General features: G+C 35.3%; 9 protein-coding genes across 12 annotated transcripts in view; 3 read left to right on the forward strand and 6 right to left on the reverse strand.

The window, feature by feature from the left end:
- The window catches only part of LOC143451367 (soluble calcium-activated nucleotidase 1-like), a 12,255-nt gene extending 3,139 nt beyond the window's left edge, over nucleotides 1-9,116 (forward strand). For 2 of the 3 annotated variants that reach the window (XM_076951852.1, XM_076951851.1), the window contains 8 exons: nucleotides 2,804-2,944; nucleotides 4,206-4,337; nucleotides 4,449-4,587; nucleotides 5,087-5,235; nucleotides 5,354-5,484; nucleotides 6,742-6,814; nucleotides 7,148-7,318; nucleotides 7,858-9,116. In XM_076951852.1, coding sequence (XP_076807967.1) covers nucleotides 2,804-2,944; nucleotides 4,206-4,337; nucleotides 4,449-4,587; nucleotides 5,087-5,235; nucleotides 5,354-5,484; nucleotides 6,742-6,814; nucleotides 7,148-7,318; nucleotides 7,858-8,063 — 1,142 coding nt within the window. In that variant the 3' untranslated portion in view covers nucleotides 8,064-9,116. The remainder of the gene's footprint in view (nucleotides 1-2,803; nucleotides 2,945-4,205; nucleotides 4,338-4,448; nucleotides 4,588-5,086; nucleotides 5,236-5,353; nucleotides 5,485-6,741; nucleotides 6,815-7,147; nucleotides 7,319-7,857) is intronic. The other variant, XM_076951854.1, reaches the window with a different exon arrangement.
- Nucleotides 9,117-9,457: 341 nt separating this feature from the next.
- Nucleotides 9,458-12,619, reverse strand: LOC143451366 (relaxin receptor 2-like). The gene is made up of 2 exons (XM_076951850.1): nucleotides 12,395-12,619; nucleotides 9,458-11,878 (listed from the first exon to the last, which is right to left on the reverse strand). The coding sequence occupies exons 1-2, from the start codon at nucleotides 12,447-12,449 to the stop codon at nucleotides 10,218-10,220; spliced, it is 1,716 nt and encodes a 571-aa protein (XP_076807965.1). The 5' UTR covers nucleotides 12,450-12,619; the 3' UTR covers nucleotides 9,458-10,217.
- Nucleotides 12,620-17,588: 4,969 nt separating this feature from the next.
- Nucleotides 17,589-22,166, forward strand: LOC143451510 (uncharacterized). Its single transcript, XM_076952129.1, has 3 exons — nucleotides 17,589-20,946; nucleotides 21,289-21,407; nucleotides 21,606-22,166. Exons 1-3 carry the CDS (start codon nucleotides 20,720-20,722, stop codon nucleotides 21,725-21,727), a joined length of 468 nt encoding a protein of 155 aa, XP_076808244.1. The 5' UTR covers nucleotides 17,589-20,719; the 3' UTR covers nucleotides 21,728-22,166.
- An 11,915-nt stretch (nucleotides 22,167-34,081) lies between these two features.
- On the forward strand, nucleotides 34,082-62,648 carry LOC143451387 (uncharacterized). The gene is made up of 29 exons (XM_076951886.1): nucleotides 34,082-34,659; nucleotides 34,840-34,972; nucleotides 35,235-35,365; nucleotides 35,552-35,684; nucleotides 35,840-35,989; nucleotides 36,181-36,283; nucleotides 36,458-36,578; nucleotides 37,552-37,723; nucleotides 38,150-38,414; nucleotides 38,777-38,974; nucleotides 41,308-41,444; nucleotides 42,649-42,808; nucleotides 42,943-43,054; nucleotides 43,133-43,313; nucleotides 44,014-44,148; nucleotides 44,487-44,668; nucleotides 44,927-45,073; nucleotides 45,503-45,653; nucleotides 45,947-46,148; nucleotides 46,482-46,629; nucleotides 47,285-47,471; nucleotides 47,802-48,029; nucleotides 49,830-49,922; nucleotides 50,010-50,137; nucleotides 50,656-51,007; nucleotides 51,075-51,221; nucleotides 52,205-52,369; nucleotides 60,385-60,563; nucleotides 61,837-62,648. The coding sequence occupies exons 1-29, from the start codon at nucleotides 34,145-34,147 to the stop codon at nucleotides 62,012-62,014; spliced, it is 5,133 nt and encodes a 1,710-aa protein (XP_076808001.1). The 5' UTR covers nucleotides 34,082-34,144; the 3' UTR covers nucleotides 62,015-62,648.
- LOC143451389 (uncharacterized) lies at nucleotides 53,624-54,903 on the reverse strand. The gene is made up of 3 exons (XM_076951888.1): nucleotides 54,322-54,903; nucleotides 54,035-54,150; nucleotides 53,624-53,865 (listed from the first exon to the last, which is right to left on the reverse strand). Exons 1-3 carry the CDS (start codon nucleotides 54,522-54,524, stop codon nucleotides 53,726-53,728), a joined length of 459 nt encoding a protein of 152 aa, XP_076808003.1. The 5' UTR covers nucleotides 54,525-54,903; the 3' UTR covers nucleotides 53,624-53,725.
- A 698-nt stretch (nucleotides 62,649-63,346) lies between the features above and the next one.
- LOC143453127 (uncharacterized) lies at nucleotides 63,347-70,041 on the reverse strand. The gene is made up of 5 exons (XM_076954286.1): nucleotides 69,681-70,041; nucleotides 65,828-65,963; nucleotides 65,516-65,690; nucleotides 65,131-65,288; nucleotides 63,347-64,857 (listed from the first exon to the last, which is right to left on the reverse strand). The coding sequence occupies exons 1-5, from the start codon at nucleotides 69,922-69,924 to the stop codon at nucleotides 64,383-64,385; spliced, it is 1,188 nt and encodes a 395-aa protein (XP_076810401.1). The 5' UTR covers nucleotides 69,925-70,041; the 3' UTR covers nucleotides 63,347-64,382.
- A 6,335-nt stretch (nucleotides 70,042-76,376) lies between these two features.
- LOC143452172 (WD repeat-containing protein 35-like) lies at nucleotides 76,377-100,913 on the reverse strand. The gene is made up of 29 exons (XM_076953042.1): nucleotides 100,683-100,913; nucleotides 98,573-98,665; nucleotides 95,657-95,756; nucleotides 86,507-86,599; nucleotides 85,276-85,457; nucleotides 85,081-85,161; nucleotides 84,833-84,998; nucleotides 84,451-84,596; nucleotides 83,333-83,458; nucleotides 82,986-83,089; nucleotides 82,690-82,832; nucleotides 82,271-82,412; nucleotides 82,090-82,156; nucleotides 81,780-81,833; nucleotides 81,127-81,236; nucleotides 80,960-81,041; nucleotides 80,713-80,841; nucleotides 80,553-80,633; nucleotides 80,180-80,316; nucleotides 79,837-80,040; nucleotides 79,581-79,727; nucleotides 79,387-79,519; nucleotides 79,119-79,271; nucleotides 78,841-78,983; nucleotides 78,358-78,460; nucleotides 77,923-78,082; nucleotides 77,464-77,653; nucleotides 77,255-77,311; nucleotides 76,377-76,955 (listed from the first exon to the last, which is right to left on the reverse strand). Exons 1-29 carry the CDS (start codon nucleotides 100,704-100,706, stop codon nucleotides 76,811-76,813), a joined length of 3,495 nt encoding a protein of 1,164 aa, XP_076809157.1. The 5' UTR covers nucleotides 100,707-100,913; the 3' UTR covers nucleotides 76,377-76,810.
- Nucleotides 100,914-101,489: 576 nt separating this feature from the next.
- Nucleotides 101,490-102,050, reverse strand: LOC143452992 (uncharacterized). Its single transcript, XM_076954145.1, has one exon. The coding sequence runs from the start codon at nucleotides 102,048-102,050 to the stop codon at nucleotides 101,490-101,492; it is 561 nt and encodes a 186-aa protein (XP_076810260.1).
- A 10,534-nt stretch (nucleotides 102,051-112,584) lies between these two features.
- On the reverse strand, nucleotides 112,585-116,539 carry LOC143451943 (choline/ethanolamine transporter flvcr2a-like). 2 transcript variants are annotated; one of them, XM_076952728.1, is made up of 13 exons: nucleotides 116,331-116,539; nucleotides 115,849-116,035; nucleotides 115,652-115,775; nucleotides 115,400-115,500; nucleotides 115,143-115,238; nucleotides 114,944-115,085; nucleotides 114,144-114,278; nucleotides 113,985-114,052; nucleotides 113,809-113,915; nucleotides 113,617-113,727; nucleotides 113,372-113,477; nucleotides 113,071-113,182; nucleotides 112,585-112,944 (listed from the first exon to the last, which is right to left on the reverse strand). In XM_076952728.1, the coding sequence occupies exons 1-13, from the start codon at nucleotides 116,435-116,437 to the stop codon at nucleotides 112,865-112,867; spliced, it is 1,476 nt and encodes a 491-aa protein (XP_076808843.1). In that variant the 5' UTR covers nucleotides 116,438-116,539; the 3' UTR covers nucleotides 112,585-112,864. The 2 variants fall into 2 exon arrangements, 1 of the variants encoding a protein (XP_076808843.1); XR_013114928.1 differs by having other exon boundaries at nucleotides 112,916-112,944; nucleotides 113,293-113,477.
- Between the last annotated feature and the right edge of the window lie 2,946 nt (nucleotides 116,540-119,485).

Here is a 119,485-nt window from a genome sequence, read left to right on the forward strand (position 1 = left end):
ATTTTGGGGACTGAAACGGTCTTGTAAATTTCGCGAAGAGTCTCTCCAAATTTATACTTCTGCAACTACAGCAGAAATTAAGCAGGAGTCCTTAAAATTTGCAGTATTCTAAAATTTCTTTGCAATCTATTTTTTATAGTCCTTGATATATGTAAATAACCTTGTAGTTCATTTGTTATCATTGTTACTTTGTTATCTTTGTATTGGGTAAGTTCTTCAGAATTTAGATTTGCTGTTACAGCGCTTACCCTTATTTTTTATCATATATGCTGGCATATAAGCCCACTACTGTTTTTTGGGTCCAGAATATTGCTTTTAGCCTATACCCAGCATATAAGCCTGTGCCATGAATTACAATAATTGAACCTTGCACCATGAAGTCTTTGACTGTGACAGTGGCGACACTACAATTTCATAACAATGCATTGTCTGCTTTTGAACAAAAGACATCCTGCAATGTAATCCTTATCAACTGCAACAAAACTTTCTGCAAAATTAACTGTTCGACTGACTACTTACTACGCCTATGATTTATTTTTTCTTACGTTGTTAAACAAATTTGAACTGATGTATGCATTTGTTCACTTTTATAAATAATAAATACATTAAAATCATCTGCATTAATCACAAAAAATCACGACCACAATGGCCAAGTTAACTCAAGTAGAAAGGTGAAAGTGCGATCAGTAACCGCTATCGACAACCATCTTGATGTGTTGTTTATTTATAGTTGATTAGGGAAGAATGCAAGTCAATTCAGTTATATCAGCAGTAATGATGTTATTCCAGACATGGGCAAACTACGGCCCTGTAGGTTTCGGGTTGTAAAAATAGCAAAAAAAACGGGGTTCGGGTAAACCCAGGTTGCAAACACTAGTTGTGTCTGCTAATCTGGCCCGACAGATGTTGGTATGAATTAGTGCATCGAAACAATTCATTTTATTTCTTCATTCTCGTATACAGTTGACCCCCACAAGACAACTGGAATCCACACACAATCAATCTGTCTTGGTTTATTGTTTTGTCACAGCTAAACATTGTGGAATATTTGTTTGAGAGTTCATGTGCATACGATATATGTTTCCTTTGGATAAAGCTGCAGGGCTAGCCCAGCAAGGTTGCCACACTCACAAAAGTTGATTTATAGAAGAGCTCATCTAGTAAAATTGTGCAAACTGTGTGATCTTCAATCCTAAAAAAGAACTCGTCTAAATTATTACAGAATAATTTCTTTCAGCATGAGTACGTCAAAGAAGTGATAAGTCAACAGTGAGCGCAGAGTGTTAAAAGCGGACTGGACAGCTAAATATTTTTTCACTAAAGTCGAATCAACCGCTGTATGCCTAATAGGCCAAAAAGCAGGTTGCAGTTTTGAAAGAATATGACATCCGCCGCCATTTTGACAGCAATCATGCTAACTATAGTTAGCTATCTTAGCAGTCAAACAAATCAACAACGAGAGGCTACTGCTCAGAGATTGGCAAAAAATTCCCGGATTCAGCAAAATACTCTTACTCAACAAAGTGCCAGCCAAGAGTTAAGCACCAAGGCAAGCTTTTTGCTGGTTTTCAAATTAGCAAAAGCTAACAAGCCATTCTCAGATGGAGAGTTTTTCAAGCAGTGTATGGTAGAGACAACAGGTCTCTTGTGTCCAAATACAAAAAGCAAATACGAACAAGTTAGTTTATCATGCAGCACAGTAACTCGTCGTGTAGAAATAAGTGAAGAGCACTTAGCCAGCGAATTGAAAGGCAAAGCAGATTCATTTGTATTTTATTCATTAGCGCTGGACAAAATTAATTACAGAAAAGACTACGCCCAGCTCTTGATTTTTGTCAGAGGGATTAATGACAATTTTAAGATAGCGGAAGAATTTTTTGCGATGGAATCGCTAAAGGGGAGGACTTGTTTCTCTAAGTGTCTGGTATCATTGACAGACTGACAAACTTGTGAATATCATCACGGATGGATCGCCAAATTTAACAGGAAAAAACATTGGGCTGCTGAAAAGACTTCAGGATAAGATGAAAGAGGAAAACCCCGAGCTGGATATTACTTTTTTGCACTGCATTATCTATCAGGAGACCCTGTGTAAATTTGTTTTGCAGCTTGATCATGTAGTGAAGCCAGTGGTAAAACTCATCAACTACATAAAAGCGAGAGGGCTTCATCACTGTCAGTTTGTCAAGTTTCTTGAAGAAATTGATTCTGATCACCAGGATTTGCTTTGCCATTCTCATGTGCGCTGGTTAAGTATGGGGAAAACCTGTAAACGCGTCTGGAAACTTAAAGAGGCGATTAGCTCATTTTTAGAGTTAATTGGGAAAGCTGACGACTTTCCTGAGCTGAGTTATGTTGAAGCAATAAACAAGAAAAATGTAATGCTTTGGTTCATACATGTACATGTACATGCGTATGTCGTTCGTTCTCGCAGGAAGGAGAAAAACAAAATTAGGCTCACATTTAACAAAAGATTTTCCAATTCCAACTATTCGTTAAACCACACAATTTGCATTGGAATACCTGTGTATTCAACATTCTACTTTGGCCATCCCTATACCTTACATGTTTTTTCAAAAAAACTTGGTAAACATACAAGTCTAGTCATCATTGCAATTTATATCAAGCCTATACTGGGATTTGAAGAAAAGGATTCATTTTTCAGCAAAAGATAACTTGCATAAAAATGGCTGTTTTTTAGTCTTGATCTTGCATATGAGTTAAATTTATAAGTTTTTGACTAGGTTACTTGGGTGTTTAAAATTATATATATCTTGTTCCATTTTATTGCTAATTTATTTAGTAGGGAGGAGAAAAGTAACGCTCAAGTACAAGCCCATCTTAGCAGCTGTGCTCGTTTTGCTTGGTATCACTTTTTTCTACCACTACTCTGCAACTTCCGTTGAAGATGATGTAAATCAACACATAAATCCAAGATTTTTGGGTTAGTATTTTAGCGAGAGATCTTTGAAATTAATCTGAGTTTTCTGTTTACAATTATGTGCTTTATCATATCATACTTAACTTGTACCGATGTTTGTACCATGTTATGACAACACAGCAAAATAATGTCACCACATACCAAAAAACAACAATGTTGCTAATTTTTGCATTCCATGTGCCTACAAATGCTTTTAGGAATGCACACTTTTTAATAGTTAAACCTAGGAGTTTTGAATTATTTTCGGTAAAGTTTTCAAGCTAAAAAATTTGAAGCCCATTGGTGTTTTTGAGTGGAGATAAAGCACAAGTCATATTAGATCTGACTTGAGCCTCAGCCTTACTCCACTGAGTCGCCATCACCAGCCAAGCTTTAGAGCGAATCAAAAACTAAACCTAATACACACTTAGTTGAGTTGTATGTCTGATTGGCTCGAGCATTTGTTGTACATTCACACAATAAATCTCACTTGATTAGTCATGAATACAACAACCAAGTATGCATTTGAAACACATATCACAACCACTGGAAAAAAACTGTACTGATAAATACAGTGTAGCTTCGTGTATTACACATAATTGAAAAAAAAGAATTTTATATATAGAAACGTTCATGGCAGGTAAACATAAAGCTGTAAAAGGAGTGCACTCGTGGTTCTGATCCTGCTTTAAAAAAAAGCGTTGCTCTAGAAATCTCCCCAAAAAAAGAGCGCTCGTGTCCAGCTCTGTTAACAACACAACCCGCGTAGCACACATTGTGCGATAGAGCACATTTTAGTGGAACCTTTTTTCCCAAAAAGCAGCCATAAAAGAACAATCTTTATTGTGGACATAATTATGCATATAAACAAACAGAAAAATTTGACTTATTGTGACGTGCCTACTGCTTGTTGGCCACTTGCAGGTAATAGTGGGAGCAATATCGCTTATCGTGTGTTGGAAACTTTTCACTTTCCCCACCCTATTGCAGCTTTACTATTTGCACGCAAATGAAAAGAAACTATTGGCCAGCGTACACTAACAATGCACATATATGCAACTGATCTTATGCAGTTAGATCTGAATGAACCTGAATTTCACATTTAAAATGGATAACAACTTGAAATGCAACTTGGCTTTTATATAAGACTTGCAAAGAAACGTCAAATATACATATACAGTATTATTGTATTATTTAAATATTTTGCCTAAAGGCGCTCCATTTAAGCGATATAAATGGATATTTGTTTATAAGTTAGAATACTGAGTTTGTAATTATACCATAGGCAAGGAAATTCTGCCTCAACGAAAGTTGATGTCATACAATAGAACTTATCCTTTGACAAAACCAGTCGCAACACGAACCGGATCTTCTTTTAGGATCGGAATAATTACAGATATGGATAAAGCATCCAAGTGTAAGTTGCAATGTAGAACTTTCTAATGACCTTAATATAACTTTTTAACGATAGCTGTAGTCTGTATAATGTTAAGTGTTATTTATTAACTTTTTTTGCATAAACATTTAGATCCTGAAAAATCCAACACTTGGAAAAGTTTACTTCGATATGGAAACCTTAGCTTTGATAACCAGACACTTACTGCTTCAGTGAAATGGGAAGACGATGATAGTGAAGGAAAACAACTTCTTTCATCATATTCATATGGGTCATTATAATCTGCTTTTATTAATTTCGTTAACCCATTGTTAAAAGTTTATATAAAAATCTTTTATTTCAGATACTTATAAGTCATGAACTGAAAATAATTTCTTAATTTTTAACTTCAATTAACTGAGTTTTTTGGCTAGGGTCCTTCACATAGCAGGCCCAGGTATACATGTTTGTAGATTTTATGCCAAGTTAATGAGTTAATACATTGATGTCAAAATATTCGTTTCTCACATTTTAAACCGAAGGTGTGAAGTGATTAAGACATGAACAGTATTTCAATTTCCACTTATAGAGTAATATTTCAGTGACAATATTTTTAACAACTTTCCTGCTGCAGCAGCCATAATCAGGGACGTAAAATGCAGTTTTTTTCTGCATGTAATTTTATTTATCCACATACACTGGCAGGTATAGAACCTAAAATTGTCTAGGTTACCTACTAAAAAAGCCAACTATTTTTTAAAAATTCATATTTTTTTATTTCCTTGAAACAGCGGAAGAGGAATGGAACTCTCTGAGTTGGTTGTATTTAATGGACATGTTTACAGCGTCGATGACCGCACTGGGATTGTTTATGAAATTCTAGATGGACGTGTGGCTCCTTGGGTAATCTTATCGGATGGTAATGGTCATGAAACTAAAGGCAAGCAAAGCACTTGTGTTTATTTTTATTATTTACCTAACGAATAATTGTAGTAATTAATTACCATTACCTTTAGTTAATATTATTTATACATGTAAATATTTTGTTCATTTTAAAGGTTTTAAAGGTGAGTGGATGACAATAAAAGACGAGAAGTTGTATCTAGGTGGTTTAGGCAAGGAGTGGACAACAGCTGATGGTGTTGTGTTACATAGCAACCCACAGTGGATAAAGACAATCGACAAAGATGTAATTACTAACATAAAACTCCTATGCTATCATGCAACCAATAATTCCTCTGTACATACCATGTCACTTATGTGCAAGACCAGGAGCATAGCTTTTTTTGATGCTTGCACCCTTTCTTTCCAAAATTCGATATCTTCGTCACAACGTCTGTTTGATGTTGTGCAGTTCAGCTTGCCAACAGCTTGTATGTTTGATGTGTTAATACACTAACAGCACAATTTTTAAACTTTGTTGTGTTGTTAAAAATGTGGTGGTGTAATGGCTATGTTTAGAAGATTTGCTTCCATTTTCAGCTAGCAACCTGTTACGGTCTCATTGCAAAGAATTTTCACTTCCGACACAAGCCCTTATTATCGTTATTTAAGGGGCAAGTGCTATACAGTATAAGTACTATAAGTTATAAAAGCTTGAATTTGATGGAAATCATACATACATGTAACTAAAGCTAACTTACAGTTGGTGAATTAATACTTACGAAGGTAGATGTTGAGCTACAGCTCACTGCGCTGCCTTTTCACCACCATCATACTTTTAAACGCTAGATATCAAGCATGCTGGTTTCATATTTTGACGTCATTATTACATCCGCCATAATTAGCTGCAAATTGTGTATGCATTTTTGGCAATCATTGCTTAACCACCACATTATTAAAATATCCTTTCTACAGTAATTGACTTGATACAGCTTGTTTTTGCACTTATACTTGCCCATGGCACTCTTTAACGAATATGTGTGAACTGGATTAGAGACCAAGGTTTTTTATTTTTACTTCGCACATGTTTTGTTTCAGTAATATGATAATTGTCGTACAAGATAAATTTTAATTGATGAAATTTAATTTGCAAGTGTAACGTTTTAACAACCCACTGAAATTACTTGGCCACCCAATTTTGGGTCACGAGCCACAACCCACTGCTGAGAAGCACTGGGTTGTGATGTGTTTCATATTAAATAGAAATATATTAGTGCCTATCCTGAGTGTAATTGAATATTGAACATTAGTACATTACGTGTTAGATGAACAGCAGAACTACCATTATGCAAATATATTTTTACCATTCATATATGCATTTAGTTTGAAGACTGCTTGACTTTAATTTGATTTTTCTTGCTGCCTTTGCTGACCTAATATTTTTAGTTGGATTTGTATTTGATTAAGCATTAATGTGCGTTATGATGTCATAAATATTTCTCAATAGATATTTCTGACAACTGCATGTTTTGGAACACCTATTTTTATTGCTTATGTGTTTCAGGGTGCGGTCACTCATTTGGATTGGGTCCCAAAATATACAGCAATGCAACGTGCATCGGGCTACGAACCTCCAGGTAAATTCTTGCTTCATGTAAATAATGTTTTGTGCTACAACGAATAGAGAATCTTCAGTGCATTGCATGTCTGAAGTAAGCTGTTAGGCAGTGTAGGAAAATGTTTTCCAGAATAATTACGTACATCTTGACTAATGTTTGAAAATGACAAACTGGCTATGATTGCAATCAACACTATAGACATGTTTGAAACCGTTTTAAGAAATTCACACAAGCACAGTATTTTGGTATAACAATCAAATTTTTACAGGAAGTACGATGTCATATGCATATAGCTAATCTGCAGTCTGATTAATTTGCAAGAGGCAACAGTGGAACTTAATCTTATTGCAGGTTACATTATCCATGAGAGTGCAGTATGGAGTGACGTGCACAAGTCGTGGTTTTTCCTTCCAAGGAGAGCGAGTCATGAGCAATATGATGAAGATCTTGATGAGCTGCGAGCCACCAACATCCTTTTTCAATGTTCAGAAGACTTCAGTCACATCAAAGTGACAAGAATAGGTGCAGTATTCAGTTTTTACAGTACATCAGATTTTACACGTAATACAATGCGTCAAATGTGTAAAACTTCTGAACAAAATCAAGGACTAGTTATGCGGCACGTTATCAGAAACGTGCAGTAAAATTTAAAAGAATAATTCGCATACTGGTTTAGGATATTTGGTAAACATCAAGCAATAAGTATATATAGTATACAGTACAGTGAAGTCTGAACATTGCATGAAATATTTTAATTTAAACTTTGATAGCCACATTTAAAAAAAAAATTATTGATTCTTAAGCCGTATAATTGTCTTTGGTCATTAAGTAGGGCAAATTAATTGTCAGTTTACTATAGTCAACAGGTTCATGAGAAGTTTAAAACATCGTGATAATTTAATTTTTTGACATTGCATATCTTAATATATAGTATAATTCCTGTGCATATAAACTAATCTCGATTTCAGATTTTAGAAATGTACATGGCATTGTTACCCAGTAGGATGTTCGTTTATGATTAACAACAGAAAAGACTTAACTTCTGTCATTTAATACCCCAGGAAAATTAGAGCATAAAGCACGTGGATTTTCTTCCTTCAAGTTTGTCCCCGGTACGAACGACCAAGTGATCGTTGCACTCAAAACTGAAGAGCTCAAGGGCAGCACGCGCTCATATATTACAGCATTTACGTTAAGTGGACAGATCGTGCTTCCAGACCAACAGATATCTTCTCAATACAAGTTCGAGGGAGTCGAGTTTCTGTGACCGCGTTAGTTTTATTTCTGCGGCATAATGCTTATTTATTTTTGCTTTGCTTATTATTTTACATAGTTTACGCACTTTTGCTGTTTCACGTATTTTGGCATTCAACACTTACACCCAGCTGTCAAGTCTTCAGAGATTTGCGCTTTTTCTTGATGAAACATCTTTATCGTTAGTTATTTATACTCAAGCTACTAGCTTGACGGCAGTTTTGTTGTTTTACGATCGTGAGAAAAATCGATTATACCAGTAAGATTGCTTGCCTATTTTCTGTTTCGTATGGTAGAATACAACTTCCTAAAAATTCTTTGTAAGTTGCGTTTGTACCGTTATTTAGGAACATATTTTATTCTGTATAAGCAAAACTTGTTAAGAACTCCTTGAGGGGTGAGGTAGAAGCATAGTTGGTGTTTTATCATCTGTATTTGGTCTCAAATGTACTCCGCGATGATTAATATCATCTACATTGTCATAGGAAATATTTACAGTGGTATCTTACCACCAGCAGTTTCACTTTAAATACTGTACTTAGCCGTGTTCTGTCTTACCGATATTTTTTTAATTTCCCCCCTTACCTAATGCTAGGTTTTATGTTTTCGTCTCTACAACTGGAAGTTACTTGTTTGCTGCTTTCTGTTTGCTTGATTTAACAAACACAATACCCCCACAGATGGTCGCAGTTGTACGCTATACCTTTTTTCCATAAACATCTATGTAGTCACGATCGCCCTAAATACCTGTTTTGTTATGGCGCTTGTTTGGTTTTATCGCACTCGTTTTTACGAATATAGCACATTTTTTGTAAAGTTGTGTAATGTATATCGCCATGGTGCCTGTTGCTGTTTGTAACGCTTGTGCATGATACCCAACATATTTTTGCATGATCTGCAATGATTTGTATAAGATGGTGCGATGCGCTAACTATGAATGGAATAAGATCGTTTTAAGACTTGACACTTGTTCGACTTAGTCATACTTCCTCCAAATTGTAACTGTCTAACACTTTTTTGGACAACTTTAGTCTTCTTTCATGACTGAGAACAATAGCTAATTTTTTTTTAAATTTACCAAATGCCTATTCACTACTCACTAGTAAGTAAGAAACAACTCAATTGGTAGGTTTGTAAACTGTTTCATCTTGTGCAATATTTACCAACCTGGCGCGGTTATGTATTTCGAATATCACGTGAATACAAGATTACTTTTAGTAAGTTACCGCGTCCTCCAATAATGCACTTCATGTTGTTGCGCGGTCCTGGAAAGGTCGGCCGAAGTCGTTAATGCTGGTGAGCTACGAATATTTATATTTATCTGGTATTGACTTATCTGATTTTGAGTTGTGTTTTGGCAAACACGCTGCATTGTACATAGCAGACGGTTTACGTTGCAAACTGTTTTGAAAACATGCAAGTATGTTTGTCTTATCCAAAAAAATTTATTTTTATTTGCTTCAGGGAAATAGCATTATACAGCAATACAAGAAAAGTTTTGTTTTTAGATATGCAAAGAGACTAATGAACTTTCATCGGAACTTCATAAACAACTGGTGTATGCAAAAACACTATTCTTCTAAATTAACTTATTATTACATAGTATTGCACATACGGTACATGACTTTGAAGTTACTACAAAAACACATTGAAGCCAAGAAACAACTAGTTTCCATCACGGTTTGATGCTGTAGGACAGTGGTTTTTATCCGGTGGGAAATAATTATTAAGCTATTATACTTTTGTACACAAAAATCGTACTCACGAAAGAAGTTTTGTTGTAAATAAACACGTATACGCTACAGCATACTGTTTAATAGGCATTTTGCAGTGTAGTCACTGCCCCATACACCCAAACTTGATTCAGCTTACATTTGAACTTATGTTAAGAAACTTATATTATATCGAGTATTATATATATATGAGTAAGCTGTGTAGACTTTGCATTTGTACGTATCAGAAATGTAATGATTTGCTTACAACTAATTGGTTAAATTGAAGTGTTTTGTTGGTTACATTCAACTTGTTTAGAAGTGAGCTTTACTTCAGCTCTAGCGGTCTAGCCAAAAAACTGTTAAAAACCAAAGGGGGAAAATTTGGGTTTGGTAGTTTGCGTAAACGGGAAAACAGATGAAAAAGGTTAAGAACCGCTGCTGTAGGATATAGATTATATGCTTGTCTTGATTTCACTCGTTGAACCATCCGAGATATAACGTCTCATTTTAATGATTAAATCTTTCCATAAGCTATAAGAATAGAGTATCGGGTTAGTTGCGCTGTTTATCGCAAGCATGATGAGCGTGATCGCGTTTATTTCATGCCAATACTTCCAAAAGTCATATCGTTCGCCCATTGAAGTCTTGATTTGAAAATATATGGAAGCAATGGATATTGGTATCACAGCCAGAAAGTCTGTGACGATTATGCAGAAAATCTTCCTGTTCATGCAGCGGTTTTCTTCCTCTCTTTGATTTGCAGGTTTTTTGCACCAGTTTATGGCGAAGCGAGATAAGCAGCAATATCTGTCTTGAGCAGCATGGTGTTTGGCAACCGCTCCGTTGATCACAACGTAGCCCACCACGACATAAATAAAGGACACAATGTAAATTCCGACAACAGACAGTGTGAATTTTAGTTCGTTAGGTTTATCATTATAATAGTAACTTAAGCTACAAGTTTCTCGGAAGTTGTAGTAACCCTGGTACAGCAAGGAGTCTGCGTCATCTTTTTGGATCAATTTCAACTTTCTGCACAAATCCAAAAGATTTTTCCAGCTGTTACCTTCAAGTAGTTTTTCGTGAAGTCTGTTATGACCAAATTTATATGTTTGTTCTATTTCTGATAAGAAAAATTCTACGGTGCTGTAGAGCCTGGGTTGAAAAAATATTCTTGTTCCGTTTTTAACAAGAATCGACCCTTTCTTTTCGAAAGTAAATACCGGTACAAAAGCAATGATTACTCCAACCAACCAAGTTAGCATCGAAGTTACTGCTAGTGGTCTAATTTGCATATTTTTGTATGGATGCAAAACGCTATACATACGCACCGTGGTAATGATAACCAAGGTAAGCACAGATACTTGAGTTGAGAGAAAATTAATAATTGCCAGAGCTGTACATGTATCACTCACCAACCAAGGACGATATACGGTTTTCACAAAACCGCTCTGATAACCGGTGGCAACAATAGATAAAATAAATAGGTAAGTCCCAGTTAAAAAATCGGCCAAAGACAAATTCAAAATCATCATTGACTGGGCGTTTTGTACAGAAGTTCTCACAGCCTTTTTTTCACCAGTAAGTATCTGGATATTGTACATTATAACAAATGCATTCCCGACTAAAGAGAGTATAGCAAGGGTATAAACAAGGATTAGAACAGGAAACACCATAAGATAGCCAGATGTACCTACTACATTTGACAGATCACAAGCCGGACAGTTGGTTTTGGTTATGTCGCACCCGTTTTCGTCAATAAAGTCAGAAATATCGTTGACTATAATGCTAAAATCATTACCACGCTGCTCTGTGATGTTCCACGCACAGCTTGATATACTTTCTTCATTGTCACAAACCAACTGGGCGTCCTGTTTTTTCGTCTTGAAAAGGTAAGTGCTGAATCGTAAATTATCTATCCATTGTGAGATGTTCGATCCCGGAGCTGTCAGGAATTTGGAAGAAGAGAAATTAGTTCGATCATCACAAATAAAGAATTCGTATGTGAGATTTGAAGAGCAGCTTCTTGTCCAATCGTCGACGCGAAACTGGAAACATTGTGACCGTTGGATTTCCTCCTTGTTCTTGCTTATCCATACAGAGCTCGATATTCCTGAAAAGTTAGATTGCTCATTAAGTTATCTATTTTAGATGGCATTTACTTTGAATGAATGTAAGTACCTGCGTTAAAAATGTAACACAATGCTGCATATGTAAATATTATGTTATTCATATTCTTACCCCAAACGTACATAAACGCGTTTTCTTTTTGACTTTCATTAAATGTGCATTCTATGTTTATTCATGCAGTTTAACAGATAAAGTTTTATGGAAATTTCAGCCTGCAAGAGGCAACTTAAACGCCAGTCTCCAAAAATGAACAAAGTTAATTTTTCATAATAATTTAGCGCCATGATTGGTTCCGTTTTACAATAATCTAGACATAAATTTAAAATCGTGAGTTTATTACCATGCAATGTGGGGTTTAAAAACTAAAGCTGTAGGCTATTGCCTAATGTCTCCCATATTCGAACGCTATTGAACAATACTTAACACCACTATAGTAAATCTTTTTTATTCACAATATACTAAACTTTACGTAGCCTATAAACATTGTTTGCAGGAATACCTGTTGTGTTCAACAATAAAATTGTCAATAATGTCTTCCAAAATAGATCTTCCATTTTAAAATAGTTCCAAGGTATCTTCGTCACCACATTTAGTCCAAAGCCAATAAATTATTTACAAAAGCCTAAGAAGAAGCCTAAAAGCTTTTCTAACGACGTTGGGTGAAACAAACCCACCCTCCAGAAAACTTTGCAGTCCACAGAAATTAGATAAGTTTTTTCATCGTTATAATCTGCATATACAACCAATCAATTAATTAATCTTTACAAATCACCAATGAATAAATAAATAAATATAATGAATAACATCTGTTGTTGCAAGGTATCGTGATGTAGTGTTTAACTTTACAGATAATAGTTTTAAGACATAATTAATTTTTATAACTTATAGCCTATTATGTTTGTTAATGAACAAAAACTAAAATAAACCATTTCCAACATTTCGTTTCCATTCTCACAAATGCACTAAACCTTAAACCTGTAGTTGGACCATTTTCCGTACTAGAAATTGCAATACTAAAGAAGTGAGGCGTTACTTCTTGACTGCTATGAGTAGGCTATACATGATTTAGAGCAGCAGTCAAGCTCTTGTTACTTTGTTAGTGTACAGCAATATAGGCTACAATTAGTTCCGTCAATTAGTTCTCACCCTCCACTGGTTATCGCCACCTAGAATGTTCAAACGTCTTCGCAGAATAATGGCAACAATGTTATCATCACTTTTTGTACGCTGGCACTATTTCACAAGACAAAATCGTGCGTTCAAAGCTTTTATCATGGTTTCTTGTTAACGTAACTGTTATAGCACAGTAACCTAAACTTAACCCACATCTTCTTACTAACCTTAATTTACTGTAACTTCAATTAAATTCTAAATAGCTAAAATCGAAGAAATATCGAACAAGAATTAGGCCTATGAGTTTTATGCAAAATTTCTCTTCTGATTTTTCTTTTGAGCATATTGTATCTACGTGGTAGGTCTATTTATTAAGTTACGTGTTTGTTATTAGTTAATATTATTATCACTTTGATTAAGGTACAGCTTGTGCTGTATGAGGAATTACAAGTAGAAAAACACAGACTAGGATACAGGCTTTAAACTCGAAAGGTACATAATTCATTTATACTACGTAAGTATGATTACCTAAGTGATACAAATCTATATTGATTAAGTGATAATTATTCATTTACACAAAAGAGGTTGATCAGCTAGTGCTGGTAATTTTTATACGTTATAATTTCCCACCTGATTTGCTATACGTACCACTTCCGCCTTACGTATAAACACTTCCGCCTTACGTATAATAAGCCTACTGCATATTGTATTACCGTCTGGGCGTTTAAATTTCGCTACTATCACGGACATCCCTTTATTAGCTATATAACGTCGCAATAAACGTGACTAACGTGACTTTATGCACTATACCAGACGTGGGCAAACTGCGGCTCGCGAGCCGCATGCGGCTCTCCGGCATGTTTTTTGTGGCTCTTCTAGTCGAATCGTAAAATTCCAAAAAATGTAAAGGCTACCAAGAGTACCGTTTATGAAAGTTTCTGTGTAGTTTTCCTTTATTTATGCCAGCATTTCGTTTATGACGTAACACTAGACATCAATTCCGACATTGTTTTCAGGTATAGATTCTATACTCTATTGCAAAGGCTGTCAAAATGCACCTCACCAACATGTTTTTATGGGTCTTTTAGTTAAAAAGTAATATCCCAAAATGACTACTAATAGTATAATAACCAAATTGACAATCATTACTGATTTTGCGGCTCGCTGGTGTTTATATTTTTCCGCAAGTGACTCTTTCATTGAACAAATTTGCCCACCCCTGCACTATACAGTGGATATGAGTTTAATGTAAAACCTCAAAAAAATGTAGCCTACAAACTTAAATATGTAGTCTTTGTGCATGTTGGACAAAACTCAGATAGACATATGGTAATTTCCTTTGAAACCATCCAACCATACCCTAAACGGAAAAACTTCTGCCTTTAGGGGTAGATGATACTTAAGCCTGCAACCACTGGACTAGATTAATAAATATGAAAATCTACTCTTCATTTAGACAACATAAAGTATGATAAATGTATTATTGATGATAAATTTCTACTATTCTCACTCATAACTTAGTATAGTATAGACCTATTCTCAATTTATGCAAGGCAATGTGATTTGCTTCAACTGCACTATAATTTCTGAACCGACTCACGCTATGCTACACGGGTAGATTTCGGTTAATATTTTAATCGCGTTTCAGAAACTGCCGTTGGCTGAACGTTAACAAACGATTAAAGTCTAATCATTAGACTGTCCAGTACTCCAGTATATGCAAAGCTTTTTCTCGCTGTACGTACAACCCGTGGTTCCTGAAGAACGTTTTTGAGACATATGGAAAACCTAAAGGAGTAGACCTAATGTAGTTTGAACAAAGTTGTTTATGGCTGGCATGAGCAGTGCTAGCATGGGCAGTGATTCTTTCTAAACTTCTTTTGTGATTAAAAAATGCACAATTTACTCGCTATCATACTATAGACCTCATTCATCTAGCAAGAGCGTAGTGAAGGATTGAAAATACGAGACAAAGAGAAGTCATCTGTTGTTAGCTGACTTGCAAGTTTCTGTTTTTGAGGTTACGCTTTTGGCAAATATAAAAGGCACTGAAACTCAATACCGCAACCTCGCACAAACAAAGTCCTCTGCCTTTTTATAGGCCAGAAAGTTCATCTTAAATACAGTGCGCAAAATACTTGGGAGTATTGGAAACAATTCCTGTTGGTGATGTTTTCAAATTAGCTAATGATTCATTATAGAAAAAATAATAAAAATTTGTACTTGCTACAGGTTTATTTAGATTGTGCATAAATATTTTAACAGTTTGATTTATGCATTATTTACTTGGCGCTATCCTTAAAATGTGACATTTGTCGGTCAGCAGAAACTTTAAATTTATGCTACTTTAAGTTCATTTTCATGCAATAGCATGAAGCCGGAAGCTTTGCTTAGAAACGTCTATAAACGCCGCATGTAATTCAGCCTTTAAAACTAGGCGTATATAAGTTGCAACTAGGAATATATAGGGCATAGGCATTATCGTAATTTCCGTTTTTAAATATCTGAAGGAGCGGATTGAAATCAAAAAACTAATTGAAATTCAATTGATTTGTGAGCGCCTGAATATCTGTAGATTTAAACCAAGTCTTTCAGGGGTTTAATTGACTAGTTTTATTTTCTTTACTTGCCACGAACATGAAATAGCGTAGATTGCATGGACGCGTTTGAATTGCATCTAGCCTTGAATCTTTTTCTTGAACTTAAAGTTTACGACTTAGTCGTTATAATTAATTATTAAGAGTGAAAGGTGGATCTTATTTACCTCTGCTATTCGTGGTACACGACAACAGCATAATTATATGCAGGATGCTTTCGGAATGAAAGTATTTTGATTAGTACAAAAACGGTACAATTTAAGAGGTAGTCGCAGGACAGATGAAAAAAGTAAAAAACCAACCGAACGCGTTTTATAGGATAAAAATACAAAATATAAAAAGTAAACAATGGAAAAACGTTGAAGTTTCCCATATGTCTCACATTGTAGACGGATTTCTGTAATGAAAAAATATTTCAACTTTGGACTTTTTTTTGAGCGAGCTTGGAAAGAGAATCGTATAGTGCTGAGCGTATAAGTGTGCAAATGAATCCAGTGGCACACATAGCTGCCTAAACAGGAAGAATTTCACACGTATACTCGGTACAGTACGACATGATGCTATTACAGTTTAAATCCAACCAGTTACAGACAACATTAGAATATTACATGGAAATCGTGGTCAGGAAAAGATCAGCAAAAGCCTTAAAAAATTGTCATCCCACCCGAACGTGTAGACTAAAATTATAATTGAATAATATAAATTGTTCATATACTGTATAATAACTTTCTGGAATTAAATGGAATAATTGTTTTATTAGCATTAAAATTGTCTGCAAGGAGGCTATTTGCAAACGATTCCTCCCAATATTGTATGTAGGAATATCAAAAGCATTCGATGACGTTAAAAGTTTTAGTAAATTGTTGCAATACATCTTAACATTATACTGTAGCTGACTGAAGCTGAATTTATAGCAATACAGCGTGGAAACTTGTTGTTAATGAAAATGCGCAGACTTCAAGGGGACAAAGGACATCAAGGAATTAAAATAGACTTTGAACGGCTTTTTGTGTAGTTTGACGAGCAATTTGACTTATAATTTTTGCCTTGTTGGCAAATATTTTATGCAAGCTGTTTTTTTTATTTTTTCCGTAATGTAGTTAATAAGCACCTTATACGAGCGTGGAAGTTGTATTAGTGAATATGATGTATTTTAATTATTGAAAAAATAATTAAAACTGTCTGTTACTTGTTTGTTATTGTTTTTCATTTATAGAAAAATGGCTTTTTAAAGGACACGAAAACGCAAGGGTAAATATGAACAAAAATCAAGTAGCAACAAACGGATGTCTAATAGCAAAGTTTGACATGCCAAAAAGAACAACGTTTTTTGAATGTTGTAACTGAAAATGATACACAGCCACAAAACCAGTCCATTGATACGACGCCGTATCATAATACTGTAACCTGCATATTAAAACGCAAAGACCATCAAACAATCGCATGTCTATATATCCAAGCGGTGTTTTTCAATAGTCGCCTATATCGGTAACAACAATTTTCTGATCTTTTTTTCGAAACATTTAAAAAAGAAAATGCTTATTATTTTTACAGATACAGTAGTTAATATTCACACATTCTATTGTTTGAGGCGTTTTGACAGTGTAGTGGTTTAACAAAATAATCGTTGTTGTTATATTCACAGTAAACAAGACATCTAGCTCCTTGTTCAGTTATACTTTGCAGCTGTAAAAAATTAAAACACTGTATGATTCATGTCTGTAAGGTTCATCAACATATAATTCTTTGGCATTATTATCTTATTGGTTTTCGCATATCCCATATTTTAAGTGGACAACACGTCGGGAGTTTCATTGTGGTTTCAACAAGAACAATTGTTTTCCAGTTATAACAAGGGTTTAAATTTCTTCCGCTAGATGCTGCAATGCATTCATCTTAATGATTGCGTTAAAACCAGTCATTACCCAACATAACGTATTTCTTGGAAATTTTGTATTTTAATTAGGTTTTCATTACCATTTCAAATGACGTCCTTCGAAAACCAAGAAGCGGTTCAAATGTGGATGAATTCAATGTTGTCTACAGATTAACGATACTGACCAAAATGACGTAAAATTAACCACAAGGTTAATCCGGTATCAAAATACTAGAACAAAATTGCAGTCGTAAGTTTCATCATAAAAAGGTTATAATCTCACATTGGAGTTAACGGTGACTCGGGGAAAACACTCCAATCCAAAATTAGGTCACTATAACGCATTGTTATCTCATTCGTTTTACCCCAACTTTTAAAGGGATTTTCTAAATCCGACAACGATAACAAAAAATGTATTTTTTAAAATCCACCAAAAATGGCCGATTGACGAGGGAAATTGCTATCATTTTGCGATAAGATCATTGGCCTTCTCCGTGCCTGCATACACCGGTAGTATAAAAAACGATGACTCATTTCTCCATAGAGCTTATGGTACTGTATGTCTGAGTTGTTCATTTCCGTACCGGCTTCACACAAGACTGACAACATAGGACTTATCGTCAATTCTAAAAATGGGTTTCGTTTAGGTGCAAAAAAGTTCGGATTTCGAACGCCTGAAGCAGTGACGGAAGAACATCAAGATGGCATGACGTCATAAGGAGTCTATCGCAAACATCGATAACCTGAGCGGGGAAATTTTGAAAAGAGACAATTTTAAGATAAGACACTTTACATCCAGCTACAAGGTTAGAGGAAGGTTAAACTATAAGATAGTGAAAAGTCATCACGGTTTTACAATCATGCGCCTTTTGTTATAACAAAGACAACATTTACATACAATAAGTCAAAATGCAATTTTCACGCTTAGGTAATGGTTATAAGAGTTTAGGTTAAATTATTTCGCCATTTTACATGTGACTTATGTGACACATGACATGTGACATTTGCGGTTAATTTTGCAAGATCAACTTTTAATCTGTTACAGTAAAGCGTCCGTGCAGTTGACGAATCGCATTTACACTTACTCTCTGTTAATCCAACAAACGAGTTTATTGGTGCAGCTGCGGCAATCTGTAAAACAAGTTAAGAAACTTTTGAAAGAAATAAAGACAATTTGCCTTCGACTCACTATAGTGCCCTAGGCTGTAAACTTTAATTCAGTTAATTCTCCAAAATTGTTAAAGCAGTTTTTATCGATCAGTTTTGTTTGTGAATTAAGTGCTGTTTCAAAAGTATTTTTCATTGCATTGTTTTCGCCGCTTCCGTTTTATCCAGCAGTGAACTCATCACAAAAAGAGTGAACTTATAATATAGACGTCATAGGTCGAGCAGAGATATCAGCTGCAGGCATCGGTGAGTTTACGTGCCTATGACGTTGTATGACTAATTATTTTTGTATCACAAAGCATTGATGATAGTGAAGGTCCTGTGACAGTCACCTACAAAAAAAAACTTTTTCTATGCAAAGGCATGTTGTAGCCATGAGTTGAAACACGTCATCGATCATACCTTGAAATGTAATACGTGTCAAAGCAAAAGAAAATTAGATACAAACTTTTTGTTTATACTTACTATTTTTTATAATATATTTTTCTACGCAATCTGGTAATCTGCTGGTAAGACACACAACATCATTCTTATCTGGAAAAAAACTTATCTCTCATCGGCCGAGTTCTGTTTGTGTGATATAGAGCCTACATATGATCATCTTTAAACAAAAAAATAAAGAATTTCACATGCGAAGCAATTGTTGAATCTTTTGAAGTTTAATTGAAGCTCATCAGCATTGACGTATCGGCAATTGATTCGCTGACAATTTATGGCTGACATTGAACTTCCGTTATTAACGTCGTTGCATCCGTATCCTATTTTTGTATTTAGTTTTGTTATACGGTGTGAATATGGATGAAAATCAGTGCAACTACAGCATTTGATATCAATATCTTTATATGAAAATAAGAAGATCAATGTCACAGTTTACCATGGACGCTTTGGTGTGTCTCACTTGGTTGATTTGTCGATCTTGTTTCAAAATTATGGCTTTGATATAAACAATGCCTCGACGGGAATCTGATTAAATTTTTTACAAAACGAAACGTCTCAGCTGCTCAGTGTTAAATTACCACGTCTTCAAAAGCGAAGTAAAACAAACGAAAAAAGACCGGTTGTGATATAATTCGTTAGTTGACCTACGGTTATCGAGTTCAAGGTTATCTTATGTATATACACCGGTATATACGGTAGTCTTTTTTCGTTCAAAGTTTAAGAAATTTTGTTTCGATACGAGTAAAAATTCTTCGTTAAGAGTAAGAGAGCTAATAAAACGTGGAAAAGTAGTTCCAGAGAAAAGTCAAAGGTTGTACAAAAAATCGACCGATGCATCGGTGAAGTGGCCGATATATCGGTTTTTCGATGTCACCGGCATCGGTACATCTGTTGCATACAAACTGACTTGTTTGTATGGAAAAACTACTAAAAACGCCATGGAAAACCTCTACACAGACTGTTTTTTATTTATTTGTAGCGTCAAATGTGAGAAACATGTTATATCTGAAGTTGGTAGCAAACAAAAAGCTGTTTGTGCGTCATTTTAAAAACAGCAATGCTGTTCGGTTAAATATTTCATGGTTAATAAGCGTAAAAACTTAACCCTTATAAAATGAACAAATTCAGATATCCATTACCAAACGTTCCTGGATGTTATTGCTCAAAGTAAGTCTTTTTCTGAAGAAAATGCATTTGAATCAGTGTCCTGAATATAATGTTAAGTGTTTGTAACTCAAAAGTTTGGTTATACGCTTGAAGCGATAAAATGAGTTGTTCGGAATGTTTGAAGAAACTTTGTGTCACTTTGTGCAAACCGCTGAGTTAAGAAGAGTTAATCATAAATTTCCAAAGTTATAAAAAGATTAAAGAATTTAACCAAGCAAAATTTCAGTTTTCTTTCATAATTTAACGAGGAAATTTATATAAGATAAAAAGTTAACGATTACTTCACCAGTCGTCAGCTTAAAAAGTCCCTTTCGGCTGAACGTGTCTGCAAAAAAATAAAAGAAAAAATATTTCGTCGCTATATAAGACACCCGGATATTCCACTGTAAAAGCTAAGTTCTGTCTTGGAGCTAAACAAGCATTAGTCAAGCAAGATAAACTGCAACAGACAAAGCACTACTGCATCATGGAAGAAAGTAGAAAGTCGGCTCGTTGTTTGAACTACAGGTGCCAGAGGAAAAGTAACCTTTCGTCGGCAAGAACTATGATCTTGATTTCATTTCTCGTTTTCACTTTGGCCCTTGCAATGGTGGAGTCTCGCAATATTTACGACAAAACTATAAAATTAGGTGCAAAAGCGATGAGCATGAATCTACCACCCATAGCTCGCCGTAGGATTATGAGCATTCTCAGGTACGGTAAGAAAATATTGAGTGTAAAAGTATAATATATCTGGTTTTATTTGAAAACATATAAAACATATCACTAAGATAAAATAAACTAAAATTAATCTGAATTATAAATTACATCATGCACAATTCTTTGTTACTTATCGTATGTTTTAGATATCATAATATTCTAAAACAAAATTTATAAATACAAGCTTTCGGATATAACGTGTTGCATGTTCGCGTGCTTAAAAATATTCAACCGAATTAAATCTTTTTAAGGAAAAAATGCTCCACTTGAAATTTAACTCCCTCCGGCTAATAATGCATTTTTGTAAGCTATAATTTTTTTGTTGTTAATTACCAGGCAATTGCAAATGAAAAGGTTAACTCGTGAATGTGGTCCAGTAATGAAAGCAAAATGCAGCAATATGTTTGGAAAATGCCATGTTACTGTCTTGTCCAAAAGAAGTCTGCCCGATGACAGTAAGTTCAATGAAGTATATTCGGTTCTAACCACACTTTCTGTCTAAAGTATAATTACTTGCATAAATTGGACTGATTACTGACGGAACATGTATAAAACGTTTTATTTTGTGTAATTAGAATTGGCATTTTGTGGCACTTGGTCTTGTTTCCTGTATGACGATGCAAATTAACTTGAGAAATGTTTGTCATTTCTAGAATTTTCATCCGACATTTTGAAGAGAGAGAAAAGATCGGCCCGCCGGCATACAACGTACCGCAGGAGACGCGTCACTCGAATCCACCTTAGTTGTGGTCTCTGTCAAGCCAACTGCTGGTAACACCATCATGTCAGCGTGTTGATATGAATGACTGCGAAAATCACTGCCGGCGGGCATAACACGGCAATGTCTGAAACAAAAGACGTTTCAGTAGTATTTCCGTATAGCAAATAGTTCTGTTATCACAGGAAGCCATATTCACGAAGTTCTACCTCTTATGGCATAATTTATTATTTATTGCTTGTTGTAGTTGTGTCGTGAAATCCGCTCAGTTCATTGACATATTGCGTACTCGATCCTCCTTCATTCCCTACTTACTTGTCTCTTTTCGTTTTTTCTTCTTGGTTTAGATTCTAGACGTTAAATTATAAACATTTTTGGAAATGCTTTTTTGTTCTAATGACCCTTTGACTATTTTGCCAATTTTAACGTTTTTCTATTTATCGTCACGACATTGTTGAAAAGTCCTTACATTACCCCAATAAATCTAGTACTGAAATTCAGAGAAGTTTTGTGAATGAGATTACAAAACTTTGCAAAACAGCGTTTTAGGTCATGCAATTTTCGTTCACGCCACCATCCCTTTTTCAGGCAATGTTAATAACAGGTAGGCTAGCTCCATTATTTAATAAAACAGGGAAACCGCATAATTGGCAAGACCACGTGGCGAAAAGCTGTGTTTGGATTTCGGGGAATGCCCTTAAAAAACGAAGTAACCGGGAAAGACATGAACACACCGTGAAAAACTGCAAACGCCAGTGACATTTCATGACCTAACTTTGTAACTAGCTTATACCGGTTTTAAAGACATTTACTTCAGCTCACAAAGAAACAGGTAGATATATTTTCAACAACTATTTAAAAAAAAGTTATACGCTAATTAGCAACCGCAGCACGGCGAAAAAGCTCGTTAAGCATAAATGGCAGTATGACAAAGCATTAACTGCATCGGAATTTTGTCAACCACAATTTTGTACACACTTCTTTTTATAGAACTTTGCCTGCTTAATGGTTTAATCAGCAGTCACGATGATTCATCAGCATAGTTATCGATAGAGTTTAATCACCGAAACTTTACACTAACATTGAGAGTTTTAATGAAGTTTTCAAATATGCCATAATAGTGTGGCATTATAGGCCTAAGTAAGCTTTAAAGATGGCGCAAGTTACATTCTGTACTTTGGTAACAAATTCCAACTTGATAAGTTGAAGCATGAATCCAATAAAGTGTATTTGTCGACTACAAAGTGGGCCTATACTTATACATATTATTTTTTGTTTAGTAACTATAGGATTCAGTTTATTGTATTTTTTACTAATTGCATTTCATTTAAATGTTTGGGTCCTGTAGATATTCTCCATCGTTTTCTTTTTATTTATTCACTTGCTTCATGTCTAAAACACCACGTGCCGCTATTGCCGTTAACTTCTCGTGACTTTGCGGTTTTCTGAGGGCAAAATCCGGTTTCGCTGGAATTTACGCGTTGCTTCACGCCTTTGTTGGAATAAGAAGACGCTATTTTTTGTCAAGCATTAATAAGCATTTGTCAAAGCATTAATTATGAATCACAACTTTTCTTTTAACCATAAACTATTTCAGGCATCTATATGATGATTAATGGAAACTATTCTCACTAAGACTGGATTAATTATAGGATAAATGAAAAATAAAAATCCACCTAATAACCTCCCTTTTGTGGGCTAAATCTTGAGCAGTGCCGTGGGTGACACCGATGGCGTTGAGGTTTTATCTCGATGAAAGGGTGAATGAAAAAGCAAAAATTTGACCTTTCGGAACCGTCGTACAAAAACATGAAGGTTATACTTTATTTTGTGCCTTTCTGTTGATAGTAAAGGTGAAGTGAGAAAATCCTTTTCAGGAAACAATTTTTATTCTTACTTCTTGTAGCCATAAAATGCATGAACAGTATTTTCAGAATACCACATTTGCGGTTTGGTACCTCTGCTTTCTCTGACGTATGAAGCTATTAATATATGTCACGCACGCAAAAAGCATTTCTTCGAAAACTCGATAATAATTTAAACCATTTGCCGCCGGTGGCCAAAGACAGAAAAAAAAAACTTTATGTTGGCCATACTGAAATTTATCACTAAACTTCTTTCTTAAGAGTGTTGTATCAGTTTGTGACGTTTGTCAGAAAAAACTGAAAAATTATTAAAGATCACTTTATGACGGTAAAGAAGTACAAGTTTATTATTTGATATGATACGATCCGAACGTAAACTAACTGACAATAGATTAATATTAACTTTTTAACAATAACACTTGCACAACAACAATAACACTTGCACAACAATAACACTTTTTAACACAACCTTGTAATTGCATGGCTCCATTTTATGACCACGACAATCAACAAGAAGATATTGTATATGGTTAAACTTATCAACATCCTACATCACTATGACGTGTTAAATTTTGAAAAAAGAATTGAAATTTTAACAAATGACTTACTGTTTGGAATGCTTTTATAAGGTTTTATCTAGTTAATAACGCAGAAATGTTCAATTATAGAATGTGAAAAACTTCGTTGCGTAACCAGTGTTCGAACGAACGGCATAAATCATTTCCAAGATGTTTTTACATGTTAAAGTCTCGTATATCGCCCGCAGATCAAATTACGGTTTAAGTCCAATGACAAAATGTGGATTTTTTGGTGAATCACTAAAACGCTGAACTATAATGCTGATATTCCAGCATCTAATGGCGTTTATGTTCAGCACAAATTTATACTCTTATGAACTCTCTTAAACAGCTCATTGATCTAATCAAATGTTCTAATGTTGCTTACGCGCTATAGTGAGACAAAAACGATTTATTGCAGTGAGTTATGTTTCGGAGATTAAACTACAACATATCTCACTTTGATCAATAGTGTGTTGTAGTCACACGTATAAAGTTTTTATATATTATCACACTTTCACTGCGCAATAAATAGTCCAGCATTTTCTGATAAAAAAATGTTCAATCTCTCATCTGATTAAAATTCATTGCACGTAAACCGACTTTTATTTATTCTGTTTTGAACGAACTTATCAGACGCAAAAACTTTCGAGATCTAAAACAATTCCTTCAAGGATCAACATAGTTTAAACATGTTTCAAATATTGCAAACTTGCTTTGTTTTTGTAAAATATGATACACTTTTTGTGCAAAGTGCAAAATTTTTTATATTATTTGTATGAAGGTTTTATGCTTGGGTAAATAGACTGTATGAGTGAGACCCAACTGAAAGTATTATTTCGCAAGTAATTTTTTTAGAAAATCATGTTTGTTTGTACATTGCGCTAAAACATTTTAAAAATTTAAAAACGTTCAATAGTGAAAGGTTGCATAATCTGAATGCCTCGGTGTTTTGAAAGGTAACAAATTACCCAACGTAACGCAAAATGTAGTTTGTAATTATAAGTAAGTTATTACAACCAACATAGCCACAAAGTTCAAAGCCTATTGAGGTTTTTGTTATATTCTAAAATGTCAAAGAAAAAAGAGGAGATCATCAAAGTGTTTGACAGAATTAACAACCTTTACATTATGTTTACAATTTGTCGATTTCTTCGAAAGTTTGGGATCATATCTTGTATATACACGCCTTGTTATCGTCCGTTACGCCCTCATTGATGTAGCTTCATCGGACAGTTCTTCACAGGCTTACACTATTTTACCAACAACAGCTAAACCGTCGCACCCACAAGCTTGGAATGGTAGCGCTTGGTATTTATAAACATTACTTTCTTTTTAATACAGAAATGTTTTCTTCTTACGGAAATAACTTTTTATTGATTTCTAATCAAGGTCAATGACCGATTACAGCGTTCTTGGTTACCCATACAGCCACCTGACTTTTAATTGTCACTTCCCGTGTCAGCATTTTGTTGTGGTTTTATCATTAGGAAAAAAATTAATGAAATGGAGAGTTATAATGTTTAATTTATATTAACTCGAAAAGAAAAAAGCTTCGTTACTACTACTACCAAACCACAAATGTAAACAAACTTTAGTGTATATGACAAGCGTTATTTGGTTTATGATTCTGCAATGTGAGTTTCAAGTTTGAACTTGATGGTGAGGTCAAGATTCAACACAAAACGTGTAGATGTTGGTGATATTTTAACTCTAGGGAGCCATCTTACGGAGATAAATAACTTACATTTAATGACAATCACAATAAAAGAAACTAATTTTAAATTTTAGGTATTATCCACTTATGGTATTAACTGCATAACTTAGTAACACAAATCTTTGATACTTTTTCCGTTCAAATTTAAAAAATATACAACAGCTATAACCCTTTTATAGTTATGGCTTTTTGAACGTAAGGGTTAGGTCAGAGTTGCCAATACAATATAGAAGCATTTACAAATACAATAACGAACAGTCATCACAATACAAAGTTTTCTCCGCCTGGTGTCAGTATATAACCACTAATTGAGTTTTTCTTGCAATGTTGAGATTGATATAATAGGATAAAATAAGCTAATTCTATCTATTCCACTCAACTATAGTCTCTGTGACGCACCCAACCACCATACAGCGACTAAGAATTAATGGAAAAAATGTCAAAAAGCAACTCCATTGGTAAGTCTGCGTACAACTGCTGTATACCGGCGTGAATCCAGTCACCGGTTCACTGGTTACTTTTTTAATTATTCTTATTCAAAACGCGAAGCTGGTAACAGTTCTCCGGTTACTTATTCGCAGTTAAAGCTGGTTATTGGTTCCTGGGTTATAATTATTAAGTTACTAATTAGCAGTTCAAGTGGGTTAGCCAAGACCCACAATTGCAAACATCAGGATTTTAATTAGAACCATAAAATTTAAGCTCAATTTAAAAAACTATACTAATTTATTTAGATTCATATAAATGAAAGTTAATTAAAAAACATTATAAAAAAATGAAAACAAATTTTGAAACATTAAAATAAAACCATATAAATTCAAGTTAATATATATCAAACCAAACGTTGTTTATAAAAACTAAAACAACTTTAAATAGCGAAATATCGTAATACCTTATCAACGAGCTCGACAACGTCGCTCGTAGCATATTCTTGACTCGGTAGTTCAGTAGTTAGATCATCGGATTTGCGATTATGTTAGCTGGTTTCGCTCGGTAATATCGACAAGCTTGCCTCTACACATTTCGAAGGTATGTTAAAAATGTTATTTTATAGGAAACGGAACATTTCTGGAAAGTTGTGAGCTTATCGTGTTGGCCCCCAACATTTCCGTTCTTATGATGGCAAGCCAAAGAATAGTTTTACCTCGGTGCTGCGATTTTGGTAGAAGTCGATTAATCAGTCTTACAAAATTGCCAAAGCTGAAAGTATCTCTGCCGTTTAATTTAGTCAGTTTATTATAAAAATATTGGGAATTTTTAATTAATGTCAAATTTAGCAGATGCCGGCATTTAAACCTATTACTCTGCAAAAAAATACACCAGTTAAGCGGCAAAATTGCCAATAAGATCAATTCCCGAATATTTGGTGCAAAATCAATTTATATAAATTATATCAAATTTAATGAACCGATGCAATTTTATGTGACTTTCAATATTTTAATTTATTTTAATTTTTATAAACAATATTTGGTTTTATGTAAATTAATTCCAATCTTTTTGGGTTTATTTTAGTTTTTTTTAAATTGTTTTTTAATTAACATACATTTATATGTATCTAAATAAATTAATATGAATTTCTTTATTGGACTTAAATTTCAGTTAAATTTTATGGTTCTAATTGAAATCCTGATGTTTTCAACAGATAGCAAGTGGTTTTAAGGGTAACCCACTTGAACTGCGAATAAGTAACTGAATACGTAACCAGGGAACCGGTAACCAGCTTCATCTGCGAATAAGTAACAGAATACGTAACCGGACCGCTGGGGAACTGTATCCAGCTTTACGTTTTAAATAAGTAATTAAATAAGTAACCAGGGAATCGGTGAATGTCTTTACGCCGGTATGCTGTCTTAAAAAAGTATAAAAGCACGACGAAGTAGATGACACTATATGCCAAGTGGAACTCTATCTGAACTAGTAGTTTGATGACTAAACTTCATTCTTTTGCTTTACATTGTATTTGCATTTAACATAGTCGTGTCGTGTTGTGTTTCAATAAATGTTATTGTTGCGAAAAAGATGTTGAGCTTAATAACTGAGAATTTTATAATGACTACGTAAAGTTCAGAAAATTTCTGGGATGTGTGAAGCCCAAGCGCGAAGGCTCGGTACGAAAATTACTAAATTCAAACGTGCTCACCAGTCCGAGCTTTACTGTCAAGTTTAGTCAAAACTTAACTTTTTATGTAAATAAAAAAGTAATGGATAATAAGATTCAGATAATTCTTTTCAAAGAAAAGATAAAAATTTATACTTTTTCCAATTTGCTGACAATCTCCACGAGGTTCGTTACTTGTGATGCTGGCTCTGTTTGATACTTCACATTAGCCAAACGCCACATAACTTCGCAGTAAATAATCACAATAAGAGAGAATCGGTTCGTATATGAAACATGCATGTGCACTGTGGTAAAGAAACTACGAAGTTGTTTGTTCTACAGTACGTTGTAAAGAAAGTGTAACCATGGTCAAACTTAACCAAATATAGCCAATACTTTGAAGGCAAATTTATTCTTGTTTTAGTATTTGCTACCAGTGGCAGTTGCATGTTTGTGCACTTGCTGTACCTTATCTGTTATTAAATTCATGTGCGGTGCGCATAATGTCACGCGTAACTAAGATTATTGTCATGGCTTTTATCTGTTAAATGGTTTCAAATATTACATAACTACAAAAGTATTGGGAATCAATTTTTTTTGTTTTATTATGACCAGTCTTGCCTACAGGATCACATACAGAAAATATTCATATTTCTAGAAACCGAGAAAAATTGAGTAAAACGGAATGTATAGGGCAGTGGTCGGCAAACTTTTTTACGATGGCCCAAATTTTCACTTCATTAGTAAATGAAGGCCCAACGTTACATGCGAAATATACTTAATGCAGTAAATATTACTAGCTCTCCACTAATTTTAATGTGCTTTTCTTTTTTTCGCAGTAGATATTATTTTTTAAAGCTATTAGGAAAAGTTTAGTTAAATTTTCATCTAGTTACGTGCTTTCCACAGGTTTTAGCGATATACGGTAACCTGCAATTAACAGACAGTTAGCAAATGAAAATACACTCGCATCACTAATGTTGAGTTGTATTGTGGCCTAGAAACTAAAACGTGCATTGTTTTGTGCAAGCGTAGGTTGAAGTTCCGCTAGCTGAATATAGCAGTCAGTTCCTAGGGAACTGAAGGATTAGCATTATGAATAAAAATAGGCTTGGATTCTCAATATGACGTAGCAATTACTGCTATGTGAGTGGGGAGTTATGGGTTGTGTTTTCCAGATGTTTGACGTTATAGCTGTAGTTAACCTTTACTTAAGATAGAAATAACATCAAGAAGTGGATTGCTAGCGGTCCAAGTTAACCACGCTAATAGAAAAAAGCTATGAAACTATCACTCAGCCCACATTAACAGGATTTACAGGATGCAATATGCGGCCCATTATATTTTGCTTGAAGGCCCACATTTGGGTCGCGGCCCACAGTTTTCCGACCACTGGTATAGGGCAAAGGTGTCTAAAGCAGGGGTTCTTAACCTTTTTCTTTTCATTACCCACTTCCGCTACTTAATAAACCTATATTCCCCACATACTTTTAAAACTGACTGAAAAATCAAAATGAATCCTAGTGACCTGTGTGACATATCCCAAAGCACAATGGTATTTAACAAAAAGAACAATTTCAATGAGAAGAATAGCATTAAAGAACGTTTACGTAGTTTCAAACAACGTCAATGCGATTTTTGTTCTTGCTTTTCAGCGACGATCGAGTCAATGTCAGGCTCTAATTTTGAGATTGCACAACGCAAATCTGATTCCAGATTTAACATTGTGTTTCGTTACCCACTTGAAATCCTCAAATTCCCCACTAGTGGGTAATTACCCACAGGTTAAGAACCCCTGGTCTAAAGTCTAAATAACGACGCTCTAATCATGCTCATACAATAATTATGGCGAACTTGTAACCACAACTTATTTCAATCAGGTTTGCGATGTGCGATGCGTGAATGCCGAAAGTCGATCGACATTCACATTGTATATTAAAAAGCACAAATTGATGTTCACAAAAGGAACAAAGCTCTCGCATATGTCGCAGACAAAACGCAAATTCTTTTTGACGTTTTTCTATTTCACTATCTGCATTATCTGTCTCATTTGTATTATTTCTGCGTGGGTGGGGTGGATATCATTTGACACAGAGTAGGCTGGTAAGCTGATAAAATCTGATAAAATCAAAATACATCAATATAAATTGCCTACGTATTATTATTGTGTTACATAGGATAAAAACCCTGATTTCCGGTATATTGTGAATACTTTTTCCGTTTTCTCCCAAATTGTTTCATGTCTACATCAATAAATCAGACCATATATTTTTTATGGCTGTAATGAATATATCTAACTTCCACAAAAGCAAAGCAGCGTGTTGGAACTCTTCAGTATTTTATCATTCTATTTGCAATTTATTTTATCGTGTTTTAAATCAAAATCAACGAAGCAAAAGGACACCTTAAAGTGTACAACTGCATTCCTCCCACCTACGCTGTGTTATGGGTGATTTTAAATGAAAATGCCTGCAAGCACTGACGAAGGACTCTGAAAGTGGCATCAAAGATCTGCCCACGCGATCTTAGATATTGATCGGCTCGCTATCAATAAAAAAGATCAGTATTTTCAAGCACAACTTACTGACCTGCAATGTTATAGAAAGGGGAGAATCGTAACGTAAGGTTTGAAATACAAGGTTTCCCAAACTTGTTTGTTATATGCTGGTTATTTCGACCTTGCTATAACATAATCATGCTCTAACTAACTAAACATTTCAAACTGGTCCACGGTAAAATCGAAAAGACGTTTTGTTTGCCAGCAAAAATTGATATTAAGTTTGTTTTTGCGTAGGACATGTATAGTGATAGCAATGGCTGGTCATAGTTTCTTGCGTCGTTAGCAGCATGCAGATGGAGCAGTATTTTGTGCTCTTATGTAATACGCAGTCTACCATTTTTTATTTTCTTGTCATTGGGGCGATGGAGATAAAACAAGAAAAATGCCAGTTGTTGTAATGTACTGGAAGGAAGTGGCAACGCCAAAGACTTTAAATGTGCATGAAAATAATGGGTGGTATTAAGTTGCTCGTAACAATCAACTAGCACGGTCACTAAAACCAATGGTAATCGTGGTGTTTTTGTTATGTAGCCTAACAATTAAACAAGCCAAAATATTTGGTGGTTTAGCTCAATTTAAAGGGACTTCTCTGGAATTTTAATTCTTTGCATGAATTTCATAACGGAATTTTATGGCTTTTACTGTATTATAACCAAGATCAATATAAGACAACCCCTGTAATGCGAGCCGAATTAATCCGGGAATTTTCACTTTCTGGTGCGTTGCGTTGTCTTTCAACTGCATAATTCATACCTTTTATTTCAGCTGCAACTTCCTCTAAAATATATCATAAAAGTCGGTAAGGTAGCAAAATGAATCTGTGTACATGATATATGATATATGGCTATATGCCATTATAATAGCTTTTGTTTTATTTTTCGTACCATGAGCCAGAACAGCGACAGGACGTAAGACTTTTGTCAGGCACTCCAGGGTTCTGGCACCTGACTGACTGTTAGTCATTGCAAAAAGCAAACAATATAACACACGAAAACAAAAACTTATATTGTTAGCGTTTTAAATTCATGTAATCCACACCATACAATCATATATACATCCTAAAGAATAATTAAATATTTTATAACCAAAGAAAACAATTTAACAAAACTGGCAGACAAGATTTGTGTTTGAACGTTGGCCAATGCAACTTAATAGCCTGCTAATAAATTAGCATTTCACATTTTCCATTCAAAACTGTAATTGTAACTTTTGTGAAAGGTGTAAACTAAAATTTAGATTGGCTTTATTAAAACAACACTTTTTTCCCTTCTAATTACTTTTTAACAACGATGCGAGATAAAACACAAAACATTGAAGATAAACATGCCACGCCGCTTATCAAGTCGTCAGTAATCTTTTTCCAAGATTTTAGCTTGTTGAACGTTAACACTTGAGTTACGACAAACACCGATTCACCTACTGAAGGTATCCGCATAAAGCTGCAGACCAAGCATTGACATACAATATTACAGAATTTTCTGCCTAAATAGAATTTGAAGCATTGCTTCAGACAGTTTTACAACAATTCTTTGAATACGTTCCGCCTGCAGATGAAACCTTTATCGTCGAGTTGGTCAGCTTTCATTGCAATGTATGGAATTAATATTCCTAAAGAAAGAACTTAGTTAAGAATCCTTGACTACCCTTGTATTATAGTGTAGGTGTTCTTTCTGGGATATTAGATTAGGTTGTTATTGAAGCTTGGGACGTAAAATTATTATTACATAAACTATTTGTGTTTAGTGAAAGACCTGTCCGCGCTATTGATCGGTAGACTTCGTTGCTTTCGCAATACTATTCATATGAAATTTTGTTGACCTTGTAGTGGCCGCAGTTGATTTAATCGGACCGCTTTGGGTTTGAGGCCACCATAACCCACACAAGGGAGAGTGTAAAGCAAACTTTGTATAGAACAACACAGAAATGGAATTATTGTAGGCCTACGTCTGTACCTTTTATTTATTTTAAATAAATCTGTTTGTAGCTTTGTTAAACAAAGATTTAGTGTAAAAGCGCAAGTTAAAAGTTATACAATAACAAACTGTTGCAAAGACATGTGCTGTTGCTTCGTACCAAATAGAGAGAAAACAACCGCCAGTTCATTTTAAAATCTTACACCGAAGAACTAATTTTTTCTCTTGTTGAAGATTGACTGCAAGTGGTTCTCTCTTATCGCTGATTCTAGCAGTTCCTTTACCATTTCTTAGCTTGAACTGTTTCCCGTAGCGGCCTGGTACAAGAGGTTTTCCGCCTTGATTCTAGACTAGTGATGGCGCAAACTACTGAACACTTCTTATGTTTGTTTTGGATCAGCCAGGTAGAAGTTTTGCCGGACGCTTTTAGTTTGTCAATTTCGTTTGTAATAAACGCAAAATATTTCTGAGCTTACCAAAGGTTTATAAAAGGACTTGGGCGGCGAGTATAAAGGAGACCGTGCTGTGAACAGATTTGGCTCATACAGCCATGTACGACTTACTTACAGCATATTTGTCTATGAAGCTAAAGATGTCGTCAAACTATTTTTGCTGAAATTAAACAAAGGATGAGCGGTTGTTTTCTCGTATTAAGTTTAGCTTTATTTGCACTCGAACAGTTTGGACTGTATTAGCAAACAGTGTTGAGTGGTTTTCAACGCAAGACGTTTTGCAGGTCTCTGATTCAAAGCCTGATTTTGTGAAATGCTATAACTCGAAAGCTTGTAAACTAGCCGTCCTGACGTTAAAATACAATTTTGCTCGTTGGATGTTACAAAGTATGATTGAAAGTTAATGCCATTTGCTAGAAATAGGCTACAGTCCCGTTCTTTGTGCAGCACGTTTTCTTTGCTTGTTAAGTTGAAGAGATTAACAAGAATATTGGATTGTTTTGTGTTTCGGCTAAAACTTGTTGACAGCCGTCAATTAATACATCTTTATACATACCGTCATTTATACAAGTATATGTGGCGTGCTATTGTTTTGAGAAGGTTCGATTGGTGAAGTACTATAAATACAGCGCAGCTATAGACGGTAAAAGTATACGTTAGTCGAGGTTAAATTTTAAGTACAGTAGGCACAGAATGACTTCTATGGTTTTCTTGGCCGTTTTCGGCTTCGTTATAATAGGCAGACCAAACATACTTACTTACAGCTAGTACAGTTTAAAAGACTTAGTTATTATTTTTCGGTGAAATGGTACGAATTTCATTTGTGAAAAACATTACTGCATATACCGTAAACGAGAATAGTTTGTACGAATATGCAAAAGTCAAATTGGTTTTCTTAGCTGAGCTGGAGTTTATTAAAATTAGTGCATAGATTGTAAAGTTTTGTTTGTTCTGTTTTCAGTTTACACAAACCACTAAGTAGAAAACATATCGACAACCGGATAATCAGGATAAAGTCATGATCATAAGATGCGTACCTCTTTCGGAAAAGTCAATTGGTGCCACAAAGCACTGGTTTAGTTTGGCTTGTAAAATGGATTTGAAACCTGTTATTTAAAGTCATTGACCCAGAAACTACCTTCTGTTAGATGTACTGTTTTACTCGGTTTGACAGTGTTACTGGCAAATGTTGCAATGGTCCACTGATGATTATCAGGAAATTTGTTTTTTCTATCCATTTTACAGCGTGTAGGCCCGCTTTAGTTAAACGAAAGGTTAATACGTAAAATGTTCTAAGCTGAACAAAGTAACAATGGTAATCAGCGTGGGAATAACCTGTTTCTGTCTAACAGTGGCGGTCAGCTTCGCTAATTCGCAGCCATTCGATTTTTCTACGGACTGCATATCATGGGGTACTTTGATAACAAATTCAGTGTTGACCGCATCCGTATCTTATTTCGCTGATCACCCACGGAATGAGGAAAAGGCAATAAACCCAGAGGTTATTAAGCCGCTTACACCTGCCAAAGTGTTCCAAGCTTATTATGGAGACGGCGCTTCATCTTCCGAGTTTAAGGCCGCTATCTTGGATCTCGTTTATGCTCCTTCTCCAGAAAACATCAAAGAAGACCGGAACCGCATCCGGAAGGATATCAAGTGGCTGGCCAATGCGGGAAGCTCTGATCTTGCGCGGACGAAGATGGGAACTCTAATCGCTTCTGTTGTAAAAGATTTTGCTGGGGAAAGCCAAAGTTGGTTGCAAGATAAATGTCTGCCGTACTCCGCATCATCCGATGCTTATAAAGCGGTTGGAGTCGAATTTGCGAGGTATGGAATCAGAATCTTTTTCGGCGGACTTAGGAAGGTCTTTTCAAGACTTAAACTGAGCGACGATGATTTCTCACCTTTTATTTTTTGTGAATGTTTTAAGACTTTTTAAAATCTATTAAAAATCCTAAATATAATTGCTGTATGGAGAATGAATAAACTGTGAATGTATCTTTTTAGACTCCGCAATGAGATTGGCGAATCCCGTTACGCCCAGTTTCTTGGAACTGGAATAGGATCCACGTTGGCGTTTGTTATTGACGACACAGGAAGTATGTCTGGTGAAATTTTAGCCGCAACAAAAAGATCTAAGGTAAAAAGATTTGTGAAAAAACTTACTTTAGTTGCTCGCAATTTTCATCATAAAACTTTGGGAAAAAGCAATTTTATTGACTTCTTTAATTAGAAAAAAGGGACGCGTTTTTGACTTTTTACAATAGTTTTGAATGAAAATTTTTTACGTCGACTTTATCCGTAACTCATTCCGTTTAGAATGCTACTGACGGAGAAATGCTTTGCAAATCATGTCTTGATAAAGATTAATAATTAATTGATTATTCCATTTTAATTGACAGAATATAATCGACCACTTGCAAAACTCGCTGGATCGTCCTCAAGATTTTGTGCTTGCGCCATTCAACGACCCAGAGGTTGGACCACTGACCGCCACCAAGGATGCTAAGGTTTTCAAGAAAGCTCTTGACAAGTAATAGCTTATCTTATACCATCTAATGCAAGAAAAGAATAGATTACGGAATTAAAGCAGTGGCTTGGAAAACCAGACTTATTTTACTTAAATTGCGTACCATGCTCTACTACTCAGAAACATCGTTGTTGATGCGCGAGTCAGACTTTTCGACTTGTTTACCACATAGACGTTCTGCTTTCTTAGATTGAGGGCTCATGGCGGCGGCGACCAACCAGAACTGTGTTTAGGCGGAATTCAACTCGCTTTAGAATCAAGTCGACCTGGTTCCACCCTTTACGTCATCACAGACGCTGACGCAAAGGACTATAAACTGCAGGTCAGTTTGTGAAATGCTGGGTATGGTCAGGTAATAGTTGAATTTTTATTTGGTCACTGAATAGACGTTTCTATAGTAAGCATACCTGTCGCACTTTTTGTCGCTTGCCAATATTTGGTGTCGATCATTAATAAATTGTGTTTCTTTGTATTCAGGACAGCGTGATCGCTGAAGCGAAACGCAAAGGTACTGTTATAACCTTTATGCTGACCAATGACCTTTCATACTGCTCTAGAAGTTCAAAAGAAAATTATAAAACGTGCATAAACCTCTATCGGCACATTGCGAATGAAACCGGGGGAAAAGTATGTGACGTGTTTTAGAGTTCGTCGCCCTGTAGGCTTTTCACCACTGTACTGTACGTATTTGCACAATAACCGGCGTTTGACACTATTTTTATAGATAAATGTCTCACGTACCTTATTTAATATTAATACTGTATATTCGCAAGTTATACAGTAATACCTTATCTCCAACAAGCTTTTGCATATTTCAGGTACTCGTTGTTTCGCGTTCAGCAATTTTTCAAGCAACCGAAATCATTCAAACTGGAATTAAACAGGGCTTGGTAGTTGTGAAAAAAGTTCGGGTTGTAAACGGTAAGGAAAGTTCGCTACCAGCTACTAGTTGAAATGCTCTTATTATTATCATTTCGTTATTACTCTCACAATACATAAACGCTAACGCGATGTAAACTGATACCACATGTTAAGTGCTTCATATTCCACAATATAAACCCCAACGGCATACAACATTGACTTTGTATTCCGCAGGCGAAAACCGTAGAATTCGATTTCCCGTTGACCATACTATGAGCGAAGTTATAGTAGAGGCGCAGGGGGAATGTGGAACCCTTCAAGTTCTCCACGAGAAAACATCTGTTTCGGCAGAGCCGTGAGTTTGGTGCTATCTACTTCTATTATAAGTTGCTGTGTTTTGCCACTTTCAAATAATTTTCTTGCCAGAAGGTTTAAAATCTCCTTAGTTAGATATTTCCTTTTGTTTTAAGTTTCCATTTTCACGCTTATACTCACTCGTGAACGCCACGTGATGTTCAATTTATACCTAACGCATAGTAACTTGTATTTTTTGCAGAAATTGTTGTTCTTTGCGTAAGAGTTTGGTTTGTTATTGTGTTTATTATCGATAGTTTATCTGAGAACGATTGAAGTATAATTGCACCTTGACTGCACTTGTTCAAAAGGGAAGAAATCTATTGTAGTTAACAAACAATTACTAAACTTACCTGGTATTGACAAACAATTAATGGCAGTAAATACTGATTTTTGACCTCGTAAACTACCGAATGCGTTTTCTTTGTGCATTGGATACTGTTACTGTACTAGGGGACCATAGTACAGTCTTATTATATTATAGTCCTAAAACATTGATCCAGCGCTGAAAAGATTTTACAACACTTTTTTATTAAAATCAAGAACGTTTTTATTAAAAAGACTGCCCAAAGCAGATGTTTTTCTTTCACAGTAAATATGCGATATATCGCAACCAATCGGGTGTGAATTTAATACTTTTGGTTTCCGATATCATCTGTTTTGATATTTTTAGCAAAACGCTTTGCTTTTGTTGGCCGTTTCCTGCTGACATGTACCCGTTGCGTACGGAGGTGATCCTTATGCTTGTTTTCGGCAACGTGTTATACTGATAACAAGTTGTTCTTTAGGCCGTTAACACCAATAAGAACATCAATCAAAACTTTCAACTGTCTGCTTTATGCTTGTATAACATGATTCATTATCAAATCCACGCAATGCCGCTGTTATCTTTTATAGCAAAAGTAATAAAAAATAAATTAAGTCTTCAAAGACTAGAAGATATTTAGTAACAGCAATTTTTGCATCTTTTGCAGAATCGGTGATCTTTATTCCGTATCAATAGCGGTCGACAAACAGTATGGCGAGTGGACGGTGAGCTTAGGCGGCTACAGCGCCTCATGCGATATGACAATATCGTCGAAGTCGACTTTGGGATTTTTACTAACCCTTGGGACCGGAAATAGCAAAGATCTTGCCAACTTTAAGGTATGCAGGGGAATGCCGGATTGTTTAAGCGTTTCAATAATTTTTAGACATGTTAAACTTTTTCAAGTAACATTGATGCGGGCATGGCTTTATACATTTAGCAGCACTATTTCAATGCTTAACTTAGGCCTATATTGTGTCAATACTTATTAGTTTTACAAACATAACCTCGGTGTGTTGAATTGAAATATTGAAACAATACTGTGCGCTTGACATTATGAATAATTGAATACACTCAAACGACCAAGTAATTACGTAGACAAACCTTTCGTAAACGTTATTTATAATGATTTTCTTTATTGCCTGAATCTTAACAGGGAGGTTATTGAATCATTTTTGTGGGTGGTAATTATATGTTCGGACACATCGTGCTATTTTTCAAGTTTGCCCTTTACGTTACCTATAGTCCAACTTTCCTCGAATTAGGTGTTACACAGTAATCCATCTCCACTGGACCACCTTGGATTGATGTTAGACTTCTATGGACTTGAATCCAGCTCCGATTTTGGTCCTGAATATCATTCCGGTGCGGGATCCGACACCGTTTCCGATTTTAACAAGGTGGCCACTGTTCGGTTTTTAAACGAATTTGGTTCCGACGTTTTGACCCCGATGCCTGTAAAAACGGAAGCAAATCAACCGATTGGCTCTTTGAGAAAGTATGCGGCTGTAGAAGGAATGGACAGTCAAGGTAAACTTAGTTTTTCTCAATTGTGGAAAAATACTTTTTGCCTGTCGTTACATTTTGCGTGGTTCCAATAAAACCCTTTTTCCACAGGTCAGCTCTTAAGTTCTGCTTTACGGTTAAAAACAAAATTTAAATCATCAGTATGAAGAACAATATTTTCGTTCTTTGTTTGAACGTTATGGACGCCATGACAATGATTTTCTAAGAGCGTTGTTTCTAGTTTTTTGTCAATAATAAAATTAAGTTACACAACAGTTGTCGAAATACATTGCATAGTATACTAAACAGCTTTAGGCCTAAATGTGTGGATATAATCGCCCATTAATGGAACATATCAGTGAATTAAAACCTCCGATTGATATTAGACTTTGATGGATTGGATTCCGATTCACACCAGATGACCAATGGTCGGTTTTTGAATGAATTCGAATCCGAAAGTCTTACTCCGACGCCTGAGAAAACGGAAATCAATCAGCCGATTGATACCTTAAGAAAATTCTTTCCGAAGGGTATTGGCGGGAAAGAACCTTTTTATGTGGCAATAGAAGGAATAGACAGTGAAGGTGAAGTGATACTTTTTCTCTTATCTATCCTGTTTTGACTAAAGATACACGTCGAATTAATATCTTTACATCGCAAACTATACGTTGTGTCCATCACTTGTCACGCCTGAACCACGTTATGCAAAACAAAAAAGTTTTCTGGCAAATTCGAACGAGCCATAAAGGATAAATACACGAGTGATACTATCGAGTTTTTAGTTGTTGATCTCGCGAAACCTACATGAAAGACTATACCAATATAATATCTTAGGAAAGGTGTTCAGGGAATAACACTTGCCGCTTATAACCGCAGCATTTTGGAATGTTATAAGGTCATTTGTAAAGGGCGGCATTGCTTCTCATTTTTCGCTCCACCGCTTTATTGTCAGCAAGTCGCATGTGCAAATCGTAGCATCATCTGATATGAGCTGTTGGTACAAAGACGCTTGAATAGTTTGAAATGGGGAAGACGTTTGATGTTAAAAGATATGCGTGAAGTGCCTCCCCAACTTCAAAGGAAATATTTGCTTTTATTTGCGCACTCATAAAATGGTATAAAGTAACCCGTTGACCGTTTCATTATCTTGACGCGGTCGAACCGAAAGATTTCAAGTTTTACCGACAAATCTTGCTATGGCAGGCTTACCAATTCTCTTGCTGGATAGTGAAAATTAGTAAAACGTCGATTCTTTTTTAACTTTGCTATTTGATCTTACTGTGAAAAGTTGGTAGTAGTAATTTATCACGTCATCACCTTTGTGAGGTGTGCGGTCAAAAGCTCTGTCGCTTATTTTTGCCATGATGAAACATCATTTAAAAACCGTCATGCTTGAAATGCAAATTCGGCCTTGTACGAACATGTTTTAAATAACCTTACCGATGCGATAAACGCCCGTCCACGTATCAAAGAAATGTTTGCCTTGCATGCAACTCCTAAGCCTTTTGATAAGTTCGAGGGTTTTTCAAGCACTTAATTTGCAAATTGGCACCGGCATTTTTACGGTTGAATTTTGAGTTGTGCAAATTGAAAACGATGCTTATCTAGCAAAATGTGCTTCCCACGGGCCAGCGCTAAGCTCTGCTAAAAGTGCATAAACAAAATTTTTATTGTCATCACGGAAAGCAATTGGTATATCAATCCTTTGAAGGTAATGGACACCAAGGCGACGATTTGCTAAGTGTTTCGCTTATTGTTTTGGTCAATGATTCAGAGAATTCCCACAGCAATATATTTCCCACAGCGAAATACACTATATTTATTCAACAGCTTTGTATGGTTCGCCAAATATATCGTTACACAATTGCACGTAAATGAACCAGGTGCTTGTCCACATCTTTATTTCTTAAGTTCTTACTGACTCAACGCTCGGAGACTATTGTTACAGTTCTTCTGCCAACGACTGGTCACACACAATAATAAGAGCGGCAGCTTCTTGTTACTTCTATATGGGGTCATGGAGCGGGGTTTTATGCGTCAGTAAACGTGCATGCAGAATATTTCTTTACTAATATTATGTAAATTAACCTTGACTTTCCGAAAACAACATTTTGACTTAACGGTAGTCTTATCCTAGCACGTTTGTAGAAATATGTTGTTGGGTTGATCTAAGAACAAATTCACTCTAGAAAAAATATTTATTTGCGTGAACGTAGCGTGAAATTAATGTTGGTTCCCACACGTTTTCAAGCTTGAAAAAGTTCAATTTTCTGGTAACAGTCACAGCTACTTTATCACGTAAGTGGGTAACTTCCCGAAGTAATTTATTTTGCTAACGACAGCGGAACTGTTAGAAACCCTTTGTTACATTTCTGCTACAAATCATCTCTTTTGTGAGATGTCCTGAAACTGCTGACGTGTTGTATCGCTGCAAGACAGGTTCCCAAAAATTTAGCCGCTAAATGCGGCTTGAATAGCCTATACAAAATGTCCTGAAAAACATTTATTTCGTGCACTCGTTTAATGATAATACCAGCGGCGCCGTTACCATGTCACTCAGTAGTAAATATGACCAATGATTTATTTAGATAAGATTTAGAAGCCCCATTGATATCTTTCGGAGCCAGTAAATAGGCCGAGAGCCGGTTGGGATCAAGCAATTGAAACGATTATCGTATTCAGTGTCCTACTTGTTTTTTTTAACTGAATACCATTTTCTACCCGTTTTATCAAGATAAGAAATTCTGATTTTTTGGTTGACTTGCATGCAAATGTAGTTGATACACTCAACCCTAACATTTCATCTTTCGTTCCAATAGAACGATTTTTAACTGCAACTGCAATTGAAAGTTTTAATTTTGTTAACGTTTTTTTGCTGTTACACATATGTTAGTTCATAAGGCCGCTATCTGTACAGGTTCTCCATTTACCCGGGTGATTCCCCGGCTCATAACAACAGCGAACACTGTAGTATCCTGTGATTTGGGCAATGTGGTGTTTTATCCAGGAGCAAATGTCAATGTCAACATCACCGTCAGTAACAATGGACCTAAAGTAAGAAGTTTTACCAGCTTATACGTAGTGCTTTTTTGTAATCAATGTACAATACGTAAGTTATACAGTATTTTATTACTCTGAATTCTAGGTGGTATGAAGAGACCAAAAATTAATGATATATAGTAAACAAAAAAATAGAACAAATGCTTGAAACAAAAGTTATACAAGGCTAAGAGGTCCTGCTTTATGGAAATTGCCTTTGCCTGCAAATACAGTACGCTGATTACTATGTGAGAGAAGTGTATAAGCGTCGCTACAAAGCACACGTTCCAGAGGCTTTGAGCATTTCATAAGTTTTTTCAAGGTCATTCAAACACAATATTTCTATTACCAGTGTATGTATTGCACAAACTGTGTCATATTATGAGCGTCATTTCTTAGCAAAGTGGTATTTTCTAATCAGTGCAATCAGTATATATAGAATCCATGCTTTATAATTCATTATTTTCCTGCTCGTTGTATACTTTCATGTTTGAAATCAATTTTTTAAGATTATCTGTTAAAATAATCAAATGTAGTTTTAAAAATATTGTTTGGGACCTCATCAAAGCTAATTTAGCAATAACTGAAGCACCGTATAAATATACAGTAACGTATTGTTTCACATGGGTGTGTGAAAATATTAAAACGTAACTTACCGATTACTTTTACGATGTTATGATACCCGTTGGCCCGTTTGTAAACCAGATATTAGTTCCGGTCATATACTGTTTAACATTTAACGTTGCTAAAGAATTACTGTTAAATCTGAAGAAGATTTTTTAAATTCATGAATTTGAATGAAATGGAAAAAATTGTTGAAATTAAAAAAATTATCTATACTCACGTAAGAAACAACAAAATAAAAATACCAAAGAAAAAGAAATTAAGTGACACGATTTTCAGCTTGACAAATATTCTTATACGCTTCAGTGCGCACCGACTTTCAGGTTTATATGAACTGGGCTACGTGATCTCAGCGATTCAAACATAAACGTCATACCGATATTTCTGAGTTTCTGTTTTGTTCTCCGTGGTGCAAACTAGCTTGTTTGCTGAGTTCACTGTTTTACGCTATGCCACCCCAAGCAATTTGCATCCTCAGTTTAGCTTGTTGCGTTGTTAGTAACACTATTTTACTTGCAGTTTGTTATGCGCTCCAGAAGGTGACTACAGACAAGTTATTACCAAATGTAGTTGCTGTATACTCATTTTTTTGTAGGATACTTTTGTATTTGGTGTCTCTGACACAAAAGGTTTTGCGATGAAGCGCGGTTCTTCATCGAAATTCATACCTAGCGGCGGCTCTACCATTTTTCCTATCAGGCTTTCAGCACCTACCAAAGCCAAAGACGGCGAGTCAACATCTGTTACAGTCACAGGTCCTACAAAAATATAATTTTAAAGCAAATCTGCACAAATTGTTCTTCTACAAACAAACTATACTCTGATTAGCAAGCATAAGTTTATTTATATTTGTTGCCACCTGAGTTTAAGAATTAACAATATTTATCAGCACGAGGAAGCCAGCATGGGTCTTTTCAGTATGCAGTCTGCAACGCTGTGGTGGGACAACGGAAACGTCCAAGAGTCGACTCACTCGCTATCAAAGGCGTAATTAATTCAAGGTATTTCTACTATAAATTCATTTCGCTATTAAATGACAATTTTGTCCCAGGTTCAGCATAACAGCCTGCGCTTTGCAGGTTTGCCAAAACCTTCGTGACGTCAGTTGTCACTAACAACGCTGACGTAGGTCGTGAGGCAGAATTTGAGGTCATGTTACCAACGGACGCCTTTATAGTTAACATGACAATGAAACTTGACAACGAAACTATAGTTGGTAAAGTAGATGAGAAGAAAAAAGCGAAGAAAGTATATGACAAGGTACCCATAAAGTTGTGTTAAACGGGTGCTGGGTAATTATGTATGGCAAGCCATACTAGACAAAAGTGAAAATATTTTCATGAAATGTATTGGGTAGGCCAAGCGGGACAAAAAACGCAGGATTCGTGGAGTGATGAGTTTGGATCGTTGTTGGCTAAAGTGAACGAAAACGTTTTAATTTGCAAAAGCTAGCGGCCGCAAGGTACTTGAAGACTGGGTTTAGGTTACAGGCTGTAACTTCATAATCCATAGTGGAAAGTGTAGCGCAGGATTCATGGACATGCACGGCGAACGTTTCTATCAGTATAGGCCTACGTGACGTTCCTGTCCACTTTGGCTGACAGCGATCCCAACCGACCACTCCACTCTTTGCTAACGCATTATCGTCCGCCATTACGCGTTTTTCGACTTGGCCAACCCAAAACATTACATGTAATAGTTTCACTTTTGTCCAGTATGGCTTGTAATAATTATGTGCCTGAACTGCATTATGCACTGGAAATTACATCTGACATGCTCTGTTGTTTTTCAATGCTTAATTTAGAAATAAAATTTAAGTGATTTCAAAATCATGTTCATAATATGCAATATCTAATGTACAACAAACCATTGCAGATTTGACGGTTAGCTATTTGTGCTGCTAATAATAAGAATAAATACGAATTTTAGTTAAAATGTCATATATTCTGTGTGCTGTCAGGCTAAAAAGACGGGCAAAGCAGCAGGTCATGTGGCTGTACGGGACGGATCATCTCGAGTTTATAAAACCAGCTTGTTTGTTGAGCCAAGGAAAACAGTCACCTTTCAACTGACTTATGAGCAGCTCTTACGTAGGGTAAGTTAAGGCTATGAATGCGTTATTTGTCTGAAAGAAGCTCGAGCTTCGGATTCTTTATCCCATTAGCTAATTGTTGGAGAAAATTTCCCCCAAGTTTGGTTTCCTTAAATGTCTTAACGGTTAGCTCCTAACGGGAACTTGGGCATTTACAGAATCTTGGAAAATGTTTTTGTTGAAATTTTTGAGATTGCGTTTACGGATGCAAAAAGATGTTGATTTACTTGGATAGATATTTATTAATATCTGAGCAAGTTGGCTATAGTTGGTTGCCACTTGTTTGTTACTTGTTTTCACTTGACATGTCAGACAGAACTAAACGGTGACTTGTAAACCAGGTTAAAGGGTCGTACAAGTATGCCATCACCCTTAATCCGGATCAAGCAATTAAGAAACTCGCAGTGGACGTGCATATTGTTGAAGAGAACTTGCTGCATTTTGTCCGGGTTTCGCCGTTCAAAACCGACCAGACTAGCCTAAGATCATCGTTTGAACCACCAGGAACGACAATTACATATAGGTGAAACGGACATTTGCAAAATACTTCTTTTATTGCTTGTAGAAAAATATGTGGTCGTATTTTATTGTGGAAGTATTCTTTATAACTTTTCAATGAGACTGACACTTTTAACATTTTATAAGCCAGCTTACAGCTTTGTTCCAATTTTCCACATTCTGACGTGCATTTGGTAACGAATAGCATGAAGCACGTTATTTAATTAATCTATACTTCAACAAATTTTGAAGTATTTATTTAACAATTCGATTGTTTTCCCAGTCGGGACCGTCGTTCATCGCACGTCCGGTACGCACCCAACATTACTCAGCAAACAGAATTTTCCCCTTTCGGTCTGTCCGGGACTTTCCAAGTACAGTATGACGTGGACCGAACTCAAATGTACGGAGACGTTACGCTTGCAAATGGGTGAGAGATTTTTGTTATTCTTTTCTTTTTCGCTTTTTTCTCACTCTGATATTTTTCAAGAAACTTGTTTTGCGCTAACTCAGCCTCAAACCATTTTATATTGCTTTTACGGGTTGATAATTCAATCCTAGAAAGACGATAATTGCGTTTGTGGCACTTAAATTTTCCCATGTGCTTTGCTTGCCTTCACACTTTCTTCATTAAAGTTCATTTTTAACTGGCGGACAAATCGTATTCTCGTGGTGTTTTAGACTTTAGAGGAACAAACTCTCAGATGTTCTTAATATTAAATTATTAGTTAACTTAAAAAGATAATCACCGGCAATGACACAGCTACGGATGTATTTTTTCAACCGTTGTTGGATACTTTTGATTTTTTGGAGAAAGTTAGCTATAACTGTCTGTAACTTTTCGACTCTTTGTGTCCAGATATTTTGCTCATTTTTTTGCCCCTCCATCACTTCCTGCTATGCCAAAAATGATCCTTTTTGTGGTGGACATTTCTGGTTCTATGTTTGGGCACAAGATAACGCAAATGAGAGAAGCTTTAGCTTCTGTTCTCCGTGGACTCAACAAAGATGTACGTATCGCTTTTTTACATTATCTCGGTGCAAGAGGTTTTCCCGGATAGCTAGGAAGATTATTCATAAAAGCACAAATTTAAACACCATGTGTAATAAAATAAAATGTGTTGGTGCGTTATAATTCAAATCTATCTTGCTTTTTTAACGTCTTTCATTAAACATTAGTAACAATTAGGTAATCAAGGTATTTTTTTCGAAAACAGCTGCCTTTACTATATGCGATATGACACATATACTGTATCATATAAAAACTACAGTCTTTAGTGAACATAATTTTTGTTATGAACAGGATTATTTTAACTTGGTATTTTTCAACGACAATCCAAAACCTTGGATACGTTTGATCATGTCGCCTGCTACCAGCGCCAGTATTGATGACGCAATAGAGGTTCTAAATCAAGAAAAACCAACCGGAGGGACCAACATACTAGCAGCCTTTGAAGCTGCTTTTGAATTAATGAGTCCTTTTCTGCCAGAGTTACCGCCAAACGGTGAATTTAATTTTTTGCTTACGTAAACAGATATGTTTATTTATGTTATTTCCTTATAATTTTATTTTCGAGTGACATATTAGAAGTAAACATGATTGATGACACTTTAATCCAACCATAAAGATCTTGTTTATTATAAAGTTTACGTGGGATGTTTAAGCTAATTTATACATACAATTTATTTTGTTTTAACACTATTCTTAGGAAACACTTTTTGCACCTCTGACAACAATTCCAGTCAAATATATGGATTTGAACTAAAGCAAACCTTTATAGCTATTAATAGATATTATCTAACTTACTAATGTTTATTTTCCGAATTTATATTTGCAGCAACATCTTCTAGCTCACCACTACCACCTATCGGCGATGTCCAAAACCCTTCAGTCGAACGGTATACACGTCTCCGCAGGATGGCGTCAGTGACGGAAGCTGATGTCAAGAACTACGCAAAAATGATGATCTTTGTTACCGATGGAAGGTATGGGCTACTTTATTATCAAAAGCAACTTTATAACTAAAACGTTATTTCTATCACTGTTGTGCTTTCTTGGTCACCGATATGTATTTTGCGTAGCTTATATACTTCGGTACAGTATCCATTAGTGCTCAACGCCTTCAAGTATTAGATTAAGTTTTTCACATATTGTTGTAAAACTGAGGCGGAACACGTTACGTTTTTGGCATAATAAAAGTCATAATTAAAACTGCTAATGATAAACAGAACAACCAATAAGAAAAGGAACGTTTTCGATTTGAAAATTCTTTATTATTTTAACGTTGACTTCAACGCAAAAAAAGTTACATTTAATTATAAATTTCCTCAGATGTGAAAAGGCTTGTCACTATGAGACACATTTGGCCAGATAGGTTACCTAGTGCGGGTATAATTATCGCTGAGATTTTGTAGGCAGTAAGAGTACTGAAAATGTATATGGCATTGCTGCTGGATAGTTTGATCTCATGTATAATTTTTTTCTATCCTTCTTATTGGACAATGTTACACATTCAGCCTAAATCTGCTCAATGCAAACAACCGTTCGGTCGTATATCGTTATGGATTGTGGGGTTCAGTTTTGCGTGAACATGGCGATTATTTCTATGCGGTCTTTTATTTATTTTTTGTGCACCTACAGAGCTTCCGTTGGAGAAACGCAAGAAAACACAATCTTGGAGAGGGTGACGTCATTAAATAGAGAAAGAATGAACATACATACCATGGGCTTCGGTGCACTAGCTCAAATGAAATTAATGGAGAAGATTGCTGCCCGCAATGGCGGTTTTTCTAGACGCATCTTTGAAAGTTTGGACGCCGCGGCGCAGGTGCAGCAATCATATACCTCCCACTGCGCAGTTAACATTTTATATCAATTTGTAATATGTGTATATGTATGAAATGATATGAATATATGTACGAGTATGTGATTTTTGCGATTTAAACACTTACAACAATTGGGGTCATAAACTCACAAATCACTAGCTGATACGGTGTCATCGTAAATCCACAATTTATTTTAATAACCCACCCACCAAAAACATGTTTACTTTCCAATTATAGCTCTTTCTCATGTGGTCTAAACTTTAGGCGTAAAGTAAAGGTTTACTTTTAAGGACACCGACGTCGCAACCTTTTTTGTCTTTGTCATTTTTTAGATTGAAGATTATTTTGAAGAGGTGGCTAATCCGCTTATGACCGACGTCACGATCACGTATCCGGATGAAAAAGTCCAAGATTTAACCACTAACACGTTTAGTGTCTTTACCGCCGGTTCAGAGCTGGTGCTGGCAGGCAGAGTGAACTCGGAGCTTTTGAATGGCGGAGAACAATCATTGGTACGAAAGCGTCGACAAATCGTCGAACGTGGACTGATCCATGGACGGGTGAGATTTTACAAATCATTCCGGATGTTATTTTGTCCAAATGTTTAATATTTTCCGTTAACTAAGTCTTGCTGAAAGGTTAGGAAGATAAACAAAGTTATAGGTTTACATTACAAAATAAACGTGGCAACTTACTTGATATCAGAGATTGACAATCCGTAACAACTTCCTGAGATACACCACAAAACAACAATTAAAACCTTATATCAATATAAGTACGTATTACAACCGAAAAAATTATGCACTTGCGGTATGTCAGATTAAGTTGACGTCCAGTAACTTTCTGCTTGTTATAAAACCGTCTCTAATCTCTAAACCAGAACGCGACTAACAGGTACAGTGGGAACTTGTTTTTGTGAAAGCGATAGAAGCTGGAACAGCATTAATTCAACATAAACACGGCGTTGTCGTCAAATTAATTTTAACCTTCAGTTAATTGTTGCCTGAAAGCACTTATACTGAGGTTAATCTCTATCAGAAATTATAAAAAAAGAAGGGCACGATAAAAATGTCAATGAAGCTGGTGTCCCCAATGGCAATTTAATTTTGTGACTGTCCTGGATCCAATCATAAATGCAGAGCTAACATTTAAAATCTTGTTGCGATGTTGTGAATGCTGTAGTGCAGTAAGTTATAACATATACAAATTCTGTTGTGTATAATATCCACTATAAGCGATAGTTAAAGATTGCTTGAGACTATTTTTTCTAATGCTTAACTTACGACGTGAGCTACACATATGTTGTATCGTTTATTTTTCATCATAGACTTTCGGAAGCGAAGAAATTGGCGCTGATGTTGTTAATGCATAATAGAATAAAAGCATGCTCATAAACAGAGAAACATATCAATCATTTGGTATATTGATAGTCCAATCATCAGCGCCCTTTTCCTTCTTTGATACTAAAGTAATTATATCGACAAGTTTTGTAATGTTAAGCGCCAAGAAATCATCAAGATTTCCTTTATCAACATAAATTGCAATCGTAAACTTTCACTTTAATGTTGTATTGCAATCACGTTCGTTACCCGATGCTAGCGTTACCTGACGCTGTTATGATGGACATAACAGCAACTGACGCGGTATAAATTTTAAGAGATACAGTAATTGCATTTGTATATGTTGCTATGTTGTTGTATAGAGAAAACATTTTCACATAATTAAATCGATTAGGTTTTACAAAGCCCACACTTTCCTGTAGTTTTGATTTATTACTTTGGAGTTTGAGTGCGTTTCGTCAACTTTATGGTTTGTTTACTTTATAACCTCATACAAAATACTTTTGACGAGATTGTTTTCAACAAAGTGCATCGATTTGAAGATTACATAGTAACAGCAATAGACTTCAAGTTGTCATGTTTTTGCGACCGAATGACGCAAGTGTATAGTGGAAAGTAGTTGTGAAAGAAAAAACGTGTTTCTGTAAAAAATTCCGTTGTCAAATTCACGTTAAATTCATTGCTAAGTACAATCCATCTTAAATAGTTTTGTGTACTTTTACATTAGCGAAAGTGACATAATGCTGATTTTGAGTAGCATCGTAGTTTATGATGGTGCTGGGTGTCAATTGAAGGTGATTACATGAAAAACATCACCAAAACTGCGTTGAACAAACTAAACTTGACTTTGATACTTTGGTAGTAAAAACATCATTCAATTTATATTAGTGTAGCAAAAACTTCAAATTTATACAAGCCCGATGGCTTACAGATAGTGATGGAACACAACAGCAGTTTTGATACTTCTTGCTGCTAAATAAAATGTTTTTGCATCAGTAAAATATAATCAACTTTCAACAGGTTACTGGCCGAACTTTTGAAAACGACATTGAGCTCGATTTTGACGTAGACGCGACTTCACCTTCTCCGCATATCACTACTTCACAGCACCAGGTAAGATGCACTATATACGTACGTTGACGTAATATTTGATAACGTATCACATTTAGTCTTATATGATACACGTACTCTATTTTTTAGATACAGGACTTCAGTGAACGTTTGTGGGCTTTTTTAAAAGTTAAAGACCTTTTGCGACAAACAGCAATCGTGGATAATGCTACGGTGAAAGCGAATATAAATGAGCAAGCTTTGAACATGTCACTCAAGTAAGAGCATTGCATTAAATCTGTTTTAGATAAGTTGGAGGTTGGCTTTGAACGCAGTGTGCAGTGTACAGTAACCATTCAACTGCAATAATTATTGCGGAACCATGCAGCAGCATTCTCTAAGAAATACAGAATAAACGTGGATGATGCAACGATTGACATTTACAAACTTGCCTCATATAACCCGTTTTGTTTTGTGTTAGTTTCATAACTATCCTTTTAATAACACATGGTATTTTATGATTATATTTAACATGCGTGGGACTGCAAATTTTATATTTATCTTTGTTCATAATAGACAAATGAATCATCAGAGTAAAATTTTCAGGATCTTATTAAGTCTTAGTTGTTGCTTACCAGATACTGCATAGAAGTTATGGATTCGAATAATTGGGGTCTTTATGCGATTTAAATCGTTCGTTATGGCCAATACATCTAGGCATGCTACAGCATAAACGCACTGATATGTTAATCCTGAAAGATAAAATTAAAGCAATTTACTCCTTTTTCTGTCCCAGATATAACTTTGTGACACCTCTTACGTCGTTGGTCGTGATCCGGCCAAAGGATCTAAAACGAATTGAAGCTGAGCTGAAAAAAGAAGAAGAGGCACGAGCAAAAAAAGAAGAAGAAGAAAGAAAACGATTGGAAGAGGAAGAGAAGGAAAGAGAACGTCTGGAAGAAGAAGCAACAGCAAAAGAATCTTTTGAGCATCCCCGCTTGCTTCATGCAGTTTCTCGCACAATTTTCGAAGACGTTCCGAGCGCAGATTTATCCTATTCCGGAGGATTTTATGGTGATCCTCATTTCCTCATACCGATTCGACAAAACTTGAATCTTTGTTTCAATTGGGACGGAAACGAAGGAAGTGTGAGTAACATTTTACATCCTTGTCTCAGACTTATTCTTTTATAATCGTTGTATCTTACACTTCCAGATCTATAACTTTCTTCACGATCCCACCACCGGAATGACGGTTAACGGACAGCTGATAACCACATTATCTCCGGAGAATGGAAAGAAATATCGTACATACGTTTCTCTTCTTGCAATCATTATTCCGAGCAAAAAGTTTAAATTGCTGGTAAGCAATTACTAAAACATTACCGAACAAAGGTGGCTTTTTTCTATAGTATAGATTTTACATCATTACAAACAATTTTTCATCGAAAGCAATACTTTGATTTTTAGTAACCTTTAAGCAGAATTTAACTGAAAAATTTGGGGACTGTGCTTTTCAAAACAAACAAAGGTCCTCTCACTTACAATAACTAAATCAGTAAACTTTTATGGTCATATGGGCGTCCCATACGCTTTTTCAGGGGAAGCGAAAATGAAATTTAAAATAAAATAATCAAGAGTACATAAAGAGCGTTATAAAAACGTTTCCCAAAGATTTCGGTTTGGAGGGGACGTCCACGAAGAGGAAACTCGTTCAGGTCTGCACTTTTCACATATTTGTAACTCATTTGAAAGAGATGCCAAAGCCCGGTATATATTAGGCCTAGCGAGTTATTTTTTCGTAAAATATTGTAGAGAGTCCTGGTTGAGGGCCGCTGATACCTATAGCATTTTATTTGAGTAACTCATGAAGTCGTTTGGTTTAGTTTTGGTCATCATTTTTGAAGGGTAAAAATTTTATGCTGACAATTACCTGTTACCACTGACCATTAGGCCTACACTTAACAATTGTAATAACACAATGAAAACAAATGCTCAGCAGGTGCACTAGCGCTGATAGGAACTTTGGGCTCTGGGACAAAGTAAGCATCATAATAAATTAATACTTCAATTTCCTTATTTAAAAACCTGTTACTTGAACTTCAAATACACTTTTTTGCTACAATGCTAACTTGGTTTTAGCTTAATTGTATATAATTAGTCAAAAAACGTTACTGTCATATTTAGGTTAGTGGTTAAAAGTACAGCTTATCATTCCTAGCTTTGTTATTTAATACGCATAGACGTGTATCAGTGTTTATTAGGAGATTAACAAAAATCAAACTACCTTGTGAATTCTACATCTTCTATGTAACTCATGCTTGTTACAAATTCCGCGTAATTCAGGTTGATCCAGAAAAGATAACGATGATTCGACGAGGTGCAAGAAACTTTATTTTGTCGGTGAGGTCATCGATGACGTTTTCTAGAGATGGTATTGTGTTACGAGCTTATGACGTGTCCAAGAAATCAGCAAAGGTTGAAGTTTCAGTGCAAGGTCTAAAACTTCAGGTAATTAATCAACATAGAGTTGTATATTTTTTATTTTCTTATTTGTGACACGTAAACTCGATTTCTACTTTAATCCCAACACGAGAATGATCGAAACTACACCGACTTCCCATTTCTTGCAACTTATGTAGTAAAAGTTGTCGTGCACTTACACCAGACCGGATGACACACCAGTTTGTTACTGTAAATGCAAGCAAAGTTGTACATAGTGTTTTAAGCAAAAGGCACTTTTTCACTTCTTGTGATCACACGAAAATCAAATTAAAACTCACCAACATCTGTGTATGGGTTGAATAGTCCTTGAGTTGAAACGTCCTGGGTTTAGGTATATGTTCGTTGAATTTTGCTGGGTTTATACTTGCCTTCGGTTGGATCATCCGTGGGTTGAATCTACCTACCACCCCGTCCACCCCATCTGCCATGTATTATTAATTAGTAAGCTGTAATAATTACAGAAGGTATATATACTTGGTATATGAATACAAGGCATATTTATAATAGGTTGCTGTTGTCAATATTATAGTTTCAAAAGTAATGTAGCAAAAATCATACTGTACTACTCTTTTTTTTCAACATTTTGCTTCCACTGAAGAATATTTTGATATTGTCTCTGATTTTGGGTAGGAGACTCTAGGTTTCTTGCAGAACTACAGGTTTTCTGTACCATTTTTAAATGCTGCTATACTTGAATTTCTGGACTTGTGATCTTTTGTGCAGAATGAAAAAATAAACTAAACATAATTGGTTTTCGTTGCGGTATGAAATCTTCTGCAAATTATATAGTTGACATATTTGCGGTATTTTCTCATAAAATCCGATTTTAAGATGCATATAGCTTACAGCCCGCGGCTTGCTCATTCTGAGACCTTTCAAGTTCGTAGTTGTGATCTCAAATGAAATTTTCTATTGCCCTACTGCCCACTATACCGTATATTTCTTCATTAGAGACAATAAACTAAGAATTTCGTTGGCCTTTTTAGTTTTTCAGCATATTTTGTTATTCTTAGTTTTCATCCGACTCCAACTTTAAGTCATTTCATTACATCAGGTTTTTATGTGAAGTATATTTGTTTATTATTAAATACATAGGAATAGATGTTAGAAAAAAATGTTAAATGAAAATGAATTGACGAGTAAAATATTGTAGTTTACAACAACAGTGTTAATGTTCAAAGTATAACTTCACCATTCAATTACTTGTACAAGATAATAAAAGAATCTCTCGTGAAAGTCGTGAAAAGATAGAAAAAATAATGGTGTGAAATAAAGAAAATTGTAACAAATAGCCCAAATACAAAGCTGCTTAAACGGTAGCGTTCTTGTCCATTATCTTTATGGAATGATCGCATCACTTCTTTACCAGCACACTGACTCGCACATTTTACAAGTTACTTTGAAGCGGTATCGTTGGCGATGGCCTCTAAACTTTCTCCCTCGGCGACCTCGTTTTCTGACGCGATAATTGATTGAACGCTTGGCTAGATATTTTGGCGTTTCTGCAAAACAATTACTGTTTAAGTGAAAATTGTTATAAAATATTTTATGATATGACAGCTATAAAACTTTTCTACAAATTCCTTTCACGATTTTAGCCTTAAATCTCTCTTTAAGCATCATTACACAGTACTCTTTGAAAATTCTGTTTATTATTCTATCAAGTATTACCTTCTTCGTCGATGCTTCTTTTGCTGAGAACGTGATTTACGCAAACTGGTCCTAGTTTGTGACATTTTGCACGCATTTTTTTCCCACAATTTCTTGTTCTTCGGTTGATAACACTCCTGTAATTAAAACGGAAGTTGAAATATTAATCACGTTTGTAAAGTCCAAAGTGCATGTAGTCTACGCTGTGTAGCAAATAATAAAACAAAAACCAAAAGCAAGAAAATACAATATCAATATTGTCATCAACGACAAGCTATCAGACTAAACAAGCTCTTGGCCGAATTTACCTGAGTTTCAAGAATCGTGATCTTGAAATGTTTTTATTGCTTTGTTTAATCTTCCACGCATCTGCGGTAGTTAATGCCACGAGATAGACGACCACCAAGGTTAGTAGAATGTATTTTGATAAAAAGACTCTACTACTGGAAAATTGTTTAAACCTTTGATACTTTGCGAATTGGCAGTTGGGTTTTCTTGAAGAATTCCTCATATTTTTTCTGATGTTGCTTTTTTAACTTTCTCGTCTCTTTTCGTCTGATAGTGCAGATAATGAACTTGCCCTTATATAAGTAGGTTTCTTTTTTCTTTTATCGTTTCAAAAGTTGTTACGTCATGATCGAAAGTCGATGGGAAAATTTTAAATGATTTTGGAGCGGACACCTCTCGTAAATAGGAATTTCTGGTATGCAAATAATTAAAAACGAAACAGTTTAGCCATGAATTTGAGAAGCCAAAAAATCACAGATGATTAAACTCTTTGAAATTCCAATTTTATTATTGGCATCAAGTGGCTTATACGGGATTTTGTTTCCGTAAGGACATTCATGTCACAAATACAGCGAACTGCCAATACTAATGCCGACCACTGCGACTGTCCATGATCGTTGATGCTAGAAAGTAAAGCATTGTGTTACAACAACAGCGGATCATAACAAGATAAAAAATGTTTTCACCATAAAACAATACAAATTGGCGTTTTCAAACGTGGGTGTTTAGTGTAAGCGGTAGTATATTGTAATCGAAAGATGTAATGCCTTTTACATTTTGTTGAACAGGCTATCCTAAATTATGAAACGTGGATTTTTTGCTGCAAGCAAAACAAGTCATGTTATCAGCTTGTTTATTATACGATCTAAAGTATATCATTCGTTTGGTACTGACTACTAATGTTCTAAATAATTAATCTGTTCCTGTTGTCAGAGATGGTTTGCCGAAAACTTAAGTCAAGTCACTGTGTTTGGTTAAAACTCTTAGAAAGCCGCATGGCGGACACGGTCATAAGTAAAATTGAATATATACTTGATTTCGCCTTCTAGAACTAAGAAGATGCACGGTGTTCAGTTCGAAACGTCTTTGTGCAGATAAAACCGGTTCATCTGCCTACAACCTGTCAGCATTAAGCATTTACCACATATAGATTTGCAGCGTTTACAAAGATGTATTAGGCTGAAAAGCTACAAAAATAGCGGAGTACTATATAGACATATGACATATGGTGGAATGTACCATTAGGTGAACCGGACATAAACTAGTTATTTTATTGCAGGCGCATAGCTAACAACGTGTCATTCCTTTGTATGAAAAATGTTAAGATTTTTTTCTGAGTTTCAAAAACTAGAGTACAAATTAATTATTTGCTCGTTATTGGAAATTTTTAATTGAACTAAAATTGTGAAAGGAAGAGCTAAGTTTTATTTATTCCTCTACTGTGACCAGCAGAATATATATCTGAAACAGATTGTTACATCCACAAAAAATTCGAAACTGCAACTTACTTCAAATCAGAGTTGTAAACGGGCTTAATACTTTTAACCCGGCCCGAGCCTATAAACTCGAAAATTTATTTCAAGCCCAAGTTACGCCTGAAAGTTGAATTAATTGTATGAGTAAAAGTAATCTTTTGATGCCATTCTTTGACTGTCAATATTTTTTAAATTGCGCTTTGCTCTTTGCAGGAGGAGTTTAGCACTCTGCGCGTATGCTCATTCGTGTAAACAAAACGAAATCATGACGCAAATATGACAGAGTGTGAATATAAATTCGGGCTTGAATCTGACCCGAATTATTTTTCAAACTTAAACCCAAAAAGCCCGGGCCGACTTACAACTCTGCTTCAAGATGCAATCAGCCTCTTAACAAATATTAAAGATGCGTACAGAGAAATGATGCTTACAGTTATATGAATAAATCGTGTCATGTCGGGATGTCAAATCAGCATCTGCCTCTTGTGATAAATCGAGTTCGGTGAACAAAAGTGCTTTTTAAATTTACAGCAGGCTACATAAAACTTCTGTCTATTTTTTATATAGTGGCGGTATGTTCCAGTGGAGGTATGTAGCGTATAACCTATACCACGTGGACCCTTTTAGATTCTTTCAGACAGCTTAGGTTTTGACATGTGGCGTCTTCTTTAACTGCAGCTAAAACGACGCATGTTGCTGTCGTTGATGACAACATGCAAACGATGCTCGTCGCTCATCCTGTTAGTGCTGATCAATTTTAACAACTTTTTATCGTCTGTCATCAGAAGCTATTCAGTGAAAACGTATATTTTGTTTAATTAATCTCCAAGAGTAACGAAACAGTACACCCTTACTAAAAACGATTAATTAATTATAGCTATTTAAAAAGGTACTTGGTGATCGAAAAAACGGACAATTTTTGACTTTTTGCAGTTTAAAAACTTGTAGTCACAAGATACTTGTTAAACACAGTGTTATCAAGAAATTCATTGCTTTTCTTAATTAGCGTTCTCCATCGGCAATTCTAAGACCAGGGTTTGTTGTAATAGGACAAGTCGCATATATGTCTTTGCACAAGTTTTAAAAATACTGCTGGCACCTGTTTTAGTTCTTAAAATCCTTGCAATTATCTGTAAGTTTTCTACTTTTCGAGGTGTAAGCGTAGTAAAATTTCAGAATTTTTTTTCTTTTACAAAACGACAACAATTTTTTAAAACTTTTGCACTGTAACGTTTTGGCTGAACGGTTTCTAGTGCAAGGGTTTAAGCAAAATATTGTTTACCAACATTGCTTCGACTGCGGTCAAGCGTAGGCTACCTCAAAAGTCAAATAAAGTCTTGATGTACCAATGTTTACCAATGTACGAGTATATAGTGATTATGCTTATAAATCGCGCTATGAAAGAATCTTCTATAAATACTATACTGTACTTGTGTACCAGTTCGAAATTCAATTATTGCATATACTGTAGTCCAAAAATTGTATGTTATTATGTGTAGATAGGCTTTAAATTACCCACTATGACTATAGTTATGTTGACGTGTTACCCACTATGGATATTTCTGGTATTTTAAGTGAACAGCGCAACTAATATGATTCATATTTATCGTTATTTTTGTTATCTAAAATTATTCTAAGGTTATTTTTAAAAAATAAATCTCAAAAGTATTCCCGTTCTCAAACTTCGGTACATAACTTTGCATTACGTCATCAGATACTTTTTTGGCTTTCGGATGGAATGCAAACGTTTGGTTTGAATGGCGATCAGTGTCGTATCATATTACGGCGCGTAAAACAAAATAATTAAGTTTAAAATGCCCAAGGTTATAGTTTGACTTTAGCGTGCTTGTGCTATGCCAAATCACGTATCACTTATACTTATTCTCACGTATCACTTCTTTCTTGCAATGCTACTAAACTCCATTGGTGATTTGTTTGTATCAAAAATCGTTTATTTTTGCAAGTAATCGTGACACGCGCATGAAAAAGTGTTACATTACATATTGTATAATTAACTTTGTTTATAGCGATGTGACGAGGCCCATTTTGTGAGTAATGAAATAGAATATATTTTGCACTATACTACCCATACATAAAAATAATTTACCTTTTTACAGAAAAACACTACTGAAAATTCATAAACTTCATAATTTATAAACCAGGCACTTACCAGTATACAACTTATAGTGAGAAAAGGGAAATAGCTGTTATTCAGAAACAAAATTACTCCGTGCAAATGTTTGTAGTTTGACCGTGATTTTGACCCTGATCTTATCGCAGAGTATTTTACTTCATCTCGGTAACCCTGTCTTTCAACATTCCACCGTCATGCATGTCATGCCATGCACCTTTTTTGCGAAATTTGCTTTCATAAATTTATAAAAAAGAGAAACGTTTTTCTGCAAACCGCCGTCCTAAACGAACGTGACCATGTCACCTCGGGGCTATAAGTTGCTGTTATCAACAGACCTGAATCTGCTGTCGCAAAATACGAATTTTTGGTTGTATTGAGCTTTCCCTTCACCTTACTCCGCCTGGGTAATTTCACCTTTGTTATGTTTGAAAAAATCTGAAAACCGCAACAAAAGTGGAGGGACCGGTGACTTAGCAGCACATCGTTTTTAGAGTAGCACATAATACACATAATAGCACATATAGCACACACTTAGTAGCACATAATTAGGATTTGTAGTGACGATTGACGATATGAAGTAAAATAAGTTTTGCAAAATGCAAGAACTCAAGCAAGATTGCAGTAACAATATTGCACAATATCAGTGAAGTGTCTCAAACCGTATAAGACGCATGATTTTCATTTTTCTGTGCCAAATTTGATAAAGTAGTTAATGCAAATGTACAGAACCAGGAATCCATAAAAACCTGCTTGGCAAGAACTTTGGTATCACTGATCGCTATACGCTTTACTTGTTCTTGGGCCTATTACTGCTGTTCGATTTTATTTGTCAGTTTTTAAATAAAAAACATGGTAAACTATCGTTTGTTTATATGGCTATTTTTAAACATTTATGTGTTTCTTCGATTTTATGCAATGTAGTGTAGCATGCATATACATACTTATCATGTGGTATTGCATTACATAAGTATATGTCGTACCCGTCGATGTATAGATATAGATTTACCTCATGCCTATGACTATAAACTAATAGCTCCATCTTGCCAACAGCTCATAACGTATGATAGATTAAAAAGTACAATGAGTACAGTAGGTAGAAGGACTGAGGAAGTAGAAAAATTTATTTGCGCAACATTGCCTATTTGGTTGTTGGATGAAATAGCTTGCTTGCTCTTATTCAGAAATTGCTACGTGTTTGAATTAAAAGTGCTTGAAATATACGAAACAGTGTTCAGGCCACCCAGTATATTAAGGCAACAAACCATAGTAGCATACATCAGTCAAGAAAATGAAAGTACTGTTAGTGCATATAGAACTTGGCCGGTTGGTGACAGATATTTCTTCGTCGCAATTGGGAAATGTTTTCGTGATGCCTTCATTAATAATTAATTTGTTGTAGACAGTACGTGCTTTTATTAATTTATATCGGTAATGTTCCGATCGGATTTTTGTGATGAGCAATTTAAATCGATTTTGGACAAAGAAAATTCCTCTTCGTTAAAAAAGTAAACACCGTCGTTTCAGGTTTATATATGAGGGAAATTTTTGAATGCTGAGAAGTCATGCTCGAATTATGTTGGGAGGTTTTTTTGCTTAGGGCGTAAAGACTGGTCAAGTAGACGCTAACTGGTACCGCATGTTCTTCTGTTTGCATGGGTTGCCCTTCAGGTGCTTTCTTGAAATATTGAGATTAATTTTTCGTCATGAATACCGAAAATACAAATCAGTACAACTAATAGAAAAGTCCCTATCAACCAGGGAGATTTCAAAACGTGGAGCTAAAAGTTACTTATATTAATATATAGATTTTTTCGTCTGCTGTAATATCAATGTACGTTAATTTTTACATGCGGTCACTTTAAGTCACTGGAAAACAATTTTTACGTTGGAAAATAATTTGTAAGTTTCAGTTTCTTTTTAGCTTAAATGTAGTAACCTATAAACGTAACTAAATTTATATTTTAATCTGAATCTAACTTCCTTTAAACCTTATAAAACCTGAAATCAACTTATTGCATGTATGCACATTCTCCTAAATTAACAACGATTTGCGTGAACTATACTTATTTCGTAAAATAGTCAATTTTTTAATTTTTAAATAAATCTTTTCATAACATCTGAGACTCCGACCAAACCGCAAACGTCGGAAATATTGAAATCGGTTAAAACGATTTGAGGCGGATTTTCGTTAAAAACGTTTCACGTGTATGTATGTGATCGTCCTTTTTCATTATTTGCCAGTAGCCTGTGTTTATATTTTACTTTACGCATATGTATTTTCAATATAACTCAGGTGAGAATGGAAATTATTGTCTGAACATGTTTGAATTACTGTAAACAACTTATAATAAGCTTTACACACATAAAATTAAGCTTTCACGACAGTTTGTAGTTTGATCATTTCTGAGCTGAAACCTGAAGATTTGAGAAAAACTGCTGATCACTTAAACTTTAATGATGCATTAATTTTTAAGATTATTTTGAAACGAAAACTGGAAGGTTCCTTGCATCAGAGAAATCATCTCGACTTTTCGGTCAATGCGGATAATACGACTTTTAATTCTCGTGTGGATGGAGTCATCGGGCAGTTTTTGAATTCTGACATAGTTGTATCACCAGGAAGTAACGAGCGCGAAAGATACTTCACAATCAAGTGAGTTTATTAACAATATCTGTATTTTTCAAAACGTCATAAATTTTGTGCCGGTGCCAAAGGGGATGCTGTAATGTTCTGCCCTATAAGCAACGGGAAGTGCCAGCCATTATACTTCCTTGCCCTCCCCACACTATAACCCTGACCTGACTACTATAACGCGAGGAAAGAGCCTTAAATTTCCGAAGTCGCTAATTTTGATAGAGAGATCAAGTGGATGTGCCTATATCTAAATATTGCAAACACGCAATGCAAACAGTGTTAAAATTTTACTGTAATTCCGATTTGCAATATTCTTATGTACATATATATATACATATAGATAAGTTTTAGGTTATATAGACTATAGTTTCGGCAACTTATATGTTGATGAATTTAAATAAATTGCAATAACAGCATGCTGGATATGTGATTCTTAGTGCGAGCGAAAATGAAATGAAATTTGGGTTGAGATAAAACCAGTTCAGATGGTATATTGTGGAAGCTCGTTAACTCATTTCTATTTAACGCTAAATTTGGAATAATGAAAATGAACTATATATTTCCTGCAAAAGGTGTATGTAATGAAATATCACTTGCTCGAAATCTCGTTTGACGTAAATCTCTTTGTCGATTGCAAGACAACGAGCAGCGCCGCTCGTTTCTCAATTTTGTTTACGGCAATTCGTCGCAATGTTGTATTTAACCTTAACTTTAACAGACCCTAGACCCTCTTATGTTTGTTTTGGGGTCGTTTTTTTCATCACGAACTCAGGGCGTTCTTGCACACCTGGCGTTGACATTCTTGTCTGCCCGTGCTGGATCAGAAAGAACTAAGAAAATGGCGCGCATTTAAAATACGAAAATACGTGGGTGGTGCAGTGCATTGTCTGTTTATAACGCAATTAACATATAACGCAGATGCTTGGTTAACATATAGTTTAGTCAACCATGCTAATTGCGGGGTCATTGTAAATATCAATTTGTACTACTCTAATCCATAAGATTTTTCTTAATTTTATAAACTCTTTTTCCGAAAGTTTGCAATTGTTGTAATGAAGTATTCACATAAGTGTTAGTTTTTTTAAATGATTTTGTACATGTTTAGTCAAACACTAACAATTGAGCACTAAGCCTCTGAAATTTTCAAATATAATCTATAAACACAATTAAATATGGCCATCATGTGGGAGTCTTTATGGAAATAGCTGGAATGTCCGAAATGTTTTTCTTTGTAATTCTAATTTCGTAATTTCTGAACGTTAAAGCTTTCTAAAACAGATTCTATTATTAGCGGCCAATCTGGGCGAGTGGTGCAGTACGAGCGACAACGACCGGGAACTGAGGAAAAAGTTGCTTGCTGGCACTCGCACCGAAACGCGCACGACCTTATCCAGCGTGCTCATGAGCACTACCTTGTGGACGAAATTACGTCGATTCCGACTTTTGCTTTAAATAAATTGTCCACTTGAGCGCGGTAAGGAATCGAAATAGCTCAAACTGGCGAACATTTATCTTGCATGATGCAGTGGCAATTTTACTCCAAATGAAGCAGAATGTTATGTTTTCCACGTCGATTTGTTTTCAACTCAAATAAATTTTGTTGTTTCATCAGGTAAATGCTTTTCATAAGTTAAACAGAACTCTCAAACGTACACAAAAAATTTATACACTAAAAACTTCATGTGCACCTAGATTAATATTCGAGTACGGCTTCTCTTTAATGATTCGATACAGAAACGTTGTTACCACGTTCGATTACACTTTTGTACATATATAGGCCTACTTTGTTTTCCATTATTGTTTGCAGGAATTTCAAGGTGTAAGTTGCTTAAAGGTAGTTTTTCACCTTCCTCAGTTAACCTAATTAACCTCTGCATGTCAACACTTGGTATGGTTATGATATGTTTTTTTTTGTTTCTTCCGTAACGATTTGAACACCGTTTTCCTTGTACAGCACTGAGCGCTTTCTGTTTCGTCCATGAAAACGTTTCATAATCTGCAGTATACTTCGTCTAAATTTCCATTGTCATACAGCATCGTATTGTTTCGTGTGGACTGCCAATCAACTTTTGGCATATACTTGTAATAAAACCTTTCTGTGGACTTGTTATTAGTGGACAAAGAAACACTACGGTGTGTGGGCCGTATCGACCAAACGTCATCGTTATCTTTTTTTGCACTGTAACATTTATATATACCAGGCGTGGGCAAACTTGTTCAACGAAAGAGTCACTTACGGAAAACTACAGACACTGGCGAGCCGCAAGATCAGTAGTGTCAATACAAATACAGTAAACAGTGCATCGATAATGAACAATATTGGATATTACTATTCAGCTAGAGCAGCCACTAAAAACATGTCGGCGAGCCGCAGTTTGCCCATCTTTGTTAAAGACTATACTTGCTAGCATTAGATGTCATCGTTTTCGTTTTGCAGTGTATTTAAGTAGACTAAACTGAGCTAAAGCTTACTGTCTTAGCAATAAAATTGCGTTGACTTACTGTTAACTAACTCTTCGGATTCTATGTCTAGTGTTACGTCATAAACGAAATGCTGGCCTAAATAAAGAAAAGAAAAAGCGATAAACTTTCATAAACGGTACTCTTGGTAGCCTTTACAATTGTTTTGGAATTTTACGATTCGACTAGAAGAGCCACAAAAAACCTGCCAGGGAGCCGCAGTTTGCCCACCACTGATATATACAATCATGTATACCGACAGAAATGCCAGCACACACATAAGATCCTTTTTTAAGTTTCTCAACTGCTCAACTATTTTTATAGTTCAAATGAAAAAGGTATAACGTTTTATAGCTGTTTTATTTGACTTTTGTTTAGGGAACGTGTAAAACAAATAGACAAAACCACTTTAGAAAAGTGAAGTATCACGGCACATTTCCAAGCTATAATAAAATTTCTACACAAGACTAGTCAAGATCACCATAACGACAACGCCATTGAAATTGTTTGTGGGTATTTTCAGTAACATTTTTATGTTAATTTCAAATCATACTTTGTAGAAAAACGAACAATGTGCTCTAAACGTTTAACCGGTAGTAAACATTAGCATTTTAGGTACCCGATATTCCAATTTAACACATGTCTTGAGATATAAACATACCAGAATTTTTCTGAGGATATCAGAGAGAATCTGTCTTGTCAAAAAACATTCCTAAAACATGAAGGAATTTTTTATCAGATGTGCACTAGCGTCACCACGCGGCAACCGCATTGTTAGTATAATCGCAATAATCATACCGTCGAAAGGCTAACAGTCACTAAAAAAATATTTACAGCAAACAAAAGAGAGTAAAAAATGGCCAATAAGCCGGATCAACACGATACAGTTATTTTACGAATGGTAAATTTTACAAGTTATTTTTGCTGAAGATTCCATTAAGCTGAGATGAAATAAGTCGCAAATACCAATAAAATCAACTTCTATTCACATAAAAAAAATTCCCATTAAACGGGCACTAGTCGGAAATACAGTATATACAAGAAAAAATACAAAAAATATTCTCCGTTTGCGTAAATAATAGACGCTGCTAAAACAATAATTTATGGTCAAAAAGTTAAATCAAAACAATCTTCCATAGTTTACAGTATGTTAAATAAAGAGAGTGAAATTTCAAGTAGAAAAAGATGCAAGAACCAGGCCAAGGCATACATAAGAACAAGGGTAAATTTCATGTTGATATTTCTTTGTCTACAACGTCCACAAACATTTGTCTGACATGCAAGATATTAAAAATTCCTGGTTGTTACTTTTGAAATGATAATAACGTCCAGTTACAAGACTTTAAACCTTTTAAGAATATCATTTGTTGTCATTCCTTAAAATTTTGGACACGAAAAACTCGACGATAAAGAATTAGATGCTTGGGCTGATACTAATTTAATTTTAGAATTGGAATGAACCTGTCTGTGATCGTTATCTACCTTCGTGGTTAAGGGCGAGAGGACGCTTGCGTTTAAGTCAAAAGATGTGTTCAATATGTCAACTTGCTCATCCTTTTTCGCTTGGGATTTCCCTTTTCCAGACTCAACTGAAGTGAGGCTTGAATCGGAAGTTGATCTTTTTCGGACTTTGAAAGACTTCGTCTTCGTGACAGTGGAGTCGTTCACTTCGAGGTTCAAAGCAGCATGCTTTCGGCACATGAAAATAGAAAACAGCACAATGATGCCAGCGCAGGTTCCGCCGACCAGGATCGCTGTGAGAGTCGTGGAATCCACACCGCACAACGAGTCAACGTCATCATTTCGAAGATGTGTTCTTTGCAATTTCTTTGGAGAGTCACATACGACATACCTGAATGCGAAATATATGGGATAACAAACTCAAATAAAAACCACAAAACCTCCGGGTAAAAGTTTAATATATTATAGTTCTATAGAACTATAGTTCCACTGCTGTTGGCTAAAATAGTACTCACCTTATAACCAAATATATTTTTAAAATTCCTTTGTGGATTTAGAAATGCTTTGAATACATAATAGCTTATCTGAAAACCTTATATTGAATACCTTTAAAAGGTTCGTTTCTATAAACTATACTTCTTCCAGGGAAATTTTTATTACCTACCCAGTTTTTATATCTCGATTTCTTAAAGCTATTTCAAGTGTTTTCAACTGACAGTCACAATGCCACTTGTTTGTGCTCAAGTACAGGTCTCGCAAAGAGTGCATGCCGTCAAACATATCAACTTCAAGGGTTTGTAGAGCGTTTTGACTTAAATCAATCTGAAACGAGACATACATATGATGCAATCCACAAAGACGTTAATAATTCTAAGACCCAAATTTATTTGTGTACTCAAAATGACAAGTTATTCACAAGAATGACAAACTGCATGTAGTTTGTATACTATACCGATAGATCCGATATATTATGGAATGCAATAACTGATTTATCTAATTAATTATGAACAGTATGGCAATTATATATATTAGTGTGATGTTTAAAATACTTCAGCAATGTTTTTCAACGCCAAAAACACGTTGGCTGGCAGTTTTCCTAGTTTGTTTTTTCTTAACAAAAGGATCTTCAGGTTGGTCAGCTTTCGGAATGCGTTTTGCGGAAGATGCTCGATATTGTTTATTGATAAGTTGAGTCGTTTTAATTTCCTTAGGTGGCGGAACCACCTAGAATACATAAAATTCGTTAAGCTGTAGCCTGTATAACACTGAAAGATAACATTAAATGCTGATTTACCGTTTGTAAAGCGATACATCCATATCTTGTTCGTATATGGGAAGTTTTTTTAAACATACTTAGCTACCTGGCCGATACAGTTTGCAAGTTATTTCCGTTCAATTCAAGAATCTCCAAGTGACTAAGATACCTGAAGGAGTTGTTCGGAATGTGTTGGAATTTATTTCCTGTGAGTATAAGGCTCCGAACCGACTTTGGAATGCCTAAATTGCATATAGTTACATCAGTATGTCGTGCAATATGTTATAGAAAGTATTGTCACTTGAACATTTATGTATATATGTATTCAACGAATTGAGGTATTTAATTTACAAATTTTCTTAAAACTTCATTTGGTTTTTGTTCATGAAAAACACGTTTTCGAAGCTCAGAAATTTCTGGAAAACACTCCTTCCAATTACAACATGTTCATTAACCAAATTTCTGAATCCTGTGTATGCGTTTTTCTGACTCACAATCTCAAGGTAAATGTAATATCTATAGTTTTCAAGATTTACTATATTTTGAAAAAATGTAATAAGTTTATATCGGCAAAACATAATTTATTTTCACCGAAACAGTATTATTTTCAGTACACCGAAACACTAGTTTTTTTATGTAAAACCTATTTGTTGTTCACTCTTTTTCTACATTTACTAAATTTGAGTGATATTTCGCTTCAGTAAAAAAATTTATTTAATTTTATATGAAAAAAATCATTGGCTAAATAAAAATGTGGTCAAATAAAAACATAACAAGATATCGGAATATTTATCCTCGGACTGTAAGAAAAGACATTGAACTTAAACTCGGCTATGATTTTTTCCAGCTCGTGCTTTATTATAGTTACCGACCTTGTCTTTGGAGAGCTTTAATTAAACACGTTTTTTAATTCTTATTTATTTCGTAGATTTGCTCGAATTTATGCCCATCCACCATAACCGCTGAACGGGATCGTGTAGCGCCGTTAATTGCTTGCTGAAAGGCATTGCAATGATGGCGTGCAGCGCTGCCGACTAATTACCAACGGCGAAAAAATCACAGTTTCCGTTTTATGGGGATTCGGGAATTCTTAAATCATTTTCTTTATATCTTACCGTTTGATGCTACTTAACAAAAGAATGAATTTATTTCATAAAAGGTATTTCTTCCTTTGTCTTCACTTAGAAACAGAGTATATCTGAGATTCAACTTTTCTTTGCTTGCAAATTTTTCAAACCAAGTTTTGACGGTTTAAGATTTTATGTAAACAATTGACAGCTGACGTCATTAGGATTACTTCGCACCATTTGAGTCTTTAACACTAATCCTTTCGTCCTTTATCTTCACAACAACTATACCTACAGACCAAATACGCAAGAGTGAGCTTGTAAATCATCGAAAACTAATTAGGAGCACCTGTGCGGAGGGGTTTTAGAGTGTGAAACATTTGATTGACATTTCACGATTTTCTTAGAAAAAAACTCAAACGTGAGCAACTAAGGGCTTAAATTTGCGAGACACAGAACGAAGGGAGTTTATGAAGAATTGTCCTCTTACATAATGAAATTCCCCTTCAATGTCGTGCAGGTATTTTGTATGTCAAAATGATGAGCTGAAAGAACTGCACGCAAAAAAAATAGTGAACAAAACAGTTAAAGCCAAGTCCTGTCAACACTTGGACGTAAAGCTTAAACTCACACAAAAAATTGTGCATTGCTAATGCTCAACATCATTCAAGTCGAACGAGTATGAATTTGTCAAACATTTTCAAGACTGTATTGTGTTGGCTGCGCAATGATGTTCAAGCGTGCAAGTTTAAAACAGACTGACCCTTTCACTGAACTAATTTCTAGTTGGCCTTAATGGCATCAATGTTTTAACCGCAAATCTTTTATCACCTTTAAGTAGTTCACTCAATACCTTCGTAGTAAAATACACGCTTCATTGTTAAACGTGAAAACGATGTCAAGTTAGTTTCGATACACGCAAAGCAAAATGATTTTGGAATGCCTTCCGCTACACTACATACTATTAAAAACCCTTTCACCATTATGTTTACTGACAACTGCTCTTTAATTTAAAGCAACTTTTTTTGTACTTGCCCTTGACTTTAACAAAAAAAATTGGAAACATTGCAATGCTCAATCTATTAAAAAATCATACATTTATAGGAATAATGAAGAACAATGTTTTCTCACGTTTGCACGTATTATACATGTAGAACACCATGCAGTTATGAGTGATTTTGTCGAGTTATTCAGACAAGATTGCCAGAAATTCCATTGTTACAAACTGTTAATAAAATAGAGGCTGGCAACTTTTTACAGCAAGTAAAATAAGAAAGATTGACATCTGATACCCAATCCCTACATCATTAAAACGTTGCCAGGGGGTAACGTAAATAGGTTTCTGAATTGTCTGATATGAAAACATAAAGAATATCTTTACAATGTTTGAAATGTATGAGTATCTTGCATAACCGTATATAATTACGTGACTGGAACAGTTCTGGTAACAAATATAAAACAAATGCTGAAAGATATTTCGCAACCGCGGAACTATAGTGATCCATGGCTATAGCGATTTTCGTCTTCCAAACCTTATTTGAGTGTTAAGTTATCATAAAAAACACATTGAGGAGAAAAAACGTTTGTAAAGTCATAAAATGCTTGGGCTTGAAATATTTTGTTATCACCAATTTCAAAACGTACTGTATATGATCCCACATTACAAGCATTTGAAACGGCTATTGTTGTATGATAAATGTGACAAAAGTTTCACTTGGTACAAGAAAGAATCCTCAAAATGTCTCCTTAACGTCCACTTCAAGAAAAAAATCTAGCGCTTAAAGAACTTGGAGTTGGAGTTAAGTGTACTTGCTTTCCATTGTGAAGAATAACTATGGTTTTGTAAAAAATTGGTTTATTACTGGTTCAAGCAAAAGAATTTTTTACTGCGTTTACATTCGACGTTAACTTGAAATCTGACGCAAATTTGTCACAACTCTTACGATCGTATTGCAAAAAACCTGCCTATGCCGGGAATGGCTACATATGTTCTATGTATGGCCAGTTGGCCACCTGTATAAGTAAAAAACAACTCATTTGCTTTTCAGTAGGCCTATAATTATATGATGAAACATTTTTCAATATAGATTTTTTCCTAAAGTTAAGTAATAAAAAACTTTCCACTTATTCCACAAAAGATTTATTTAGGCTATGGTACAAAATATTTCATGGGCAGTGAGGGATGTTAGTTTGTGTTAATGACATCATGAAATATAGCACAACCACAGTCGCCCAGAATGTTTGTTTTATTTAATGAACACAAATTGTCTATGTATTGAACACAGACTTAAACAAGTATCCTATTGAGCACATCAAACCATAGAAATCAAACAATTAAATATACGTCATTCATATTTTGTTGAAATCGACACCATAATGTACCGAAAGTGTGGGAGCAAAGAATTTTTGAATTGCCGCTAGTAACGAAATGAAAATATTATCTTTTATTAGGCTTTGGGTGTTACAAAAATAAAAAGTTTAAGGTAAAAATTGAACTTGTTTTATGCTAGGAGTCAATTTCAAATTTCTATTATAAAAGCTCATTTAACTAATTTATATAGCAAAGGTTGTTGAAAAAGAATTGCAATTGAAGATCCCTAAATGGAGTAACAAATAACAACGGCCTATTGTCGCTAAAAGGTTTGAAAAAGGAAAAGCAGCAGGTGTTTTGTGTTTACAATTTTATTTTTACAGCATAGCCTACTTTTTAGCCCAAATCCTGGGCAATAGATTTCTTTGACGTCTTTACGTGTAATTACTTCAATTACACTCTAATCGCTTAACCAAATCTTCTATGTCCTTTTTGTATATAATCAAGTATACGCTTGAACTATAATCATACAATCTGGCAGGCTACAAGTTTGGACCTACAAAAGCTAAATGCAAATTTACCTTTAGGAACTTTGCTTAATCCTTGAAATGAACAGTTAACCTCTCTTCTTCTAGCATTGCAGCGACACTCATGTGGACATCTCCTCCAGCGAATTGCCGGAGTTCCACGGCTTGTCAATGGTGTCGTTAATTTTGATGATGTCGTCGAATAGACGATTGGTCGGGCACGCTTTGCCGTCGTTAGCGTATACGTCATCAAAGTTAATATAAGAATATAAATTCCTTGATTGAGATGCATGATCATGGTCTTTCCATGTGGTCTAATTTCAAGATCAAGAGAAATATCTTTGATTATTATTTCCCTTAAACACTTTCTCAGCTAACTAGCGGTTTATTATTTGCCGGGCAAGAACCCGTCGTCAAATCTGCAAATTTGAAAAAAATCTTTGTAATTATTATCACACATATATTTTCCAACTACAAAATGAATCCTGGCAAAAAAATGTTCTCTTCGCTAACAGTCTCTGAGTTCTTTACGGTGTATACTCAGCAGGTAGTTGTTACTGTAATTACTCATTAGAAAAAATTTATTTCAACCTGGATTAATGTTATTGTTAGTAAACTGGTGGTACTTTAAACGATTTCAACATATACCCATTCGCTACTATGAATGTGTAAAAAAGGTTCATTGCATTTCTGTTGAAGTTTAGCTTCAGTTGATCATAACATAACGATGCCCAACATATATCTAAGCTTAATGCCAAGCCTAATATGTTTACAAAATGAGATTTAACCTAAACCACCACTTTAGCTTCCGTTCCTTGAAGAGCGACGAATAGCTTTTCTAATCGGCCTGTAGTTGTCCACTTCACACTGACGAGTTTCTTTTTTCAACCACGTATCGTGAATATGAACATTTTACACTCAATTTGCAAATTCTAAATGCTCGAATGAATGCCCAAAGCTTTAGTTACGAAAAAGTAACTGATGCTTTCATCGATAGCCCGTTTGAATAAGCGCACACTTAGGCTTGTACCCACATATCAATAATACTAAACACTGATCTCGTCTCTTCTGGAATTCTACAAAGTAACTCTGATATTTGCTTTGTCAAATCTCCTTACTCGCTCGCCTGTAGCCATTATTTCTCTTTTGTATAAGAACCACATCTAACAGCAGTTAAAATACACCTCACCCAATGCTACAGGAATACAAACCAACTTTATATGCCGATTTCACTCATTTGGTTGTTAAAATTATATGTAAGAAAGTATGTATACAAATGGTTTGGAAAGAATTATGGTCAGCGGACATATATCGAATTGAACAGAAGAAATGCCAAATAAATGTATTTTTACCATTGCAAATCAAGACTTTTATATTGATTTATTCAAACCGTGTAATTCACGTCATCTTATACAGTCTTAACTCCTAAGTATATAGCTATAAACTCGCTGGATTTACGTATACGAAACTATGCATAAAAGACTGTTCAGTGACACCTGCTGTAAATTAGGAATGCATAGCAGAAAAAATTTTGAACATGCACAGTTGCACATTCCACTTCACGGGCCCTGCAGATTCGGCAATGTTGTGTTTTTTTTGTATTTTCTGTGACTCGTTTCAGAAGAACCTTTGAGTTTAGTAGCAAACACTTGAAATTTATTTTTTGAATAGCCCCAATGACGTAAATATGACGTCAATTCCTACGTTGTGTTGAATGATTTCAGTCTTTTTGCTGATTCAAAGTACTTTCTGATTTCAAACAGTACCGCAATATTACGTTGATGGATCACGCCACTGCACCATTTTGTATAATTGTTTAAACTCGCCACAAATCTGTCACAACCCTTCTACAAAGTACGACGTTTAACAACTACAGATTTTTGTACCTAAATTCAAGCTGATAAAAATACTTGTGTGATGTCTGAATATTTAGCAGCGGAAAAAGACTTTTGCACGGCTTCAACCCAGCGTTGATTCGTCACCCGCCAAGCTCACCTAGACTGTCTGTGCATTGTCCAATACATTCATTTTTTTCACTTGATTTTATGTTTTTTTAGGATCTTGTCCGACTGTTCAACAGACACCGGCGACCATTGAACAGAGGCATCGGAATACTTTGTCTAAAGCAAAAGGCAACACAACATCAGCACTGCTAGGTATTAAAAATGTTCAAATCATTCCCAGCTTAGCGCTCTTTTATCGCATAACTGCTTACGTGGTATGATTTCGCGGATTGATTGATTTTCCTGTGGTCAATTAAAATTCCTCTTTCCTTGTTCGTTGAGATTAGGAATCAGATAATGTGTTTGTATTGTCAACAGTAACGTAACACTTCATAAGTTGTCAAACGCACGTGGGGTTTGGGCGGGGAAAGAAAATGAATAAGCAGAGGTTCGAATGAGATAATATTCCTCATTGTTTGCAATATAACCTTGCGACATCTGCGCTTTTGATTTTGTTGCCTGCTGGAACATATAAGCCTATGCAATTTATCTTTTAATTAATCGAGTAGGCAAATCCCGTTTTCCGTTTGTTTTTTTATGTTACAGTATATTTTTACATTACTATATTGTAATAAAATTGTGTAATAAATCAGTGTGTTGAACATACACAGGTTTGCTTGCGTCAGTAATGTTTCGAAAAATACACGTAAGGATCGTAACGCCCTATATTACAATCGCACATATTCACGCAATCGTGCCATTATTAGATGCGGGTTTAGATAAAAATTATATTGATTTGAGTGTTTACCAATATCGGGTTTGAAATAGCCTGAAATTGTCTTGCGTGAGAAACAAATAACCTATACGAAGACAATGCCCGAGTGGTAAGAGGTATATGGGCCACCATGTTTCCACAAGTCCGACATGACACTCTGGATAAGCCTTGTATGTTTCTGCGGTCATGGAAATAGTGTAACGGAATATGTTTTTCACTTAAGTAGCCTACGACTATCAAGCCTTTCATTCTGTTTTCAGAATTTCTTTCACGAAGACTTGAAAAAGTTTTTAATCATAAAATTTTTTTTGGTATAATGTTAGTCGTCATTTCAACATCTGCTGGAAATGTAGCGGAGCAATTGTTTTTTAACAACAGACAGACAATTTACTGTATAATTAGATAATACCAAAGTACACTTTTTGGCGTTAGTTTTATCCTTAAAACCTACACGGATTTTTAAAAAGTCAGACGTCAAACTGTTATCTTATAGTCTAGCACAGATAAGATTTCCGATTACAGGTGTTCTGGACAAGGTTGAAGTCACAACAAAGCCTCAAAGAAATCAATCTTGTGTAAATGAAACGTTACCCCTGATTTGTTCGCGACCAATAATATACACGCCAAGGCCGATTTCTGGTAATATGGTTTGTTTGCCACAACCTACAATCATGCAATATATGATATGTGGAAAAACGGCAGTTTTTAGGTTTCCTACCAAAGTATACGTTGTTTGAACATACGGTCAAGCACAATAAGTATATGCTTCTATACAGAATTTGATTCTCTAACTACCTTATAATTTAAGATAGGTGCAACAAAAAGATTGATGGCCCACAGCATTTGCATTCAATTAAATGAATTTCTTTAATTTTTGTCTGGCCTGTAACAATACTGTGTAATTAATAATTATGTATAGTCCACTTCAAATCATACATATACAGCGCATTATTTCACACTTTACTCATATATTGGCATGCAGTCATGTTAATCGCCACTAGATATATAAGTAAAAGTTTTAAGTGCATTAGGTCGCCAATAAAGGTACATTTACACAAAGCCTTAGTCATACCGTGCTTGTCATGTAAATCCTATACGTCATAGGATTTATCGCATGTTTTTCTCAATACATGGTGTTTAAATACAGATTTTGCGTAGTCTCACTTATCTGAAAACATTTATCGGAAAAACTGTTTGCTGTCAGACTAATAATGTTTTCCAAGAAGTTTTTTTTGTCCTCGTTCGACTCGCTCTAATTCAGCCTTAATAATACCAACTATTGACCAATAAAAACGTTAAGCCTCATCTTATAACGCGAAAATTGTATGACGACAGGACATCTTCTGATGTGCAAATAAAACTTTTTCAGATGTCTGAAAGACAATAATTAGTCACTGTATCTGCCGTATTCAGCAAACATCTTTTTTTACGATAAAATGGGCCATCACTGTTCTGTTATAAAGACTTAGAAAACCGTAGAATATTTATACCATCAGTGAATGCCTGCCAATAGTTTTGAAAATGTGGGATTTACGCATAATTGCTTTTTCAAAACCCCCAAAGCATAGTTTTACTTTAAAAATCCACTGACTAGCCCAATAGGATATAAGGTCATTTTGTCAAAGGTGTGCCCATCACATTAGTACGAAAATCATCTGCTCCCTCTTGATATTTGCCAACAGTAAATCCTTTGAGTGTTTATAAAAAATCATCTACCTTTACATGTAACTTATGATAAATATTTCTAAACTAAAGGGTTACACGCAAAAACACTCCTATATGAATATGTTTTCTTTGTGAAAACTTTTAATCGGCAAGTAGTTGTAATTCCGTATAGCTACCGAAGAATGTTTAACTTTGAAGTCCTTCCCTTCAAGGACCAATAAATTTTCACTGCAAATACATCCGTTTTGTAAACTAATACCCTGAATGACGTCTGTAGCCTTACTCAACGCAGCTGTGTTAAGCACTAATATGATAATCTTTCCAACTGAGTAAATTTTAAGCTGGGACCTATAGCTACTTGATGCTGATTTCAGTATGCTATATTGAAAATTTCTTCTACTATAGGTGAAGTTCTGGAATTGTGGTAGAATACTTCTAGTTCATATGTAGTTGAAATAAGAAAAGAGATTTGTAATATTTTCAACCTGACATTGCCCAAATATGGTGAATATTACTCAACCTGTCAACAGCGAATTTTTACGTTTTTGGTTTTGTCATCAATGACTTCGCAGTTTGGCTAATAGTTTAGGCTTTAAGCTTTAACTTTTAATGGCCCTGTTATTTGTAACAATTTAGTGAATTGATTTTACTGTACAGTAAATGCAATCTAGTATTCTCATTAAAAGTTTCCCTTTTTTACTAAATTAAACCACTTGCATTTTTCAAATAACACCGTTTGCCTCCTTTACTGTAATTATTCCCGGTAAATTTTTTATTTAGGCCTAGTTGTGTCTTATGAAGTATTTTTGTATATTGTATTCATCTTTGTCAGTTGACTGACTACGCTTCTTGGTGAATTCGTTTGCGGTGGGAGAGTACAACCAATCCGATGCGGGAGAGAGTCTGTCTACCACAGGTGTTACATATGAAATATTCGGTAGATGAGGAAGTAGATGTTTGATTATGGAGGCAGTGGTGTATGTCTTCAGCCTGCCGTATCAGGGCAGTCTCCGTGTCCTGAACGCCGTTGGCACTGATTGTTCGCCATACTTTCCTGTTTTCAGCTAGTCTGCTAGTGACTCCAGTTGTTTCACTGCAATGTTGCACTTCTTCAAAGTGGATTTCATATGGCCTTTGTACCGCTCGTTTTGACCTCCAACAAAGCGACGAACTTGTGCTAGTTCACTGTACAGGACACGCCGGGAAAGCCAGTACATGGGCATGTGAATGTTGCGACAAACCCATCGTATTTGTCGCTTTTGCCAGTGTTGCATCCAGAGATGAACAACCAGCTCGTTGACGAATCTTCTAGCGCAGCACCCTGTCCCAACAGTGTAGGTTCAGAATGTGTTATAAGCAAGTTATGTGAAATCGTTCCATCGTTTGATGCAAAGGAATCCAGGCTTCGGAGCCAATGCAGCAAGATAGTATTGTATATTACATTTTAAACAGCAAATTTGGTTTTGAAATTTCTGCTGAGGAACACTCGTAGAGGCGTCCAAAAGCAGAGCTCATGAAATGGATTCAGCGTTAAACGTCATGATTAAGATTGTTTTTGTTGTGTAGAACAGCATCTAAATCGGGTAATTGATCCACATAGAGACAATGCTATCTTCAACGTGGAAAGTGCATGGAGGTGTTTGGATTGGTCAGTTACTGAAATACTTCAGTTTTCTTTGTGTTTATGACGAGGCCTGCTTGATCATACGTTGTGGACAGTCCGTCTAATAGCCTAGTCTCTGGAAACCAGTTGGAGAATGGCTAGTAAGTGGTTGCTCACATCTAGCGGAAACTGTTGGGTGTTTGCTGACCGCACACAACGACCTCTTGAGGAGGGCCGCAAAGTTTTTATGGCGGTTGCTTTGTCACACAAAAACACGCACGTTTCTTTTAGAATTAAGCATTCTAGGTATTACTTAGAATATATCCGTATGCCTGTTATACCGACTTTTCTTTAAGTGTGCTACGGATCTACACCTGAATCAAATTAAATTAAAATAGGGCTAAAAATAATGTGAAAACCAACTCATCGAAAGGATGAGATATAGGCCTACCATTTTGTTTGGTTGGAAACCATAGTGAGATTCTCTATTCCTTAACTTCTTCATTAACTCTTTTTCAAAGCTGCAGCTTATTAGTTGTAGGCCTAACGTTATAAAGATCATCTTGTGTAAGTCCGTAAACTAGTTTTCCTAAACTGAGAAGTTGGCAATTTACACTGTTTCAGGATTAAGTGTTCAGGCTAGCGGTCATGGATTTCAATTAGACGGGAAAAAATTGCTAGGACTGTTGCAGTAGTGTTATTTCGGATTAAGAAATGAAAAGTAGCGGTTGATTTTCCTGTTTGTGCAATAATTTAACCACACATGATGTAGTTTTATTTTATTGATAAATCTTTCTAAGTTTAACTAAACAACCATCCTGCAAAAAGCAAATTAAAAAAAACAAAGTCGTATATACAGCACTACAAAAATAGAAATCTGAAAAATATTTTAATAGTAACAACCGCCTTGTCAAAAAGACTAGGAATTCTTCAAATATCAGCTACTTCTGTAGTAGCAATCACAAAGAGCTACCATTCAAGCCCGTTCATCCACTAAGTGTTATAATTAAGTTATTTTGTACATTCAAACATAAGCGATTACTTCCGTAACAGAAATTACAGCAACTCGCAGCCAATAATAATATAAAGCATACTGATTGACGAAAAATTGTCCACAGTGACCAAAATCATCCTAGAAAACAATGTTCAATATTGATAAAAAATAATGCCATCGGTGATCTGCAAGCGATGGAAAACATTACAAGGAGACAGGGGAATGACAAAGCGGGCAGAACCTTCTAGAAGCAATCTCTTGCTCCATGGCTGACCGCTTACATGTTGAACAGGTCCAATATTGGTAGTCCACGATGGGTCGGCCAGTAACTACGCAAACTGGAAGTTTTCTGAAAAGCCATTTTTACAAAATAAATGAAAATGTTAAAAGAAGAAATGGTAAATTCTTTGGTAAATTTTATGAGATCAGTCATTAGAGCAAGTCTCAGCATGGTTATTTTTAATCAGAGAAATAATCGGCTCTTTGAGGGAATAAGTTTTGCTTGATTTTAATCCTAGACCTTAATACACTGTAAATATGAAGAATATAAATATGAAGAAATAAAACTACGCAACGCATCTAACACCCAACACCTTGTATCCCATTATAAAAGTAAGTTACTTTTAACCCTATTAACTTTTTGCTTACTCTTCTTTAAACTCTTCCTGGGCATTATTTGTTCTGCGTACGTCACGTGGTTCGTGTCTGAAAAAGTAACAATATGTGGTGGTCACAATGAAGGAAACACGTAAAAATTACATAGCTCGAGTAAAATAGTGATAACGCTTGCTGGAATAGTGTAGTGGGAAATATAATGGAATATCAAACTCAGACAAGTATGCAAACAAAATCGTTACTTGGTAAAGATCTCCATGGCAAGCTCCTGGTAAGCTTTTTTATCCTCCTCACCAACTGAATCAATCGATTCCAGCTTAATAAAGGATCGGGAACAAACTGAGAAAGAACGATTTGATGCAGCTGCAATTGCAAGTAAACTGTGGATTTTGACAGGATCCAAAAACTCCTCGTAATCAGTAAGATTTTCGGCTGAATGATAATTGTTACAATGGTCAATGAACAAGGAAAACATAGTGTCGATAGTAATGACTTAGCTTACTAACTTTGTAACAACTCGTTTGCTAATAACATACTTTAATATGTCAGTATTAATTTATTATTTACAATAAGATTGGTCTACTCTGCAACACAAAATTCAAAAAAACACAAATATTTGGTACACAAGTTTACTTGCAGGTCAACATTCCATTTCGTTACCACTGTTTATCAATCGATAATTCTATCAAAATAGTGGATACCTGTGCACATTGCTGAATCAACGTATCCGTCGTATAATTGTCGTTGAGCAAGGATGTAATAATGGTAAGCTTCAGCACCGCGCCATGCTTGGTCGATCACGCGTGAATCCCCACTGCCTACGTCATCATCGTTCAATAAATCACTTACACGACTTGATCCCTTTTAAGTTTTCATGCAAAAACAATAAAACATAGTAAGATCGTCTCTTTGTACAAATAATGCAAATGCCACATTTTATTCCACACGAAAACATAACAAAACTTTTGTCATATAAATTTATGAGTAAAGTTTCAAGTATGGTACTTTTTACAGTAACAAAAAATAATAAAATTTTAAACCCTCCACGTAGGGTTTATCTTACCTTTATATAGTCTTGATTATACCAAAGTACAAATTTAAACAGTATTTTGAACAAGTTCTCAGAACAAACTTACTGTAGATTTGTTTGACTTTTCCTTAACCTTTTTATGGTGTTTTTCAACGAGAAGTGCTGCAAGAACATAAATCTTCTTCAGCTGCAGTGGGCTAGCTCCTCGTCTAAATAGCGGATTGATAAAAATAATTTTGCACTTAGTAATCAATTGAATTTGTTGGGTGCCAGATGTGCAATAATGGATTGAAATAGATGTTGCATGTTAAAAATACTTCCCAAAACCTGCTTTTCAAACTTTTTCCAGTTTGTACCAAAATTACGTAATTCTTCGCTAGTGATTATATTTTACAGTACATCATACAAAATATTTACATTTCACAGATTTTATGATTAAAAAATCGTCGATAGTTTTTGATAACATAGAAAATATGATAACCAGCACAAACTCAAATTTAAATTTAATTTAATTTCAAATTTAAGTTGAATAAAATCCTTATGCCATTACTAAAATAAACGAAGACATAAATGTAAAGCCAAAACATACGCAGAATCTTTCAGTGCAAGCTTGAATAATAATTTCGCTGCTGACACAAATCGATTTGCCTTCTTGTACAGTTCAATGGCTTGCAGCGTGTTGTCTTTCTCCAGTAAATGTGATGCATACTTAGCTAGAAGGGCATCTATTTCCTAGGACATGAACAAAAAAATTATGATTGTGTATTATGCATACGAAATTCAGATGGTATCTACACAATCTATATCATACAGTCGATTTCTACCTATATTAAAACAATTGACGTCTCGAATTGCTAGTAAGCATACCTTAACATTGTGTTGCTTTGCAAGGTCTACTGCTTGGCTCCACTGGTTAAGATAAACGCATGTGTCGATTGCTTCATGTATCTTGTTGCACTTGCAAAATGCAGCCACAGCTTGTTCACACATACCCACCATTTTAAATGTTCTTGCCATTTCCTAAAGAAAAGACATAACTTGGATGCAACTGCAAATATAGCCTAAAGGAAAACATTACGGCTTATGGTGCTAGACTAGCTGGTTATAATAAAAAATGACATATACATAAAATTACAAGGAGCAGTTTGTGGTTATCCGGCAAGCTGTCGGCAAGTGCATATAGCCCTTTATAATCTTCTAGCATGTAATAGCATTCAGCTAATCTGTCCTGGTTGTCTCCTTGTAGGTAATACGTCACAGCATTCGACCTTTGCACAAAATATGGACATGAATCACAGTATTACACGAAATTACAAGCGCTAGTATTACCATTTTTGTCTATCAGCATAATAATCTCCAATTGCATTCCATGCTTTTATAAGTTGTTTGTCATCTGCACCTCCACTTCCTGACTTCAGAAGTTGGACAACTCGAAACCAGTCACCCAGCTTCATCCGTAGTTCTATAGCTAAGTCCCTAAAACATAAAATGCTGATTATACAGCCTTCCATTCCCATAAACTGTTTTACACCGTACATAAGTTTAAAAAAGTTAGAAATGCTGGCGGAGTAAAGAGCAATTATACCTTCTGTCCATTTCCAAGTAAATACGTTCAGCATCTTCAAATCTTCGAAAGTAAGCGGCAATTTCAGCAGCTTTCATTGATTCACTGTGAAGTTGTTCTACTTTCTTGCTCAAACCAATACCTTGGTAGTCCTTACATCGCACAAATGCCTGCTCAGCAACGTCAAGGTCAAGCTGCTCAAGAGCTGCTTCTGCTAAGAGACGCCTGAGTAATATACAGCAGTTGTGAACATTTTTGCAGGAACAGACAACATTCATGAAACAAAACAGGATTTATCGCGCAACAGTAATAGTAATTATAGCTTAAATAAGCACAGGAATAAATTGAACTCATATACACAAACCATAATCGTGGATGTGGATTGTCTTCAACAAATTGAGCTGCATCCTTCATCCCAACAGTTTGCACAAGAGCCCTTGTGTCTCTCAATGACTTCACTTCCAATTCAATAAGATCTTCTGAATGAGGATTATCAGGATCCTGAACGCAGGAAAATCAAAACTGAAGTAAACAGTGGCGTTTTTTATTCATTATGCCAAGGAGTCAAACTGGTTTTAAAAAGTCTGCTGCCATCATCATTCCTTAAACGTTGGAGTTTCTAGGACTATTATATAATGGCAAACTGGGCCTATATATTCAGGTCATTGCATACAATACTACCGAAATGTAATTCGTTTGTCAGTGATAAATGATTTCCAACACCACTCCATCCATACCTTAAAAATTTCATCCAGCAAAACCGACTTTATTTCCAAATCATTGAATTGACAAATGTATCCAGAACATTGTAACGGTTCCTTCAAAAATGTGGGAGTTGTATATCTGGTATGGTGGTAATGCATGCAAAAACTTTTTTAAAAACAAAAAAATCATTACCTCTGGATCAAGGCCTCTAAAAACATACATCCTTGTCTTTTCCATGATTGCAATCAGTTCGGGATTATCATCTGCCCATTTCATGTCCCATGTATCTTTACGTTCAAAAGACAAATGTTCCCCCACTACCTACACAAAAAATGAAACCTACTTCCACCATTCGATTACAATGTTAAAAATGGTAAAAGATTGTAAACAAAACACAACTAAAATAAATGTTTAAAATAATTTGTTGAATTTTTATTACCTCTTGTCCATTCACATCAGTGACTTTTGCATCAAGATCAAAGAATGAAAAAATTCCACTTGTGTCAATGATAGCAAGACGCCTGCGACGAAAATTCAAATCCATTAACACATACTGTACATGTCTACAGTGACAAGAGACTCTGATACATGATAGTAGCAACGTACGATGATGTGCAGTTGAGAGCAAGTTGTCTTGGTTCACTTGAAATGGCATATCTGTGAGTTAGCTCAAGTTGAACAAGAGTATAGCGATGCAAAGTACCAGATTCACGAGCCTAGAACATAAATTTACATGATTACAAGTTATTTTGATTTTTGGGACCAGTTGTAGTTTTCATTTTTCCATAAGCGGTTCGTTGTTACCTTAGTCAGATCAAGCAAAATTTTAATGCATTCATCTATTGATGTGCTTTTTTGAAAATTTATAACCTGTAGTCGTGTACATTAAGACAGAACACTTACCAAATTTATTCAATGGTAACTTTGTTAGTCACAGATTATAACGTTTTTTTATCATCAATTTTGTGTCTTATATTCTTTATCAATTGGATATTTTATCTGGCGCTTTTTTGTTAGTCAACTTTGTGTGGACAAAAATTTCTTTGTCTTTTTTATTTTCCGTATTTGTGATATTGTCAAAGAGAATAGATAATTATATTTTAGGAACTTATTGCACCTATGTTCCAATGACGCTTACTGTTCCATTACATATGGCTTGCAATCAAGGGAACATTAAAACATTTTTTTAGCAGTTAGCATCATCACAAACAAAGGCGGCGTTAAAATCAAGTCTGTAGTCAAAACTTTGCAACACTCACCACAATAATTATCTTGTCTGAAGCTGTGATAGCACAAATAGGGTCTTTAGTTGACTGTTAAATGTAAATTTCAGTTTAATGAATTTTATGTTTTAGTCCTAAAAGGAAACATTTGTAACAAAATAACCTACTTCAAAGGAGGTTAACGATTTTATTGAAATTACTGAATGGCGTTTCAAGCGCCGAAGGTTTGAAGATAAATAAGTTGAAAACAAATACAGTAGTTGCATAGATTTAGTTTAAAAATTAAACATCTTATAAATTCTGTATTTAAAAACATTAAATTATACGATATATTGTTAAAACTTACCCCTTGTGCTCCTGTAAAATTTAAATACTTTGCTTTGGTTGGCTTTTCATCATCAATATGGAAAAGGCTGCATACAATGTATATGGTTTACACTGATGAATTGGTATCAGCATGAATCAAGTAAAACTTCCAAACAAAATAAACCCTTCCTTACAAATAATCAAAACAAAATGTGACGTACGATTCATGATTGTTTTTACGTTGACTTGATGTGACTATGTGAGACAACCCTAACATTCTTGAATTTGTAAATTGCCAAACATAGATAGCTTCACATGATGCAGCAACCACATGAGTTGATGTCATGCACATGAATAACGGTTCTGCAAAGATTATCTGTTAGAAATTGCCATCTGATGATTAAAGTTATCTATTACTGCCAAATATAACCTACTGAAGCAGTTGCAGATAAAAATTATTTAAAATCATAAATTGAAATGTATTATAAAGAGTTGTCATAGATAGGATAACAAGATCAACAGAAACGAAAGTAGCATAAACATGAAAAAAATCTTCCGAAGAATTCAATAAAAAAGGAGATGTACTGGTATTGCATAAAACAAATTTCTGGTAAAATGTCAACTTTAAAGTCAATATTACCAATTTCAATAAACTTTGAGTCCATTGGCGTTCCAATAGCATTGCACAAAATAAGAGTATATTGACCATCATCATCTTCAGATTTGGTTGCCAAGCAACTATGCTCACCGGCAGCAGCAACAAGCAACAAATGCTTTACATATCTTTAAGAATAGTCTTAATTATAATCTGAAGGATTTAAGGCACGTGTTTAACTTAAAACAAGCAAATTTATTTTACTATAAAATAATTACACATTGAATAACATAACTCGGCTTAAAATTTCTGAAAGTAATTGCCCAACTTTAAAAACCTACTTCATATATTTTTCTTTATTTCTCCAATCCCAGAATATTAGGCAATGTTCGATTCTATCAGGTTTCAAAAAAGCATAAACCACTGTATTGTCAAAAAAGCCCCACTGAAACAGAACAAGTTACAGATGGCTTTTGGTTAATATTGTGCTCATAAAAAAGAAGCTACTGTATATCAAGATGTATATCTTTAAGAGCCAACTGCACAAATGCAATTTAACCAAATATATCAATATAACATAACATGCTTTGAATTTGTTTTAATAAAACATAATTAACACGATGAAAAGTATTTTAGTAATTTATGGACTTCTTAGCGTAGGTCATTTCAATTGTAATTCAAAACCAACCTTATAGTCAGGTCTGATGTTAGCAAAGTATATGAAAGAGTCAATAGCCAGGGCAATCCTCAAACTGGCCTTTTCCCAGTCCAATGATGCAATGCTTTTACCAGGTAATTTTAATGTATATAGACCCTTCGTTAAAAAAATTCACACAAAAGTTTAAAACTCAATCACTAACTATGTCTTTTGTAAGATTAACTGAACCTATCATCTACATATATTTATTAGTTTCCATATTATTTATTAAGTTACTTACATTAAATTTACTTAAAGTGATGCGCAGGTCCAAAAACAAATCGATCTTATATAAAAGAACACTACTCACTGAATATTATGGTAAAATAGTTTTGAAAAATAATTCTTGGTTAGGTAATTATAAGCAAAAGAAAATCGCAAAATTGGCCTTATTTGTGACATAGAGCCTTACAACATGTGCAAATTCATAAATTTAGCAATACCTACTGTTAGTACTGCATATCATGTATGTATCTGTTACAACTGTATAGACTGCTCTAACTGCCAATAGGTTGGTAGGTGACAAGATATAGCCCAACCAAGGCAACCGGTTTGACGGGTAGCCTATGCAGTCCAAAGGTACTGTGACGTCACGGGCACAAATGATTAGGCTACAGGATTTTTTATGTTTATAACAATTGTATAATTATTCATTCACAATACTTCACGTTGCTAATTTTTTCTCATGACACCTAACTGGACATAGGTCAAACTCCTATGACCTACACTTCTTATTTCAGTTGACTACCGTGCAAGGAAAGCAACAACAGCAGCATGTTGTCAAGCAACTTGACTAATCTATGACATAACAAAAGCCTTCATCTACGTCACAATCAAGGCCAAAAACTGTGACTTTTGTTATTTTCTATTGCCGATAACTACCTAACCATGAAGTTTTTCTCAAAAATAGTTTTTACCAGAAAATTTAGTTAATAGTGTTTTTCAAATAAGATCAGCTTGTTTTTGGACTTTCTCTCACTTTAACTTAAAATCACTGAAAATTTTTTAATGTTTGTGTCACAGCAGTGGTGGACTGCTTCGGATTTGCAAAGGAATGCTTTAATTAGCTAAATAATTTCTTGAGAATCATACTTTACAACAAAACATACCTCCCCAAAAGCATTGAAAAACTGCACCATGTTAATATCTTTTTCGTTTTGACCCATATGAAGGGTGCCAGCTATAGCAAGAATGGAGCCATTATCATTCCACTGCGCATCAACTGTGTGCATCTTTGTGTCTATTAATACTGGTCCTAAACAAGAAACATTGTGAGGCTCTGCCAACATAACCAATGGTCAGTTATACAACCTAAAGAAATTACACTTGCTGCCCAAGTTATTAAAACGTTTGGTCTGCTTTGCAGCTTTCTCTCATTCCAACAAACAAGCATGGTTAAAGTAACTACACTGTACTGGTATCACAGTAAAAAGTAATCACAGTTTACAATCAGCAAAACATTATTATAAACACATTTTAACAAAAGCTTACTGCTATCTGACTCTGTTCGCATGACTTGACATCGCCCATTATCAAAGCAAACTGCAAGACATGGACAATCTGGTTCAACATAACCAAGCCTACCATTATACCATTTAACTGCTGCAAGACTCACTGCTCCAGTGACATTAACCAGACAAAAAATCTCAATTTTTCCCTGCAAATAAAACAAATTAGTGAAATTACCAAAAAAGTGCATTAAATGCTACAATTGTCACATTTTTCCAGGGAAAACTTACACAAGGACTGCCTAAACCATCATAAATATGAAGTTCGCCACTTGCAGTACCAAATAAAATTATTTTTCCATCTGGAGACCACTGTAGAATAAAAAAATCACTATGTTACTCTCCATGCTTTATCAAGATTACATTGACATTGTCTGACAAAAACCACAGAAGTAGTATAGCAAAGCAATGTCAACTGATGCTCACAGCAACTTGGGTTAGCTGCATGTTCTTCAGTTCTTTGCCCCAGATTCTGTTTCCATCAACTGAGCCAACGATAACAGCGCCATCTTCATAAGCAATGCAGATTTTTTGTCCATCTGCATTCCAGGACATGGAACGTACAATAGATTTGTTTCTGTTATTTATCATTTCTTCAAACCACTGGCCTGTAATACAAATTTATGTCAATCACTTATAAGCATAAGACATAAAAACAGCCATAAGACATAGCAAAACTCATGTTATTTGAAACTTAAATTTAATCATCTTCACTATTTAAAACAAATGAGATGCTTATTACAAACCAAAATACACATATATAGTGAGAAAGATCTTTGCTAGTAATTTGCAAGAAGAAACATGAAATTCTAATTTCAACGGTTCTTATGGTGAAGAGCGTGTGCTAAATTAAGTTGACATTAAATCAAAAACAGATTGTCAGTAAGCATACCAGAGAAAAATTATTTAATTACGTATAATTGTCAAGCAGTAATTGCAAAAATGTATTGAAAATTCTCGGTTATTTATGATTGTGGCGGGGACGAATATAAAGACACAGAGTGAAATTAAAATGTTTGGTAACTGGGATTTCAGTTAAGTATGCAATTAGTAAGGAATAGAAAGCTAGCTAACGTGTTTTGCATGGAATATGACCTCCCAGGTAAGTAGGCGATTACTGTAGTTGCAGTCTTGCGGGTGATATTTATTTTTTAACATAGAACCTTCACAGGGAACAGCACATCTACTTTTGGCACTTGCGACCTTACTGCAATAACCAGCACTGGACTAGGTTAGCAATATCAGCCAAGACTGAACTCACTGAGTTGTAACTTAGTATCTGCCTGCCTTTCACCAGTATAAGTACCTAGGTTTGGCCTAACTAAAGCAAATATTTCTGTGATCCACTGAAGTAAATAATAAACTATAAATTTTTCTTATCAGCTCATTCATACTTGATCCAAAAAACGGTGTCTTGTACATAGATTTCATATTGTGAGGTCATAATTTCCATCCCCTCACAAGTACATATAGCAGCAAATTCGTGTTTTTGTATATTTGGCGATAATTGCTTAACCAATATTTATTGTTGAAAAATTCTTTGTCCAATATACTTACAGGCAACCTTTACTTTTAGTTCAGCACGTGGCCTCACATTCGTACTAGCACCGTACACCACTATACAGTAGATAAGTCATGCTCTTTTTTCAATTATTACCTTTATACATCATCCATACAATGATGAGTCCTTTTTGGTCACTTGTAGTTAGTTTCTGGTATTGGTTATTCCATGTAACAACTTTAACATTTCCTAATGGAAGACAGTAAAAGATTTTTGTTTAGAAACAGGAATGACACAATTAAAGTGGGTATCTACATGACAAACACATAATTTGCTTTGTTGACAAGACATACAACAATTTATGTCATTTGATCAAGTCAACTTCGGTCACCTTGTAGACCTTAATAAAATTAAATACAGTGAGATCTCGTTAATCCGGACCCCGATGAACCGGAATCCCCACTATCCGACACAAAACTGCCGGGAACAGATTTCTTCCTATGCATTTTACCCCTTTAATCCGGAAACCCCGCTGTCCGACTCCGACACAAAAGTTTTGGAACAAATGTGCTAAATCAATAGCAATAAAATCCGATAAACCACATTATTAACAGTTAAGCGAAAATGATTCACGATTGTCCTAATACAGTATGTAGTTAGTTGACGAAACAATAGCCGATTATCTACGCATAATAACGTTGCGGTCTTTATTGATTCAAAAGTACAGTACTGTACAGCATTGCGCTTTCTAAAAAAATTTAGCTGTGCTATTCAGTATGCCTTCATCAGAGCCACCATCTAAACGTACAAGAATTGAAATATCAACTGAAAAGAAGCAGCAGATCTGCCAATACCAGCGGGATCATAAAAAGGCAAGGCAAAATGAGATTAGACAGCATTTCAACTTAAAATGGGGAATAAATGTAGGAAGGTCAACAATTTCCGACATTCTTAAACAAAAGGGAAAATGGCTATCATCAGATGACATCAAGCGTAAAAGCCTTACAAGAGCTAGGCCCTGCAAGGAACCAGAGTTAGAATCCGCTATTTTTCTGTGGTTTACAGATGTCCGTTCACGAAATCTGCCGGTTACATGCGACATGCTAAAAGAAAAAGTCAAAACTTTTGGAGAGCAACTCGGTGTTAAAGATTTTGCTTATTCAAATGGCTGGTTGAATCGTTTTAAGAAACGACACGGAATAGCATTGCAAAAAGTGCACGGAGAATTTGTTGCAGCTGATGTTGTTGAAGTTTCAAACGGTAGGGAAAATTTACAACAAATCATTGCTAACTATGCTTTACAAAACGTCTATAATATGGACAAGACAGGGTTGTTTTATCGCTTGGAGCCGGATGCAACGCTGGCTACAGGTCCAGTAAAAGGGAAGAAGAAAAATAAAGAGCGGATAACGGTGGGTCTTTGTTCAAATGCAACTGGATCAGATAAGCTAAATCCTTTGTTAATTGCAAGAGCAAAAAGGCCCCGCTGTTTCGGAAAGGATTTTGATCCAAACGTGTATGTCACATATAGACACAACAGTAAAGCTTGGATGACAAGTGTGGTATTTACAGATTGGCTTAAAGATTTTGACCGAAGTATGATACAGCAAAACCGTTTGGTTCTGCTTCTTCTTGACAATGCTGCCAGTTACAAAGTTCCAGAAGATTTAGAAAATGTTCAGGTGCATTTCTTACCACCAAATACAACGGCTCATCTTCAACCAAATGATGCTGGGATAATTCGAAATTTCAAGCTATACTATCGAAAAGGATTGACCAAACATTTCTTGCAGTCCATAGAAAATGATCAGCCAATGACCATTAATCTTCGGGAAGCACTGCACTTGATCAGAGAGGCGTGGAATTATGTTAAGATGCAAACAATTCAAAACTGTTGGGAGCATACAGGCATCATTCCCAGGGCGTCTTCTGCTGAGATTACATCGGCGGCATGTGGGACAGAGGCAGAAGTGGTTGAAGAAATCCAAAGAGACATGCAAGGATTCCATACAATCTCTAGTGAACATCTCATGTCTGTTTGCGACTGGCTAGACGTTGATACTGGGATTTGTACTGGCGAAGTTTTATCCGATGAGGCCATTGTTGAAATTGTTAACCCACCCACTCAACGCGACAGTGAATCCGAAACTGACCATGATGAGACAGAAAGTCCACCTCGTGCAGTGACAACAAACGAGGCCATATCTGCAATTTCTACTTTGATTTATTACTTTGAGCAACACTCTTCATTGCCGACAGTCACAAATTATCTTGACAGTGCGTGGGCTATGAAAGGAACATACAATCTTTCAGTAAAGAATCACTCGTGCAACGTGAGATAACAGACTTTTTTAAGTAATAAATTGTTTGTTTTGATTTCACATTAATTTTTTGTTCTTGCCATCTTGCGATATTGATGCATTTTGATAAATAAAAATAGATTAAGATCGCGGAGATAAATTAGTGATTAGAGCAGGGGTGACGGACCTATTCGTTGTGGCAAGCCACTTTGTCAGTTACAGTTGAGTAGGTCGCACAGCTTTTTAGTCATACTATGAAATACTGTACAGTATTTTAAAAACGAAAAAATAAATTGTTCATCAACAGTAACAAACAACGCTTCCGCGGTCGCAAAAAATACGTACAGTACATCGGTTGAGTGCGGCAATCTATTGAAGACATACTGCTGCAACTCAATTGTGCTATCAGCTTTTGATATCGCATTGCGCAAAGATTGGAAACAGGTCAAAGAAAGTTCAAGACTGCTGGTCCCGCCGGAATGCTTTGCCATGCAAGATCGGTTGTCAAACCGATTTGCGGCCACATGTTCGTCACTTCTGGCTTAGAGCATTCTTTAATACGGTGGTTCTGGGGTTCGACACTGGGTCGGATCACACAAAAAATATAATTTTATTTTAGTTGCTGTCCAGCCAGAAACTCGGTACTTAGAATTGGAGTAAGGTGCATACTGCGTTTTGAACACGGTACTGCATTTGCAAGATTGATTGATTTTTTACTTTCCGATAATCCGGATACCCCGCTAAATCGACATTTTTTGACGAAACGAAGTGATCCGGATTAATGAGGTCTCACTGTACATGGTTGAACATGTATCTAGATAATATATTTTTGCAATTTTGATTGTATATGTTAAGTATATCTTGAGATATAGGTCTCCAAACATACACAGGTAGCTGTAGGAATCTGCAATATTACTGCTTTATGTTTGAGAAGTTATATCTCTGTAGTTATGCAAAGTACGACATAATCCCAATACAGCGGTAGCACCTAAATCATAAGCTAGTTTAATAACCAAATACAATAATATAAAACAATTAGTGCTAAGTGTAGTATAATGATGCTTTATTACTGTATGAGTGTCTATAGAAGATTTCTGTGAGATTTTATAGTATGAGCACATATTAAATATATATACAACCTTTTAGGAATAATTCTTTCCAGTTTCTTAATAGAAAACATGGCAGTGCTTCAAAATGGCCAAATCCCTAACTGCAACAATAGCACTTAACATACCTTAATAACTGGTAACATTATTAAGTAGCCCAGATTGAATACATTATCCAAACAGTTTTATAACAAGCTAAGAATTGCTAAAAGTTTCTCAAAACCACTTTATAAAAAACTTTCAAAAATCTTTCACCTTTAAACCAAAAGGAGAAGATGAAAACTTCCATCAAAATGTGAATAAATGATCTCACATTCAGTTCATTCATACTGTGTTATCTTGCTAGTTATGTAATATAATGTATTGTCAACGTAAACGTCAGGTATCGTGAGGTAAGAATGGAACAGAGGAGTTAAGAGAATTGCGATAAAGCAGTGCTTATGTCGAATGACCTTGTCGGTCGGTCTAACGCTAAAAGCTGGCTTGCGCTATGTGCACTGGTTCATAGAATTAATTACGCTAATTAATTGTTCATAGACATTGCATCTCCATTGTTTAAAAGTTTAGAGAGTCGTGCGGTGACTTAGTACAATGCAATACTAGCAAAAAAATGATACACAATCATAGAACATAATTATAAGGTGCCGTTCACAAACATGAGTCATTGGCAGTCGCTCTTGAGCTCGAATTGAACCTGCTCGTATCGCCTGGCTTGTTGGCCTTGAGCATTGTCTGGCTTGGTTGAGTGAGTTCATACTGTTGTTGTCATGGGCACACGTTGCTTCGCTTTTGTCGTCTTCATCGACGGGAAGCTGTATTTGCTCTTTACGCGGTTCGAGGTGTCTTCGATTCTTACGGTGTATCGCACCATTGTCACCGCGTACAATGTATGAACGGGGAGTGTGGTGCTGTTCCAGTATCTTTGCTGGTTTCCACGTACCATGTTGCACCCGGTCGCCCACTTTGAACGGTGGCAAGATTCTCGAGCGCCGATCGTAGTATGTCTTCTGATTTCTTCTCCAGTGTCGAATTGAACGTCGCACTAACTTTGTTTCAACGGGACCAGGCTCTATCTGAGTTATAGTTGTAGGTAACAATCCTCGTAAACGTCTTCCATTCAATAGCTGTGCAGGGGATCCTTCCTTTCCTACGGGAGTGCTTTGAAATTCTAGAATGGATGAATAAGGATCAGGGTTACTATCTTTAGACTTAGTTAGCAAATGTTTCACCGCTTCAACGGTTCGTTCGGCCAGTCCATTGGATTGTGGGAAGTGTGGATTCAACATAGTATGCTTAAAGTTCCAGGATTAGCTGAATTCTAAGCTGAAAGCTTTCGAGTTTGCGGCAATCGAACTGAGGACCGTTATCACTGATAACCTCTTCTCTTGGAGATCCATGTTTGTCGAATATGGAATTCAGTTTTTCTATTACACTTTTGCTTGAAGTGCCGCGGAGAAGTGTAAGGTCAATACTGTTATAGTCTGCAACTAACAGGTATGTGCACCTATCCCTTTCGAAGAAGTCCATTGCAACAATTTCCCATGTAAGGTTTGAAACGTTCGTTATCATCATGGGCTCTTTAGTGTCACTTCTATTGAGGTTTTGGCAGAAACCAAAGCTCGAAACCAAATCTCAAACTTCAGCTGACATTTGGGGTGAATAGAGGGTGTCAGGTGTCTTGAGCTTTCTTAATGCACTTCACGATACCTAGGTGATTAAAGTGAATTAGATTAAGCAATTCACGTCTAAGATTTTTTGGTACTGTAATCAGTTCGTTTTTCAGAAAGACATCATTGGCAAATGTAATCTCGTCTCTGAAAGACCAGTAAAGCTTTAGTAAAGTTCCAGTAAAGCGGCTGGGGAAACCTCGTATCTGTGAGTAGGCCATCAGGTGAGGACGCATTTTTTCAGAATTTGCAGATCTGGTTCTTCTGTGGTCAACCTACACACTTCGTCTAGATCGCCGGGAGTGACATTGGTATTGAGGGCTAATATTTCGCAGTTGATTTCGGCATCACTATGCTCTGTTGCTGACAGATGATTGCGGGAAAGGGCGTCCGCAACTGCAATGTCTTTTCCAGGCTGGTAAAACAAATCACTGTTAAAAGGCTGCAATTTGCAAAATTAAAGCTACCGTCTAGGGGAAACTGACGATAAGGGTTTTTTTCACTACCGATTCCAGCGGTTGATGGTCTGTGTCGACAGTAGCGTGTCATCCGAAGATATACTGCTTGAACCTGAGGCAACCAAGTATGACAGCCACCATCTATTTTTCTATTTGTGCATAATTTTGCTCAGTTTTAATCAAGGCTCGAAACGCATAAGGGATGGGACCGTCATCTCGGTACAGAATGGCGCCAAGGCCATGTCCGGAAGCGTCGACCTAAAAGTAGAGTGGCTTCTTTATATCGTAATATCTGAGTACTAAACCTGGGGTAGCAGTAATTAAACGTTTTGTTTCAGTGAATGGTTCTGTGTGGGTGTGATTCCATCTAAAAAGCTTCTGATTTACAAGTGGCCGAAGGGACGTTGTGACTTTGGATAAGTCTTGTGCGAATTTCTTGAAGATAGTGCACTAGACCGAGGAAGATTTCAAGTTCTTGCTTGGATTGTGAGGGAGACATCTCGGAAATTGCTCGGATCTTCTCAGGGTCTGGCTTAATACCACAGTCGCTAATTATGTGCCCAAAATATTTAGTTTCGGTGAGGCCGAATTTGCATTTGGGTAGGTATAGCTTCAAGCCTTTCTCGCGGCATCGCTCGAAAATTGTTCTAAGATTGCTTAACACGTCTAATTCGCTATCTGCCCAGCTTAAAATGTCATCGATAATGACAACGCCGATCAGGATACATGTCTTGTGAAATGTTTACACCAAATGGCAAGTGCAAAAATTTATACTTCCCAAACTGGGTATTGAAGGTGGTTAGCTTTTAGCTCTCCGCGTCGAGCGAAAGTTGGAGTGAGAAGGGGATACGTCTAGCGAGGTTGACCACTGGCTGAACATTCTCATCGAGCACAATATGGTGCTCTTCTTTGAGTTGTTCGATATCTTCAATTACATCTTTTATTTTATTTAATAAAGAGTGGTAGCTTTCTGGAACTGAGGCACAGTTGAGGGGATCGACTTGAAGAACTAATTTTATCAGATCGAGTTCTTGGCTAGAGGATAACCCCAGGACGGGTTTGGAAACACAATTCACAACGTAGAAAGTTAGATTGTAACAGCGATCATGGTAGTAGTAACGTAACTTACACTATCCCAACACAGGAACTTCGAAGCCGCCGAAATCGCTGAGGGACACCTTGGTGTTTTCAAGTGCAATGTGGTTTAAGGTGCTTTGAGCAGAGACTTAAGTAGAATGTTCACTTGTGCGCCTGAATCCACCTTGAATTTGATGATTTTATTGCCTGGGTCCGCAACTTGGATGCCTACAAGTATGTCGTTGTTGTGTGATTTGTTGTCATGCACTGATCCAATGAAGAATGTGTTTTGCTTGTTCGTTAAATTTCGATCTTCTTCAATTCCAGTAATGCTTTTAGAGTTGCAAAGCTTTGCGAAATGGTTTTGCTATTTGCAATTGAAGCAGGTTTTCCCTTGAGCAGGGCAACGTGTGTACAGAGTGTGAAACCTTCCACAGCGTGTTCAGGTTTTCTTTCTCTCGCGTTTCTGCCTGAACTCAACAGCCTTGTTTTGCCTCTTGACCTGAAAAGTTTCGATACTGGTTGTTTGATCACTTGAAGCCATAGATTTTACATGTCGTTTAGAAATTTTGTCTGCGCGGTTGAGAGAGCAGTCGAGATTTAAGCCTTACTCTCGTAGTAGCCTTTCTCTCAAAAATGTTGAAGTAATGCTGCATATAATTCTGTCTCTTATGAGGCCGTCGCACAATGTGCTGAACTCGCAAGAACGTGCTAGGAGCTTAAGATCTGCAGCATACTCGTCCACAGATTCGTAGGGTTTTCTGGTGTCTTGTGAAGAATTTGTGTCTTTCCACAATGATGTTACGTTTCGGGCTACAATGCAAGTCAAACTTGTCTAGCAAGGTTTTGGTGCTGCCTTTCTCTTCATCACTCGAACTCCATATATTATAAATATCTCTGCTGTATTGACCGATGTACAGTAACAGATAGCTTACTTTTTCCAGCTCAGTTTTCCTGGAGAAAAGACCTGCAAACATGAGTTCCATCACTTGTTGCAATTTCCATTGTGGAAATCCATCTCTTTCTGCGTTGAGGGTTCCATCGTTTCTGACACCATGTAATAGTGTATTCTGGCCTCCGCATGGAGGTGTGGGTTCAAGTCCCACTTCTGGCACCGTGTAATATAATGTATTGTCAACGTAAACGTCAGGTAACGTAAGAACGGAAGAAAGGAGTTAAGAGACAGACCAGCGCTCCAACACTGCTTATGCCGAATGACCTTGTCGATAGGTCTCACGCTAAAAGCTGGCTTGCGCTATGTGCACTGGTGCATAGAATTAATTACGATAATGAATTGTTCATAGACATTACAGTTACACATATAACATTTTATGTGCTAACAAAAAAATGAAAAATTCTTGATAACCCTTCTGGATTTTGTCAAGATTGAAAGTTGCATTGAAGTCTGCTAACAACTTCATGTGCGTGTTTAGTTTTATCCCATGGCTGAGAATAGTGAAATATTTTGCTACCTCACAAAAAGAAAAAATATCTATCAAAAAAATAGTAGCTTATATATGTTTTATGTTAAGATACCGAAAATTTCCGATTATGAAATCTTCGGATTTTGTTGATATTTTTCCAACCTCATTCCCAGAAAATTGTTAGGATTTCACCAAACTGTCAATTAAGTTCAAGGCATAAAATACCGCTTGGTATGTAGATTAGCATTATTTTTTAGCAGTAGTTAATATGAGCTAGTTGTTTCATAAAAAAACTGTATAACCTACAACAAGGCAGACTGTAACAACAAACTTTCAAAACAATATCTATTACACTGACCAAATATTTAATTCAGAAAAATTCTTCAAACAATGAATACAAGTGGAAGTTTTTCATCGTTATTAGACTATACTTTGTTATATACAATATTCATTTCATCGCCAGACACGCGATAAAAAATTCCAATTTGGCATGAAAAAAACATAACGCTGCCTGCTATCTTTTGTTAAGTATTACCTATGAACTATGACTAGGTATAATATTCTTATAAAAGTAAAAGAACTTTCAATTTAAATCTACTTAAAAAAGCAATACCATGATAAATACTATGCTCTACTTTGGGATATTTCTTCTCAAACATGAAACAGCAAATAGACTGTGTAGGCATCTATCTTAAAGCAACTTCCTCTTGCATGGAAATCCATTTCTCAAAATGTGGTTAAGGTATAATGAGTACATTGCAAAAATTATCTTATCTACAGATATACGTTTTAAACTAATAATCAAGACATCAGTAAAATCTAAAATGTTGATCTCAAAAGTTGAAAACTATTTGTTGAAATCACTCTTTTTACGACTTATAGGTGTAGTATCAGAATCTTTATCCTCTGCTGAAGAAAAGTTTTTATATAACTTGAACTCCTTGCACCTCAGTTATCAAGCTTGTCTATGTGCATTGGCTGATTATTGTTTTTTTCTTTAGTTTTATTTTTCATTTTTTGAAGTCCAGCCCAAGTTCGTAACTGTTCAAAATGACCAGTGATCAGAAGCAAGCATCGTTAGCGCTTTGCAAATAATAACCAAGGGCGTATAATGTAACAGAGCTGCTGGGTATCAAACACGAGTTTTCGTCATTGTGAGCTCAGCATTCTATCTGCTCTAATACCCAGTCACCATGTGAGGTGAACATAACATAAGGGCTATCTCACATTGTCCCTTCAAAATCTTCAATATCGGAAATGTGCATTGCACTTACCGCTGTGTCCTTCCATGGTTTGGTTCATACTTAAATTACTAGGAGCTGCCAGGCCTCTCACTTTTGCATCTTTTGAAGCACTAGTTTCTAACTTGAGAACCTGCATTAAATTTTAGGTTTAATCATTTTATGTAATCAAATTTAGACAAATATACATTTATAATACATTTATACACATATATCATTACTCGTTACATTAAAGATGTATTACACGTGTGGAGTTGTGATTCCCAAAGTGTGTTCTGCTAAAACCTTGGTTTTGGTTGAAAATAATTATCAGATTAATTAATTAGAGTTCTACGAGGTAATTACAAACATTATGAAATGGTTTATTTGATAAATGTGCTAAAGCTAAAGATTAAACATCCTGGTATATAACAAGTTAAATTGAAAAAACTTGGACATTCGTATGTCGTCAATTACTGTATTTTACGGACCATAAGGCGCAATTTAAATCCTTTTTTTTTCTCATAAATTGATCGTGCGCCTTATAAGCCGGTGCGCCTAATGTATGGATCAAGTAGTGCTTTATTGCCTACACTCAAAACCAGTACCGATACTATTATTACTGTTATTATTACTAGTACTATTATTACGGTAACCCATACTCCTTAAAATACGTTGCGTTCTATAGCCCGGTGCGCCTTATGTATGAACAAAAAACTAATCAAAGCAATTTATTGACAGTGCGCCTTATAATCGGGTGTGCTTTATGGTCCGTAAAATACGGTAACTAGTATTTCTGGACAAGTTGCATTTTATGTTAAGCAGCCAAGTCTTTTTAAAACTACCACTTTAAGGCATTCAGTGTTCAGAATTTGGAATATACTATGTTATGTGCAGCTTTTGATCATGACAGTGACTGTAAATACAGATAAAAAACAATATGATTTGCAAATCAGGTATCCTGCCTTTATTATGTCAAAAATACATTGCCATGTTAAAACAGGCAGCTACGACAAAATTTTGTATATTTGATCACAAGTAATTGGATGGTACCACAAACTTTATAATCAGACTGAGAAAATTTTTTGCACGACTTAAACTCAGCGTTGATTCCTCATTGCGCAAGCCCTGGTTATGGAGACTTGTCTTTTTGTGCAAGCTACTATAGATGTTTTGATTTGAAATGTTTTTTATATTGCCTAAACTTAGAACTGTTCACCAAAACCATGTCAAGTAGTTTTGAAATGTCGATTAGCCCCGTGTGCCTTGTACGGTAATTAGTATCTTGTCTTGTCCTGTCCTGTTCATCTCTTTAGTCTGTTAACACGCGGCAGTGAGGCTAGCGTACTGTGGCTTGATCTAATTGATTTTTGATGTTTAATCCTTTATTTTATGTATAAGTTAAGGTTATTTTCATGAGAGTATTATGTGTTCATAGGAAATAGTCTAATTTCAGTCTTATAAAGTAAGTTCACGTAATCTTCTTTATTACAAACCACTAAACAGAAGCAAGTGTCAACAACCTTCCTCACCAAAACTTTTAGGACTTAGCCTACATGAACATAATGCCAAGGCAGATCTGATATGGCACAAATAAGTGTAAAATGTGAAAATTCAATTGTCAAAACTTAAAAATTAGCTTGAAATTAGGGGCAAGTCCAAAAACAAGTTGATCTTACATGAAAGAACAGTACTCACTCAATGGTCTGGTGAAATATTATTGAAGAATAATTCTTGGTTAGGTAATTACTGTATAAGCAAAAGAAAATTGCAAAATTGGCCTTAATTGTGACATAGATCAAGGCTTTTGTGATGTCATAGGTAATCCCAGACAACATTCTTAAATTCAGCAATACCTACAGTATATCACATATGTTTATGTTATAGCTGTACAAGTTGCTCTCACTTCGAATAATTAGATAGGTGACAGCATATAGCCCAACCACGGCAACAAGTACGGTCCCAGTTTGACAGGTAGCCTATGCAGCCCTAAGGAAACCGTAACTTCACGGACACAAATGATTGGGCTACAGGATGTTTTATTTTTAAAACAATTGTATAATTATTCAATTCCAATGCTTCACGATGCTAATTTCTTCCATAATTTGACACAGATTAAACTCCTATGACATAACAAGAGCTTTGATCTACGTCACAATGACTGTTAAAAACTGAGATTTTTGTGATTTTCTTTTGCCGATAACTACCTAACCATGAATTATTTTTCACATATATTTTATCAGAATGTTTAGTTAACAATGTTCTTTCATATAAGATCAACTTGGTTTTGGACTTTCCCCTCACTTAAACCAAATCCATACCTCTTGTGAAACTAGTTTTGCTTTACTTTTTTATACTGTTTAGATATAGAAGACAGCTATGCTTTGCCCACAAATTGTGTTACTTTACCAAGCGATTACCAAGTATGCTGACTTTCAGCAATATTGCCATTTAGTTCCAGATGTAAAAACAAAATTTTGACATATGTTGTCACTTTTTAGTGAATTGGAGTTCGATAACATGAAAATACTTTCATAGCAATAAATTAGAGGTTCCGCCACACTATACATATGTAAATGCACTAATTGCAATTATTTCCAAAAATTTCAAGAGAAAAACATCCCGCGAAGCTTCTGATATTTTTGGATTATTTCATTCTGATTGAAATTCGGATGGACCAATATGGTACGAGTTAAAATGATTTTTTGAAGTGATTGACCTTAAGAAGAATCTTTATTAATCACGGTTAGCTAATTTTATTAAATTTACTTAAGAGTTAAGACTTACTTTACTTCAAAAAAAGCTAGCTATATCATTTTCTAACAAACAAATAAATTTGATAAGCAGCAGAATTGTATGGTGTACCAGGGCAAATACAAAAATATTATAAAGGTTCCACAGTGCAAGAAGTTCGGTAGCAACTGCTTAGCATTTTGGTATTTCACAAAGAAAGATTAAATCAAGCGGAACCTTTAATAAGCCATCTCCACCGCCGCAAGCAATGTAGCCTTGTTCCTTGTTCCAGGATAGGCACTCAATTGGCACATTATTAGGGATTGCAATCTACAACAAAAAATATAAAATTAATGGTTAATTGTCATGCTTTTTTTAATCATAACACTAGTTAGTCAACAAAAATTTCTTACTTTTTGTAATTGTTATGCACAGTAAATCTAATACAACAACACTTTAATTTTAAACAAGTTTCAGAGAAACTCAGGCTGAACTCTGGGGCCCATTTCAAAACATTTTTGTTTATTGAACGAGGTTTTCTAAGGATACGCACGACAGTAAGTAATGCAAAATAGCTTTGCCGAGTTTAACTGTCAAACTACCTGATACACATACTGTATAATAATCCCTTCACTAATTCTCCGTTTTGTTAAGCTTAATCAAGTATATATTTTTAAATTTAACATGAATCAAGGCAAGACTTTTTAAAATAATTGGCATTTTCTAAAAATCAACAAACTAAAATTCAAAACATACCATCCCGTCTTGACTGAAGTGGAAATGATACAGTGAAATTGCCTAACTCACAAAACCACTACTGCTTGTTGAATAAGATTTGGTCTTGCCCTACTCGAAAGCCTATACATTTTTCCAGACCTTTGTCTCGCTAATGGACGCATGTGGTGCAACTTTTTGCCATACAAAGCCGCTGTTTTTCATTTTTGTCCCGATGTGCGATTTTGTGTACAATTAATCAAAGCATTTAATAATATCTGACTTTTTTTCTTAAGTAAAAACTTTGCCAGTGGCTGCAGATATTTTTTCTATTGTGTATATAATTGCGCAGAAATTTTCCAAGTTGTTGAGTAAGATTTTCAAAGGTCTGTAGTCTATGAAATACAAAAAAAGGTCAGTCATGCATATAGTTGAAGAAATACCAGAAATTGTGCATTGACTTAACATTTCTACTTCACTTTTTGTTAATAGCGCAAGCACATGCAAGAATGTTTTATCATACCATGATGTGATAGGAAGCAAATGTACTTGCAAAGTACAGTTTATATTTATTCAACCGCGGCTTATAAGTTTTTTATCATCATTTTTGTGACCTATATTTTTACATGGTGTATGCTGTTTGAGATATTGTTGTAGGCAGTAAAGGTATATTTAATTATAATAAAATAAACAAGCAAGCCTCTGCAATAGCTTGCTATGCATTGTGTTACACTGTACGATTAAATGTGAATTACAAGCAAGGTCGGCCTAATTTTTTACCATTACTTCTGGCTAGCAATCATGTAAATATGATAGGACCCGTGATACTCAAATAGCTGATTTCATTAGAATTTGTTTTTGAAATTTACTAGTATAAAAGAAAAGATGATCTGTTTATAACATAAAGTAATAACTTTGGTGCCATTACATGATCAAAAAAATGCGGCTTCTAAGCAATAAATTGATAATAGTATTCTAGTAAAAAATTATCGATTTTTAGTAAATTTTTGCACACTTGATACTTTCGCATATTGACAGGTCAACCCCAGCTCCGCCACTGATAATAATTAAACTCGGTTTGCATTTTTATGAGCCAAGCACTATAAATGCTTCGCCACCATGCATTACACATCGATTTCAAAACATTTTAAAATTAACACAAATTTATTTTACAAGTTATCAAAAGCGTTTAAAACTTAACAGTACCATTCTGAAAAAAATATGTGATCATGCTTCACAAAAATCTTCAAGTCAAGCCCGTATTTTAAAATGGCTTGTAAACCCTATAGTGTATTTCCATTGAAAAAATGTTTAAAATTAAATCAACAACTGTTTAAATGTTAAACTTACGACTCAAGTCAAATTTTTCAATATTGGAAAAAGGTTGCATTAACTTTGTTTATAACTTGAAAGTAGTAGCCTATAGTGTAGTATACCTATAATACTTTCGAACAAAGACGTATAGTATCATACATAGTAATTTTTGGCTACACCCTACAGGTCTTCTATAAATACTTGATTGAAAGCTAGTACTTTACAGACCGTATTTAAGCAAGAGGCTTGCTTGTTTACATCTGTCAGACAAGATTAAAAATTTAACCAAGCGAATAAAATTTTAAACAATGCTACTCACCTTTTTGCTGAGATAAACAAACATCTTTTAAGAAAGATCATTAAACATGAATCAAATTAAGACAAAGATTCCAAACAGGTTTAAGTAATGCTTAAACCAATAGTGCTAAATAGTTCAGAGAAATTTTGGTACCGGTACCTTTCACAGAAATAAATATGTCAATAAATACTGAATCATTCCACTGATGTTGATACAGCTGTTACACTAATAATTTTAATAGGTCAAAACTTATGTTGATTGTTGTAAAACTTGAAATAACAGAAAAAACAAAAATGACAAAGAAAAAAATTTGGAAATCGGATGTACGGTTTGAAAGTTATATTCCTTTAAACTTCACAGTTTTTGCATCATACGTGTGTGCACTCATCCATGACAAAATCACAGTTCATGTTAGAAATACTCTCAGAGAAAAGTGGTTTTATCATACATAATACTTTTGATGTTTATTAAAGGTAGTTCTATACTTTATAGTTTAAAATAGTTCCGAACCGTTTAAAGAAACACACTGCCAGCTAGTGACTGTTTAAAAATCTCCTCTAATGAAAATCATTCAAGCGTGACAATATCTTTGAAGTCTAGTATCTCCGAATACTCTACATTAATTATTTCAAATCAATTTTAATGAACTGGAAATATCATACTTATTAAGCTTATCCTAATGTTATATAAGATACTGGTCTGTATCATAGTGATATTTTGAAATTGATCTTAGTATGTCAAATGATGCATAAACTCAAGATGTCAAGCTTTGCCATAGATGTGGAAAATGATTTCACTACCACTTCGCCTGTTGTTCAGGCCTGGTCTTCATCCCGAAACATCAGGGTCAACCAGTTGTCTGCAGCGACGCCTCCACTTTCCTCTGTCGATGGAATCCTCAATCTTCAAACCTCTCCTTCTCATATCATCCTTCACCGTCTCTTCCCATGTTTTCTTTGGTCTTCCTCTTTTCACCTTTCCCTCAACCATCTTATGTTGTACTCTTCTCGTTAAGCTCTCCTCATTCATTCGCTCAACGTGCCCCAGCCATCTCAGATGATGTCCTCTCAAATGTTCTTCAATATCTTCAACACATGTCCACCCTCTTAGCATATCATTGGCAATAACATCTCGTAGTGTCTTACCACACATCATTCGAATCATCCTCATCTCTGTCGTCTGCATTCGCCTGATATCAGCCTTCTTCATCGCCCAGCATTCAGCTCCATAACACATCACACTTCTTACACATACTTTATACAGCCTTCCTTTCAGATTGGTAGAGAGTAGTCTGCCACAGAGTGTACCAGACAATTCCTTAAACTTTTTCCAACTAGCGCGTATTCTTGTTCTCACTGCCCTGCCAGTACTGTCATTTTCCCCTATCATATCCCCCAAATAACGAAACTCCTTAACAAGCTTGATCTCATCACTTCCCAATTTCACATATTTCACATCACATTTCCCAATTGGATGTGCCTCATGTATGTATATATATATATATATATATATATATGTTATGCAGAATTTTTTCTCCAGTGAAGCTTAATTGGCATATGACTTGACTGTGGCTATAACTACTACTATAACATGACTATACTGGTATTGCTAAAACAATTTGGCACACATTAAGCTTCTTTAAGGCTTTGTCACTCTTCCTGACTATGGATTATTTGTAAAAATGTTTTATGCAAGAACTGATAACATTTAGTGTAATATCTTTTAAGTGTCAGAACTTAGAACTATTAAAACTATGGTTACTCAAAATCCAAGTTTATGAAAACAGAAAAAAATAATAAGTTGTTTAAGGTAATACAGTCAACTGCAAACGTTTTCAGCAAAACTAACAAGAATTTAAAATACATATATGTACATTGCATTGCAACATATTTTACATATAAAGAAATGAAATGTAAAATCTTAGGAAAACCTGAAACACTTCTAATTCTAAGTGCTCTTGTCAACTTCATGCACCCATGTGGACCAGCAAAATCATATCACTGGCCAGCACAAAGACCAGACCAGTGTTGGATTCCATTTTAGCATATTTCATGTTGCACAGAGTGCCCATCTTTGCAAACATCTAGGGGTAATATCAAATAAATATTGAATGCTCCCAAAAATCTCAGAAAAATTTCATGGATATGTCATAAATAAGTGGTTGTGTAATTTTAAACTGTTCTTTTATTGCATTACTAATTTGTATATTATACATCAACATGTTTATCTACACTTTAAGTATGGAATAAACGTAATAACTGCAAATAGTCAATTTGCTATTCGATTTGAAAAGTTAAAAATGAGATGTTCAATATTCAAAAGAAAATTTTTTGATAAAGTTTTAATACATGTGGCACATCCAATTCAGTTGTAATTTGTTTATCTTTTTTTTGAAAGCACAATGTTGAAAACGATCATGAAATCATTTTGCACATCTATGTCAAAGCTTGACATCTTGAGTTTATGCAGAAGTTGACCTACTAAGATCAACTTCAAAATATCATCCAAACACGAATCAATATCATATGATATATTAGGATAAGTGTAATAGTATGATATTTCGTTTATTAAAATTGGTTTTAAAAAATGATTTAGAGTATTCTGAGATATTTGAACAGCCATTAGCTGGCAGTGTGTTTCTTAAAGCGGTTCGGAACTAGTCTAAACTATAGAAATACCTTTAATAAAGATCAAAAGTATTATGTATAATGCTAACACTTTTTATCTAAGAATTTTTCCAACACGAATAGAGGTTTTGTCACGGATTAGCGCTCATGCGCATGATGCAAAACTTCATTGGAATGACCCTGCTGCTTTAGTATCATAAATTGTACACTTATACATAGATAACCTGAAGGGGCCAGTATACAATTGCACAACCAGATGATGTCACAATTAGAGCTGCTAGGTTCTAGTATACAAAGGCATCCAGGGATTGTGCACTTGTATGCTCCCGTATAGAAAGCGTTGGGCACCGGACTGTCCGGTTCACAGCGTAGCTATTGGGTGCACAAAATGGACCAAAAAAGCTTTTTTTGTAAACTAAGTCAAATTCCCAAACAGCGATATTTGGTGCACACTCGCACATACCGGTACAAACTTTTTGCTGCCTCCTGGTCAATCAATCAATCAATCATATAATTTTTTGTCAAAAGCGCGGTGGGGACAAAAAAATCAAAGCCAGTTGTAACTAACACGCGCCAATGAACAGGAAAAAGTGACGAAGCCGAAAAGGCTTGAAAATTACTCAAGAGAAGCAACGTTAATATTTGCTGGTAACAACTAGCACGGCCACTCAACCTATAATTAGTTAAATCCATAAAACATAAGTTGAATAAGCGAAAATTAAGCAGACGAGCAACTGATGAATGAAAATTGCTTCAGTGCTGTAAATCAGTAGATCGGAAAAAAACACCGTAGAAGGAACCCCTTCCCGGTCAAGAGCCCGGTTTTTCGTGGCCATAGGCCTAGCACTTAGGAAGGGCGTTGTTGACTAGCCCGAGTTGGTACAGCAAAAATGCACAACCAATGATAATCGTTGGAAGATGTGATTACAATACTGCTCGTTGCAAGAGTGCACACCAGTCTTTGAAAATTAAGCTGTCCGGTGCACAAAAAAACTTACATTCCATACTGGTGCAAACTAGGCTAGATCCAAAATCTGAAGGATTTCTGCTGTCTTTAGCCTTAGTAGCCTGGCATGGAAGTGTGTTTGTGGTGTAAACGTTATTTCAAGCTGTTGTATGCAACGCCGTGTGCTGAGTTCTCCAAAACCAAAAGAAGCACAAAAAGTGTGATTTATTAATGAATTTACATTAAGGAAACTATGTATGTTAATATTATTTTAATTATTCATTTATTAAAGACAAAAATAATTAACTAATCATTCATGTTCGATTTTTTATTTTAATTTATATTTTTTGATCGCAGTTGATCTTGTGATAAATATATCAATTAATGTAACATAAAATTGTGTACGACATAGAATTCTCATAAACGTTGTAATGAAATGGTTGTTTATCGTTCCTTAGCCTGTAAGGACGACCACTTCAATTACAATGTTTGTCTGTAGAATTGTTGTCTGTCCTCGATGATAAATGAGTCTCAGGTCGTTGTTTCGCTTCTCTTAATCTTAGAATCAATTGTATACCACGACAACTGTATAAACTGGTTATATTTGAAGCTTCTTTGAACGAATACATCAAGATAGAACATTGTGACAGCAATAGCATAAAGACATGTTGCGGCGTTGAACGTAGAAACCAAAAGGACTGAATAAATCAAAATGCACGCACAGGGGAAGCAGTTGATTACGTCACGCAGTGTTATGCTTCGCTGATTCGATAGACGAGAATTCTATGTCGTACACAATTTTATGTTACATTAATTGATATATTTATCACAATCTCTTCCATTCTACGTCTTTGGGACTTTCCCTTTTCGATATTTGAGTTGCAATTCACATGATGGAGGACAGTCTTATAATCTCCCACGCTTACAATGGTTATTACACCATTGGCGATTTTGTATTAATCATTACGTTTCGCGCTGTGGCTTGTTGTATGAAATTTTCCCCAATTCATGTTTCTGTACTTCGCATCAGTGCAATGAGCTCGTAGTTTGATCATCAGCCATGCTACTGTTCGGTATTATGTCTAAAGTTAGCTCTAGCAGTGTAGTTATGTGCGATGAATTATTTCCAGATTCCCTTTCCTCTGCAGTTTTAAGTCATATTCATAGATCATATGTTGTATTATTGGTATAAATAACGTACTTGAACAATCTTGCTAAATTTCAGTATCAGATTTCTCAGGCTCTGGTATATTTTCTCTGACTATTCTCAGCAAAATTGTACCAATTATAACAACGAATTGTTATGACCAGCTTCCGACGTGTGTGACAAATGCTTATCGCTGTAGTACGTATATATATATATATACTGGTACATATTGTCAGAAATTCATTCTTGATTCATTCAGATTCTTGTACGATAAATTTCTGTGTTCATCCACCAACAGTCTACTTATTTGCAGTGTAATCGAGTCTATACCTAGTTATCAAGACTTCTGTAAGCAATGCTTATCAACAAAACCATTGAAAGAAACGTATCAGAGTGCTATTGAGAATTGTCAGAAATCTTATCATAAGACGCATCCAAGTCTTAATTGGAAGTGACGCTGACATTTCAATATCATTGGAATTGATGTGCTATTTCTACATCAGTACTGTAGGTAGATGAACCTGGGTGTGAAAAGATATTAGGCTAACGACTGGAGAATTTGAGACTCATTAAATAGCCAGTTCATTTACTTGCCCTGCTTATAACCATTGTAATGGTTGGACTATCTGGACAAACATAACCAGCAACCCTGTCCATTACAGCCTCTTAGTAACGCACTGCTTTTAATCGAGTAAGTTAAGGGTCATAACACGTCAATTCGTCCACCTGTGTAACTAACCAACCCACCATCTCCGATTTTGATGAAACTTCGTAGGATGGAAGTGCAAGCCTTTTCATAAAAAACGAGCCCAATTTTATTGACATCGGCTCTGTAGTTTCCGAGATACAGTCGTTTACCGAAAGATGTCTTTTGTGCTCAGTGAAGTGGAACAACCATGCACGTTTCTTAGTCCATTTTCACTGAAATAATATGTTGTTATGCGGTTGCTTAATAACTACAAATATGAGTGATTTCGGTTGAAAATATTCTTGTCTAACGATTTTTGGGGGGAAATGGCATAGCATCAACCATTGTGAGTTTACAAGCCGCGTTTGGGAATCAAGCCAAGTTGTTCAGTCAAGTATAACTAAAGTTTGGTGGCGTATTGCCAAAAAACATCCTTTAATTTTTTGGCGTCATTTAAAAGATAATTTAATACTCTTTCAAACGAAAGCAGTTTCACGACAGGTGTTTTTGTTTTATTAGTTCAATGGCATTTTACATAAAGAACTGTATATGAACCGTTTCTTTCACAGTTGGGCATGTTTCCATACGAGATTTTTGCAATAAAACTAATATTCTGTTGCCGATTCTATAAAAGGGTATTTTGTTTGCGTGAATTTATACCTACACAATGTAACATTTGACTAAATCACGGCTAATTAAACCCTATTGTGTGTTTTTGTTTATAAAACAGTAGCTTACAGGTCTTATCGTAAAACATATAAAATGCCTTTTTCATTTCAACCTTTAGTTTATTTTGTTTGTTCACAGTAACTAATAAAAGCAGGGCAATAAAGGCATTTTTTATTCAAAGGCAGAGCTAGGTATTCACAATTCTTAATACAGTAATGTGCTAAAATTTCAACCACACTTTGCTTAGTTGAAGCACGTAAGCCTCTCTTATTCTGAATTTGTTTCCATCAGTTATCAAAGGTTAGGTGGTTCTATGACACATAAAATGTTGTCGATAGGCACCCAACAGGTGTCTCTGTACTGAGGCCAACGAAACACTGAAGCGGGTACTTTGGTGTGCATAAAATCTAAACAAATATCTGCATCTTCCAATTCTGAAGTAATAGTAACAATGTACAAGTAATTATATCATTCACAGCTGCAACCCAGGACCCAACAGCTAATTCACTTTCGCATACGTTGACACTTTAAAATCATAAAGTAATGAAAAATCATTGTCAAAATTAATGTGCTAGTACCAATACAATTTGAATGTAGCGGAATAAATTGATGGATTTTATGGTTGCAACTTGGCTAAACCTCGATAAATATACCATGATTGCCACCAGGCATAATAATCATCAAATGCAAGGCACAACTGGAGAAAAATAGAGTTAGTTCGGATATCGATAATAATTACTATCCGGATATATCTGTTTTAGCTAACCGGATAATAAACGGTAAGCACAAAGCAAGCTTTTTATCCTAATTTCTAGTAAAACATAATATTTCGATTGTAAAAACGTTTACGTGTGACGTAGTTTTTCATGAAAAAACAAATACAGAAGCGTGAAATCGATCTCAAGCAGCTTTTTTTAGAAACCTCCCCAGTCCCCTCCTTGCAATGCATCTATTCAAGTGTTAATGCCTTGAGAACAACTTATAATTCTACTTGCGCATTTTGATCGATTTATGTATTCTTTGTGACATAATAGAACGAATTCTTTCAACATTTAACCTTTTGTATACTATAGAATATAGGACAAAGAGCTGTGAGCTAGGTTTTAAATTAATTTCAGCATGGAGTCAAACACCACTTTTGTTCTGCTAAACTACCCGTTTTTGAAAACAGAGAAGCTCAAAATTTGCGAAAAAGGCATAAAAACGTAAAAACGCACTAACAACGTTATGAATTTCTTATCCGGTTAACCGACCAAATTTTATCCAGATATCAGATAGCTAAAATTGCTTCAGTTAACTGATATCCGGATAATCCAACCCAAGTGAAAAACAGAAGTCTATTGTCTGCCAACGTTTCATTAACCCATTCGGCTTAACTTCATCAATTCCGTTTTTCACCAGTTGTGCCTTGTATTTGATGATTAGTTAAACCTTGTTTGCAGTGTACTGCGCACTGTATCATTGTCACGTTTTTTAAGTAAAACAAAACGTACTCCTGTAATCGTTTCTTGGCAGAAATTAAACATGTCTTCATCGTTTAAAATCTGGTAGTTCCTTTGCCATTGAAGACTTGCTTTAGCTGTTAGACGTTTTATAACTTAGTACCCTTACGGCTTACACTATCGCAGGAACCCTTACGATGGCTCGTCACAAAGAATTCCAAAATCATCAAGGTGCAAGCATTAGTTGAAAACTTTTTACAGTTCTTATGCTGTGCAGCCAATCCATCAGTCGGTTTGTTTCGTATTAGCATCATGAATGACATCAATTTTTCAAAAAGAATGAAAAAAATGGCGGGATAAATTGAAATTTGGGGATTTTCCCATTATGAGAGCTTGAGATCGGCACAACCTTATCGTTGCTGTGTAGTTATGTATCGCAATGTGATTTTGTGAACAAATATGTGAATTTATCAAATAACTTGGAGCAATTTTTAAGAGCAGTTTTTTTTGCATTGGCCTACTGCTAAACTGATTACCAATCGTTAACAACCGGTCGAGTGACATCACGCCGGCAAAATATGACGCCTCCTAAGCTTTTCATTTGATACGGAGAACGAGTACCAAGAGCCAAAACAGTAGGAAATATTTTATTAGACAAAAGGTTTGTCGTCGTTTAATTTAGTTCTATTCATCTATACTACTTAATTTATGAACTTGATTTTAGGTTGCTGTTTATGACGTGCCCTGCTGGTATCTTGAGTAATAAATAACCACCTCCCCGAAATCTTACGACGCATTTTGATTGTATGAAGGGAAATTGGAACACAGTTCTACAGCGCTAACTAGCGATAAGAAATCAGTGTCTTAATAGCCGCTACGAGTTAAAACGATCGTTTTATGTTACAATTGCATTTATTAAAGAAGAAGAATTTGAAACTGTTTTTCTAGACCATTCTCAGTAGTTCATGTACTGTATATAATAAGTTAATAACAGACGTTTTCAAAAGCCAAAATCCAATTTTAAGCCCTCTCTATGTAATGCAAAGTTTTTAATCAAAAAGAAAAAGTTGGCAAGAGTACTGGCACATTCATAGACTATTAAAGGCCAGTTAAGTCAAAAAGACAATTTTAAAGACAATAAGACATTACAAGCAGGCCTATAACTACGAATGGTTGGCTTACGATACAGACCTGCTTATAAGTTACTTCATAACCATGAAGAAATTCAATATAATCACGATGATGGCCAGGTGCTAGCCAGCTATGCACAACATACTGATCTCAAGTGCATGAAAGTGGGCTATACTTCCGGTGTATACTGCAATTATTTTATTATATTGCAATCTGACTCTTAAGGACAATATTAGAAGGTTGCAAATTCTGTCTAGAAATACCTAAACTTCAGTTGAATAGATTATATAATTTTAAACACTGAGAATCTGATTAATTTCACTTTTAATGCTCTTCATAATTACTTAAAACAAACACGAGAAGTTACAACAATATTACTGTTCAAATAAAAAGGATTTTAAGAACCCATAAGCAATCAAAGCGCATCACTCTACATTTTGCGATCACTTAAGGAAATTGTACACAGAGTTATTACGATCTATCTCTAGTCATTCATTCAAACTCTCAAAACTCTAAATTGGATACTGAAAAACTCAAAAACTCAAATCATAGCACGCAACAGTACTTATATACACTGAAGGGGAATAATTAAAGAAACAAGGTTCTATTTTCAGGTGCGAAGCACTTAACAAACCGGAAATATTTTTGATCTGGAAGATTTATAGGTTAAGTGATAATTATAACAACGGGATCTTTTATGAAAGGAATTAAGTGTCAATCAAAAGTGTATATTTTTAAAATGACAATGCGGCTATTGCGGGGTCATTCGTACAGGAAAACATGTTTATCAATTAAGTCAATAATCACACAGGGGTTGTTTTGAATTCGGTGAGTTAATAAACAATGAAGAAAACATTACAAAATAAGATGACAATTATGGGGATACCTTAGTACAATGAGTTAAAAAGTGCAAGGTAGATAACATGTTTACGGAACAGATTTTCAATCAACTATTCTTCAATTGGATAGCAATTATGTCGTGAACTGAGAATGAAATTATGGCAAGTATCATAATGTAACTTATATAATACGAGTAACATATGTAATATGTTACATATTCTACGTCACCGAGGTTTTTCACCACAAGCACTATCAAACTTCATACACTCTAAACTGCGACACTACTTGAAACCACTCATATACTGTCAAATATGTCGGTTTAAGAATTCAATGTTTGAATAACAGGATTAACCAAGGATAATGCACCTGTCTAAATATTAAATTTCATCTAACTGGAGAACACACACAATCGCTTATTTAAATTCCAATTATATAGCTTATTACAATCGCCATACTACCCTAACCGTACCGCACACCGAGGGTTAGCAGGTACCAGTACACCTATTGCACTATTGGTTTAATTCCAACAACGGCCCCTTACGCCAATATCAGTATATACACTAGGCCTACATACAGACAAAAAGTACGACGATTGTAATAGTGAATTTTCAATAATTTAGATAAAAAATGGCATTTTAGTAAGCGATTGTGTGTTCTATAGCTAGAAATGTGCATACTATTAAGAAAGTAGTACTGTGTTTGGTTAATCATGTCATTCAAACATTTACTTCCTAAACCGACATACTTTACCCAGTTTTCTAGTGTTGTAAGTATGTAGCGTCATATATTCAGAGTGTACGAAGTTAGATGGTACTTGTAATAAATAATCTTGGTGACGTAAAATATGTTGGATTTTTAGTCCTTACAATGAAATACTGTTGGATACGTATTTCGCCCCCTTTTTCCCCTTTCCATCATTCAATTCAACGTTAGCTCTATTCGGATTCTAAATGGTATATGAAATTGTTTCTGATGTAATTTAAAGGCAACTACATGGGAAATACAATTCGGACTTTATGAAGGTTGTGCCTTATTAAAGAAACGAGAAGAGATTGCAATAAGCAACGGAATCAAAAAGTAAATAGACAAAAAGAGTTCTAAACGAACAATTAAAGCCTTTGGTTTTATGTCAACCAAAAACATTATTATAGCCCCATACATTGCCACAATAGATTAAGGCCTACACCATTGTCTACCGGTCAGGAGGGCAAACGTTACGAACTTAATATGCTGCTTATGTATAGTTCTATTGGGTAATGCTCAATTGCAATATAGTGTTTATGAATTCGTTCCTCCAATGATGTCATTCTTTTTTATCAAGCCAATATATTTGATGAAGGTATTTCGGCATGTTCCAAAGCGTTTTCCTTTTGGATTTAGAAATAGACTTTTCATCGGGAGGCTACACAATGCTCTCATTTACTTTAAATACAGGAAGATTTAATTGGTGTCAGATTTGCGAAATAATATGTCGGAGTTTTTGCAAAGTGGCAATGCTAGGGCAGACCGATACTTCTTGAAAAGCCGCCCAGCAGTTTGAACGAAGCATTGCCACCACGAAAAATGTAGGCTAATTGGTTTTTCACAAATCTATCTCTAGACCGTGAATCAAGAATGGCAATTAAACTCAGCTTGAAAGATTAGTAATCGGCAAGAAAAAAAGAGTTGGCATCGACAGCTAAATAACGACTTTACTATAAGGATATACGTTTGTGCTGTCACCTGTAGCGTCCTGGGTAGTATTTTTAAGATCATTACATCATTTCTTGCAAAAGTGTTTTCTAGTTATTGATTCAAGTTTATGAACTTGTTTTTTGATAAACACTTCAACTGTCGGTTGATATTTGGAAATTTTCTCTGAATAACTTTTGTGTAAACACTCCTTTTAGTACGTTCCCAGGTTTTCCAGCAGCTATGCTGATAAGAAGTCTTTGTTGGAAATGCCCGCTTCTTAACCTTAACACTGATTATGTTTATCTATGTCTTAATGTATCCGCTTTAGCTATGTGTATCTCACATTGTCTAAGCATTGTTTCGCTTGCTGCACCTGCTACGACTTGCTGCGTTTTCGATGTCGAACATTTTAACTCCCATCGCTTTTACGTTTTATAAGCTCGCACTTCTTCCAGCGAGCAGACAGAGAAGGAGTTAGTCGAGTGAAACACAAAAACCTACAGATGGGTTTACTAAGCTACCCTCACAAGTCAAAAGAGCTCTATGCAAACCTTTGCTTCCTGACACCTCATTGTTCAAAATATTTATGTTCAGTTGAACATCCTCATTCAAAAAACATTCATTACAATTACTGTTTCTAACTTATGTATTTTCTGTAGACACATATAGACGATTCGAAGTGAAGAAGATGGGGAGATCATTCAAAACATTTCAGGAGAGGGGAACGAGTGTGCCATGCAGTGTACATAAAACTGTAAATACTGAATATTGCCTATTTATTAATTACGCCGTAATAAAAGTACAATAGAACAAGCAAGAAATTTGCGAAGCATTAATTCGTTACGCAACTAACTCTCTTCAAAAAAAACAGTTATTTCTTTCATAATCTTAGGCAAAACATTTTATATTATGTTCTTTACCATATAAAAATATGTCAGTCATACTTGACTTAGCTAAGAATTGATACAATAAATTCGATCAAAAACTATGAGAATAACTGCTTTTCACTTGCAATCTTAATTTACGTCTTATAGACATTTTAGTTATCCTCTGTGTTGGGGTCATCAGTGGGAAAATTTTGATTTGATTTCATCCGTTTCATTTCTCCGCGAATTGACACTTTTATATGAACAGGATTTAATATTCAGCCTACAGTTTTCAATTTCTATAGCTTATACATGTAGGTCTAACCATTAACAACATAAATACTTTCTGTAGGCTAAAATGTAATTGTTATGCACTCACATGTTAAAATAAATCCAAGCAAAGTCATGATTGTAACAAACGCGTTAGAGTTCAAGGTCGATGATCTGTCCATAATATATCGCATGACGGCAATTTCAATCAAAGCAAAAATCTAAACAAGCACAGTGTCTAATTGAGCACAAAGCGCAACTTATTATAAGTTTACAGTAGTGTTTATCGCATTCCAACGGCTTCTATATACAACTCGATTTTTTTACTTACCAAAGTTTTAACGTTTTGTTTGACGATACAATATGTTTTCCTGCAAACAAATGCCGTAATATTGGCTCGTATAACTCACCGCCCCGGATGAGTATATGAGGCCAGATGCAGTACTTTCTGGCGCTGGATAGGTCAATTCCGCGGCAATTTCCATTCCAACGGACATGTATGCCGAAAGGAAAAATCTAAACATCAGTTTGATTGGATTTTGTTAGTTTCAGCTTAAGATAGGCATAGACGCTGATACCAGCAATAAATGTTAATGTTTCATAAAATTGCAGCAAAACATATAGCCTAGACTCTAGAGCTATCAAACCAACTAACCCAAGACCTCCCAAAGTTACCCACAAAGACCACGTCCAATTGCTCTCAACGGCAGCCGTGTACAACGCACAACCAACTGTACAAATCAGATACGCAAATAAAGATGTTTCTCTGCCAAACAGAAATATTAGTTTTAAATTGAAGACATCGTTCATACGATTTGATATAAGTGCAAAGAGAGGATAAACTTACAAATAACTTTTTCTTTTATCCAACCATATTCCAAATACAAGCGGTCCTGGAGTTCCAACCAAAACCATCGTTGCTGCAATTTGACCAATGGTTTTGTCAGTCAGTTCCTGGAACCATATCAAAGCATGAAGCTAAGCAGAATCTTTAAAAGAAAATTTGTATTTTTGAAAACTTACTGAAAAATTTCGTGATATCTGTGGAGTTATAAGAGTTTCCAGTGCGTTGAATGCGCCGTAGTTAAGACCTAGAAAGAATATTTTAAATATCTCCATCTTAGTATGAGAAATGATGAAAACTTTCAGTAGTTAATTTTACTTTTTTTTTCTACTCTTTACCAAAGGATATAACTAAAACTGAAAAATGACGATTTTTTAACATCGACTTCAAACATTCCCGGTACGATATTGGCTCTCTGGAGGAAGACTCGAACTGAGACCCACTAGGTGGCAGTGGTGGATTGTTTTCAAAAACTGCATGACAAGAAATAACAGTTATGATGAATAGCAATTTTTCTGTTACCGTATGTGATAATAATAGTTTATAGATCAGGTCTGCCCACAGTGCGGCCTGCACAAACAGTTTTTGCGGTCCTCGACCAGTCTCGAAATTATGGTTGATATGATTGAATCTAATTTTGTAAGTGTAAAACGGTTAATGGTTAGGTCGTTCAAGTTTCCACGTTTTAGATGTCAAAATTTCAGGAAATAATTAATATAGCCGATTTGATAAGCTAAAGCTTTCCATCAGAAATTATGAAATAAAAAAATTGAGCTCAACTAATTGTTTGCGGCCCACCAATGCAAAAAATACTGTAATGCAGCCCTGCGTATACACTTAAAACGTGAGCACCGCTGTTTATAGACTGTACATAATAAAGAAAAACTTTAAATTAAAACCATCGATCACAGCCAAGCCCTACGTTACCAAAAGTGTTCAAAATATGTTTTAAGCTACAAGCTACCAAACTGTAACAAAACGCAGTTATGCAGCATTTTTTACAATGTAAAGTATAATATCTATAATAGTAATAGTAATAGTATAATAACAATATCATGAACAGGATGGGCCTGCACTTAGACGCTAAGTTAAATATCTACACATAAGAAGAAACTTAATAATACAAAAGCACACTCACATATCAAAACGAGAATAACAGTGACAAAGGTCACCGATCCAATTATACCGAAAAAGATAAGCATTCTTTCCCTGACTAATCCCATAACTTTTGATTCCGGAATCAGGATGGGTGGAATTACTAACGCCAGGCCACTACCAGCCTAAAAATGATATTGGAGTTGATTTGTCACTAAGAAGAAAATAAGTTGAACTTTTACCTGATAGAAAAAGACTAATATCGATGTCGCTGTAGAAACTTCAGATGGTCCGAACCATGTCGCCGCTAGTTTGGTTGCTAGTGACATAATGAAGACCTGCAAAGTTACGTCATGTCATGGTGCAAAATGAAATGCAACAATTATTTCACAGGCGGATGCACAATATACAACAACGTTTAAGACTTATACACTATAAGTGTATACCTGTATATTAAATAGCTAATATCGCCATTAACCTCATGGTGCTTGAAATATACCTGAGCAACGCCATTTACTGCCTGTGCAATACCGGCGAGGGCAAATAGTTTTTGATCTGCTGCCGCAGCAATTGCCAAAACAGATCCAGTAAAACATAGCACTATAAAACAGCAACAGCTTAAATATACGATAAATATAATAAATCCAAATTACCTTACAAGGGAAGTGTACAACTTGAAAATGTATGTGCATCTAAGACGCTAATTTTACCTAGAAATAGCTACATTTGCTAGGATGTCTTAAGTACTCACATGAACAACATAATACTGTTGGACGTAATCCAGTCCTTTGAACAAACCAGACGCAAGGAATGGCAAAGACAGCAAAGGCGAGGTAATACAAGAGAGTTAAAACGTCGAATACTTGAGCAGAAACCTGAAGATTTACCACGTCAAATCTTCCAGTAAAACAAAAATCTTAATAAACTTAAACCATGAAAGTGGCTTACCTGATAATAGTCAAGGGCACTTGTAGGTAAAGCAGCATATTGCAAGTTTTGTATGCCATTAATATATGCAAAAGAGCAACAGAGCGCCAACATCGCCCATCGTCTTTTAAAAAGCTGAATTCTTCTTTCAGATTCTTCCGTTCCATCTTCATCTTTCTTTTCCGTAGGAGCTGATTTGGCTTTGTTGCTATAAATAAACAGAAATTACAGCTTAACTCTAGATTGGTTGAACGTAAATATTTTTCAAGTCGGTGGCTCCAACCTCCAAACGGCCAATAATTATAAGCATTAAATAGCCATGTAATACCGTTAAAAACACCAGTCAGCGAAACTTATATGTAGGGCCAAGCGCACAAAGCCACTACAACTCGTCTACATACCAAAAAGCATCAAAATCTGCAATATTTGTACTGACGAATACCAACAACATACTATCAAGTAAATATAAACTAACCGGCAATACGAGCTTTTTTGCAGCTTACCTGATCGATCCATGTGATAGCAGCAAAGGCGTTGTTTCACCGGCATTATTGCAGGCACCGTTAGAAGAACTTGTAGAATATTGGTCACAATTTTCTACATTACTCATTCTTTATTTTATTCTACTGTTTATTACCATAACCATAGAAGCCTATCTGTACTTTTATATTGGGTGCACGCTTTCACTTGCGAAAGAAAGTTGTTTAGCTTACAACCTGAAAATGATTTAAATAAATGTTTGTAGCCTATATGGTCATTGACAAAATATAAACAGCTAATATTGATGATTGTCATGACTGTCATGATTTTTTTAAGCTTACGATAGGTCTACTGAAATGGACCATGATTAACTATGTTATGCTATGGTGAAAATCAGTCAACTACTACTTCCGTAGCCGCAAAATGTCACTATACAGGACTTTCGTTTCAGCATTTGTTAAAATTCTGGTGTTTAATATCATGTTTCTGCTTTAGTGAAACCACTACAAAATTATTGACAGCAATGCGTTATGCAGCTTTTTTGTGCAGTGATGACACCACCGAACTGACCAATAGTATAGCCTGATGTATGTACCTTCAATATATTCTTGTAGTCAAAGCATTCCACTGAAAATGTATCCAAACTGCTTTTAACTTTGGATTTGCCGTTTTAACTGCTCACACGTTTTTACGAGCAACGTTGTCACATGACATAGTTAAATGAAGTTAGCACTCACACGGCCTCGTCTTGGTTGATTGCTGGCGGCAGTCGAGATAACACCTCACTAATTTGGATTGCGATTTAATTAACGCTGTCTTGCGATGTTTCACAATTGACGCACAAATAGTTTTATGTAATTGACTATCGAATTTAAACATATCGTTTGCCCTATACTTTCTGAAGCTTGGTCTTATATCAATGCAGTGTCTTGAGTGTAGAAATCTTAGTCTAGACATTTTATTGCATGTCTGTCAGTATGGTTTGCTATTCGTTTTTGACCACTACGTTCGCAACATTAATCTGGTGTTTTAATGTTACCGTAACTTAAGTAAAATGTATGTTCTACACCAAAACTAAACCTTAATTCCTCCCTTAATTTCACCTCAATCCTCATTTTATGCTTATTAACTTTGCCTTTACTTTTTGCGTGTTCTTTCTCCTAGCCTAATTTTCTGTGTATGCATGTAACAAAATCTGTCATGAAAATAGTCACAACATGCCAACAGGGACTTACTAAAAGGAAACTATCAATTTAAATTTGAACGCTGACACAAAACGGAAAACATCTTACAGATCTTTTGCAACTGAAACATCGTACTTGGCTACTTGCTTTGTCTACTAATTACTCCGTTACTATAAGACAACCATTATTAAGTTATTTCAAATCAAATGCAGGATTTATCATTAGTAGTAGATTAATTATTATGAGCTATATTTAATCAAAACCAATTTAAATGAAAAAGCTTATACAGTATTTCCAAAACCATAAACAAACTTTCCCTTCAACACTGCATGTATCCATCACAACCGTCTACGTTAAGTGTATGATTTATTGCAACAGAGTGACATAAACAAAATCATTCTCGCTAATTTATTAACAGTTAGGCACCAGAAAAAAAATTGAACAGCTTTTCTTCTTGAAGCAAGTCAAAAAGCATATAACTTCTAAAATTTAATAGGCTTCTTCAATAAACCTAAAATATACACTGTAAAAAAAAACTTAAAATTACATGCATTTTTATAATATTTTACATAAAAACATATGTAGATGTTTGTGATAGATGATTATATGTTTTTTTACAAACACACTTTAAAATTTACAAAACATTTTCTGTTTTTTGATTTTTTATGTATAACCACAAAACATAAATTTGTTTGCAATTTTATGGTAAACTTACGTAACAGTACACAAAGAATAAAAATAGAATTGATAAAAAAACGAACTATTTCAATTCAGTAAAGCAAATAAAAATGTGGGCTCTATATCTGTCATTAGGGCTGTAACATTAGGCTTTTTGTTATTAATAGGATCGAAAACAAAACGATAATAAAAAAAAATCCTACCAAACTACAATCTTTTTTTGCAAATCTTTGACGTTCTTTTAAAAATTGCTTTAAGGTTAATTTGTATTTTAACTTATCCTGGAATGAAATCTATCAAAAAGATATGTAATCCATATTTTGTATGTAGCTCATAGACCTAAACGGACCATGAAATGCTTCCACATACATCGAATGATTATTATCATTCTACCGATGCTTGTACTGTTGTGTAGACGTGCCTAGTTTTTACCGTTTTGAAATACAATCCTATAGTTAACCGCAGGTCTCTTCGAACCAACACTAGGAAAAGGTCGGTAACAATTGTACGAGATGTAGATCTGCTTTATACATGCAGAAGATTTTCAATGGAAATATGGATTAAAATATCATATTTCACAAACGAACATGAATCACGGAAGACACCCAGCCAAGTCACCCCAAAAATTCGATGTGTCAGGGAATTCGCGATATCGCGATTACAAATACAGCAGCTTGCAAATTCTTAGAGAAATTCAGACATAATTTAAAAAACGAGGCTCATCCTGTTCAATAAACATAATTAATCATAGTACTGTAGTGCATTGCTTATGCATTTACAAATAGAAACAAACCAAACAGTGACAGAGGGAGTATCAAAACTGAATTATGCCAACGTAGTGTTGTATGAGGAACATGTTATTATTGCGTTGAGTTATTTAAAATCGGCATGGGGCCCACGCTTGCCCTGTTTATCTGTAACTTCTAATGTGTAAATTGATGTAATCCAATGTTTTCGTACCTATGTTAGATTGTGGCGCACTTCTAACTGAAGAAGCTTTTTTGCGGTTTCATAGGGTTCACTTTGAATTTCGTTTTCAGTTTCTTGCGAGTAATGGTCAGATTTCTCAAAGGCAGTTAGAGTCTAGCTAGACTTAAAACTTTGCATTGTAATAACCAGTTAAACACTCATTCTTCCATTAGTTACGTATCCTACTTCAATTGAATAAAACTATTAACTTTTCAACCTGCGCCTGCGCTTCCCACGATCACATGTTCTGTGTAGAGTGCAGCTAACCAAGCTGTTCTTTCAACATTTCGTATAGTTCGCAAAAACGTGACAAACATAACTCGATTTCATTGGTTAATTCTGAAATT

The sequence above is a fragment of the Clavelina lepadiformis genome, chromosome 4 (genome assembly GCF_947623445.1).
Source record: "Clavelina lepadiformis chromosome 4, kaClaLepa1.1, whole genome shotgun sequence".
NCBI lineage: Eukaryota > Metazoa > Chordata > Ascidiacea > Aplousobranchia > Clavelinidae > Clavelina > Clavelina lepadiformis.

What these genes read in the sequence shown, in the direction of transcription:
- LOC143451366 (XM_076951850.1), bottom strand. Translation starts at nt 12,449, where the DNA reads ATGGAAGATCTATTTTGGAAGACATTATTGACAATTTTATTGTTGAAC. An exon ending in TTTATTGTTGAACACAACAG is followed by an intron (nt 11,879 to 12,394) that starts GTATTCCTGCAA and finishes CTAACTTTTCAG; the next exon opens with GAATATCGAGCTCTGTATGG.
- LOC143451510 (XM_076952129.1), top strand. Translation starts at nt 20,720, where the DNA reads ATGGAAGAAAGTAGAAAGTCGGCTCGTTGTTTGAACTACAGGTGCCAG. An exon ending in AGGATTATGAGCATTCTCAG is followed by an intron (nt 20,947 to 21,288) that starts GTACGGTAAGAA and finishes GTTAATTACCAG; the next exon opens with GCAATTGCAAATGAAAAGGT. An exon ending in AAGAAGTCTGCCCGATGACA is followed by an intron (nt 21,408 to 21,605) that starts GTAAGTTCAATG and finishes TGTCATTTCTAG; the next exon opens with AATTTTCATCCGACATTTTG.
- LOC143451387 (XM_076951886.1), top strand. Translation starts at nt 34,145, where the DNA reads ATGGTAATCAGCGTGGGAATAACCTGTTTCTGTCTAACAGTGGCGGTC. An exon ending in ACATCTGTTTCGGCAGAGCC is followed by an intron (nt 36,579 to 37,551) that starts GTGAGTTTGGTG and finishes CATCTTTTGCAG; the next exon opens with AATCGGTGATCTTTATTCCG. An exon ending in GGAACGACAATTACATATAG is followed by an intron (nt 44,669 to 44,926) that starts GTGAAACGGACA and finishes TTGTTTTCCCAG; the next exon opens with TCGGGACCGTCGTTCATCGC.
- LOC143451389 (XM_076951888.1), bottom strand. Translation starts at nt 54,524, where the DNA reads ATGAGGAATTCTTCAAGAAAACCCAACTGCCAATTCGCAAAGTATCAA. An exon ending in TCACGATTCTTGAAACTCAG is followed by an intron (nt 54,151 to 54,321) that starts GTAAATTCGGCC and finishes TTTTAATTACAG; the next exon opens with GAGTGTTATCAACCGAAGAA. An exon ending in AAGAAGCATCGACGAAGAAG is followed by an intron (nt 53,866 to 54,034) that starts GTAATACTTGAT and finishes ATTGTTTTGCAG; the next exon opens with AAACGCCAAAATATCTAGCC.
- LOC143453127 (XM_076954286.1), bottom strand. Translation starts at nt 69,924, where the DNA reads ATGATCATGCATCTCAATCAAGGAATTTATATTCTTATATTAACTTTG. An exon ending in TTGCAAACTGTATCGGCCAG is followed by an intron (nt 65,691 to 65,827) that starts GTAGCTAAGTAT and finishes TATGTATTCTAG; the next exon opens with GTGGTTCCGCCACCTAAGGA. An exon ending in CGTTGAAAAACATTGCTGAA is followed by an intron (nt 65,289 to 65,515) that starts GTATTTTAAACA and finishes GTCTCGTTTCAG; the next exon opens with ATTGATTTAAGTCAAAACGC.
- LOC143452172 (XM_076953042.1), bottom strand. Translation starts at nt 100,706, where the DNA reads ATGTTTGTTTATCTCAGCAAAAAG. An exon ending in AATCCACATCCACGATTATG is followed by an intron (nt 80,041 to 80,179) that starts GTTTGTGTATAT and finishes TATATTACTCAG; the next exon opens with GCGTCTCTTAGCAGAAGCAG. An exon ending in TATGCTGATAGACAAAAATG is followed by an intron (nt 79,520 to 79,580) that starts GTAATACTAGCG and finishes TTTTGTGCAAAG; the next exon opens with GTCGAATGCTGTGACGTATT.
- LOC143452992 (XM_076954145.1), bottom strand. Translation starts at nt 102,050, where the DNA reads ATGATAGGGGAAAATGACAGTACTGGCAGGGCAGTGAGAACAAGAATA.
- LOC143451943 (XM_076952728.1), bottom strand. Translation starts at nt 116,437, where the DNA reads ATGAGTAATGTAGAAAATTGTGACCAATATTCTACAAGTTCTTCTAAC. An exon ending in CAGTAAATGGCGTTGCTCAG is followed by an intron (nt 115,239 to 115,399) that starts GTATATTTCAAG and finishes GTAACTTTGCAG; the next exon opens with GTCTTCATTATGTCACTAGC. An exon ending in TCATATACTCATCCGGGGCG is followed by an intron (nt 113,183 to 113,371) that starts GTGAGTTATACG and finishes GTGCTTGTTTAG; the next exon opens with ATTTTTGCTTTGATTGAAAT.